General features: G+C 41.6%; 8 protein-coding genes, 1 long non-coding RNA gene and 1 other non-coding gene across 11 annotated transcripts in view; 4 read left to right on the top strand and 6 right to left on the bottom strand.

The window, feature by feature from the left end:
• Nucleotides 1-27,710: 27,710 nt before the first annotated feature.
• LOC148699914 (uncharacterized) lies at nt 27,711-28,890 on the bottom strand. The gene is made up of 3 exons (XR_015973431.2): nt 28,725-28,890; nt 28,087-28,613; nt 27,711-28,002 (listed from the first exon to the last, which is right to left on the bottom strand). It is a non-coding gene; the product is annotated as an uncharacterized LOC148699914 (long non-coding RNA).
• A 52-nt stretch (nt 28,891-28,942) lies between these two features.
• SD3 (import inner membrane translocase subunit) lies at nt 28,943-44,800 on the bottom strand. Its single transcript, XM_008799040.6, has 8 exons — nt 44,392-44,800; nt 43,098-43,157; nt 42,997-43,015; nt 35,691-35,854; nt 32,747-32,928; nt 30,136-30,184; nt 29,889-30,008; nt 28,943-29,665 (listed from the first exon to the last, which is right to left on the bottom strand). Exons 1-8 carry the CDS (start codon nt 44,686-44,688, stop codon nt 29,507-29,509), a joined length of 1,050 nt encoding a protein of 349 aa, XP_008797262.4. The 5' UTR covers nt 44,689-44,800; the 3' UTR covers nt 28,943-29,506.
• Nucleotides 44,801-47,589: 2,789 nt separating this feature from the next.
• Nucleotides 47,590-50,925, bottom strand: LOC103712538 (putative LRR receptor-like serine/threonine-protein kinase At1g51810). Of its 2 annotated transcripts, XM_008799088.6 has the most exons (9): nt 50,763-50,925; nt 49,887-50,427; nt 49,171-49,634; nt 48,912-49,047; nt 48,636-48,707; nt 48,472-48,540; nt 48,302-48,373; nt 48,096-48,167; nt 47,590-48,010 (listed from the first exon to the last, which is right to left on the bottom strand). In XM_008799088.6, the coding sequence occupies exons 1-9, from the start codon at nt 50,833-50,835 to the stop codon at nt 47,983-47,985; spliced, it is 1,527 nt and encodes a 508-aa protein (XP_008797310.4). In that variant the 5' UTR covers nt 50,836-50,925; the 3' UTR covers nt 47,590-47,982. The 2 variants fall into 2 exon arrangements, with proteins under 2 accessions (XP_008797310.4, XP_088568021.2); XM_088711895.2 differs by lacking the exon at nt 47,590-48,010 and having other exon boundaries at nt 48,092-48,167.
• A 4,496-nt stretch (nt 50,926-55,421) lies between these two features.
• On the top strand, nt 55,422-59,438 carry LOC103712539 (galactoside 2-alpha-L-fucosyltransferase-like). The gene is made up of 2 exons (XM_008799090.5): nt 55,422-55,891; nt 57,714-59,438. The coding sequence occupies exons 1-2, from the start codon at nt 55,615-55,617 to the stop codon at nt 59,171-59,173; spliced, it is 1,737 nt and encodes a 578-aa protein (XP_008797312.4). The 5' UTR covers nt 55,422-55,614; the 3' UTR covers nt 59,174-59,438.
• A 1,788-nt stretch (nt 59,439-61,226) lies between these two features.
• On the top strand, nt 61,227-68,596 carry LOC103712504 (galactoside 2-alpha-L-fucosyltransferase-like). Its single transcript, XM_008799041.6, has 2 exons — nt 61,227-61,592; nt 66,789-68,596. The coding sequence occupies exons 1-2, from the start codon at nt 61,340-61,342 to the stop codon at nt 68,252-68,254; spliced, it is 1,719 nt and encodes a 572-aa protein (XP_008797263.1). The 5' UTR covers nt 61,227-61,339; the 3' UTR covers nt 68,255-68,596.
• A 1,512-nt stretch (nt 68,597-70,108) lies between these two features.
• On the top strand, nt 70,109-70,181 carry TRNAR-CCU (transfer RNA arginine (anticodon CCU)). The gene has a single exon. It is a non-coding gene; the product is annotated as a tRNA-Arg (tRNA).
• Nucleotides 70,182-70,963: 782 nt separating this feature from the next.
• On the bottom strand, nt 70,964-74,213 carry LOC103712540 (WEAK CHLOROPLAST MOVEMENT UNDER BLUE LIGHT-like protein (DUF827)). The gene is made up of 2 exons (XM_088711430.2): nt 73,807-74,213; nt 70,964-73,511 (listed from the first exon to the last, which is right to left on the bottom strand). The coding sequence occupies exons 1-2, from the start codon at nt 74,182-74,184 to the stop codon at nt 71,751-71,753; spliced, it is 2,139 nt and encodes a 712-aa protein (XP_088567556.2). The 5' UTR covers nt 74,185-74,213; the 3' UTR covers nt 70,964-71,750.
• Nucleotides 74,214-86,500: 12,287 nt separating this feature from the next.
• Nucleotides 86,501-92,252, bottom strand: LHCA5 (photosystem I light harvesting complex protein 5). The gene is made up of 6 exons (XM_008799042.6): nt 91,885-92,252; nt 91,641-91,773; nt 87,589-87,701; nt 87,332-87,436; nt 87,076-87,164; nt 86,501-86,994 (listed from the first exon to the last, which is right to left on the bottom strand). Exons 1-6 carry the CDS (start codon nt 92,112-92,114, stop codon nt 86,852-86,854), a joined length of 813 nt encoding a protein of 270 aa, XP_008797264.4. The 5' UTR covers nt 92,115-92,252; the 3' UTR covers nt 86,501-86,851.
• Nucleotides 92,253-98,186: 5,934 nt separating this feature from the next.
• LOC103712541 (ethylene-responsive transcription factor ERF109-like) lies at nt 98,187-99,441 on the bottom strand. The gene has a single exon (XM_008799092.6). It carries the CDS (start codon nt 99,417-99,419, stop codon nt 98,667-98,669), a length of 753 nt encoding a protein of 250 aa, XP_008797314.6. The 5' UTR covers nt 99,420-99,441; the 3' UTR covers nt 98,187-98,666.
• Nucleotides 99,442-141,498: 42,057 nt separating this feature from the next.
• Nucleotides 141,499-143,528, top strand: part of LOC103712508 (abscisic acid 8'-hydroxylase 3-like) — a 3,499-nt gene continuing 1,469 nt past the window's right edge. Inside the window, exons 1-7 of the mRNA XM_008799046.5 lie at nt 141,499-141,936; nt 142,032-142,350; nt 142,453-142,605; nt 142,705-142,941; nt 143,048-143,137; nt 143,245-143,323; nt 143,464-143,528. The exon at nt 143,464-143,528 is cut by the window's right edge and continues 42 nt beyond it. Of these exons, the coding sequence (XP_008797268.5) occupies nt 141,740-141,936; nt 142,032-142,350; nt 142,453-142,605; nt 142,705-142,941; nt 143,048-143,137; nt 143,245-143,323; nt 143,464-143,528 (1,140 nt within the window). The 5' untranslated portion in view covers nt 141,499-141,739. The remainder of the gene's footprint in view (nt 141,937-142,031; nt 142,351-142,452; nt 142,606-142,704; nt 142,942-143,047; nt 143,138-143,244; nt 143,324-143,463) is intronic.

The following is a 143,528-nucleotide window of genomic DNA, read 5'->3' as shown; positions in this document are numbered from 1 at the left end:
CCGGCAGGGATTTCCCAGCCACGCGCCAGAGAGGAGGTCCACGACCCATGGCAACCTGAACAGCTCCGGCTTGGCAGGCTCCACCGCACCTACGCTTATATTTATAGCCAAACTGTGGCCCTCCGGTCGTTCCGATGTGGGTGGCTCCAATAAATGCGGGCACATCGAATCCGGAGCCGTTCCGGCTCTCGAGGCTTATCCCCCCACGATCTCCTAAGCGTCGTTCTCCTTAATTGTATTCTTCATGCAGAACACTCCGGGCGGCGTGTATCCCGCGGCCCCCGTATCTCCGCATGCGCCCAGGCCGCATCCGCCTCGAAGAACGCGCGTATCGCGGCCGCTTAACTGGCACTCCTCGCAAGCAGCAACTGGCCGGTCCGATTTCCCAGGTAACGCCTCAATTAGCATTTAATGGCCTTCTGGTGTTCCCCAGGTGACACTTCGAGAGGAGGAGAAACACGATCGCAGCTGGCCACGGAGAAACCCCGTCGAGCGGCAAGTGATAGGCGCGCGACCAACGAGCGGAATTTCCCGAGGCTCGGCCCTCGGATGCCAGGCTAACCCGATGATCATCCCGGGAGCAGACTAGCCTGAAGCCCCGACCGGTCGCCTCGGCTTACGCCAGCCTTGGCCGACCAACGAGCGGAATTCCCCGAGGCTCGGCCCTCGGATGCCAGGCTAATCCGATGATCATCCCGGGAGCAGACTAGCCTGAAGCCCCGACCGGTCGCCTCGGCTTGCGCCAGCCTTGGCCGACCAACGAGCGGAATTCCCCGAGGCTCGGCCCTCGGATGCCAGGCTAACCCGATGATCATCCCGGGAGCAGACTAGCCTGAAGCCCCGACCGGTCGCCTCGGCTTGCGCCAACCTTGGCCGACCAACGAGCGGAATTCCCCGAGGCTCGGCCCTCGGGTGCCAGGCTAACCCGATGATCATCCCGGGAGCAGACTAGCCTGAAGCCCCGACCGGTCGCCTCGGCTTGCGCCAGCCTTGGCCGACCAACGAGCGGAATTCCCCGAGGCTCGGCCCTCGGATGCCAGGCTAACCCGATGATCATCCCGGGAGCAGACTAGCCTGAAGCCCCGACCGGTCGCCTCGGCTTGCGCCAGCCTTGGCCGACCAACGAGCGGAATTCCCCGAGGCTCGGCCCTCGGATGCCAGGCTAACCCGATGATCATCCCGGGAGCAGACTAGCCTGAAGCCCGGACCGGTCGCCTCGGCTTGCGCCAGCCTTGGCCGACCAACGAGCGGAATCCCCCGAGGCTCGGTCCTCGGATGCCAGGCTAACCCGATGATCATCCCGGGAGCAGACTAGCCTGAAGCCCCGACCGGTCGCCTCGGCTTGCGCCAGCCTTGGCCGACCAACGAGCGGAATTCCCCGAGGCTCGGCCCTCGGATGCCAGGCTAACCCGATGATCATCCCGGGAGCAGACTAGCCTGAAGCCCCGACCGGTCGCCTCGGCTTGCGCCAGCCTTGGCCGACCAACGAGCGGAATTCTCCGAGGCTCGGCCCTCGGATGCCAGGCTAACCCGATGATCATCCCGGGAGCAGACTAGCCTGAAGCCCCGACCGGTCGCCTCGGCTTGCGCCAGCCTTTGCCGACCAACGAGCGGAATTCCCCGAGGCTCGGCCCTCGGATGCCAGGCTAAACCGATGATCATCCCGGGAGCAGACTAGCCTGAAGCCCCGACCGGTCGCCTCGGCTTGCGCCAGCCTTGGCCGACCAACGAGCGGAATTCCCCGAGGCTCGGCCCTCGGATGCCAGGCTAACCCGATGATCATCCCGGGAGCAGACTAGCCTGAAGCTCCGACCGGTCGCCTCGGCTTGCGCCAGCCTTGGCCGACCAACGAGCGGAATTCCCCGAGGCTCGGCCCTCGGATGCCAGGCTAACCCGATGATCATCCCGGGAGCAGACTAGCCTGAAGCCCCGACCGGTCGCCTCGGCTTGTGCCAGCCTTGGCCGACCAACGAGCGGAATTCCCCGAGGCTCGGCCCTCGGATGCCAGGCTAACCCGATGATCATCCCGGGAGCAGACTAGCCTGAAGCCCCGACCGGTCGCCTCGGCTTGCGCCAGCCTTGCCCGACCAACGAGCGGAATCCCCCGAGGCTCGGCCCTCGGATGCCAGGCTAACCCGATGATCATCCCGGGAGCAGACTAGCCTGAAGCCCCGACCGGTCGCCTCGGCTTGCGCCAGCCTTGGCCGACCAACGAGCGGAATTCCCCGAGGCTCGGCCCTCGGATGCCAGGCTAACCCGATGATCATCCCGGGAGCAGACTAGCCTGAAGCCCCGACCGGTCGCCTCGGCTTGCGCCAGCCTTGGCCGACCAACGAGCGGAATTCCCCGAGGCTCGGCCCTCGGATGCCAGGCTAACCCGATGATCATCCCGGGAGCAGACTAGCCTGAAGCCCCGACCGGTCGCCTCGGCTTGCGCCAGCCTTCGCCGACCAGCGGAAGAATTTCCTGAGGCCTAACCCTCGGATGCCTGGCCTAGCGCCGGAAGAATTTCCTGAGGCCTAACCCTCGGATGCCTGGCCTAACGCCGGAAGAATTTCCTGAGGCCTAACCCTCGGATGCCCGGCCTAGCGCCGGAAGAATTTCCTGAGGCCTAACCCTCGGATGCCCGGCCTAGCGCCGGAAGAATTTCCTGAGGCCTAACCCTCGGATGCCTGGCCTAGCGCCGGAAGAATTTCCTGAGGCCTAACCCTCGGATGCCTGGCCTAGCGCCGGAAGAATTTCCTGAGGCCTAACCCTCGGATGCCTGGCCTAGCGCCGGAAGAATTTCCTGAGGCCTAACCCTCGGATGCCTGGCCTAGCGCCGGAAGAATTTCCTGAGGCCTAACCCTCGGATGCCTGGCCTAGCGCCGGAAGAATTTTCTGAGGCCAAACCCTCGGATGCCTAGCCTAGCGCCGGAAGAATTTCCTGAGGCCTAACCCTCGGATGCCTGGCCTAGCGCCGGAGGAACTTCAAGAGTCAGGAGTCGGCGAGACGCTACTAAGAGCGTCAAAGGAGGAGCGAACGAACAGTCCGACGGCAACGGCAGCAGCACAAGGGAGAAACTCGAGGATGCCTGTGAAGAGAAAGGCGGACGGGGGAGGGCCTCCGGTCAAATAGGCGGAAAGGCGGGTGACGCCTCGGTGACGCCAGAGGACGCCCGGCTGCCGAAGGATCGTTCGCGCCCCAAAGGCGAATCGACGCCATTAAGGAAGGATGTCCGCCGAAATCCGCAGACTGCCAGATCAGCGACAACCGCCATACGCCATAAAGAAGGCGGGGAGCTCGGAGCGCGCGCGCCTTTCCGAGGGATGGCGGCAATCTCGAAGCGTCACTCCCTTCACCCGTTCCCCTCCTGGTTCCAGGCTCGGAAGTGGGGGGCTACTGTTACGGGGGAACTTAGCCACCATGCCCCACGTGACCGGCACGCGCGCCCAGGAAGACTACGGCTGCCCCTTGATCCAGCAATCCGACCTCGGGTCGGATATCTTCGGCTCCGCAGCCCGACCCCGAGTCGGCTGCCCCTTGGTCCAGCAATCCGACCTCGGGTCGGATATCTTCGGCTCCGCAGCCCGACCCCGGGTCGGCTGCCCCTTGATCCAGCAATCCGACCTCGGGTCGGATATCTTCGGCTCCGCAGCCCGACCCCGAGTCGGGTGCCCCTTGATCCAGCAATCCGACCTCGGGTCGGATATCTTCGGCTCCGCAGCCCGACCCCGAGTCGGGTGCCCCTTGATCCAGCAATCCGACCCCAAGTCGGCAATCTCTTGACAACAACAGACTGTTCCCCTGAGGCACGCCGCGGCCCCCTGCTCCACTACTCCCTGCAACGGCCGTATCCGGCGCTGCCCCACGATCCCCTGTAACAGCCGTACAAAGCGGAGCTCCACTACGCCCTGCCATGGCCGTACCCAGCGCTGCCCCACGACGCCCTGTAACGACCATGTCAGTGGCAACCCCATCGTGCCACACGATGACCGATCCCCAGAAAAACCCCCCAGCCTGATATATATGCGGCTGGGGGGGAAGGGGAGGGTAAGCAAGATTTTCCAGAGTATTATCTTACCTGCTACCTCTTCTTCTCCTTCAATCTCCCCTAACTTGATTGTCAGAGGGCCCCCACTACCCCGGTGGTGGTGCGAGGCTTGCTTGCAGGTTTCCCGGCGGAAGGTGGAGCGCAACCGAAGTAATTCCAAGGAAACCCCGTTCATACCGCTGTGCCAATCGTTCTCGGTTTGGACCCCCAGCAACAATAATAATAATAATAATAGCAATAATAGTACTAATAAGTCAAACTCTTAATATCTATCGTACGTTGAGATGGTAGCAATTAGCTGGAGATGTATTGAGAAGCAAGTGCAGCATTTCTTCTTGAGTTCTAATTGTAGCTTAAACAAACTCTTCTAATAGAGATAGATGTTTGACGAATTCATGACCCCAGAAGCACCAAAGTCCTTGGGATTTTTAAAAAAGAAAGGTGCATGTTACGACGAAAACCGAAAGTTGCACCCATCTTTTGGAATTATGCCTCATATGAGCGTGAATGAAGCACGTCGGTAGTTTCGATTCTCCTTAAATTGTGGGCCACAAGAATGCTTTTTGAGCTTGTTTTGCTAGCGAAGATATGAATAATTAGAATACATATAAAAGAGAAATAGTTGAAACTAAAATGTAAAAAGTAAGTAAAACAATAAAAGGGAATGTTCCTTTAACCATTTTCCCAACTTCATTGTTCCGAACCTCCGTTTTATGCATGGTTTGTGCTTTTCAAATCTGCTATCCATTGCTTTTCTTAAATTGTTTTCCAAATGGATGAGCAGAAAAGAGCACTAAGCATAGAGCACTAACTCCTTCAACCAAGTCATTACAAAAGCCATACTTGCTATGCGAATTTTGCTTGGTATGTATTCTTATTTTCTGATATAGAAGTCATCAAGATGCAAGCACGAACTTGGGAAGATTAGTGTTGATCAGAGAAGAAAAATACGTGCACAAGGTCTCCATCTATGACCCGGTAGTAAGCAAAAGAACAGTGTCAACTGATCTTTTGATTAAGAAAGATGTGAAGGCAAACGCCGAAAGTTGCATTCAAATCTGTCCAAGAAAGAACTTACATTCCTTTTCCACAAAAATTTGAAACCTCATATTTTTTTTAATCGGCATCTAGACTTAAAAATTTTTGTTTCCGAATGTGACCTGATTCAGCTCCAAATTCGGATATAGTTAGATTTTATTCAACCCATTTTTATCCCTAAAATTTAATATAGAATGAGAAAATCATCTCACAAATCTCTCCAAGAAAGAACTTACGTACCTTTTCCACAAATTTTTAATCCTTATATTTTAATCAGAATCTAGACTTGATTGGATAAAAAATTTTCTATCCGAATTTTGACCTGATTCAATTCCGAATTTGGATATGGTTAGATTTTACTCATCACACTTTTATTCCTAAGACTAAATATAGAATGAGAAAATCATCTCAAAAGAACTCCCTCAAGACCAAATCACAACCTAATACATTACAAGACATTACAAAATCTGGAGAAGGAAAATAAAACAAAACATGAACTAATCCACTAAGCTATCATGTTCTTTCCATTTTTTTTGGACTATTAATGATCCATTTATTTTGAGATATCTCTTTTAGAATGTTTATTTAAGTTTTTTTTTTTTTTTTGAGATGTGGTAATATTTAAATCCTTCTGTCAAGAACTTCTTTAATAAAACGAGAGATAAATAAGTAAATATACTACTTATCAAAGCTGCAAATTAACATCTTGTAATATCAATGATCATTCTAGGAGCATATTTCCAAATTTTTTACTAAAACCTCTCATTTTTTTAAGATAACGGAAATCATATTAGGAAGAGCTCTCACAGATTAAGATGATCAGAAGCCACTACCGAGCAAAAGCTTGATGGGAGGAAAAGAAAGCAAATCGAGAAAATCTAGTTCTAAGATTCTTGTCCCCAAAAAAAAGGAAGAGTTCTAAGATTCTTCAAAATCTAGAAACGAGCAGTATAATATCTCTTTCCACGATCCTAGCAGGCCCATGTCTTTTTGTGAGAATATATGGGAACGACACCTCACTTCGGGACGTAAACGTGAAGACTAACCATTTTATTCGACCACTCAACTTTTTCTTAAAACTTTCAGGAATGATGATGCAGCTAGCACTGCAATTATTTCAAATAAATAATTAAAAATTAAAAAGTTCAAATATTTGAGGAAGCAGACCTCTCACGTTTTGATCATAGAACTCCAGATGAAGTGGATTTCATAAGTATAAACTACTACACCTTCAAGATAGTAACAGCTGGCCTCCTTTTACATTTTGATCTCCAGTACAATCTTGATCCATAATCATCTGTAATGATAACATGTTGGCAGAAATTAGAGAGCTGACCTTATAAATGGATTGATTTTATTTTGAACAACGAACATTGCTGCTGATTTTGTTGTCCATTTTGAATATCCATATCTCCTAAATCAATCTGTGGCCATTTTGGTTGCCAGATACCATATTTTGTGATATCTCCAAACTGATAGAGGAGGTGATAAGATGGTCAAGAGGCAGGGGTAAGAAATGCTAACAATGCCTTACATTTCCTAAGATGTTGGAATACAAAATTCCATCTAACATAGTGACTTCTAATATTTTGATAAAAAAATTGAAATTTAACGCCAACCCAGCAATTTAATCCCTCTACCTTCCCTCTTCAATGTTGTCCCCGCGCATACGTAGAACCCCTCAAGGAGGTATCACATTGATATTGGATATGTGTCCGAACAAGGCGTAGTATCCTTTTCTAGCATGCAAAGCGCTTAAATCAATAATCACTATTTTATTTAACTGACAAGGATTCAGATTGTATTATTGTCAAAAAAATAATATAAAAAATTCTATAAGGTTAATAGTGGACTTAACTACTAGGTCCTTGCCTTCAATAACAAGGTGCAACCTCAACTAGCGTTCAGAACTCAGCCAATAATAAAATTCGTAGAAATAACAATAATAAAATCTGTGAACAGCCAATTTTGCTTTAGGGCATTCATTGAACACATACATGACTTTGAACAGGACCATACTAGTGCCTTGACTGCATTGACCATGGGATTTCTTAATTCCTCACCTTTACAAGCGTCCAATGGCGAAGCATGGGGTGTAAAGAGAAATTTGTATCATTATCATATATTTAAGTGGATTCTTTTTATATAAGAACTAGGGTATAGAATAAAACTTATTGACTCAGTCGAGTGGGAGATTGTGCATCATCTTGAGATGCACTACCAACACATTTTTGAGTCAGTCAAACGATCTAGTAAATTCCTCTCATGGTGCATTTTATCTTAAAAGTGGTAAAAGATAACGTATTTATTTCTTGCTCTATCAAATATGAATAAAATAGGTAAGAATGCATGTAAGAACCCATATAGGTATGTATTTAGTTCTATATAAGTCTTGCACATGTAGATCTTAGATGTACGTACAAGATCAAAAAATCTAAATATTACTTTCTGGCTAGTATTAAAGATGAGATCTTGGGGTATTACAAATGGATCCATTTGCAGCCGATTACGGGCTGATAGTGGTTGGATTTGGATCTTTGGCCTGGCGAGGTTTCTACAATAGCAGTTTACCTCTAGTTTTCACTATCTACATTTTTTGTTTTTTTTTGGATCTTTATGATCTGAATTATGGATGTGGGCTGGGCATGGCTGATTGAACCTCTTTTCTTTTTCTTTTCTTTCTTTGCAGTAGCATCACCACACAAACTTTAAAATCACTGAACATGACTTGTATAAAGGAGTTCTCCTTAAGAATTATAAGGGGGTGAAAAAAGCTACTCTGGTTTTCTGTTTCAAAATTAACAAGGTGTCCTATCCATATTCATTAAGAATGCTCTTATTATCTTAAATGACGTGGCCATATATAATTGGAAGTCAACTTGCTGTGAAGGAATAGAGCAATTTAAATTTTTCTTCAACAACTAATTATATTGCCTAATATAAATTAGTAATATTTTTTTACTTTTAACATTTAAGTATTTAACCTTGCGATGACACTAATCCCCCTGTATCACATAGCTGATATCATCAAATGCCCTTCTTATATTAGATACCTTATCTTCCAGTACATATGACTGCCGATGTCGCAAAATTTAAACAGATGTAAGTAAGAGCTGTAGTTCCATATTTTGGTAAAATTTGCAAGGCAGGAGTATTTATGAGTACATACAATTATTGTTAGGATAGAAACTTTTTTATAAGTAGGGTAAATTAAAGGAGCCTTATGAGCCTAGAAGGAAGTGAAAGCAAGGGGATTTCGTTGAGAGGTTGGGGAGGAGGCTGTGGTGATGAAAGATTGTGTTGGATATGTTCGGTTTTCTTCTCAAAATCATCTTTCATGTTTATGGATATTCTTTGTCAGTAATCTCTTCTACCATTACCTACAATATTTACCCAAAGAAGAGTATATGTTTCAAAGAAGAGATCCTACTTCGTAAAAGCTTATACTATGTTATTAATCTTATTAATCTTATTCTTCATCTTTATCATTGTTTAGCAATATTGTATATATAAGATCGTAAGAGTTTTTTCCTAATAATAATTTGAGTACAGTCGGAAAACGAATTGACGTTGATGATGATTTGGTTCATCATATAATTTAATTTATGGTATTTAACGAAAACAATAGCTTCATTCCGGTATATTGATAACAGTCCTTCCATTGTCATATGACGAACCCTCCCTTCTCTCTCCATGCATGCATGCACACGCAGAGAGAGATGCGCGCATGACATAAGAAATTGTTCTTTCTCCAGCACGACGAATCCTCTTTTGACGTCAACCTTTATACTTTTCACTTTATCCACCAAAAGATGGGCACGAAGTACCATTCTCTCGAGCCACCCAAGAATAAAACAAACGAATGAAGCCCCAAGCTAGGAAACTTCAGTCCATGTATAAGAACAAAAGGAGAAAAAGGTAGCACAGCGACCTTAAACCTACTTCACGAAAGATCTTCCATTACAAACTAGCTCAACCAACCTCAAGAAAGCATGCAGTACATACAAGATACAAGCATTCCATTTATTATTGCAGGATAGATGTTAAGAACCTAAAACCGAAAGAGATAATGGATTCAGTGTTGTCATGCCACCGTGCCTTACTGACAATGATACCCTAGTGCTTCGCTGCGTACTCAGTCAGCTTCTTAAGTCCCGTTTGGTAGAGCTCTTGGTGGGGCAGTAAGTACTTTCTGACCCTTCAAAAATACTTTTGAATGGAATAGAGGTGTTTGATAAAAATATCAAAATTAAAGCTATTTTTGCTTTACTAGAAAGCTAAAACAACTTCTTAAGAAAAGCTCTAAAATGGAGCTTCTTTGGAAAAATACTTTTAGCATACATCGGAAACTTGTTTTGATTTATAATTTTTTTTTCTTTTTGTACCAAAATACCCATGATAAAATTACAGAAAATATCCCTTTATATTTATTAATATATAATAATAATAATAATAATAATAATAATATTTTATATGTTTATTATTTTATCATACTATAAATATAATTAGAAAAAAGGCAAACATGATTTATCTGAATTTTTTTCATCTTTTAATGGAAATATTTCTTTGTGTTCTGATATATGGAGTGATCATTGGCAAGTCCATTCATACATGAGTATCACATGTCATTGGATCGATGATGAATGGCAAATGCAAAAAAGACTTATTGCTTTTAGAGGTTTTGATAAAAGACACACTGCTGAAAATATTTGGAAACTAATAAAGTGTGTTTTGGATGAGTATAATTTAGTTTATAAAGTATTCTTAATTTCTTATGATAATGCATCATCAAATACTGTTTCAATTTCTCATCTTGAAAAACTTTGTAAACCTTCATTTGGTGGTAAATATTTTCATATACGATGTGCATGTCACGTTTTAAATTTATGTGTTCAAGATGCTTTAAAATTTCTTGGTCAGTATCTTCAGCCAATTAAAAATGCGTTAGAGTATATATGGTTTCGTCCACAAATTATGAAGGAGTGGTTTTCTTTTTGTCGGCTTCATAATATGAGGCCAAAAAAATTTCCTAAAGATGTTCCAAATCGTTGGAATTCCACGTATGAACTTTTAAATGAAACTTTTTCTTACAAAGAATTATTATGTACTTTTATTGCAAATAATGTTTCTAGTGTGGTTTTATTTTCCCAGCAGTGGGATGTTTGCAAAAAAATTATGACCGTTTTAAATTTTTTTAATAATGCTACTAATAATTTATCTGGTATTTATTATCCTACTGCTCATTTACTTGTTTTAGAATGTGTTAATATTGCTGATGTTATTAAAACTTTTGAGAAAGATAATGATTTGCAAGCTCCTATTTCTGCGATGAAAGTGAAATGGCTTAATTATTATAAAAATATTCCACCTCTTAATCTTGTTACATCTATTTTTGATCCACGTAGTAAATTAGATGGTTTGACAGATTATTTGCATGCATATTATAGTTGTTTAGGTCCTTTTGAAGAAGATATTGATGTTTTAAATACTATTTTTACTATTAAAAATAATATTATTAATTTATATAATGAGTACAATGCAAAATATGGTAACAATGTCACCCCTCAACAATCCAGTAATATTGGAGGCATTGGAGATGTTGCAAATCTTAGCACTGCACAGCAAATAATTTTGCAACGCCAAAAGCGCTCGAGGAGTTCATCAAGTTCCAGTGTGGAACTTGATTATTATCTAACCACTTCTTTTGAGTTTGGTGATAGCATTTCAGATCAACAATTTCCAATATTAAAGTGGTGGAAGGAGCATTCAAACCAATTTCCAGTCCTCTCAGCAATTGCTAAGGAGATTTTAGCTTGCTCGTGCTCAACCGTTGTTGTTGAGCAAACATTCAGTATTGGAGGTCAAATCTTAGATGAGCGACGATCTTGTTTAAGGCTGAATAACTTGGAAGCCCAAGCATGTGTTGACGATTGGAGAAAGGCAGAACGTAGATTACAAGATAACACATTTGAGGACAGTGAAGACTTATTTGACATTGGAACTAGCGGATCGTCTACAGCCGGCAGCAATGATAGTGATTGATCATTGAGGTAAGAGGGTTAATTGCTCAACCATGAAGGTAAGTGAACTACGAGGGCTTTGATTTCTCTAAACCCCAAGAGGATACGTAGACAGCTTAATTTTAATTAAGTTCAAGCCTAATTTTTTCTTTTTTTTCCCATTTATAATAAAATAAATTAGTTTCAAATTTATTTAATGTAACTTATTATTTTTTATAATGTTATCTAGTTGTATTATTAAAATTTATTTTGATAGTAAATAATAAAATGAGGTACAAATTATCATTTTGTATTAATTACACAATCTATTTGTATTTATAATTTTTTTCCAAATTAATTACACAATCTATTTTTTTTCAAAATTTTATAATTTATGTTGAAAAATCGAAACTGTTTAGAACCGGAACTGGAACCGTCTAGAACCGGAACCGGTGGTTCTAGAACCGGAACCGAACCGACTATTTTCGGTTATGGTTAAGGTTCCAGGTTTTTGTGGAACCGGAACCGGTGGTTCCAGAACCGTGGTTAGGTCTATATAGAGAGAGGGTAGAAGTACAGGAACGGTGGGGTGGTAGGGGTGAGTATAAATAGAGGGTGTAATTATAGGTAGGGGTGTAATTATGATTGAAATATGCATCTCTTTTTCACCCTTTTTTTTTCTCTTGTAGTTGGGTTGGAACCCTAAGAAAGACATGTCCCTCCTAAATGACAGGAAAAAGGTCCCTCTACAAAAAGAGAGTTCCAATACAAACATTTCCAGCCGTAAGAGAGAAAATCATTCTACAAAAGGCCACCACATTTAAATAGCAGTTAGATGATAGATTTTATCTACAAAATTCACAAAATTAAAAGGGGTAAAATCTATCAGAAACCAGTTAGATGACAGATGTTGAGCCCCCTAATAAGTTTTTGAAGGCTCGATCCAAGCATGACGTGTATGTTATGGGTGAGAATTAATCTCAGCTGCTCATGTCTTATTTTTGCCTCTGACACTATCGAATGATAGACTTTTTGATAATTTCATTTATATTCGTGGGTGTTTACCTAATATTTGTTTAGTAGTTTCAAAATATATTCAACATATCGGGTTGTTTCAATATTTCATGGTTCGTAATCTTAAATTTTCATCTCATACCAAACTTGTTGATTGTGAATACTCAAATATCTTTAATCCTTAATTAGAATATAGCATATGAAACATGGCTAGATTAACGTTGCAGATTGAATTACTCTGGAACAAGAATCACAAGTGATCTAAGATCAACGTAGTGACCCCATTTGGGTCACCAAATGCCACTTTAGGTGTTTTTTTTTTGGTATCTACAATTTTGGTAGCTTCAGTGCCGGATAAGAAATCAATTAGCTTCCCTTCTAGCCTTTACTAGATGGGAAAGGTCCTTTTGGACCTTCATCATTTTCCACGCTTTTCACTCCCCCGTCAACCAAAAGAAAGGGCAGAAGACTATCCTGAAAATTTAAAATTAAAAACTAAAACAAGTTATTTTCTCAAAAATAAAATGTTAAATAAAGTAATTACAAGCTAGGAAACCCCAGTTCATAAGTTCATATATTTTAACGCGAGAAGAAAGTTGACATCACAACCTTAAACATACTTCATTAGGAGCTCCTTCCACTTTTTTTTGACAGATGAAGCTCTTCCGTTACAAGCTAGGTTATTTAACACCAAACTAGAACTCGAGAAAAGGGACGCATACGTACGAGGTGATTTAACCACAAGAAAAGCAGCATATATATAAGATACAGTTCCAGCTATCATAGGAGGACATAATATAGAGAACCTAAAGACCGAGAGATGGTAGACTTGATTAATGGCAAATGCATGTCGTGCTATCATGCACTGAAGACGATGTGCCAGTTCTTGGCCGCATACTCTTTCAGCTTCTTAATCTCCAATTCACCATCGATGCAATGGTTATGGTTGAGGTCGTTCCTGAACACAGCCAACCATGCCCTCAGTGTTGCCCAATTTATTCCAAGAGCATGGAGTGCTTCTTTCAGCTCGCGCCCGCTGATGAGGCCATCTCCATTGAGGTCAGCTGTTTTAAGCCACTCCCTGAAACTTTGGTCGGTCATTTGGTTGGGACTGTGCTGACCAGGATTACGAACGCCAAGTGTCATGGTGGTTTGAGAAATACTAGAACTCACTACTGCAACCACAAGGAGATGAGGAATTTGATGGCTATGGGACTGAGGACTAGCAATATATGTTACGACTATTTATAGACCTAAGAGGAGCGGTCACTTGACTAGAAGACGAGTTAATTAAGCAGGAGATACCTGGCATCAAGATGGGGGCCAGCGAGGCCCACGTTGGCAATAATGGATGCCATATGCCCCAACTTGCTGATTCTTCTCAGGTGATGAGTGGTGATTCCATCTTATCCGATTCATGTAGCTGCAGAATTTAAAATTGGTAGGTTCTTGATGGTCTTGCCCAACGCTGTTCCTGAAAAAAGGACAAAGAAAAGAAAAAAAGAATACTTGGTGGCTTTCAAGTTATTCCAGAACGCAAAATGCCATCCCAAACCTGAAGCTAATCATTCTGATATAAATCAAATCTAATATTGAGAAAATTATAAACAGTCAAAACTCTTAATATCTATCGTTGAGATGGTAGCAATTAGCTGGAGATGTATTGAGAAGCAAGTGCAGCATTTCTTCTGAGTTCTAATAGTAACTTAAAAAACTCTTCTAATAGAGATAGCTGTTTGACGAATTGACCGCAGAAGCACCAAAGTCCTTGGGATTTTTCAAAAAGAAAACCGAAAGTTGCACCCATCTTTTGGAATTATGCCTCATATGAGCGTGAATGAAGCACGTCGGTAGTTTCGATTTTCATTAAATTGTGGGCCACAAGAATGCTTTTTGAGCTTGTTTGGCTAGCGAAGATATGAATAATTAGAATACATATAAAAGAGAAATAACTGAAACTAAAATGTAAAAAGTAAGTAAAAAAATAAACCAGAGAGGGAATGTTCCTTTAACCATTTTCCCAACTTCATTGTTCCGAACCTCCGTTTTATGCATGGTTTGTGCTTTTCAAATCTGCTATCCATTCCTTTTCTTAAATTGTTTTCCAAATGGATGAGCAGAAAAGAGCACTAAGCATAGAGCACTAACTCCTTCAACCAAGTCATTACAAAAGCCATACTTGCTATGCGAATTTTGCTTGGTATGTATTCTTATTTTCTGATATAGAAGTCATCAATATGCAAGCACGAACTTGGGAAGATTAGTGTTGATCCGAAAGTTGCATTCTGAGTCTTGTAGGAAGTGGAATGTGTGTTGGCAAAGGCCAGTGTGGGCCGAGTCAGCAAGGCTCGCCCGCGGCGGAGGCCGGTGTGGGCCAAGTCACAATCGAATGCCGGAGGAGCGCTTGGGATGGTCGGTTTAAAGACCATGGTTAAACCTTCACTATCACCTGCGGGTTTTAGTGAGATGGCAGCGCCTACGGTCCTAACAGTGGTAACAGAGCCAGCAGCACAGATTCGATTTCCAGGATAAGCGATTAAAAAAAAAAAAACTCTCTTGGGGGGGGGGGGGGGGGGGGAATTGTTGGCGGAGGCCGGTGTGGGCCAAGTCAGTAAGGCTCGCCCGCGGCGGAGGTCGGTATGGGCCAAGTCGCAATCGAATGCCGGAGGAGCGCTTGGGATGGTTGGTTTAAAGACCATGGTTAAGCCTTCACTATCACCTGCAGATTTTAGTGAGATGGTAGCGCCTACGGTCCTAACAATGCGATGGTAATTCTAGAACCTTAAGCTAACGACAAGAAAAACCTTATAAGAGTATGGACCATGAAGCATGTTGACGTATCCAAATATTCAAATCTGTCCAAGAAAGAACTTACATTCCTTTTCCACAAAAATATGAAACCTTATATTTTTTAATCGGTATCTAGACTTAAATTTTTTTCTTTCCGGATGTGACCTGATTCAGCTCCAAATTCAGATATAGTTAGATTTTATTCAACCCTCTTTTAACCCTAAAACTTAATATAGAATGAGAAAATCATCTCACAAATCTCTCCAAGAAAGAACTTACATGCCATTTCCACAAATTTTTAATCCTTATATTTTAATCAGAATCTAGACTTGATTGGATAAAAATTTTTCTATCCGAATTTTGACCTGATTCAATTCAAAATTTGGATATGGTTAGATTTTATTCATCACACTTTTATTCCTAAGACTAAATATAGCATGAGAAAATCATCTCAAAAGAACTCCCTCAAGATCAAATCACAACCTAATACATTACAAGACATTACAAAATCTGGAGAAGGAAAATAAAACAAAGCATGAACTAATCCACTAAGCTATCATGTTCTTTCCATTTTTTTTAGACTATTAATGATCCATTTATTTTGAGATATCTCTTTTAGAATATTTATTTAATTATTTTTTTTGACATGTGGTAATATTTAAATCCTTCTGTCAAGAACTTCTTTAATAAAATGAGTGATAGATAAGTAAATATACTACTTATCAAAGCTGCCAATTAACATCTTGTAATATCAATGATCATCCTAGGAGCATATTTCCAAATTTTTTACTAAAACCTTCTCACTTTTTTAAGATAACGGAAATCATGATATTAGGAAGAGCTCTCACATATTAAGATGATCAGAAGCCAGTACCGAGCAAAAGCTTGATGGGAGGAAAAGAAAGCAAATCGATAAAGTGTTCTAAGATTCTTGTCCCCAAAAAAAAGAAGAGTTCTAAGATTCTTCAAAATCTAGAAACGAGCAGTATAATATCTCTTTCCACGATCCTAGCACCCCAGCCATCACCCCTTGGAGGAAAGACTCTAAGATGTCTTGGAGTTCTTGAACTCTCTTGATCAGAAAGAAAGATTGAATTTCTTATACAAAGTCGTAAGGAAGGAAATCAAATGCGTTGTTTGAGAAGGAGAAAAAGGTAAGTAGGGCCTGACAAAGAATAAGAAGAAAAGCTATAGCAGGTCCATATGTCTTTTTGTGAGAATATATGGGAATGGCACGTCACTTCGGGACGTAAACGTGAAGACAACTATTTTATTCGACCCCTCTAACTTTTGTTAAAAATTTTCAGGAATGATGATGCAGCTAGCTCTGCAATTATTTAAAATAAATAATCAAAAATTAACCAGTTCAAATATTTGAGGAAGCAGACCTCTCAAGTTTTGATCATAGAACTCCAGATGAAGTGGATTTCATAAGTATAAACAACCACAATCTTGATCCACAATCATCTGTAATGAAAACATGTTGGCAGGCATTAGATAGCTGACCTTATAAATGGATTGAATTTATTTTGAACAAGGAACATTGATATTGATTTTGTTCTCCATTTTGAATATCCATATCTCCTAAATCAATCTATGACCATTTTGGTTGCCAGGTACCATATTTGTGCTATCACCAAACTGATCGAGGAGGTGATCATAAGATGGTCAAGAGGCAGCGGTAAGAAATGCTAACAATTCCTTACATTTCCTAAGATGTTGGAATACAAAATTCCATCTAAAAAAGTGACTTCTAATATTTTTTTAAAAAAATTATACATTAATGCAAACCCAGCAATTTAATCCCTCTACCTTCTCTCTTCAATGTTTTCCCCGCGCATACGTAGAACCCCTCAAGGAGGTATCACATTGATATTGGATATGTGTCCGAACAAGGCGTAGTATCTTTTTCTAGCATGCAAACCGCTTAAATCAATAATCACTATTTTATTTAACTGACAAGGATTCAGATTGTATTATTGTCAAAAAAATAATATAAAAAATTCTATAAGGTTAATATTGGACTTAACTACTAGGTCCTTGCCTTCAATAACAAGGTGCAACCTCAACTAGCGGTCAGAACTCAGAAGGTAAAAGCATCCAATACAGATTGCCCTAGAAATGAATAAAAATAATATTTGATAAAAAAAATCGAGGGCGTTCTTTCTATAAAATTCGTACAAATAACAATAATAAAATCTGTGAACAGCCAATTTTGCTTTAGGGCATTCATTGAACACATACATGACTTTGAACAGGACCATAGTGGTGCCTTGACTGCATTGACCATTGAATTTCTTAATTCCTCACCTTTACAAGAATCCAATGGCGAAGCATGGGGTGTAAAGAGAAATTCATATAATTATCATATATTTAAGTGGATTCTTTTTAGATAAGAACTAGGGTATAGAATAAAACTTATTGACTCGGTCGAGTGAGAGATTGTGCATCATCTTGAGATACAATACCAACACATTTTTGAGTCAGTCAAACGATCTAGTAAATTCCTCTCATGGTGCATTTTATCTTAAAAGTGGTAAAAGATAACGTATTTATTTCTTGCTCTATCAAACATGAATATAATAGGTAAGAATGCATGTAAGAACCCATGTAGGTATGTATTTAGTTCTATATAAGTCTTGCACTTGTAGATCTTAGATGCACGTACAAAATCAAAAAATCTAAATATTACTTTCCGGCTAGTATTAAAGATGAGATCTTGGGGTATTACAAATGGATCCATTTGCAGCCGATTACGGGCCGATAGTGGTTGGATTTGGATCTTTGGCCCGGCGAGGTTTCTACAATAGCAGTTTTTCTCTAGTTTTCACTATCTACATTTTTTGTTTTTTTTTGGATCTTTATGATCTGAATTATGGATGTGGGCTGGGCATGGCTGATTGAACCTCTTTTCTTTTTCTTTTCTTTCTTTGCAGTAGCACCACCGCACAAACTTTAAAATCACTGAACATGACTTGTATAAAGGAGTTCTCCTTAAGAATTATAAGGGGGTAAAAAAAGCTACTCTGGTTTTCTGTTTCAAAATTAGCAAGGTGTCCTATCCATATTCATTAAGAATGCTCTTATTTTCTTAAATGACGTGTCCATATATAATTGGAAGTCAACTTGCTGTGAAGGAATTGTGAAGATCTGTGCAGGCGTGTATTTAGTTCCACATCGGTTATTCACTGGGTAGATCTTGGTTACTTATACAGAATCAAGGAACCCAAATAATACCTTCCGACTAGCCATTTTGGGTGAGGTTCTGGGTTGTTACAATGGTATCAGAGCGGACTCGGCCCATAACCTATGTGGACTAGGGGACACCGCAGCACGGATCTATTGGGGCTGACCACGGGCCAATCGTGGTGTTTGTGATTAGATTTGAATAGATTTGAACCCTTAGCCTGACGAGGATGTCAGGGCTTGAACGGAGGGAGTATGTGAGGACCCGTGCGGGCGTGTGTTTAGTCCCACATTGGTTATTCGCTGAGTAGATCTTAGGTACTTATACAGGATCAAGGAACCCAAATAATAACTTCCGGCTAGCCATTTTGGGTGAGATCCTGGGTTGTTACAGGAATAGAGCAATTTAAATTTTTCTTCAACAACTAATTATATTGCTTAATATAAATTAGTAATAATTATTTACTTTTAACATTTAAGTATTTAACCTTGCGTTGACACTAATTCCCTTGTATCACATAGCTGATATCATCAAATGCCCTTCTTATATTAGATACCTTATCTTCCGGTACATATGACTGCCGATGTCACAAAATTTAAACATATGTAATTAAGAGCTGTAGTTCCATATTTTGGTAAAATTTGCAAGGCAGGAGTATTTATAAGTACATACAATTATTGTTAAGACATAGTGAATAGAAAATTTTTTATAAGTAGGGTAATTTAAAGGAGCCTTATGAGCCTAGAAGGAAGTGAAAGCAAGGGGATTCGCTGCGAGGTTGGGGAGGAGGCTGTAGTGATGGAAGATTGTGTTGGATAAGTTCGGTTTTCTTCTCAAAATCATCTTTCATGTATGTGAATATTCTTTGTCGGTAATCAAACCCTAATACCATTACCTACAATATTTACCCAAAGGAGAGTATATGTTTCAAAGAAGAGATACCTGTTTCGTAAAAGCTTATACTATGTTATTAATCTTATTCTTCATCTTTATCATTGTTTAACAATATTGTATAAGATTGTAAGAGTTTTTTCCTAATAATAATTTGAGTATAGTCGGAAAACGAATTGACGTTGATGATGATTTAGTTCATCATATAATTTAATTTACGGTATTTAACGAAAACAATAGCTTCATTCCGGTATATTGATAACAGTCCTTCCATTGTCATATGATTAGAGGTGGGCATTGGGCCGGGCCGCCATGGTCTGGCACGGCCCGGCACAAAGCAGGCCGTGCTAGGCACGGCCCGCTTGCTATAGTAACGGGCCATGCTAGGCACGGCTCATAAAAGGGGGCCAGGCTGGATTAAGGATTTCTGGCCCGCGGGCCGAGCCCGGCACGGCTCATAAGGGCCTGGGCTGGCACGATTCGTGGGCCAAGCACGGCACGGCCCGTTACAATTTTTTTCCCAAAATACCCCTCAAATTAGCCGCTTTATGGCTGTTGGAAGGGGCAAAATGGGTAAAAAGCCACAAAACAGACGGCCCGTGCCTGGCACGGCCCGTCAGCCCACGGGCCTAGGGCCGTGCTGGGCTTAGCCTTTAGGTTAAGTGCTGGCACGGCCCGTTTAGTAACAGGCCGGGCCAGGCACGATCCGTTTAGTCTGTGGCCCGGTGGGCCTGCCGGTCCGGCACGGCCCGATTCCCATCTCTACATATGTCGAACCCTCCCTTCTCTCTCTACGCATGCATGCACACGCAAAGAGAGATGCGCGCATGACATAAGAAATTGTTCTTACTCCAGCATGACGAATCCTCTTGACGTCAACCTTTATACTTCTCACTTTATCCACCAAAAGATGGGCATGAAGTACCATTCTCTCGAGCCACCCAAGAATAAAACAAATGAATGAAGCCCCAAGCTAGGAAACTTCAGTCCATGTATAAGAACAAAATGAGAAAAAGGTAGCACAGCGACCTTAAACCTACTTCACGAAAGATCTTCAATTACAAACTAGCTCAACCAACCTCAAGAAAGCATGCAGTACATACAAGATACAAGCATTCCATTTATTATTGCAGGATAGATGTTAAGAACCTAAAATCGAAAGAGATGATGGATTCAGTGTTGTCATGCCATCATGCCTTACTGACAATGATACCCTAGTGCTTCGCTGCATACTCAGTCAGCTTCTTAAGCTCCGTTTGGTAAAGCTTTTGGTAGGCCAGAAAGCACTTTCTGACTCTTTAAAAACACTTTTGGATGGAATGAGATGTTTGGTAAAAATATCGGAACGTTGTTCTTATTTTACCAGAAAACTAAAACAACTTCTTGAGAGAAGCTCCAAAATAAAATTTCTTCGGAAAAGCATTTTTAGCATACGTCGGAAAGCTGTTTTGATTTATAAATTTTTTCTTTTTTTACCAAAATACCCATAATAAAATTACAGAAAATATCCTTTTATATTTATTAATATTTAATAATAATAATTATTATAATATTTTATATCTTTATTATTTTATCATACTATAAATATAATATAATATTATATTATATTATAATACATTAATATGTTATGTTATATAATATCAAATTATGTTATATTTTTATGCTATAGTATACAATATATATATATATATATATATATATTACTATATTATAATAATAATATATTACATTACAGTAATATTATACTATATCATATATTTATGTATTAATATATATTATATTTTATTATGCTTTGTTGTATAATACTATGCAATGTCCTTTATGGTCATTTTGCCATACCAAAAGTACTTTCTCAGTTTGTTTACCAAACATATATTAAAATTTCATAGTATTTTTATAATGTAGTTACCAAATAGTAAATAATTTTTTTATAAAAATTCTACTTCAAAAAGCTCTATTTCAAAATGCTCTACTTCCAAAAGCTTTATTGCCAATAGCTCTGCCAAACGGGGCCTTAATCTCCAGTTTGCCATCAATGCAATTGTCATGGTTGAGGTCAACATTCTTCATTGCTCTTCATGCCTTCCATCTGCTCCAGTTCATTCCGACGACACAGAGTGCATCTTGTAGCTCTTGCCTGTTGATGCGCCCATTGCCATCTCGGTCGACGCAGTTAATCCAGTCATTGAACTCTTGTTCAATCAGATAGATATTCAGACTGCTATGACGAGGATTTTGGAGGTGAAGGACCATGGTGGTTGGAGATCATATAGCTCGCTGCTACAATGAGATCAGAAATTTGGTTGCCATGGGTGTGAGGACCCATGCGGGCGTGTGTTTAGTCCCACATCGGTTATTCGCTGGATAGATTTTGGGTACTTATACAAGATCAAGGAACCCAAATAATAACTTTCGGCTAGCCATTTTGGGGGAGGTCCTGGGTTGTTATAAATGGTATCAGAGCGGACCCGGCCCATAACCTATGTGGACTATAGGGAACACTGCAGCACAGATCCATTGGGGTTGACCACGGGCCAATTGTGGTGTTTGTGATTAGATTTGAATAGATTTGAACCCTTAGCCTGACGAGGACGTCAGGGCTTGAACGGGGGATTATGTAAGGACCCGTGCAGGCGTGTGTTTAGTCCCACATCGGTTATTCGCTGGGTAGATCTTGGGTACTTATACAGGATCAAGGAACCCAAATAATAACTTTTGGCTAGCCATTTTGGGGAAGGCCCTGGGTTGTTATAATGGGTCTAACTAGCAAGTATAGATTGGCTACTTACAGACCATGGTCAGTGAGGTGGAGGCCAGTGAGGTCCACATTATCAATAAATGAAGAATATAGCTAAATAGCCAAGATACGTGGCATTGAGGTGGAGGCGTGAGGTCCACATCATCAATAATTGATGCCTTAGAAACCCACTTTCTGATTCTCCTCAGGGTGATCATGACTGGTGCGATTCCTCTCCTTTAAGCATTGCTCCATCTTATCCCCTTCCTATGGTGTCTTAGGTTAGAAGGCTGCCAAAGCACTGATGCCTGGCTGCACTTCATGTCTAGGATCTAAAAATTGTTACAGAACAACCTTCGGCTAGGCTTTTAAATCTGGAGCAAGTCTTGTATTTCTATTTAGGTTGATAGATAATAAAGTCGAAATTGATCCATTGTCTCCAAGAGAAAAAGAAAAGAGCAAAAAAGAAGAGGGGAAAGAAGAGTACTATTAACTCTCGAGATCCGTTGAGACGCAAGTGTAGCATTTCTTTGGAATCCTAATAGCAGCTTAACTCCTTCAGCCAAGTCATGGATCATTACAAAAACCGTAGTTGAACGACATAATACCTAAAGAGATTTCTCTGATTTCCGTTGTGTAAGATGCCTATTTTTTTGTGACTCTGTGTGGGTGTTTATCTATTGCTTCTTTTTTTAGGTACCAAAAAAGCCATAAGTAATGGCATTCATTTGACGTATAAATTATGGATAGGAAAAAACCCAATAGGCGATGTCTCATGTTTCTCAAGATAATTTAAATAACACTAGGAAGTGCTGGCTTGTATGAAGATTGAGATGCTCAAAAGCAATCATTGGGGAAATGCCTGATCAACAAGATTACAATAATTTGACTCCCAAGAATCTTCAACAAAGGAATGAGAATACAGATGGATAAAGAGTCCCAGTAAAGATTCTTCACAATCTGGATGGCAAAAGTGCTTGATGTATTTTCATCATTCTAGCTCCACAAACTTAATTTTTGACTAGCTCAATTTGCTAGAGAGGTTTATTACAAGTCTTTTGATAGAATATAAGAGGATTCTTCAATCAAAAAAAGAGAGGAATATAAGAGGATTCCATCATCTATGGGGATTTAAAAGAGTGGTGTGATGCCAAAGCCAAAAGGAGGGCGTGAAAAAAGTACAGTTTGGGGGGAATAAAAAAGAAGAGGACAAAATAATGTTATCCAAATATCTTCACAAGAAAATGTGCTGTCATTCTCTTATCGACTTAACTTATCAAAGAATATGTGCAGTCATTATAGAATGTGTTAAAACTCTTCAACTATTGGATTTGTAATAAGAACATGTTGATAGGCTTAGGTAGATAACCTTGTTATGGATTTTTTAAGCAAAGTCTATTAAATGGATCTTGTTGAGCATTCTGGAAAACAAAGTCATCTAAAGGTTTTCTCCAAAGAAAGAAAAAATGATCTTCGAAAGATCTATGACCCTATTGGGAGCTCAACAAATATATCCTCTTTGATATCTCCAATACAAGTGGAAAGGAATGAAGAGAGGATGCGACAAACTTAGGCAATTGGGAGGGGCATCAAAGGATGACAACCTCTTGCATTTTCCAAGATACGGGACTATCAAATTGTATTTACACTTGAGTTTTGGAGTACTCAAAAGTAGTCATGACAAACCAATTCAACCTTACTTTTGAATCTCTCAACTCTCTTCAACTTTTTTTTTTTTTTGTTATCTATTTTATTTTAGATTTTTTTTTGCATGAATACCCTTCCAAAATTGATATTTAAATATATATCCTCGTAAAACATTTGTTTTGCTGTTCTACTTCTTTTTTTATTATTATTTTTGCATATGTATCCATGCTATCTAACGGCGTTAAAAAATTAACGGTTTCAAATTAAAATGACTAAAATACCCTTAATACGTAGACGTGCAAATAGAAATATTTATAAGGGTATACACGCAAATAGCAGCTTTGGAAGGGTATTCATGTAAAATTCGATATTTAGGAGGGTATTCATGCGAAAAACTCTTTTTTTTTGGATTAAAGTGGGTGGTTTGTTCGGGCACAACCCCAACCTTATATCGGGTTACTAAATTAAAGGTATATAGTCCTCACACTCTCAACCAGAAAAAAGTAGAGATATGTTATCAGAATTAAGACCCATCCATTAAAAAAACAAAAGCACACACGAACCAAGCTCAAAGAAACAATCAGGTACTACCAGCATTTAGCTGGACTTTGACATCACTTTTTTATTTTATTTTAATAAGCAAAAAATAAAAATTTTGTTGCTATTTTTAAATTTTTGAAAAATTATATATTTTAAACAAATATGGTGATGGCGGTAGAAATGGTGGTAGCTAGAGTGGAATCAGCTAAAATGATAGCGATGTTGGTAGCAAGTCGAATGATGGTACAGAGAAGGTGACGACAATCAAGATAGTGGTATGGAGGAGAAGGTAATGAGAGTATCGAAAATGGCAATGATGGTGACAACTATGGCGAACACCAACAATGTAACCAGCACAATGATGATAGCAGCGACAATATAGTAGAAACAGTGACGACAACAACAATAGCGATGATAGGGTCACTGTGATATCGAAATAAACTCATGGATATTACTTTTAGAGCATTTATTTTTTCAAAATGCACCAGAACTCCAAATTCTCCTATGTTCCATATTTTAAAGTCTTAAATATGCACTTGTGGAGCTTGCTGTGGTTGCACCTGGTGGGCGGACAGGCCAAGAAAAAAAAGTAGAGGGTCATCTAATTGCCATTTTTAGAACACCGCACATATCCCTTGACAAGCAAAAAAAAAAAATAGCAACAACGGAACGCAAACTTTGTTTTATTGGGATCTCACAAGCACCATTCGCGATCACGATCGTCCGCGGGATCGCAATAGCAGGAGAAGAAGACAGAAACAATAACGTAATTTTAAAATTTTATTTTATTTTAATTAATATAAATATGATTTTTCTTAACACTATTAGAACAATCGTTATATTAGGGGCATTTGTATAATTATAGAGTTTTACGAGGATATACATGCAAATATTAATTTTGGAAGGGTTTTTATGTAAAATTTGATATTTAGAAGAATATTCATACAAAAAATCCTTTTATTTTTGAGAAAAAAAGGTCCATCTTCATCCGTCCCTATTTATGAAATACAAACATTAATTAAGAGGCCTCAAAACCTTTTTTAGATATGCAGGAGATATTTATCAACATGGTGGATACATATTCAGATAACATTAATTGGTGTCCTCTTTAAGAATGCGAAGAGATTGGTTCACTATTGTGACACAAACAAAATTTTAAGAGTATTAACTATCAAAAGTAATAATGTAAAAATAATTTATAAAAAAGATTACTATTGTCGTTAATTTCTGAACCGAGGTTGGAACACTGCTCGGCTTGCTTTGAGGTTGGTACAAACCAAACTGAATAAGGTTGGATGAGACCAATGTGAGAAAGCACTGGTCACATTCGAAATTGAGCTGCAAGAAGTCCACTTACTAGAAATTTCAGGCGAAGAATCCTCCAATGCCTAAGTTAGAATAATATAGCAACAATGTAGAAGGAAGAAAATTTGTATAAAGGAGTCTCCAAATAAGCTTATTTTCTCAGGCTACCCATTTATATAAGGTAGAATATTGATCTATTACCTGATTTGGCACGACGTGCTTTAAGTGCAAGGTAATAGTCGGCCGCACCTTAACAACGTAGAAAGTGTCCTATGCGAGCAGCACGCGGCAGTAATTACACCGATCATGCATTAACTGCAGTGTTATCATTACTGTCGGTCTTTATTAGCACATGCAGAGTGGTACCTCAGTTAATACTGGGGTCAAAGAGGTTAGTCTAATCCGAAATCAAGATGTCCATTATTTTTCCCATTAATTACTATTTTTAATTTCATAAATAAAGGTTTATTTTTATTTTTGCAGAGCATTTATTCTGGATTTGCCTAGAATTGTATAAGATTCTTGAGTAATGAATAAATTAATCCTTTACTAAAGTAAAACATAGTTTTTAACATGTGCAATGCACGTGGCTCCTCAAGCTTAGAATTAAGAGATAGACATTTTTCTTTTCCAGAGAATCAAAAAGGTTAAAGGATGCTTGAAGTTGGTTCCCCTGCACCTAAAAAATAGTGCATGTGCACCTCTTTTTCACCCTTTTTTTTCTCTTGGAGTTGGGTTGGAACCCTAAGAAAGACATGTCCCTCCTAAATGACAGGAAAAAGGTCCCTCTACAAAAAGAGAGTTCCAACACAAACATTTCCAGCCGTAAGAGAGAAAATCATTCTACAAAAGGCCACCATATTTAAATAGCAGTTACATGATAGATTTTATCTACAAAATTCACAAAATTAAAAGGGGTAAAGTCTATCAGAAACCAATTTTGCTTTGAAATTTCACTAACATGCATAAACAAATTTTCAGAAGGGTCAAAAGTAGGAGTTTGACGACGAGGACTAGAGATTTTGTTTTCTCCACTACCACCACAAGAATCGAATGGCCAAGTTACTGATACAGAGGGTAATTCACATCATTATCAATATTAAAGTGGATTCTTTCCCACTAAGAAATGTTCTTGAACAAAGTTCATTTAACTAGCAAAAACAAAGAAAAAATGATTTGGTAAATTGATAGATTATGCTGCATTGTATCTTGAGACACTAAATTTAGACCTCTTTGATTCAATCAAGGCTCCAATAAACTTTCCTCATAGTACAAGTCACATAAAATGGTAAAATGTACTATACTCCACCTTCAAGAAAAAGATACAATACATTTTTTTCTCAAAAAAAAAAAAAAACAAACGTCTAATATGGGAAACAAACTGGTCCCATGGGACAGCTGCTGTTCATCTTTCTCTTGAAAGCATAGGAAACAATTCAGGAATGCACAAACTATTTCATGTTCCTACATAAAATTTGAAATTCCTGAAACTGGCTACCATAATAAAATTAATTATAGTTAATGCAAATTAAGTTCTCACTATGTCATTGATTATCTGAAATACATGCAAATCCGACAATACCAATCTGATAATTCTCAAGATAGTTTAAATCATATTAGGAAGTGCCAGCATATATGAAGATTGAGATGCTCTAAAGCAACTACGGGGGAAAAGCTTGACCAACAAGGTTATAATAACTTGGGAAGATAGCTTGAGAGCGAGAGCAAAATAACTTGGGAAGACAGATTGAACATTATCAAATAAGCCCAAAAGAACATGAGGAACTTCAAAAGCAGGTTTTTATACTTCTTAAGAAAGGCTTCATTCAGGAGAGTTTGTCCATGGACCGTACTAGCATTCCTAGCTCAGATCAAAAAAGGATGCAACTTGGAGAACATGTGTGGCCAGCGGGGTATAGATAAGATAACTATTGAGTGCAAACTTTCTATACCAAGATTGGATGATATTCTTGATATGCTAACAGTTCCCAAGTCTTTTCTAAGATTGATTTGATGAGCAACTACAATCATATCACAATTCGAGAAAGAGATGAGTGAAAGACAGCATTCAAAATAGAGGGGAAAAATGAATAGCTGGTGATGTCATTTGGACTTTCTAATGCACCTAGTATTTTCATGAAATTCAAGAATCAGGTTCTTAAATACTTCATTAGGAAGTTTGTAGTAGTTTATTTTGATGATATCCTAATTTACAGCATGGATCAACAAGCTCATATTGAACATTTAAGGGCTATCAAGAAAAGTTCCTTTTCCTTTTTTTCTTCCATTAAAATCACAAGACACAGAAAAGATCAAAGCTTTAACAAAGCTGTAATTTTTCCTCCTTTTTTCCCTACTTCGAAAGCTCTTATTTCTTTCTTAATATGTTGGTATTGTTTCCCATAAATATAGAAGTGGAGATAGTACTGCGCTAGATAGAAAGATATCTTACTAAACAAAATGAGAGGAAGGTTTGGTTGCTGATTGTCCCTTCTTCCTGAATTACTTCCACATCACTCAATGTCTTCTTTCTTTTCAAAGTGCACAAACATATATTTAATCAACCAAGAAACAAAAACACAAATGCTAATTCCTAAAACTGGGTCTCTCCTATAAAACATCAGAAACAATGCCAACTCCATCAAGTAATGAAACCAAACAGTATCAAATAGAAAAGGAAATAGTCCTTACCGATTCCAAGGCAAGGAACGCACCTTCAGACTATCTCGCGCCCCCCTTTTTGTTATAGTAGCTAACGAACCCCGTCCCCTAGCAACTCCTGCACTTGCCCGTCCACTCATATACCACTTCCTTACAATCCTTCAAGAAATAAAAAACCACCATTTAATGAATCAAAACAGAACCTTTGAAGAACAAGAAGAGTTTAGAAGCATAGAGAGGAACCTGAACATTGGGATCGCACCGGAGACGGCGGGAGTTGGGATCGGTCATGGGAAGGGGGAGGGCATCGAAATCGTCGGTCAAGTTGCTCTCGCATGCCAAGATCCATGCCTAGCTATCACGCGACTATGTTTTACATTCTCACCAAATTACCGATATCTTGCCTCCCGTTCTTAAGATGGAAAAGCTGTTTAATCTTCCGCGAAGCTGCTCGTCGGAACGGATTGCAAACCCTTAAAGCCGAACAATTCCTACACTCGAACTGGAGACTCTATTAAGTATAATAACTTGTTCTGTCAAACTTCCACTCTTAAGTGAGTTGCAACTTCATCTTTTTCTACTGAATGTTATATTAGCATAGTATTTTACATGTTGAGTATGATTGTGTGCACACTGCAAACTTCACCTGAATTGAGCCTCAACACAACCAATACTTCATCCGGCTTCTGGAAATTTGATGACTGATTTTGCTCTCGCAACAATTTTTCGTTGTTGCTATAAAAATTTAATTGTTGGACTGCATCAAGAAGCTAAATTGAAAGAACATGAAACTGAGAGATGATGATGGAAGAAATAATAATGATGCCCATGGCAAAAAGGACCGAGAACAAGCTGCAAGAAGTCTAGAAAATTCATTGTACCGCAATATGGAGACCTCGTTGGAAGTACGGTCTTCGAAAAATATCTTAAGGCTGGCACATAAGAGGTACTAAGATAACCACCAATTCTTCACCTATGAATGGAGCCACTGGGAACACAGTGATTCACATGTTTGTATCTCTGCCGTTGGAAAAAGAATTATTGTCCCTAAGAAAATGAATCAATGAATGCTTTTATAAGGGCTGCAAGGAGCATGGAATAGCAGAAAAAGATACGAAAGAAAATATTGGTAAATTAATCCAAACAAAAGATTTTCTGCCTCATTATTCATGCACATTGGGATAATTACCATTGTCCGCACATTATAATGGCCGGCTGCAAACATGCATACAACCAAAAGTCATCCAGGTCGATTTTAGCTTGTTTGGATAACAAGTCATCCAACACAAGGATTTCCTCCCTCGTAAAATTTTATGCAAGCACTAGTAAACTTGACTTAAAATCTTCATTAGGATTCCATCTCTTCATTCCCTAGGGTCTGGCTGCATTCTACTTCATGTTTCCCTGGGAATTTGGCAACATCTTGATTAAATCCGAACCAAAGCCTTAGGGGCAGTCATCTTCTCCTTCATGTTTCCCATGGGATTTGGCTAATTCATGCCTATAACACGAGGAACAGCTACTTCAGGAAGTAGCCAAGATAAGCATGGACCAAACGTAGGGAACATTCAGCTACATTCCACATCATGTTTCCCTTGGGAGGGTGGGGGAGGCGAAGATTGAAGGGGAAGAAAGCAGTTACAATTGCCTGCCTGCCCGTATCTTAAGCCGGAACGTAAGATTCCAGCAACAATTGTGCATGAGATGGCGACTTAATCTCAACAATCAGGTATGTGAACTTCCACTTCCTGTCAGCATGATCTCTGAACATTTCAGCATACACCTTTCCAGATCCATGTGGTCCACGAATATAGAAGTTTACCTGCATGTTCATTAAATGTCAGTCTGATCTACATTTCTACTATTTTCAACTAACTTGCCAAGAGTAAAGCATTTCAAAAGACAGTAAATAGTGGCAATAATGCAGGTTGATAGGAACCCTTGTTCCACTCCTTATTTGGGAGTGGTAAAATCAAACCAAGGAACAAAAAGGAATAACATGAATCTTGCAACAAAGTATTTCATAAGTACCATTGAGGTGTTACCTCGACATGTTCGATTCCATCTTCGTCAGTCCAAACCCTATTGGGAATACGTTGGCGAGCAGCACGGTTTCTGCTTTCCTGGCCATAGCCACTAACAGGGGAGCCAATTCTTACTGTAACCTGACGAGGCCAACCAGATAACATGAATAGCATTTATGAGAATTCCTCCAAGAATGAGAAGGCAGCATGAAATGCTGTGACATAATATAAACTCGATATGGAACAACAGTCAGAGCCTACTACAAACCTGACTATCTTTCTGAACCCGTTCAAGAGCCTTTCCGAAAATCTTGTACCTATACAAGAGATAGAAGGCAAAGATACATTAAAAGTGCTTGTCTAGACAGTATCGAGCAAAGCAGACCATTAAAAAAGGAGATATTGTACGTAACAAAAATATTATTAGAAAACAAAATTTTGCTCGGGAATTTTAATGATTCTCTAATACTTTTGGCAGTAGTGCTCATCTAGACAAGTATCGAGCAAAACAGACCATTAAAAAAGGAGATATTGTACGTAACAAAAATGTCATTAGAAAACAAAATTTTGCTCAGGATTTTTAATGAATTCTCTACTACTTTGGCAGAAAAGATCAGAACAATATATAACCTTTTCAAATTATATTTATTTTTTCGCATCGTGCTCAAATCTAGGTTTTTTAGCACCCTTTTCCTTTATTCAAAAGAATCTATAGGTGAGTCACTTTGTTTCCAACCTCTAATTTTCACAAAGCAACAGATATGAGTTTGTTAGAAAATTTTGATCATGTGGTACACACCAGACCTTGTAGATCAAAGATTTATTGGGCCCAGATTCCTAGCAATGGATCTTTCTTGCACTGGTCTCAATTCAACTAATACATATAGGTATTCCCGAATTGCTATGATCTATATATTGCCTGAACTTTTTGCCACAGATCTGGATTTTAAGAGAAACAGTTCCAACAACCACAAAAAGAAATACTACTTCATGAATAATGAAAATTTAGTGTAATTATGTAGAAAGCAAATGTGGCTCATTAATCAGGGCCAACCAAATTATATGAAGCTAAGTGAAGTGACAATATTCAACAATATTGGAAAGTCTGAGTATAATTGTGCAGATTGGTAGTAGGAAGACTGCCCTGACGTGTTTAACAGACATCATACTCCTTTCCTTGTATAGGTTTTTCAACTTAATGAGACACTAAACACCTATTTAAAGAACCACCTGAAGTGAGCATGGGAATAAGAATTTGGAGAAAATGAAAAGCTAAGTGGCAAAAGGAAGTGGTTTAGGAACATGTTTGGCACCATAATTTGATGATTCTAACACCACACAATAAACTAAAAAGACACTTGCTGCATGATAACCCCTGTCATATGCTGCCACGACAAAGTTTATCTGGTCACACTAACACTACAATTGCATCGCCAAACAATTGTATTGGCAACATGCCATAACCCAGTATAAGTTTGGTCTTAAAGAGTTTTACTGCTTACTCCAACAAAATATTAAGTAATGAATCAAATAAAACCTCTATTTGGACTACCATACCACACCATTTAAGTAATCAAATTTCTACTCACCTTCCCCATCCATTTATGCACAACTCTCACAAACATGGAGTTCACAAATCCAAATTTTACTTTCTTCATATATTAAATATTTTTCTAATCCTTCCACTGCACTCAGATCAATTGACAATTTACTAGCTAGTATACCACTCAACACCACTATTAACCAGCCCTTATAGTAAATTAGCGTCAAGTACATAAAAAAAGTTGACCTGCATCTAACTGAGCAGAACCCACTAGCAAGCTGTCACCTGGCCAATACCTGCCAATGGGTCAACCTCAAAGACCTGTAGCCAACCTGCCTAGCCTCCTCACAGCTTCTCTAAAAAGGTGAACTCTACCTGACCCTTCTGATCCACTTCTTTCTACCTCTTCCATATTGTTGTTAAATATGTTTAATAGGGCCTCAAAAAAATTAAAAAGAGTACGTATGTATGTATGAATGTATGTATATCGATGTCCTGTCTCATTATGTTAACATAATAAACAACAGGTCATATTGGTGCAACCCAGACCTAACCCACTTAACTTGCAGGTTATTAGTGTTTGGTTAATATTTGACATGCAAATGCAATATAACTCTACTATATATGTGTCTTCCCCAAGTCTAACAAACATATGAACAGATACTTGTAAACTTGCTTGCATTTAGATACCTACTTTGCATACTATCCAACAAGTCAGCAGCTCATATTCAAGCCAATCTGTTATACAACATTGCCGAAATTAGATGATCAATAACTAGTTACAAATAAATAGAGATATTCTTTGAGTTTGTGCTTTTCAGAATATAAGCTGTCAGTACTTGGATGTAGCAAACTCAGATTGCTATAAGCATGCAAGCACATTGTTTCCTGCAAAATCAAACTCCATTGATAAGGTTCCATTTTGTTAACATGACACTTATGTCCTTGTAGGACATGACAAAATAGTCCTCAATCAGCAGTTTTGCAGACCCACAATTCCTTATTTAGAGTAATTTCCCAATGTGCCTTTGATCTATGCATAAGGTGGCACACAGCATGTCAATTGTCTGGTCCCACTGGGGATCAGCTGTAACAAACTTCTGTAACAGAATTGTTCCTACCAATCATACCAAAGTCCCACTGTAGTCCATAACTAGTGCCCTTTACAACCAGAAGTCAACTTGATGTCAGTATTTTTTTAACAATTGGGCTCTAGACAATTATCAGAAGTGTTAGACTAAAATAGAAACTTGCCATTCCCATGCTATATTTTACATTTTATATAATTTCTAAATTTAATTGACATATATGCTGAGTAGGAAGAGAAGGACCTTACTCTTTTGGCTCAAAGATTAGCTCTTTAAAAACACCATATGCAGCCAAGGCTGCAACGCCCAGCCCCGCAAGTATTATAACACTGTACGAAGCTCCCTCTGCAAATGTCACTGGCTTTTCCGGAATATTATATGTGGGAGCATCAAAGGGATCTTCAACTGTAGATATGTCTTTTCTCATTTCCTGAGGAAGGACAGGATTATTAGTTGTCTTTAGTGAAACGTAAATTAATTAGCATAAGACCAGAACAGTGAGCATAAGCCACATTAAATAACACAAAGCATAATCAAAGAAAAGAACCAGCCTAAATGACAATTATGGAACAGATAGATTGTCATCCATTGCAGAAAGGGATTTGTATTTCTAGTACTCAATTATGAAAGTTTAGGGCATGTTTGGCATCATGTCTTTTTTCTATTTTCTTTTTCCTAAAAGCAAGAACAAGAAAACCAAGTTTGCTACTACTATTTTTATCTTCTGCTTTTAAAATCTGTTTTTTCTGAAAATTGACAACCAGAAAATCTGGCTCAGTCTTTTAGAAAAACAGAGAACCTTTTCTCGAGCAGACCCATCCCCTGCCCTGAGTCCCTGGCCTCCTTGCACCCAACCATGTTCCTCTTTGATACCAACACCTCCACACTCCCCCGCCCCCCTCCTCTCCACCACCCCAAAATCCCAATGCCCTCCTCAATGTCTTCATTCAAAAACCCTAGAACCCAACCCCGCCCTCTCTCTGCACTCCTTTGCACTCTCTCCACCCACAATAATGATGTATCCATCGCTGGTGACATGCAAACTATGAGCATTGCTACTAGCACACGGTTGCCAAGCATTCCTCTGATGGAAAGCCATCACAATCCTAGTGGTGCTTGAATTTCACTTGGCCTCCAATGGTGGCAGCAACTTCAAGTTACAAAACCAGAGGATAGACACTAGCCATACTAGCCTCTGCAACCATATCGCCTCTTCCCCCTCCACTGTTGCTAGGCTCCTCTTCCCCAGCCCTATGCTGTTGCCTTCACCCCCGGCAACCCCAACGAGATCCATATCGGGCATTGCCCCACAAAGCCAACCATGTATGCCTACCTCAAGAGCAACTTCCCCTGGATTTTTTATAATATTTTTTTATTTTCTCTGCTTACAAAAGGAAAAGTAGTTTACTACACCAAACATGTTTATTTTTTGAAAATCTTGAACAAAAAAAAGTAGAAATGAATTTTTCCTGTTTTTGAGAATAGGAAAAGTGTAAGTGATGCCAACACAACCTAAGAACATGTTAGGTGTTGCTTAAAAGAAGCACTTCTATAACTTTTAAAGCAAAAAAGCATTTCTTGAAGAAAATCTTTGATAACATTGTCCAAAAATATTTTTTCAAGAAGAGAAATCAAAAAAGCACTTTAAGAAGAAGCTAGAAAACCCAGATTCCAGCTTTTCCCTTTGTGAGAAGAACTTCCTAAAACACAGAAGCAACACCAAACATCCCCTTAGTTTGGTTCGAAGCATCGAGGCAAATTACGGTAGCGTGTCAAAGGAATTGAGTATTAATAGAACAAGGTGAAAATATAATTATTTTTGGAAAAAAAAAATGTTATTTACTAATGTCTAGTAATTTAAGTTTTCCAACTAACATAAAAATTTTGTTAAGTGTTATTTCAAAATAGATGTGAAAGTCACAGATAAATTTAATCATTATAGTTAGAGACATCTGCTTACAAGAATTGCCAGTCAATCATCTAACCACACATGCGAATCATCATGGCAATATTCTCATGCATTAGAATTTATATTTTGATTTTCTATAGCATGTGCCACATGTACAACTCAAATACATCTGACAAGATGAGAATGTTTATCATCTCATAACTTATTATTATTCATCATGTTAAACAAGTGACAGCAGACACACCCACAGAGAATACATACATACATACATACATGCATATATATATATATTACATATTATATATATAAAGGATGAAGAACACATTCACATCTGGATAGCAATTTGGCCATAATAATATACTGATATGTCTGTGGAAAAGAGAATTTTTAAAATAGCACAAATGCATCAGAGTTGAGAAACTTAAGATGCTACATGTAGCCGTTGCCCAAACTTAGGCATCGTGTTGAAAGTAGAGATTGTCTCTTTAATACACTGATATGTATGTGGACATGAGAATTTGTCACATAGCACAAATGCATTGGAGTTGAGAAACTTCTGATGCATGAAGCCATTGCCCAAACTTAGGCATGGTGTTGAAAGTAGAGATTCTCTTTACAAAGATAAGGACAAAAGATCAAGCAGCACTTGCCTACATCCGAAGCTGACGAGTGAAAAGCAGGCACAAGTCCATGCAGAGATGAAAAGGTCATATAAACACTTTTTTGTGAAGACTATTGATTTCATAATTAGCTGAAATGCGTACAAAGATGACAAATCGGTGCCCAAGCACTAAAAACATGTCTTTCAGATGAGAAATTTCTTTTAGATATGGCGCAATAGTAGAAAAATTCAATGCTCACTCTCTACATGTTTGACCTCATTTTTCAGAAACCTTCTTAGGCATCTACCGACATGTTTCTTATAAACTTCCCATGTTATGAAAAATTAAATCAGGTTATTTTGTTGGATCTGTTTCCAAGTGCGTCGAACCATAGATGTATGTTCCAGCAACCAGGCATACAATTAAGTAGCAAATTGTTGACATACAAAACTTCGTAGCTTACTGTTAACTAACAAGGCCACATCAATACTTCTTTCTCCGCATGGAAGTGTTTCAAAATAGTAAGAGAACAATCAATGTAATTTCAATCCATTAGAAATCATAAAGCTCAAAATAAGAAGCATCAAAGAGAATCAAAGCAAGAAAGTACATAATAACGTGTATTTTATGTAAAAAATGTTGAATAGGAAAAATGGTATAGCTCTATGGTAAATCTTAAACCTCTTTTGTTTTTTGTTCTGATGCTTGTGTAGAATAACTGACTGCAGAACTTCTACCTAAACAAGGAATCACTGAGTGCTTTCCAAAATGTTTACTGAGAAGATTTGTAGGATTTCTGTTGATCGTATGCCATCTGAAGTGTTCCCCAAACAAAACTGAGTTGCCTGTCAAGAGTTATTATATATGTTAGCATATCATATGAAATTCATGAAACATAAATAGTCAGACACATATTCTGAACATAGAACAAACTAATGTCTGATCAATGATTAGCATCAATAATCCAGATTGACTGACAAACACCACAGCAAACAATATTCTGATTTATCAATCTAAAACCTTTACCCTTATCGCCTATAACTAGGCAAAAAGACTTCTGATCCAGAAAAAACAAGAGCATTCATAACTATAGCAATTTAGCCTTATCCCAACTATTTCAAGTCAGCTTTATGGATCCAAGTTCGCCAAGTATTCCTATTTAGAGCCATCTTTCATGTTATTCCAAGCTTCTCCATACCCTTCCTCACAACCTTCTCCATGTTACCTTAGATCTTTCCCTCCTTTTCTTACCACCTTCCAGATGAAATCAAAGTAACTCTCCTTATTGGAGTACCTCAGATCTTCATTGTACATGTACATACAATCTCTATCAATTTTCCATCACTTTGTCCTTAATTTGTGCAACTCCTACAGCTCCTCTAATATATTCATTTCTTATTTTATCCTTTCTAGTTTTACCATATGTTCATCTTAACACTCTTGTTTCAGTCATATATCCAAAATTTCTGGTGATCAGGCACAAGCAAAAAGAATTCGACAATTCTTTGATTTTCAATGTTGCTGAAACTAGATGGGTATTGAAAACCAACTTACAAATTGTCAAGAGGCGAGAGAAATAAATTCTATGCCACAATTTCGATATAAGATTATGAACATTCAAAGAGCTATCTGTGAAGCCCAGCCTTACTGGGCCGGCCTGTTGGCCCGGCCCGGCGCCAAAATGAAGGCTCAAAGGCCTGTTTTCAAACCATAAACAGGGCAGAGCCCTGGTTGAGCACAAATGAAGGAGTCCTCCTCCTCATCCAGGAAGTTCGTCGGAGGCTAGGGAAGCCTAGCCTCCACTCCTATTTAAGGGTCTTGATCCCCCTAGCATTCCCTCACCGAAAGATCATTGCAGCCACCACTGTTCTTCTTCTCTTTCTTCCCCTTGATTGCCAATGGCGTAGGTTCACTATGTTCGCCAGAAAATGCAGCCAATCCCTCACTGGAATCCTAGGTAAGGACCTTAATCTTCTTCTCCTTTATTTCCTCGTTCACAAGCCTGCCAGCCGAGTTTTCGCAGAAAAAATCCACAAAAAAGGGGCTCTGTTTATCCCCGTTTTTCGATCCAAAAAGGCTGCTTTATCTTTCCTTTTTCCAACCTCCGCCGCTGCCGACGCTTGTTGCCGGAGATGGGGACTTGTCCCCTTTGCGGCTTTGGGCTATCACTAGAGTGTCACTTCCAGAGATCATGAAGGAAGAGAAAAAGGGGCCGAAACCCCTCTTTTGCGGCCATTCCTCCCCTTTTTCCATCGCTGGCCGCTCTATCGCCGATTGCCCCTTGTCGTCGATCTTTCGGCTGTCGACCACCACGGCCACCTGACTGTGGCCCTCTCCTTCTTTTCTTCTTCTTTTACTCTTCTTTATTTTTCTTTATTATTTCTCTCTCTTCTCTCTCTTTCTCTCTCTAGGTAAGCCTAGGGATGCTGGTTTAAGATCTTGTCACCCTTTGTTCGGATCCAAGTTGGCCCCAATGTGGAGGCCCTAAATCATCCCAATACCTAGGTGGCACGTCGACCTAGTATCTCAGCCTTGCCAGGTATCCCTAGAATTTGGTTATCATTGACCATTTTTGAATCACTTAAATCATAACTCATCTTGATCAGTTTAGTTCACCTTGTTCAGATCAACCCATGCAATAGGATACCATCGCCTGATCGACCTTGCCTGTCGTCCACCCCGATTTGGGCATGAGGTCGTATCCCCAATACTATCTTAATTTTTGATTTTGCTTGGCTTCTAAGATAATGATAAAATTAATTGTATCCTAATGATATTAAAATAGGTAAATCTGATCCATCTAATTGAAGTGGAATTTTGAAGCGAGAAGAGGTAAGTAACTTAATGCTTCAAAATATATTTTTGACCTTTGGAAATTATGATTAATTTGTTAAATTTGATTATGATATTTGTTTTATGTTTAATTAGACAGATTAAGCATGCTATTATTACTATCCTAATTGTTCTAAAATATGTTATGTATTTTAATACTCTTGTAAATGAATTTTGAAAATCTGAATGGATAAATTATGAAATTTGTTTTATATACGTATCCACAGCACGACTATGATTTGGCCCCGCCAATGGAGATTCTACGTTAGTCTTGTCGACTTGTAATCTGAGAAACTGATTTTGATACCAAGCCACCAATGGTTAGAATAATAGTATCTGTTATCTGGCACTTTGTGCATCTTGTATCTGCTATCTGACCCACGCCACTAGGTTACGTGGCCATAACCTGATGTTGGGTCTAATATCAATTTATAAAAAATAACTTTTGAAAAAAATATATGTATTATTCGAGATTTGATTTATTCCCGATTAGTATCATACTATTTGATTATTTATTTGTTTGGCATGCTTAAATCCCACTTTGATGTGTTATGTTGCTTACCAGGCTGGTCTAGCTCCTTATTCTTTTTTTTTCTATTTTTAGATCTTGAATCATGATTGTTCAAAACTTAGAAGAGTGTGCTAGATCTTCTGAAGATATTCGTGATTATTTGGACTTCTAGCTTAGTTTAGTTTATATTAGTTTAATTTAATTTTGAATATTTTATTCGGATTGAATGATATTGGAATATTTTGACTCATGATACTTTGGGATATTTGTTTATGAGAATGAATTGATTAGATTTTGATTAAATTAATTTTCAAAAATTAAAGAATTATTATGATTGCTTTGAAATTATTATGATTTGGTCAGTAGCCTTGCATGCTTGTATGATCTGCCCTGCATGCATGCGGCTTCTGTTGCGGTCTGGGTTCGGGGCGTGACACTATCAATGTTTTCTTTACGTTGCCGCCAGATACCTCCACTGTTTGAAAAAACATAATAGGATATCACAAATAATTATCTTCAATCTACCTCAATGATCTACTATGCTCCTTGTCAAGAAGCATCACATGGACACAAAGAAACTTCAAAGGCTAGATCACCTCCATTGAGTCATGGCTCATTTTCATATATGCATGAATCTACCAAAGCCACAAAGGTTTTAACAATTAAAAAAACTCACCAAACTAGTCATTAGGTTGTTTATTTGAGCATTTTCCCTCACACTTTTGCTTGAAATGGTGAGTGCCTATGTTCACATTTAAGTGACTAGGAAATTGTGCATACAATATACAAAAAGCTGGAACTTTGCTGCACTCCACTCCTAGTATACAGATTTCATATTATTGACTTCACATGCTCCTCTCATAATTGTGGTAAATCCCCAATATTCACATAAATATCAACTTAATTCTTCCTGAATAGAAAATTTTGGCCTAAATCATATTAATCCTAATTACTGAATTCTAACTTTATTATTATAATAACAATTAGATTAAGGCAAAACGAACGATTTTTGGCAATAATAGATTAAAGAATATTCACATACTCATGGAGACTATCCTAATGCAGACTTCAAGCAAGTAAGCACAAATATTGAAACATAAAATAACAAGAAAAGAAGTTTGGCAGCCTACTAAGGGAGCATAAAATTCAAAATAAATATAACAGTTGAATAACTTACAATATCCAAACATGATCTTACTATATAGCATTAGAAAACATGTAGCGCTAGACTTAGTTGTTCACAGGGTAATCCACCAACTAAATTAAAAGATCTGGAAGACCAACAGCTAGGTTGGTATTGGTAAAAGTGCCCAAATACTCAATAATATGACGACCAAAAGTTTTGTAAACGAATCTACGTTATACTAGTAAAGAGCCGGTGTGAGAATCACCTCATTGCATTTACAGTCTCACTTTATTTTCTTTAATCAACATATTTTATTAAATAATTAAATAATATTATGATGCTAGATTAAATATTAATTTATCAGGAAGTACAACAAAATATGAACTTATCAATCCCTTATTTTGAGTACTAAAATTCTTAGTACCTCCTAAGATGAATTGAATATAGAGAAAAGAGTCGTCTAATTACCTTTTACTAGAAAATCAAAATATTATTTTGCATAAACAAAAAGAGGTTTTAATTGATAAAATGCATATAATATACAAAGAAAACAAAGAACGAATCAAGCACACCCAAACTTGGGAAGGTTTTAGAATGTTTGATATATGTTGTATTGAATGAATTAAAATAAAACAGAATTGATTCATAATAAACCTTTTTAACACATGAAAAATTCCATAGCTTGATAACCTACAAGTCATACAAGTCACAGAATAACAAACTTCACAAGATGTCACTGTAAGTGGCTGTTATCCCAATAGGCAAATAGAACTGCTTTGAAAATGAATCCCTGTCACAACCCCTCCCCCTTGAAAAAAAGGAACTGCACTGAGCATCGCATCAAAGATCAAACCCCTAGACTTGCTGAACAAACAATTAGCAGACTATTTATACAGATAAAAACAATATTCAAAATAAACAAGTCACGATAACTAATAAGAAAAATCAATAATGTAAAATATACAAAAACAATTAAGATGAGAAACCATACCACAACAATCACATTTTGCAGCATAAAAATGATCTTCCATCAAAATAAAATTCATCAATATTGACAGAAAGGAAAGGGGGATACAGATGTTGACCAACGAAACAAATTGAAAGGACATGAGATTACATCTTGATGTGAAAAATAAGAACTGAACATAGTAACAACTTGAATCTTGTCATAGAAAAATCATATTAAAGCATTGTAGATAGAGATGGAAGAAGAGGTAAGCTGAATTTGGATATGCAGAGGACAGTGATGGAAACCCATAGCCAGAATTAATGGTTGGATCATTAGATAGATCGTGGATTTAGAGCTTCCGCCCATTAATCTTTCTTGTTCTCATTGTATCCTGGTCTCTACCTAGTCTAAAGTGCTCAAAAACTCTAGGATAGATAGGATTTTCAGGGTAGCAAAGTGAATGGAATTTTTTTCTAATAGCACTATTTATTGCCTCTAAATGACTCTAATAAAAAGTCCTTTGGTACATCTAATGCCATAAATATTTCACCCATGTATAATTGACTCCATTATTAAGTTTATGATGGGATGTAGTGGCCTATAAACTAAAAGCTATTGATTGGCTAATTAAAGGTAAAAATTATCCTCAATTTCATAACTGGTCTCACATTAACTCTATAAGTAAGCAAAATTCTTATAAAATAAAGGCCAAGGGTATGAAGAGGACAACCAAAATTTGTTCTTTCTGCTTTTAGGAGAACTATAGATTATGTGGAGAGGTTAAAAGGGGAAAAAGTTTGAAGTGCTTAATGGACATGTCAACAACTCCATATTTTAATTTTCATTGCTGAAAATTAATCAGGGTTGATGTGAAAAATTTTATAAGTTGAAACTGAGAGCAAATCTATAAAATTAGTCATGTTCGAAGGGCGGTACTTATTCATAAAGTGGATACCATGCTTTGGCCAAGAAAGTGCTGCAAGTCTTGTGAAAGGTATAACAATAAGCTTTTGCAGCGATGAAATGGATAGAGATTCTGTTTAGTTTTGCAATTACTGCTGATTTGAGTTGAGGCGTACCAAGCACACAAATCCATACAAAAACATTTAAGGAATCACCAAGCCTTGCCTCAACTATTAATAGGAAAATATGGTTAGATGTCAACAAATATCATTATATAGCTACAAAGGAACAAATTTTTCTTACTCAAAGAAGACTATTATCAGGTAGACATGGCCAATAAGGATTTATAATCATTTAGGCATACATATATGTTATTTAAATGCATAAGTGATAATACCATTATACCCCCACAAAATTACAGACCTTCTCCTACTCAAAGAAGATATTGTTTCTTAGGTATATAATGTTGATGGCAAGTTACTAGGCCCTAAGAGCTTACCGTTTGAATTCATTGAGTTCACCATGAGAAAGGCAATGCTCTTCAATAACAAAGAGAAAATGTTTTTAATTTTGAAATATGGCTCACTTTATATATAAACCCACTATGAGAATTCCTGAGCAAACTAACACACTAGTCAAACACTTCTCAGTTCATAGTATAATATCTAGGACTCCTATTTTAACACAGAAAACACTAGAAGCCTTTATGTATCCGATTTGGGGACTTTGCAGAACTGGCCTACCCTTTTTTTGGTCTTGCAGATTCAGATTACTTTTATCTTTTTTGCAATAATGGCCCAGTTTTGTAATTTTTGGATGCTTTGGGGCCCGAGTCCCACAGATAAACTCCAACCTGTGAATGTGCAGTGCACTCTCAACAGATGTGTGCAGTGCACCCTCAACAGATATGTGCAGTCAGTACTAAAAATATGTACATTCATATGAAAATATGTGCTCTCGCTACCAAAAATATGTTCATTCTCTACAAAGTATATGGAGCATTTAGCTCCACTTGAATATACAGTTGAAGTGTACCTACTCAGAACCAGGGCAAAAGGGGTCCAAAATTTTAAAACTCAGTCATTCCTCCAAATAAAAAAATAATAAAAAAAAAGAAACCCAAATTGCAAAAAGTAAAACAAAGTTGGCTGTTTTTTTCACGAAATCCCAAATTTGATTCAGTCTCAAATCTAATACCATGCTAGAACATTAGCCTGAATTTTGACTTCCAAAACAGCAAACTAGCTAAAACATTAAAAGAGAACTCATAGGACTCGATCAGCTTTGAAACTAGTAGTCTCACACCTCAAACAGGCATGTGTAGCTCAAGTTATGCCCCAGAAAGGCAGCAAACCAGTAAGACACGAAGATTTTAGAAATCTGGATTGCTATTGAAATTTTTATTTGCGTTAGTACACATACCAAGTAAAAATTTAAAAAATTCATTCAAAAAAATACAATAGTTGGATGCAGTCATTGAATGGATAGATGGAGTGCATCTGTGCATATTCCCGACATCTAAATTTAAAAAAAAAAATTGGGATGGCACAATAATAAGGCAAAAATTGCAAAATATCTTTGCATTCACTTTAAAAAAAAGTACATTATTAAATAGTGACTCGAGATAAAAGGATTGTCAACTCAAATAGGTTTTCATAGAACTGACCTTCAGGCTTTGTTACTCCCTGTAGTTCAACCAAACAAACAATTCAGTTATTCTTACTTAATAGAGAGTAGAGAAAATTTTAGTTCTCTTCATATTCGCACCTTGATCATCCTACTGATGTCAGAACTGGAACAGCTAGCATGGCCTGACCCTTCGACGATCTACAATTGTAGCAACATCAAGGGGGTAAGTTACGTAGTACAAGCATAGCATTAGATTATTGAAAACCTTACCCAAAAAAAGTGCAAGAAACACAGAATATATGGCAGCTGAAAGACAACATAATCTTGGCATCGAGAAATTATGTTACATTACATTGAAACTTGCTCATTTGAAAGACTTCAGAAATTAGAGGAAAAATATGATTTGACTGGGAGCACTTAGGACTTATGGAAAGCAAAGAATCAAAATTCATCACCTTGAGCTATTCTGATAAAAAATTTAAAATCAGATCAATATCAAGAAGACCAGCTCAACTAATACATTCTTGCATACTTTTAAAGACAATCTTCTCCTTAATAGCCAGAAAGTGGGATAAATGTTGCTAGTTCAAGGGGTTTTTTGAGGAGTTCAAAGTGATCACATGGTCATTGACTCCTTAATTTCATTTAGTACAACTACTGCTAGCTTTTTAACCGGGATGCTATATCCTGGCAATCCAAGATCTTAAAACATTACAAATAAAAAGCTTGTTCAAGTATGTGGGATCATATACAAATTTCCCCCATTCTTGAATATATGTCCAAGATTCTGGTACTACTTTCTAGGGTGCTTGTTTAAGTTTCTCATCCATGTTTTCAATAACACCATGATCCCATTTATATCATCCCCCAAGGCTATCGTTTTAGGTCAGAGATAAAAGTTGTCATACTTGTTACAATATGGCTGATATTCAAATACCTGTTCCATATGGAAAAGGCAATGGGAAGCTCCAAGATCATTATAATGGCAGTTATTTTAAACTCTGGTTTCAGCAGATGCTTCGGGCATGCGTAGATGGGTTTCCAGGACTTCTCTGATAGTATTACCAAAGAGATGCTCCCAAGACTTCCATGCATCATATTCATCCACGCAATAACAATACTATCATTCACTATACTGCAAGTCAAGGTGATACGTCCAATCAACGAGCGTCCTCTTTAATTTAATATCACCACGTTCTATTATAATGGGCATCTCTTTCTCGGTAACCTCTGCCCTTTCCTAAACCCTAAACAGCAGAGAAACCCTAAATTCTTCATCTCTTACAGAGCTATAATTAGCTGGAGGAGAAGTATCACAGGATTCGTCGTCTCATGGACAACAAATATCAAATTACCAAAACCGAATAAGAGATCAAATACAACATTCAGAGCACAAAAACCAAAGCTTACGAAGAGTCTGAAAACCGCGTACCTTTCGGGAGCCAAGGGTGCGGGCAAGCGCGTCGTTGGGGAGACTGGAAGCCGAATCGAGCACAGGGGAGGCGGAGGGAAGAAGAGGGGAACTGGGGGCCGCTCCCGAGGCGGCAGACCTGGGATCCGGGAGAGGGACGCGGCCGCGTCCGGGAGGGCGGAAGGGCGGCAGGGAAACGATGGAGTGGAGAAAAGCTCGCAGGCATTGGGAGGAGGGGAAGGGATAGACCGGAGAGGAGGGATGGAGGAGACGATCTAGGGTTAGGGTTTTGGATCGATTCAAGAAACGGGCGGCCATCGCCGTCGCCTCCCTCGGCGTTCCGCTGCGAGAACAAGGCCTTAAACCAAAAGAAGAGGATCGGTACGCTGTTCGAGCCGGTGTCGTATCACCTCGCTAAAATTGAACCGATAGCACTTGCTCAGTATTCGTACCTCATAGACGAAGAATCAACTGATGTCGGCAACTTCAGTGCTGACATTAGATAATTTGCGAGTTTTTTTTGCCGTGTTTTGAAGCAATGATGTTTGCAACCAAAATCACTTCAAATACTTATTTTTCATAGAAAATATAATTTACCATGTGTTTATTTTGTTAAAAATTAATAAATTTGGAAAGTTTATAATTATTTTCTAAAAAAATTAATTTCTTTTGTGAAAAAAAAATTCTTTTTTATGGATTTTCTTGCATCTAAGCATATCTTTTCCTTTTTTCTTTTTTTTTTGAACTGGCATCTCACTACACACGACCGTGAGAAGGCCCAGAGCAATCACAAGACAAAACACGATCAAAAACCTGCGGCATACAATCGGACATACCCCATGATATAAACCCGGAGTGGTGAGCTGCAAAGGAGACGACCCAGTCCGCAGCACTATTCGTCTCCCGAAATATATGTGAGATTCGAAATAAATCAAGCTCCTCTATTATGCGTCAAAGATCCTGAAGTAGTGGGTGCAGATTCAGCCTGGCCTGCCGGCACCGGATCCAACTAACCACTGTGGCCGAGTCGCCCTCTAAGAATCACTTATATTACTTATCAAAAAAGATGCAATTATCCTATTTGAACTACGAGGAAGATACTTAATAAAAGCATAAAAAATATAGTTCTTACAGACGAAAATGAGTTATGCAATAATTATTTTAAAAATTCTAAGATGCAAAATGGCAATATTGATAGTTTAAAATAGGGTTGGATCTAACTCGATAAGAAATTTTAAACTTGTAAATGAATATGCTTATAAAATCAAAATCCAAATTTTGGCTCGATCAATTATGGATTTGTAATAATTTGAACCCGATCAAATAAAGCATGAATAAATTGTGCTAATGAAATTTGATTAAAACATTTGGGCATAACCCATTGAACTTAACATCCTTCAATCATTTTTTGTTACTCATCATAAAAGTGCACAGCATCGTCGATCCCTCTTATCCTTGCTATCGACTCCATCAAGTGTGATTAAAGAAACTAATCAAAATTGGACCAACTTAAAGAAATTGTTTAACTTTTGTACTTAGATTCACAAAAAAGATAGCATATAACTATATTGTTAATCCATAATTTATATTTGTATATGCAGTATTCCTAAAAGCAAATAGATTGAGGTTTGGTCGTTTTCCTAAAAGTATCAATAAATACCCTATACTAACTCAAATAAAAATTTCTTGATTAATGCCTCACCCCCCCGACCCCCACCACACCACCCCCCCCCCCCCCCCCCCCCCCCCCACCCCTTCCCCTTCCATTAATCTCTCATACCATTTTTCCTCCAATTAAACTTCAAATCTTTATCAACCTTTAATAATTATTTACAGTATTTGTTAGACAGTTACCATTTGTTTCTCCATAATTTTCATCCATTCCTAATCATTGTTTTAATTGCATCAATCTTCCTCTCCCTATGCCATCATCTCTACTGTGCCCATAGTAAGAGCTACAAGAGGCCCAACTCAAGATGTCCCATCTCAAGATGCAATGTGATTGCAAGAGGTCCTATCTTGCAAGCTCTTTTTTTCTACACAATCATAGAGATGAATGATGATGTGTTGCACTCCAGCAAGTTGGGATTGTTTGAAAGCAAGGACGTGTTGAGAGTAAGGATCGACATTGGAGAAGGAGAGGAGAATAGTGACATGAATAGTATGGAAAACATTATCTACTAGCAAGTAAATGATATCTCAAGAAAACTCCACTTTTTAATCCTTTTGGAATAAAAACATAGCTCTCTTCTTTGAATGCCAAGTAATGTGTATGGGCTGGCACCTCCAATTAAATTCAGCTTTTTTCCTTCTCTTATTTGTTAAGGGCATGAGGACTACTATGGATGGGGTTTTGGGAGGACATGGTTATGTTAATAAGGATGACATGAAGGGGAGTAAGGATTTTTTTTCTCAAGATTCTCTTTGTAGCTTTTTATAAAGAAAGGACGATATCTTGTAGTTCTTAGCATTCACTCATACCTTTGTCCTTTTTTTAATTTCAATTTCAAATTTTTCATTCTAGTTTTACTATCTTTGCATGTTTTGGTGAATTGGAATGCTGTATGCCTTCATCTTTGTTAAACAATGAATTTTATGATTAGAGATTTGCATTTGTCTTTACAAGTTTTTGTTGGTTAAAAATCTTGTAGATTGTGGTTGTGGCGTACGAAGGATCATAAATAACTGCTAAGATATTCTAATTGTGATAAGACATTGTATTACTAATTTAGAATATTAAAAGACATTGTGGACTGCATAAATTGAATAAAAATAATTTATCTCAATTTATATATTCAAAAACAGGACTATTTCACTGAAAATAATGATTTTGTTGAGTGACTGTACTATTATATGCATGCTTTTTTTATCACTTGATAATGTCGTGAATGCAACCTTTTCTTTTTACAGCTTCTTTTTTGTTGCACCAATACTATATACTAATGGTCTTATTACAAATATTACTATCTACCACCATGTTATACGTGCATTACCACCTAGGAAACTATAATGATGCTGTAAAGCATTTTATGAAGCATGATCATAAAAATATGTAACCCTCAACAATATGAATTTTTGGATCATATAGTTCTTTGATCAGTCTGAAGTAATTTTCCATCAAAAAAAAAAAGAAGTAATTGAACACTGAACAATATGAATTTTTGGATCACATAGTTCTATGATAAGTCTGAAGTAATTTTCCATCAAAAAAAGAAGTAATTGACATTAAATAAAACCTCATTTGTTCAAACAGTGATCAACTACTGCAATCAAATATTTTCTGCTATCCAATTCATAGTCTCACTTTTTTTTTTGATATGACAGACAGATGTCGCAGAACCAAAAAAAAAAACTCCAGCAAAAACCATTTACATTATCAAAATCATCAGAGTATGAATTTTGGGCACATAATATGATATTACTGTAAATGCCTTCGCTTCTTATAACAAGCACAAATAAGCTATAAGAGCTGCTCTTAAACATGAATTCCGTCAAGGCGTTCCACAGCCCTTTCTGTCCTTGAAATGAACTCAAGAGACATGTCACTGGAGTTTGAAAGCAGTTTGGTATGCATACGTGGTTCCTTCCTATCTTGCTTTAATACACTGCACCTCAGTGAATTTGATTTCCAGGTGAAATCCTATAGAATGACCAGAACCAACGAGTCATGCGACCCAAAAAGATTGTGGTGAATGGAAAGCTGGAAAACAAAGGATAGGACTCACTGAATATTAATTCCACTTCTCCTTTTTAGACTGTCAGGAATTTGGCCTTCAAGATTGTTGTTTTGGAGAAATCTATCAATCAGGAACTTGAGAGTCAGTATGTATGAGATTGATGACAAGGGGTTAACTTCTAAGTGCAAGTTACTAGTGCTTAAACTATTCAGTGGATCGAGCACAAAATTCTCGCTGGGGATTCGAGTACTTACATCTCTCGAAGTTTTCCAAGGTTTCCTAATGATGAAGGGATAGATCCAGTAAGCTGGTTATTCTCCAAATGCCTTCAATTAGTAGAGGAGCAACGTGATAATTAGTGAAAAGAGATCAAACTGTTCATAGAAAAAATGAAGGGTAACAACAATGGAGCTCTTTGGCTTACAAAGAAACCAGACGTTTGAGGGAGCCCATATCTGGAATGGGACCGGAAAGTTTGTTCCCACCAAGCCAACTGCAATCACCATATTACTGTTGGTTAAATTCCTCCCTTGAACTCAGAACCATGAGGTCATCTTTGAAGCTCATATTTCATTCAAAGAAGCTTACATGCTAGTGATTGCTGATAATTTGGCTATGCTGTTAGGCAACGATCCCGTAAGGCCGAAGTTTGTAAGGTTCCTGGAACAGAGGCAACAAGAAGTGGTGGCATCAAGATCTATAGTGCTATATCAATTGAAAAGGGGAAGATCTAGCTAATTCAAAGCCTCCCATAAAGCTGAAGGTTAATTTTTTCCTTGGAAGGTTAAATGTTAAAGGCGGGGAGTTCAATTAATATGCCATGGATGTCTTCTGTGATGCTATGAAATGAAGTTTTGAGCTCACAGTGCGGTTACTCTGGCGCGTTTCCCTTGGGAGCATGTCACACCAGTCCAAGAATTCTCTGGGGGTGAGCAAGGATCTCCACTCCAATCCGAGGGTGGGTTGTTGAAGCTTCTTGCAATTGCCTCCATTGCAAGCACTGAAAATAAGAAAATTTCAAAAGACAGATCAAGGTAATAGACGACAGACATACATACTAGTTCACTTAACAACAAAGTTCAGCCAAAGAGAGGTTTGTTTGCAGAAGAAGGGGCTTGGTTACCATCTCTACCGAGCGTCCTCCCCTTAAGAGGGACCATCATCAGGAGCTCCCCTGCATTGATCACTGGCCCAACAGAGGAACTCACATCAGGGGTCAATGTGATCTGTGTCTGCCCGGAGAGTGGCCACTTCGTCCCGTGGACCACGGCGCCTGCCGTCGAAACATTGAGGCCTGAATAGAAGGTCTTCTCATTCACTGAAACGTCGAACACTCTCCAGCTAAATGCACTCGGGCTTCGGTTGTCCTGAAAGTACAGAGCCAAATAGTAGTTTGCAGCAGGAAGTGCCATTGCAGGCCACTTGACTATAAGCTTCTTCCCTCTGCTGGTTGTAAGAGCAGTCTGGAATGCCGTCTGTGGTGGGAAATTCCAGAAATGGGATGATGCTATGCTCCAATGGCTCTCCACTGCAGGGTTGGTGTCCTTGAAAGCCTCCCAAAACCGGTTGAATGGGTCATCTGGATAGCTATTTATGAAGTCCACATCATCAATCAACATTCTTCTCATTTTCATTTACCTATCATGTCTACTTGTTCAAGGAATTCTCCAAAGAGAAAAAAAATTTAGACCCTGTGACTACCTTTGATTGCCTTATCTCCTAGTAGTTCAATTGCAGGATAAGAAAAGTAGGTCTCTCTTATGCTAGTGTAACTAATACAACAATGTTCTAGCTTGTGTTCTCAAAATAAAGCAGAAATAATTCAAGTAATGTTCTTACCCTGCTATCGGGCCATCGTAACCAAAGCGATGGCGGGCAACAGTACTCAGTGCGTAAGTTTTGAAATCAGTTGAGTTGTATATAGAATCCTCCAAGAACTCCACCTCAAGAGCAGATATAAATGGGCTTGAAACAGTGTGCTCATTCCTCGCCAAGCAAATGCTCATTGTCTTCCTGGTTGCCACCATGATGATCTCATAGTACGAGGCCAGGCCCTTGGCATAGTTCTCTGTGGTGTTCACCGTGCTCCATTTCATTCCTCCAACTATCTGATCAAACACTGGGGGCTCATTGCCTCCATCGAAACCTCCATAGAAGTATGTGGTTCGGATCAAATACTTGGTTCCTTTGGCCACGGGGATCAGATAACAGTATTTCCGAGCTGATTTGTCGGGGAAGTACCGGAGAGACGAAAGTACAGGCATCATATTTGGAATGTTGAGCTTGGATATGTTCCCTGCTTCGACGAAACCATCATCGGCGATCCATTTGATGCTTCCAACGGTGTCCTCATCCTGCGACCCGCAGTTTATGCGGTAACCTACGCATTATATGCAACTAAGATGGATCAATAGAGGAACAAGGGAGAAGAAGGAACATAACAAAACATTGCCTTCAATCTTTGCACCATTGTAGGCTTTTTGCTATCAACTATATACCAAGGTGTCAAGAAAAACAAGATGAAGAACGAGAGCAAAACTGAAAATAAAACTAGATAGTAGTCAAACATATGCACACATCTCATTTTGAGCTGAAGGAACTCGCTGAGTCACACAATCAAGTGCCAATGATCATAATGGGGGGGAAGAAAAAATGGAAACAAAACAAATGGCAAGTGTATCTAGTATTCCAATGGTGATGTGTGGATTGGTTTACCTCTTGGAGGAGGATCGGAAGCATGGAGGGAGGGAGGGAAGCTGAGGAGGCAAAGGAAGAGAATGGGGAGCATCGCAAGGGTAGGATGGGTTGGGACTTGGAAGCAGCACGCGTGCACCTCTAAAGAGAAGTCTGGCCAAAGAAAGGAGGAAGGGGTGGCGATAATTACTTTAGAACAGCAGTTTGCCGGCTAAGGGTTTGGTCGTTGGACATGGGACGTTTTTTTGTCAAGGAATAAAGCTTTGTGGGGTGGACCCGGTCGAGCTAAGATACGTTTCTTGTGGTCTCAGTGGACATGGCGGCCAGTTATTCCTTTCTTCTCTCCTTTTAAAACAAGGGATTTGAGTTCTTTCCATCCTCTAAAAGAACTTTATGTTAGTGGGAAACTTGAAACCCTTCTTCCTTTCTGTGTTGGATTCATCACGAACGTGCTGAGGTGAACAGTCCAGTCCAGCGAGAAACTTCTGTCATGCTCATTGTGGAGGGGAAATTATACCACACACCACTTCTAGCAGCTGGTTTGGTTTCTCTTTTAAATTTTGGTTGATTGGGTGTGCAAATAGACAGAAAATATGTTGAAAATATCAGCTGAGTGAAATAGAAAGAGAAAAACTGCAGAAAAAAGAAGGAAAAAAAAAGGTCAAATGAGTGGGATTTTGGTCAATCTATATGTCAACCCTAAGCATTAGTTGCAGCACATGAGGTCAGACCTAGGTCGAAAATGATGGGCCAACTATGGGCTGGGCTGAGCTCAGGCCTACTACTTGATAATGCAAGCTCAGCTCAAGACAACCTCGAAGCCAACTCGCATGATCTGCATCCCTAGTTTAACATAATTTGATTCGACAAATAAAATAGTCTTAATGTAGAGTTTGATAGAAAAATGCAAGGCTTCCAAACAGGTATGGCAAATGGTCAAGGCGTGTTGGATCAAAAGAAAGTTTAGTCTAAAGCTTCACTCTCATTATATGCCTTCTTAAAAAGTGAAAAAGAAAAAGGGTCAAGAGGAGAGAATTTAGAGCAAGGCATCCATGTGAAGTGAGAGGAAAGAAAATTAACGTGGATAGAGCTCTGAGAAGATTAGGAACATGTACTATGAGAATGGGAAGGTACATGTAAATGGAGTCTTGCTTTCATTCTCCTTCTACTAAGGATTGTGAAGCAAGGAGGCATGTTGATAAAGGAGAGCCACGTAGGACACGTAAGAACATTTTGATTGATAGCCATTCATTTTCTATTGGTGGTCATCGAGTGCTGCACAGCATCCTTCAATACAAACAGCGCACTGCAGAGGATCCTGGATCAGGTGTAAAACCCCAATAGGTGGATCTGGAGTTAATCGATCTTGACCCTTGCATTTTAACTAATTCCGGTTGAGAGTGAACGTCCCAAACATGAAATACCTACTTTAGCAAAGTTTGGTAATCGCATAAGCATTTTCCAAATGGAGCGCTGGCTTTCATCTTTTTCAACCAATTGCTACAATTGAATTACTGTTATAACTTTAGACATAATGTACGAGTTATTAATGACAGTTCCTATAGTTTGCAATTTACTTGCATTAAGAGTGATGGCTCAAACATGGATACCTATATGACATCAAACTCAAGCAATCGTGATAAGATTGCTCTAGAAATCTCACGGCTTCCTAGTGGTGGAAAGGTGACTTGCATCTCAACTAAATCTTGCAATTGAATTACTTTTGTGGCTTTACCACTGACATAAGTCAATGATCTGATGGCTTATAGTGAAAGTTGTGAGCAGATGTAGTCTTATTGACATCAAATACAAGCAAGAACAGGTCTGACATCTTTGTTGGTTTAAACGAAAATGATTGGTTTTGAGGGTTTATTTATCATTCAATTACAATTTGAGAATATCAACTTAAAAAATGATTTATTATGACTCAACTTACTTTAAGATTAGTGTTCAGCTCTTGGAAGGTTTAGATTTGCATGTAGATCCAGATTTCACTTCTTGGCATGCAAATGCAATCTTGATGTCAAGTCTATCAGAGAAATCTACGAATAAATCCACTACGGATTCAGATCAATCTAGAAGAGAGATCAGTATCCATAACGGACAATGGTTAAACCTTTAAAGATTTGTCTCAGAAAACCTTTATAGATCGAAGAATTTTATTGAGATATGATCCAAGAGAATTATCATATCTGTTATGTATAGCTTCCTTCTGTTATTATTTTTTAATCTTTACACTAACTATTTTTTCGTCTTTGTTTCTTTAAGCGATGACAATAATATTCACTTGTAATAGCTATAAAAGAATAGCAAAAAGGATGAAAGCATAAAAATTTACTCGCGGCATATTCTTGCCTCTAATATTATCAAACCTTTGAATGAAGGTGATGCAGAATGGAAAAATGCAATGAAGATCAAAAGCTGCAATTTAAAAGATGTGGTATGAAAATTGGTGGTGGAAAATTGGTTGTTTTCTTGTTTCAAAGACTTTTTTAAATTTATTCTGGTGTTTTTTTCGGAAAATCTTTGTGAAATTGCTTGAAACTTTCAGGCAATGAATACTCCTACTTATTGATCTGGATGAGGTTCTTTCCTCCACTGCTTCTTCTTACGAGCATCAACATTTCCTATTCTGATTATCAGACACTTGGTTTGAAACCATTTAGATTTTTTTTCTCGCATACGTTCCTCTCCTCTTTTGATAATGTAACTCATCTCTGTCCTTCATCTCTATTGTAAATACGCTTAATCTTCAATAAAAGCCGGGTGGCTCCTTTTGCCTCCTTTTACATAAAAAAAATGCTGCAATTTAAAACAAACTTTACTGAGTATTTGAGACAAATAGAAGACAAAATACAGGGTGAATGGCTGAAAGAGGATTTATTGTCTCAAAAGGTTTTTAATTCACTGGCAAAAGCATGGAAGAGTATCAAAAGTTAAACTTTACAATGTATATATCCTATGTTTTGAAATGATCTCCTTTTTGGCTATACTGGGGAAGTTCTTGAAGTAGCATGGCAAGAAGCTTTAATCCTGCTCAGCCACCTCCAACCCCAACCTTTGTTTTTGCTGCACGCAGCTAAAAACCAAAAAGAAAAAAAAACAAGCAAGAAAAAGAAAGAAAGGGGAAGAGATACTGTAGGGGCCGGTCCATTGACCCGCCCCTGGGCACACACGATTCTTAGAACGGGATCAAAAGAAAGAAAAAAAAAATTGCATGAGACGGAAGAAGCGAACTCCTGGGAGGAGTCTTATCTTCTCCATCGATTCTACTGAGCGGAGGGAATCCGGACTCCATTTTTTCCTCTTTAAACACTGGATTTTGGCTATAAAAATCAATCCGCACTCTCTCTCTAACATCCTACCTTTGAATTCCATCGACTTCCATCCTTAGAACCGTTGATTTTAAGCCTTTTTCATTGGGAGTTCTTTGAGTTTTTCCCTTCATTCCGACTATGGGACCTCGCCGGACTTTGGTAACGGACCTAAGCCCTTCTCTCTTTTGGTCATCTTCCTCATTTTATTTAGCCTCGGCTATTCGCCGGATTTCAGGGAACAGGGCCTCCCCTGTTTTTCCATTTTCTTCTTCTTCCCGTTTGGCCGACCACCCCTGCGGGTCGCCGCCGTGCGTGTGGCCAGCCCTAGAGCTCTATTCTTCCTCTCTTTCGAGAAGAGAACCCATAGGTTTCTCTCTCCCTCTTGCTCTCTCTTTCTCTCCTCTCTTTCTCTCTCTCCTCCAGTTATTTTGTGAATTCTGGTCGATCCTAGCAGGGCGTGGTTGTGACCGGAAGCTCTGGGCTAGCATTGTGCAACCATCTACCTTATTCTTCTGTAATTTTTTCGCCATCACCCCTGGATGTTTGCAATTATTCTAATAATGAGGTCTGGATCTGTAAGTGAGCAAATACACGGGCAAAATGATATTGAGCAGAATAGTTTGCCCTCGAGTTTGTAGACCGAAGAGTTGGTCAATGTTTACAGTACTTGAGTCCATCACCAGAAGAGGTAAAAATCCTCGAACACAATTACCTGTACGTATGTTCAGTCATGCATTGCACGGTTTTAATTTTTCATGGTTGATTATTATCGAACAAAGGGCTCTAAAAACTTCTAAAACATATATGTTAGAATATCGCGAGTCTTAAGAACTTTCCTGAACCTAGACATGAAGGTGAAATATGTTACATTAAACTTTAAATAATTATAATTAATTATTTTATATATTTTTAAAAATTATATTTTTTTGAGTTACTGTAAACCTTAAATCTTTTGCAGACATGCGCACCTGCACTGCATTATAAGTAAAAATCATTTCGAGACAGAACTTAGTGACAGTCTTATAAATAGATATACTATTTTGGCATTTTGATATATAAATATACATCACGCCATCATCGTTATTATTTTTGCAAGAAAAGAATATTTATTTTCTGTCCAACGTTTTTGTTCCGATCACACTTTTATACGGCCATCTCCATCTCCTAGTTAGAAAAAATTATTCAAGCAATATCATAAATAGAAATGCCAGGCAGTCGAATGATTTTTTTGAGTGATTTTTCTGGGTTACCGTAGCGTTGCTCTATTAAAAATTTATCCAAGTTAGGTGGGATGTATTCATTCCACCAAACCACAATAATGGACAGTAATATAAATCAACAAGAAGAGAAATTTCCAAACGCCACACACGGACTTATATATACCATAAACCCATCCACTTCACCATTTATTTCCCCTCCTTTCCAGAAATCGGAGATAAAGCCAGAGCGCTGTTGTTTTCTCTCAAGCCAGCCTTCCCTAGTCTCAGATACGGTACCACTTTTGTCGGTTTGGATCCCTTTGGGAATCTTGTGGGCCACGCTCGAGAGAAGTAGAGATGGATACGAAGCGGATCAGAAGGCAGAGGCCAGCTCCAGCCAGCTCCACCGAACCTGAGAGCGAGGGAGCTTCTCTAGCTGGGTCGACGACAGGTGAGAGTCTTGGTAACCTCGGTGCAGGTTTTGGAAGCCCCACGGCTGTCCTGGTGGCCTCCTTGATGCTCCTTCCTCTTCTCGTCCTCGTGTCCGTTTCCTATGGAAACACAGCAACGGATAGGCTTTGCGGAGTTTTCCGAGGCGATGGAGGAGAAGACCTTAAAGCAAGCGCAGGACAAGGTATTCCTACTTCATTCTTCTGAAGAGAATTTAGCAAGAAATTTATGATGATTTTCTAGTTTGTAGTCTTTGCATTTTGAGTTTTGACTTATTTTGGGATCTTTAGCTCTAAAACGAAAAACAATGGAAGGTACACCCCATGTTTTATTGGCAAAAAAAAAAGCTTATATATATATATATATATATATATATATATATATATACACATTCACAAATACAGATTATTATGTATTTATTCTCTAAAGTTCACTATTTATATGTATCTTTCAAATTATTTTGTTTTTGCAGTAATTCCTCCGGTTCCCTCTTTTGCTGGCTAGAATTATGACCGACAGTTTTAGTACGTAACAATTTTAAGTGCAGAATGTTAATATTATTTGTTCACATTTATATCTCTGAAAATTTTAATATTTAATTTATATTATAAAGAGCAATATTTTTACTATTTTTAGAAATATTAATATAAATGACAATAAATTATTTTATATTTAGAATAAGTAATTTATTAATATTGTCATTTAAAAGTCTAACTAGAGTCATATCGTTATGAAAATAAATAATTTGAGAGAGATATATAAATAAAAATTTTTAGAGGATAAATATATAATAAGTTAATTGGCACAGAGAGAGATACAAAACCAGAAAAAGAGGGAACAGAGTTGACGTAAGGTACAAACTTGAATAGAAAAAAGCAAGTAGACGTGGTTCACGAAAGTTCAACTAACTACCCTTGAAAAAATTAAAAAAACATGCACACGTCATATGAAACTATTACAGCTCTATTGAGAAAAAGAAACTACTTCTAGCCGTAGACATTCCAAAATTTTCAAAATAAATATAATAACTAGGACTTCAACCAAAAAAACTAACAGAAAAATATTATTTAAGCTTTTTAATTCTATATAAATACTCAAAATTTCTTTGATAAATAACCGATATAGAAGTAAATATATGTTTGCACTTCTTCATATACCTTATTTAAACTTTGACATCACCAGCCTAAGAATCCAAACCCATTCAAATTCAGTCATAAGTATATATTGTAACATTACACCTAGAATGATTTTTGTAGGTGATAGTTCTTTAATTTTTCATATACCTTAGTTCACTATTATAAAAAGAAGTTATAGAAGCAATGAAATGAATGAATATAGTGGGTCATATGATTTTAGTTTGTAGCATTGCATTTTAGTTAATTTTATCATTAATTAGTTTATTGTAACAACTCAGGATCTCATCCAAAATGACTAGCCGGAAGGTATTATTTGGGACTAAATACACGCCCGCACGGGTCCTCACATTTATAGACTGTCATATATACTAAACTTTTAAAGTTAAATTTGATTTTTTTTTCCCTTTTGACCTTTGTATAGTATGTTTATTCTATTTTTAGCCACACACACACACACACCGTGAAAATATAAATAGATTGGTAGGTGAGTACAGATTCATGGGAAATAAGTGAATTTGGTATAGCAGGTTTACATATTCCAATCCCATTATAAATGGATTGGGCATGGGTTAAATTTTTTTTACCCAAACCCAGATGGATTCAATATGAACCCAACCCAAACCAATCCATTGCCACCCTTAGTTTTTATCCTGACTCCCTACGTTTTTGAGTTATATATGTGTCGCAGATAATTTAAGAGGCTATGCATCGGAGCAGGTTCTTGATCTTCATTCAATCAGAGTTACCTTTTACAAATTCAAATACTAATACAGGCCCTTATCATTATTCTATTTTTTTATTATGACCTTCTTATTGACGTCTCCACATTCACGTACGTAGCTCATGCCTTTATAACTTCGCAATTATTAGGTCCAAGAGTTGGCTCCTCTCCATCCTCTAACAACACAAGGGACGGATTTCTCGGTGGACTACTAGCTGCTGGTTTTGATGAAGGATCCTGTCTCAGCAGGTATCAGTCTGTGTTGTACCGCAAGGAATCGCCCCACATACCTTCTCCTTATCTGTTAGAGAGGCTAAGAAGACTCGAATCTCTCCAAAAGAAGTGCGGTCCAAAGACTGAATTGTACAACAACGCCATCGCATGGCTGAAGTCCGGTCATAGCAATAAGACAATGGAGTGCAACTACGTGGTATGGTTATCGTATAGTGGCTTGGGTAACAGGATGCTGAGCCTTGCTTCAGCATTCCTTTATGCTCTTCTTACAAACAGGTTATTACTTATCGACAGAGGTGCCGACATGGCTGACCTCTTTTGCGAACCATTTCCTGAAACTTCTTGGCTGCTACCTTTGGACTTCCCCATTAACCAATTTAGCAGCTTCAACAGAAAAGCTCCTCAGAGTTATGGAAACATGCTGAAACGCAAGGCTATCAGGAACGTGCCTGATGATAATGCAAACGGATCGCTACCTGCTTATGTTTATCTCCATCTAGGTCATGACTACGGTGACTCTGATAAGCTTTTCTTCTGTGAAGATGATCAACAACTTCTTCGAAAGATCCCTTGGCTTTTGCTCAGATCAAACGTTTACTTTGTGCCCTCTCTCTTTCTCATCCCAACATATGAAGAAGAGCTCGGTCGACTCTTCCCCGAGAGAGAGACTGTTTTCCATCATTTGGGACGTTATCTTTTCCACCCTACCAACTCGGTGTGGGGTTTGATTACCAGATCTTGTCTGTCTTATCTAACCAAGGCTGAAGAACGAATAGGCATTCAGGTCAGGGTTTTTGATGTAGGAAAAGGTCCATTCCAGCATGTGCTGGACCAGATCCTTGCATGCTCTCTGACGGAAAAGTTATTGCCTGAAGTCAGTCTCCATGATCCTCCTGTGGTCTCAAGCACTGTTGCCGGCTCAAAAGTTGTGCTTGTAACGTCCTTGGATTCCATGTACTTCGAAAAAATCAGGAGCATGTATTGGGAGCACCCAACCACCACAGGTGAAATTGTTAGTGTCTATCAGCCAAGCCATGAAGGATACCAGCAGACGGAGAAGCAGACGCACGAGATGAAAGCATGGGCAGAGATGTATCTCTTGAGCTTGACTGATGTGTTGGTCACCAGTGCAAGGTCTACATTTGGGTACGTCGCACAAGGACTTGGCGGATTGAAGCCATGGATTCTGTTCAAGCCCGAAAACGGGACCATGCCTAAGCCTCCTTGTCGTCGAGCTATGTCGATGGAACCTTGTTTTCATACTCCTCCCTACTACGATTGCAAAGCAAAGGTAGTCATGGACACAGGAGCTCTTATCCCACATGTGAGGCATTGCGAAGATGTAACCTGGGGCCTTAAGCTCGTTGATCAATAGGAGCAGTAGATATGGTGCATGTTGACTTTGGCCAATCGGATCAGAGTTCATCACCATAGACTACGATTGGGAACTTAATTGTTGGCAGAGTGCTCCTGGGTGATCCTATTCGTGCTGATCTTGAATTGCAATCTATTCATAGGCAAGTTGAGAAACGTGACATATCACATATATATTTCAAAATAACATGATAATGTAAATAATGCTGATATGCTGTACTTGGCATTGCAATTAATTCAATATTCAGCGCTGCCATAAATTATTACATTGTTATAGCAACCTTCGCTGACATATTATATGTCATTCTGCTATATAAATATGACATTGATATCCTACACAAGAGATGACACATTCTAAACCATGTTTTTAATATACTATTCTACTATATAAATATTAATTGAAAAGTAATATTACGATATGATATTTTCATTTTATTTTAAGTGTAGAAAATCATGTAACAATAATTCATCACCTGCTGAAATAAATTGTGTTATTATCATGTGCCACATAGCCCGAGGCATTATCTGTCATGCTTTAATATTTATTATCTCATAAAATTATTAATTGGTAATTGATATATAATATGATATGTCATATTATTTTTATTGTATTTTATGATGTAAAAATAATCCACTTTAGTAACAAAATAAATTATAAATTTATTATGTCATCCATGGCCTGTTGTTTATTCCATGGCATATTTTTAATATAAAATTATAGCAATGCCAATATTACTCAAAAGATAATAACATAATGTGATATATTATTATACTTTGACTATAGTAAATAATCATAGAATAATTTATCACCTCATGAAATTATACAAACACATTCTCTACTGCTACCAACTTGGAATGGTGAGGATTGGAAGGGTAAAATTATCTAGTTTTAAAAAGCTATCTTTATCCCTAGACAACATTGAAACAATTATCCTTGCTAGAAGTAGGGTAAGCCCCCAATTTTTTTTACATTTAACATAAATAATTGTTGAAATGTCATGGCTACAAAAATCTATACATTTACTCACAAACAAATTTTCTTGCTATAAAACAAATTTGGCTATGTGCATCATAACATGTGTCCCATATAAACCTCAGAGGCGGAAAAGAACCTACAAATACTCTAAAGATTTATGTAAAAAGGCTGAGTGTTTTCTATAAAGAGGATTAGATATTTTTAAGTACTCAAAATATATTCATAGATATGAAAGAGTGAGTTTGGGCATCACACCTATAAAGTTGCTTAAATGAGAAGTGATTTCATTGAGTTCCTCCTTCATCAGTGAGATCTTGCACCGGCACCCTGATATGACATCATATTAAATAGTTAATATTGGCAATTTATTTATGAAAGAACTATTGAGGGTAAAAATGCCAAATAGATGCACAGCTTGCAATTGATTCCTTGATATGAAATACAGATAATCATAATTATTTATTTACAAAAGAGTTTTGCATAAATTATTTCCATAAAAGTATGCATGATCTGATCCATAATTTCAATGAGCCATGTATAACTAAATTATTCGCGGAAAGCATTTTTCCTCCTATAAATATAATTCATGAAAAGCAGATTCTTAGAAAAAGGATGCATGTGAAAGTATTTTTGGTATGTTTGGTTGACCATAGAAAAGTGACAGTTTTTCAGAATACTTATGTTTGGTTGACCATTCACTTTTTTAGGAAAGTTATGTATAGTTCCTATTATACCCTTAATAAAAATTAGGTCTTTAATGCTAAAGGGTTTTTTTGGAAAAAAATAAAAATAGAGTGATTTCCGGCTCATAAGAAAATAACTTTTCCATGTTTCTTATGGAAAAAAATTTCCATTAAATTTGGAAATCATATTTCTATAGAAATATAACTTTTTCGTCTCTCTCTTTTAAAAACTTCAATCAAATAAGAGGCACCTCATTATTTTTTTTGTGTTGATCACACTTTCTTCCTTTTCCGTGAACCAAAGAAGCCCTACAAGTTTGACAAGCAGTATTGGGCCTTGAATTCCGCTGTTTGTATTGTGGGCCCAACGTGACAATTATTTCATAGAGAACCCGTCCTTCTGCCTTCCCTCGCTACCCCAGATCAGACATCACTTTCGTCCTCTCAGACTTCCGTTGGCAAATCTTTTATCAAAATCCATGCCCGGGTCCTCTGAAGAGGACTGGTGATGGACATGAAGCGGATCCGGAGGCCGCAGCCGTCGCCGGCCGGCGCCCCCGACCCGGAGAGCAACGAGCCTTCTCGACCCGGCCCGGAGAAGAGGCCGGCCTCGGGTTTCCTCCGGCCCGCCGTGGTCCTGCTCGCCTGCTTGGTGCTCCTGCTGGTCATCTCCAGCGCCCACCGGAGCTCGTCGCTGGATCGGCTTCACCGAGTCGGAGGAGTCCAAGAAAAGGGGGAATTTGAAGTAATATCAAGAAAAGGTACAGGCCATCACTCTTTCTTCTTCTTCTTCTTGTGAAAATATTTAGTTTGTTTGTTTTGTGATTTTGGGAAGAATGCTTTGCCATTCTAATTAGATTGGTTTGCTGGTTATGGATTTTTTTCCTGGAACTTTCATGCTAAGTGCTCCTCTTTTCCTATGCCTCTCTAAATTTAGTAGATCTGGTGAGGGAAAGAAAGAAATTTTAGAAATTTGTGTCAACTTTGTTTTTCCTTAATGAAGCTTATAGGTTTGTACACATTAGTTTTCTTTTCTCCATTCTTTTTTTTTGGAGAGAGAAGGATGGGGGAGCCCCCCGCCAATTCCTTTAATGAGAAATGAAATGAATACAAAAGGTAGCACAGATATGGTTTAAATTGAAGCAAAACAAGCAACTTTAGCAGGGAGAAGAAGATCTTGATTTCTAGCAGAAGCCAAGCTAAAACACTCCGACCAAATAACACATTTATGTTCCATTAGTTGAAATGTTCAGTTTTCAAATTAGGGATTTGATAATTTCGCCATATTGGGAATTGCTTCAGACGTACTTTGAGCTGTATTGCTTCATGATGTATCTCCAGTTTGAATGTGTTCAAAATATGTTTAGGGTAGTAATATTGAAATGGATTATAGTAGAAATCCTTCTGTATAACAAAATCATTGGTTATCATATAACACTCCCAGTTTATTATGTGCAAGTACATATGATGTTATCTTGCTAAAATTAAGAATGTATACCTTATTGTGGATTTCTTTAGTTTAAAGACATCATACTTCATCAGGTTTCACTCACTGATCAATCAAAAAAAATGTGGTGATCTAAAAGTTTGAATGCTTTTCTCAGGTATGAGGGAATTAAGCACTTAGAGTGCTATGAATGACAGACATCTACCAGCATTCTAAGGGCTAAGTAACGTGCTTTTATCATTCAACTAAATTATAAGTAGGGTGTATGATCAATCCCTGACATGGACTAATCCAAGTTTCCACCTGTGTTTGCTGGATTAGGTGGAACTGCTTGTCATATCACGGTTTGCTCATTATTTTTGTACTTGGCAAGGGATAAAATTAGCTTTGCAAGTTTGCTCTAAAAGCTAGACTTTGGATACCGTCTAGGCGAAGTTAGAGTAATCTTTTAATATATTTATAGATCATGGACTTAATTGCCAAAATAATTTTAGTGAGATTTATACTATGTTGGTTAAACAGGGGGAGTGAAATCCAGTTGGAACTAAAAGGTAGATACATCTGCAACATGGAGCTAAAAGTTCTCTCATTTTCTGCAATCAGAGTATTGTAAAGAAAAATTTTGGGTTCTCATCTTCCCGCCATTATTGAGGCCACCTCCAAACAAATCATTCCTTTCATCTGAGAATTTGTTTATCAATGTTATGCTAAGAGCCTTTGTTAACTTCATTTCATTACCAAACTATTTCTCATTGCCTAACAAAATGATGCTGCCAGTACAATAAAGGAGGTCTTCAATATGTAAGGCATAAATAGAAGGATCAAATATTTGGGATGCATTTTTTTCACTGAATATTTTTCATGTCTAAGAAAAAAATGCATGTTTGTTCCTTAATGGAAACAAGCAATTAGCTATAGAGAACCTTGTCTCTTGTAGGAGTCCAGATGTTGGGTCCAAGTGACTTCTCCAGCTCTGATGTTGGAAAAGGCTTTGTACTTGATCATTAGAGCATTGTGAAATCCTTCATTTTCTCCCGTATTCAAATATCTTGATTTTCATGCATGTTGCAGCTCAAATCAGCTGTAAAAATCACTCTTGCAGAAATTTTCTACCAACTCCCCGAGGATCACTTTCACACAACAAACTTTGTTAAGATTAAAATTCAGTCATGCCAAGGCCAGAAAACGCAATCATATAACTCCACAGACAATACATAAATTCGCCCGCGAAGCTTTTTTTGATTGGATAACCATATTTTGGCGTGATTCGATAGGGGTCAAAATAAGGATTCGTTATAAAAAAAAGCATTTTTTTATAAATATACATATATATACACGTCTAGCTGTATGTCTTGTTTATACATCTTCCTATGTAAAAAATGAAATATCAATGAATCCCATTACTTTTTGTATTATAACTATAAATCACCCATTGACTTGATAAGCTATCCTGTAAGAAAGAACTTAGGCAGACAATATACCAGTTTTTGCTCCACATAACCCATTACCAAATATCCAACACTCATTTCACATCCCCCTCCCTCTTCTCTTCTGGATCTTCAAATGCTATGCCACTAGAGTAGGTGAGATTAACATATTTCTTCATCTCCCCACTTCCAAGATGACTTATCTCATTATACAACGATTGAAGTTTCACACAATGTAATATTTTGCCTAAAATACATTGGGCTTTTGGCCTAGAGAAATGAAAGAGGAAGGCAAAATGGTTATATAGGTAGTTTTGCCGATTTATACGACGATATCAAAATTCATTTTCTTTCTTTTAATTTGCTGACATGAGTTTGCTGCAAATCATTTTACTTTCTCTCTTTTTGGCTGCCAGTTCCTTAGTCTGTGATCCCTCACATGAGTAGGTAGCAATGATGTCTTGAGAAGTGCATGGATGGTGAGTGAGAAATGGACTGATCAAGGCAGGCTACTAGATTTCCCAACCTCTGAAACTTTGGTATTACCGGAGACCACCTTCTTAAGGGATCCCAGTATACTTAGAATCTTCGCATCCAGGACCTCCCTCTCTCTTTCCTCTAACTGCCACATGTCCTTCTATGCTTCGATATCATAAGGATATGAATTCTAGGCATCCAAAGAAACCCCTTCATGACATCACCAATTCATCAATCTAAGCATAATAGGTAGTCAGAAACATAGAACATGGATTGCACCTTATAATAAGTATCATCATAATATTATGCATTGGTTTCTTTTGTCTGTCATTTTTTGGTTAATTTTCAGCTTGGAATCTAGTTTTGGCTTCTGATTCTTGCTGACAATTCTTTTTTGAAACAATGGGGAAGATCAAAATGTCATAATAAGCCTGGGCTGTGCTCCTGCCCCTACACCCCCTTCCCGCCCCGCCTTTTTTTCTTTGAGAAATAGACTGTGCTTTATTTTGAGATGTCAAAATTTTACACCTTATTGTATAACCTAGTCAAATTTCACAATGAGCCATTTATTGTCTGGTGAGAAGATGGTAGATGTTTGCTTTGCTCTGCATTTCTGTATGCTTGTTAATCCATATGCATCCTTTGAATGTACAAGTATATACATATATATCTATATATATGTATATGTATCTCTCCCTTTATATATATATATATGTGTGTGTATGTATGTATGTATGTATGTATTCATGTATTCTAGAGACACAAGAACTTGTTTATGAGTCATAAGTTTTATTGTAGCAGATTTATGAGCTCTGGCATATGTTTTCCCTTTCTTTCTAATTGAAAAGATCAAGATATGGACTTATTAAATTCCAGAAAATGTCCCATTGTGATTTGTTTGAAAAAGACTATATACTCTCTACAAAAAATTAAAGTAATGCATTTCTCTTTACCTTTTATAATTCTGCTGATATGGTTTCTTGATCCCTGTAAGTTCAAAAGTGTATATTTTGGCCCTATGTTTGCTGGGTTCTACTACCTATCCAAGTTACCAGTGTCAGACGCATATTAGCATCCAATAAATGCCGATACTTTTTGATTTTTGAAGATGTAGAATCCTGATTTTATCGAAAATGGACCCATAATTTATGAGCAAGATCTCAAAGAAATTATTATTTTCTTTTACTTTTTGATACCTCTAACCAGATAGATACTAAAACAAATGCAAGAATTGCAAAACGTACTTAAGAAATAACAGAAACATAGTTATCTGTTTTAGATGGCCTTGAATTGTAAACAAAAAAGTTTGTTATGTGGGTTAAGCAAGAAACTATTTGGCATGAGTCAGCTCATGATAAGTATTTAATTTGCTGTACTCAATTTCATCTCTTGCTTTTGAGTTTTGACCATTACATATACATAAGAACAACAAAACTTAAATTTTGAAGTATGAATGTGAAATATTATCTAAAAGATACACATATGCGTCCATAGGCATGCAAATGTTAGATGGAGTTTGGAGAATCTAAAACCTCTAAATATGTTAACACAGTACCTATACTGATATCCAAGCAAAATTGGTTTCACGGACACGTGTTCACTCCAATTTAAAGGCTGTCACTCCCACTTATTTATATAAATTAAAGCACACTATGTTGGCACCGTAATAAAATATGTTTGGATACTGTATTTAAAACCTACGAGGTAGTCTTCTTTCAGGTGGCTTCATGAATAACACAGTTCAAATTTTGCAGCCATCTCTATCTATTTTCCTGCAGGTTGCTCATCTTGCCTTCAAATATTTGGCCGTATTTTGACCTTGAAGTGCCTTTCCTGTCTAGATTCTTTTGGCTAAGGTTTTAAATACCATGGGATGGAACCAGCTGGATTTCCTGTGGAACGGAATGCCTACTTTCCAACAGGTGGGAGAGTGGATATCCCATCCTAGTCCATTTCTTGACTCATCCCATCCATACACTTAAAATGGTGGGATGCCCCATCTTCCCATAAGTACTCAAAACCTTGCTTATAGCAATAGTACCCACCGAGCAAGTAGTGACTAATTCACTACTTTTGGTAGCCTCACAAGTCAAGTCCCGTTCTCCTGCATATGTCCTCCACGCAGACTTCTTCCATTGCTACTTCACTGTTTTTTATTGCTTAAATTTAATCAATTATTTGTTTCCATAGATTAATTGTGGAGTCCAGAGGTCTTAGGTGCTTTTGCTAGGTTGGGATTTCTCTTTGTATGCAGATCTGCAACTATGCACCGTTATGCACAAGATGCATATTTGGAGAACACATCTCGCACATACAGGCACCAAATCCGGCAGTTCCAAGATTTAGGGACATCGGAATCTTTTTTAAGTTTTCCAGGTTCCAGAAATTCTGGATATTGTGGAACAGTGACCTTTCCTGACTTGTTTTTGTCCTCCTTAGTCCCTTTCGCTCACTTCAGACTGCCTCCTTCCCATGTAAGGCTTTAATTACTTAAATGACTGTTACTTACAAGGCCTTATTTTTTGTTTTTTTAAAACATCTGTCTTAAACATGTGTACGTGTTCAATTAACTTGCTTAAGTGCCTTTAAATGTGTGCAATTATTAGGTTCAGAAAATGGATCCTCTGCATCCTTGAAGATCCCAAAGGACAAACTTCTTGGTGGCCTGCTGGCTGCTGGATTTGATGAAGGATCCTGTCTAAGTAGGTATCAGTCTGTATTGTATCGTAAAGAATCACCTCACATGCCATCTCCGTATTTGTTGGAAAGGCTGCGAAAGCATGAAGCTCTCCAAAAAAAATGCGGCCCAAACACTGAACTGTACAACAAAGCTGTAGAACAGTTGAAGTCTGGCCAGAGCATTGAGGCTACAGAATGCAACTATGTTGTATGGATATCATATAGCGGGTTAGGGAACAGAATATTAACTCTTGCTTCAGCATTTCTTTATGCTCTCCTTACAAACAGGGTCTTACTCATTGACAGAGGTGTTGACATGGCTGACCTCTTTTGCGAACCATTTCCTGAGACGTCCTGGCTTCTACCCTTGGATTTTCCTGTTAACCAGTTTAACAGCTTTGATATTAAAGCTCCTCAGAGTTATGGAAACATGTTGGAAAAAAAGGTTATTAGTAACAGTGTTGATGCTGCTTCAACGGGATCGCTACCTGCTTATGTCTACCTCCACCTAGCCCATGATTATGGTGACTTTGATAAGCTTTTCTTCTGTGAAGATGACCAACGAGTCCTTCAAAAGATCCCTTGGCTGGTGCTGAGATCAGATAACTACTTTGTGCCATCCCTCTTTCTGATTCCAACATATGAAGAAGAACTTAGTCAGCTCTTCCCCGAGAAGGACACTGTTTTCCATCACTTGGGACGTTATCTTTTCCATCCTACAAACCGTGTATGGGGTTTGATTACCAGGTATTATCAATCTTATCTAGCCAAGGCCGAAGAAAGGGTGGGTATCCAGATCAGAGTCTTCGATACAGGTACTGGTCCATTTCAGCATGTGCTAGATCAGATCCTTGGATGTTCTCTGAAGGAAAAGCTCTTGCCTGATATCAGTGCCCAAGAATCTGTAGTTTCAACGTCAGATGCAAGATCAAAAGCAGTTGTTGTGACTTCTTTACACTCTGGATATTTTGAAAAAATCAGAAACATGTACTGGGAGCACCCGACTGTCACAGGCGAGATTATTGGTGTCTATCAACCAAGCCATGAAGAATACCAACAGACAGAAAAGCAAATGCACAACATGAAAGCCTGGGCAGAGATGTATCTCTTGAGTTTGACCGACGTGTTGGTGACAAGCGCATGGTCTACATTTGGGTATGTAGCTCAAGGTCTTGGTGGTTTAAAGCCATGGATTATGTTCAAGCCTGAAAACCAGACAGCACCCGACCCTCCCTGCCGTAGAGTCATGTCGATGGAGCCTTGTTTTCATGCCCCTCCATTTTATGATTGCAAAGCTAAGAGAGGTGTCGACACAGGAGAACTAGTCCCACATGTGAGGCATTGTGAAGACATGAGCTGGGGCCTCAAGCTGGTTGATCAGGCTGAATGGTAGCTTGGAGCATGTCATCAACTGGTAGCTGAGGCATGCCTGCTACTTGCATTCAGATGGAATAGTTCATCGTTGTACACTAGAAGCAGGCAAGCTAGATTGATCATGTACTAATAAGTGTCTGGCCCATAGTCATAGATTAGGGCTACGTGCAAATGGCATGTCTTGGATAATTGTCAACGGAATTTTGTTGAAGGAAGAAGTCCTGCCATTTTTGTTTTACTAGCAAGGTTGAGGGAGTGTTACATTCTATCATCTTCTGATGTTAATTTATGGGAATAATTTATGTGAACTGCTTAATAGTCCATCAATTTAGCTTAATGATTCAAAGTCCTTTTTGCTGCATAAGAGATTTTAAGTTTCATGGAACTGACATTGTTTTGCAGAGGGAATAATTACACATTACTTTTCCTGAAGAATTTCAGGGAAATTTTTCACAAGGTAAGAGGATAGCAGAATCTCTAATTTGAACTTATTGAGTCTGGCCCTCATACAAATTATGTTCTTTTGGTTAATGACTGCCTCATGATAGGAAAGAAGACACAATGGTTGAAAATTCCAGTAATGATCCGGAAAGAACTGAATAAATAAGAAGAGTATCCATGCATGGGGTATTGATGAACCCTAGATCTTTCTTGAATTGGTACTGGGTACCATATCGGTCAAAAATTATGTTAGGCGGAGATCATATAAGTTTGTGGCGGTTTTGGGCTTCAAAATCTTAGCCAGGTCTCAAGTCGGGTACAAGTCAACCCAAATCCGACTCAACTTAGTATATAAATAAATAAATTTACAATACAACTCTTTATTTCTTCTAGTCCTATCTTTAGTTCTATTAAGTTGTAAAATTGCCTATAACGTAGAAACACTAGGCACTTAGCAGAGTGATCCTGGTAGGGAAAAATTAAAGGGCTATCAAGAAGACTGTGCACCTTTGGCAAGGCACAGAGGACTCTATGTTCATACATTGAAGATTATACCAACTGGAGTTGCAGGCCACTCAAATGTTTGTTTTGCGGGGTGGCTTGATAGAAGGTCCATCATGAACTTGATTTTTCTGCTTCTTGGCTCAATTTCTTGGAGACGGATATATCTATATTGGATGCTAAACTCATAGCCTACTGTGACACCCCCTCACAAATTATTTGTGGGGAAACAAGTGATCCGTAAATCATTATATATGTGTATAATTTGATGAAAGCATGTTAATCTTGTATTGAAATAATGGCTATTATGCCCCACCGATGGTAGAAATTATTAAATGCATTGAAGTTTATTGTGCCTAAGTGAAGAATTTGTAGAAAAGTCCGCTTTATTTTCATATTTGCAAAAAACTCGTGGATATCATTGGATCGTCTTTCATAGTCTGCAGAGAAGCAGTAAACTAGCAGAGGTTTCTCACCTTTTTTTTCCCCATGTATTTATTTATTCTAAATGTTTTGGAATTCATTGTTTTCTTGGGTAGTAGAAAGACGGAATCCAAGCAGGGCCGGTCCAACCCTTAGAGACCCCGGCTCAAAGAAGGTCCACCATAAGAAAGGCCTCAAAGATAAAATGAAAAGAAAAAAGGCCCCCATATGAGTTCACCTTAGGCTGGCCTACTGCAACAAAGGCCTCAAAGACAAAACGACCTTAAGCTCCCAAATACATTGGGCCGCTCCTGAATCTAAGTAAAGGAGCTATGCTTTCATGGTGAACTTAAAGTGTTGGAAGATTTTGGTTCACGAGTTGTAGGAGTGAGTTGAGCTATGGATGAAGTTTTAAACGGAGAAGTCATTATATCAAAAAATATTTGCACCTTATCAACTTCCATTGAGAAATGAGTGATTTATTAGACACAGCGAAATCTCTGCAAAAGCGCCTGTAGCTCAGTGGATAGAGCGTCTGTTTCCTAAGCAGAAAGTCGTAGGTTCGACCCCTACCTGGCGCGATAGGTAGATTTTTTTATTTTTTTCCTTCAGAAAAAAAAAGAAAACAGGCAACCAAATGTGAAATATATAAAATTAGGAAGCTAAAAATATATAAATTAGTAAAGACTCTTTCTTCCTAACTCATCAATAGAAGATTTAAATGTTTCCATTTGAAAAATAAAACTTTAGAAGAATAGGAAACATCAACATTAATAAAATAAAAAATATAGAAATAAATTAATAAAGAAATTTCACCAAGATAGTACCGATTAACTTTTTTTTTTTTTGGGGGGGGTCAGGTTAACGATTAATAAGATGGACGCAACATTATTTCTAGATCATACATTTGATAAATATAAGAAAAGTGCAATTCTAATGTCCATGGATAAACTTTTTCAAATTTATTTATTATTCTAGAAGGCAAACGAAATATTCCATAATTTACCTTCAAATTTCGACCCAGCAAGCAAAACTCCACATGATCCTCACCAAATCCTTGAAAAAACATAATTCTTCTCCAGCCGCTGACAGAAATGGTTTTTGTTGTATCAAATTTTAACTTGTTTTTGGTGCTTCCAGACTATAATTAAACTAAAACTTCAAACTATATTGTTTTTTTAATTAAAAAAAGGGTATCATATTGTAAACATTCCCCATTTACTAGCTGTTATATGTATGTGAACCTTAAAAGTTCATGATATTCATGGGAAGCATTTGAGACTAGACGCTTTCAAAAACACGTTATTTATACTTATACGTAAGCATGTACAAACAAGTTTATAGAAAAAGTAGTCCTAAATTTAGAAAAACCTAAAAAAAAGTTAAGATCTTTCTGGATCCAAACCTAAATCCTAGCTCCCTCGGCTCTAGCTCTGTGCGGGCAAATCAGATAGGTGCTTCACAAGTTTTAGTTACAATTCTGACTTATTTTCACTGTCCAATGCCAATGAGAACCATAAATCTGTTCTCATCTTACCTACATCAGAAAGCTACATAGCCTTACAAAAAGGCATCACCGCCCTTTGCTCATCATGCTTATTGTTGTGGTTGAAATCTGGCCTTCAGCTCTTGGTCGATCCTGCAGGGCGCCCCGAGTTTGGGTCCGGGACGTTATTACTTGCTCGAGGGTTGTTCAGCTCTGGAGTTTGCTCGGCAGGAATTGGATGATCCCATGCTAGAGCAAGACGATCCATTATGCCTTCCCATCACCTGTCATAGTGAAGAGTGATTGAACAATCCTTGTACATGATCTAATCTATTGATAGATTGTTCTTTTCTACTAACAATGATCATAGATCCTTCTCCATGAGCCAATGCATGTGCCTTTCCGGGTTTTGCCATTGGCTATGATAACCTTGAAACTCTTCAGCAGATTGGCATATTAGCAATGAGAGAACTTCCTTTAACAATTGGACACTATGATTATGAAAATCCAGACAATTATATTTCCATCAGCATGTTCTGCAAAAGACTATACCAGTACTGCAAGCTTAAAAACCATCCCTCACCCCCCATCCCTAGAATTAGGAAACATTATTAGCATATATATATAAGAGATTTCTACATCTCTAAGTAAATTATATGTTTCATTACTGCGAAGACCGTGCCTTCCTTTTGGCCGAAAAAATCCGGGGAAGGAAGCATCCCCTTCTAAACTTCGGTTCAGGCATGACATTTGTTGTCTCATTCCATTGCAAGAGTTCTCTGAGGCTAGCAATGCGAGGGTAAACACGGGGAGCAGGTTCTTCTTCATCAAGTGGGCTGTTTGATTCTGCTGTCTCCTTCAAATATGAGGAATTAGCTAAACTTTGAGTAGCATCACTCGCTTTCCGTTGCTCTTCATGCTCGGCTCTCCACTTCCTCAGCTCTTGCTCCACAACCAATTTCCCTTCCTTAGCCTTTTCAAACTTTTCCACTGCATCTCTTAATGCATTCGTCTTTTCTTCTCTCTTCATATTTGCTTCCTCAAGTTCTTCTAAGCACCTTGACTCGGATTCCTTGGCTGATTTAATTTGCTTTATGGCAGAAATCAGCCTCCTAATAGCAAGCTCCTCAGCCTCCCAGGCTTTCTTGCTGAGACTGCAGTACTCGTCCAGTGGAAGGGTCACTCCACTTGGGGAGTCATTGGTCTCCAAGCCTGCAGCAGCCTGTTCACTTGCTTCCCATGCTTTAGCTGCTTCTATCTCCTTTAAAGCAGCAGCTAGTCTGATCTCCATGGTACTTTCTTCTTCGACGTGTGTTAGCTCTTCACGAGCCAAGTGAGCGACTGATTTGGCTCGATCTGCTTCCTGAGCTGCTCGTTGAAGCTTCTTAGGCGCGTCTACCATCTTTTCTTGGGCTTCCTTCTCCTTCATCGAAATTAGTTCTAGTTCGGTGTTTGTCCTGTTCGGCTCAGCCTCAAGAGATGACACAGACACAGATGCCAACCCTTCCCTCTGTCTCATGGCGGCGAGGGCTGCTGTCTCTCTCTCCAGCTCGCATTTAAGTGAAGATGCTGCGGCTCTTAAACAATTGACTTCATCTTTTGCTTTCTCAATGTTGGTCTTCACTTCCTCGAGCTCCCTCTTGGTTCGAGCAAACTCTGCTGGTATAGTTGTCAGGGTCTCTTCCTCGATGCTCTCAGATTCTTGGCTCAGTCTTGCTTCCATGTAAGCAGCAAATTCAGATTTCAGTTTGAACAACAATGTAGAAGTTGCATCTAGCCTCGATTTTAGATCATTTACCAATAAAAGCTGCTCATTGAGATGCTGCAGCTCTCCTTCAGCTTGCTTCAGCTCCTTTTCCCAGGTAAGTTTATCTTGTTCCCGTGCCAATGCTGCACTAATTCTCTGCCCTTCTGCTTCAAGATGTGCAGCCTGGACAAATTCCAGCGATTCCTTTGTTGTGATGAGTTTCAGAGTTCGATCCCCGGCAGCCTTCTCGATCTCCTTGGAAGCAGAAATAGACTCTTCGGCCTTCCCAATTGCCACATTCCTTGCATTAACCAAAGTGGGATACTCTCTTCTCAGTGCTTCCAACTCATCTCTCACTGATTTTAGTTCTTCGACTGCTGTTGCGTGCCTTTCTTTGTAAACCTCCAGTTGTGTCTTGGCTGCAACACTTGCGTCATTGTCGATTCCTTGCTTCATCTCTTTGACCCTGAGCTCAGCAAGTTCTGAGTCCTGTTTTGCCTGGGCCTCTCGTCTCTGTGCTTTCTCCAGGCTTATCTTCAGTTCTTCTATGAGTTTCTTCGTGCTATCAAGCTCCTTGAGTACCTCTGCTTTAGCATTTTCTGCAATTTCGCATTGTTTTTTGTACTCTGGAATTTCCTCTTGTATCTTCTGAAGTTGAAGTTGGACATGCTGCTGCCTCTATGCAAAGCCCAAATTGAAAGAGATGTTCAAAAATAAAAAATCATATTTATTTTTGAACGAATAATTTCTTTTTCTTGTAAAATGAAGAAATTGTATTTCTTATTGGAAGAAAACAGTGGCTATTCATATTAGAATTTTAGGCTCCATGCAAGAAGAGAATATCCAAATGAAGATTTAAGAACATCAAAAGGAAATTCTTTTCCTCGACTCCTAAGAATGGCCTAAAAGACATTGCAGATGGAACCACCCTGCAGAAGTGAATCACAAAAAGGATCGAAGTTTTAAAGGCTACCTGCAAGGTCATTGCCTTGTGGGCTTTCCAATCGACATGTCCACCAAACATGGCGACAGCTTCTTTAACAGATTCAAAAGGTGCTGCAGTGTCAACGAAGCCTCTGTTTTCAACTATAGCAGTAATTGCATCTTTAAATTTGCGTGATGGCTCATGATCTTGCTCCTTAGATTGGTCCAATGTATGAGGTGCTTCAATGCTGCACACTTCTGATGCCCCAGGTATCGCATCCTTTTGAGTAATTTGCATTTCATTTAAAATCTCTGATGAACTAGGTGCCATTTGGACTGGTGGCAGGCAATTATCGAAATTATTTGGAAGTAATTCATAATCCTTTATCATTGCTCTATTCTGCTGATTAGCATCAATTACAATCATTGGGAAAGCAGGAGGATCGGGATTCGTTGGGCCTTGTAGTGAACTGAAAGTGGCAAGAGAATTTCCTTCAGTGTCCTATGTTTCATCGATATTTCTGAGTTAATTACTGGAACACAAATAATAACAGAAAAATATGGCATAAATAAGTTCAAATAGTAATAATTATCGATCAATTGAAACAATTCTTACTACTAAGATCATAAAGTATTATTGAAACCATAAGAACTCAAAACTTTCTACTTCCCTACAAGGAATACAATGTTTCAACCCAAAAGATGTTGCAGCAATCAATGTCAATATACAATTATTTAATAGTTGAGATTACTCACCATTTATGACAAACTCTCCAAATCTATGACATGGTTCCAGCATGGTGAAAAGCAGGAATACAGAATTTAAAGTTTTGAGACTACTAATAGAGCATATGAAGGTACTCTTGTTCCAATGACTCTGATAGTTTGATGAACATCTGATTGGTCCAGCAAAGTAAAATGAAAGAGCAGAAATGAATAGAAGTGATGGTCTGGATTTCACTCCATTCTGTATATAATGCATAAAGTGCAGTGAATGTAGAAGCACATCGTAGTGCAATCTGGATTGAATAAATCAGAAGTAAAAGAAAATTTTCATTTCTCTAACTGATAAAGAGAGAAGATTAAAATTGAAGAATTAGGAGATCTTGGAAATGTTATTGATGTTGAATTTTTCATTATGTTTCTCTTCCACTCTTTCTACTGCCAGCTCAAATATATGGCTTTTATATGTCAACTTAAAACTGAAGAGAGGGAATTTATAACTGAAGCAGAAGTTTCCAATCGTTCTTATATGTAATTTCACTCTTATGTGATAGACTTTTGCAACAATTAAGAAACTAAACATCATATTGGGTGGATAAACAACCGAGTTTTTTTTTTTCTTCTGAAAGAGATTTATGCAATGATTTAATAACAGGATTTAAAGGGAGCAACAAGTGAATGAGAATGAGAAAAATATCGTATAACCGGAAGAAGGAGAAACACTCGTCAAAAAGCACATTTTGTAAGCACCTGGATAAACTAAAAAATTCGTTAGATAGAATTTCTTCTTGAGCCAAGAAAATGGCAAATTGACATTATGGGCTGGTTCAATACATATTTCTCAACATCCAATGCTGATACTTTTATCAAGAATAATGCCTATTTGATTTAAACTGACTGATATTAGCCTTTGAATCAATCGACTGGACCAACTTATAATCCCCATTGGCGGGGTTAGATTAGATAATAGTCATACTGAATATATAATTATAAAAGCATTTTCATAAGTTACCAAGTTAAATTTTCCAAAACAGATCATGCATTCAAAATAATTAATTTGTTTCATACATCTTTTATTCTTATATCGTTTTCAAGAAAAAATGTAATATGCATGACTATTTAATTAAATAGAAGCAAAAATTATAAAAATTATTTTATCAAAAAATATAAACTATAAGTTTTCAAGATCACTTAGAAAACATAAGGTGAATTGTTAGGTCATTTATCCAGTAGGAGTCAAAACTTTAGATAACCTAGTCAATTCACAAGAATCCTTTGGGACCTAATCATCCTAAAATCAATATATATATATATATATATATATATATATATATATATATATATATATATATATATATATATATATATATATATATATATATATATATATATATATATATCGAATCATTGCCACAATAATATTTTAAAATAATTTCTTAAATTCTCTAAAATTTCAAAAATCTTACTTTTTAAACTAACTGCCATGATAATAGGGGAATTGAGCTGTTAATCTTGCTCTATTTCCTATGCAATTCTAGGAAAAACAATTAATTCTAATTTCTAAGAAATAATATATGATTATTAATAATAATTTCCAAGAAACAATTAATTCTATACACCACCTAACAATAACTCAAAATTCAATAAATTAACCAAGAACATCAAAATACCCTTAAGCCGTCCAAGCCAAGTGAATCGATCAATCGATGATTAACCTAATTCCAGCAGATTAAGGAACAAAGATGGAATGAAAACTTTAAATTAATGAAGCATTAGAACTACGTAGGTATACAAGAAACTATAGAATAAAAAAGAAAAGACAAATAAAATTACCAACGAGAAGCCGACCTAGTAACCGATTCTGCCACGAATGAGTATTGGTGGTGAGGCTCGGCAAGGAGAGGATTAAGATAAGAAAAGAGAAAGATGGGAAACGTCGGCTTAGGTGGATGCAGGAGAAAGAGAATGAGGCCAGCAAATGGGAGGAACTAGAGAAGAAAGAGATGGAGATGCGGAAGGCGGTGGAGGAGGGGCGAGGGAGAAGAGATGAGAAGGAGAAAGGAAAGGTGGTGAGAGAGAGAGAGATGAGATGAGAAGGAGAGATGCGTTCGCATGGGGGGATTGAAAAAAATGGGCACTCTCTGTTTTTAACAGTGCGCGCGCCCCTCTTTCTTTCTTTCAATCTTTATCTCCCTGAAGATTCGCTTTTAGAATATGAACCGAAAAGGAAGAAGGAAAAAAGAAGAAAGACAATAAACACAGATAGGTTCAGATTTTGATTCTGGATTAAAAGGAATTAGCTTATGACCAAATAAAAATGGAATAAAAAAGTCATCTAGAGAGAGGGAAAAAAAGAGAGAGGAAAGGAGCAGCACTCAATCCCATTCTCTTTTATTATTATCGAACCATTCCACGAACACAAATACCTCATTGCATAATTACAACAAAAGCCCAAAAAATTCAGAATATTTTTTTATTATTAGGCATGCTTTCATATTGCAATAAACAATGACATAATTCAAACAAACAAACAAAAAATAAATACATAAAAAGATATCAGGGGAAAAGAGACAAAACTTACTTGAATCTTCTCTCTTTCAGGAGCTTTGAGAAAGAGAGAGAGGAAATCAACTGCTGGATGGGTGGACTCCTCGGATTGGATTTCTCTCTCCGATACTAAAACTCTCTGTTCCTCCTAACCATTAGATTTTTCTCTTCATTTTTTTTTCCTGAAGAGATTTAGGGAGGTGAGATCACCCGGCCTTTATTAAGAAAAAAGAGAAGATTACAAAATGAAGTTTAAAGAGACTGTATAGATACAAAAACAGTTCCCTGGAACTTTACAAGAAGAACGGGGAAGAACAAGGGACAGACAAACGGAATCTAGGCCCAGGAACAGAGCCAAAGAATCCCCTAACCATTAGATTCTTGTTTTCTTAGTTGCTACTATTTATTCTCAGCAATTTGAAACATTTGTAATTCATTATTTGGGAATGTGAGGATCTGGAGAATTTCGAGTTGGTCGAGGACAAGCCGCCACCTCATCAGCCGCAATGGAATCTCCACCTCGATTTATAAATCTTAGCCTGAATCCAAGCAATCAATAATTAGATGAAAATATTTTTCATAAAATTTTTAGCTGTTTTTTTTCCTAATATTAAATATATGCATGGGAAACGAAGGCCAGGCGTTTTCATCGGTTTGTCTGATTCTGATACGGCCATGAGCATGCTTCCGAGGGTTTGGGTGAGCGGCTCTGCCGTCATCCATCAATCTTTCAATTTAGAAGAAAGAGAGTCCCATTGCAAGTTCGGAGTTGAGAGATTCTTTTTTTGTAGAATTTCGGTTTCTTTCTTTTATCATATCGGCCACGAACCCATCCTAATATGAACAAAAATAATCCCCGCACGATGCGTGAAAAAATAATAAAAATATAAATATAAATTTATATAATAAAAAAATAAATAATTTCACAAAAATAGAATGAAAAATATACTGTAAGTGGAATGCATCCAATTATTAATAACCATTTTGGTTCAAACATCCCATTAATATTATAAATACATAAACAACTTGCTTTAAGCTCACAGAAACACCAAGCTCTGCTCCAACTGCAGCAATCAAGTTTCAGATCTTAGATGCTTTCAATTTATATCAAAAACACTTCAATTGTTTCCATGATAGGAACAAATGAATAATTTAAAAAAATAAAAAACTATTTAGCTAAGTCCATTTATCCAACAAAACTATCATTAATCTTGAAAAATAATATAATATTTGCCATGCTCCGGATTCGGAGCATGATTTGTCGCGCCTCATATTCGGAGCATGACATGGTCGTGCAACCGAAAAGTACAGCCCACGATAACACGAAGCCAACATTACATTTAGCTTTCACATCCATCTCAAATGTAATAAAATAAATAGAAATCCAAATTTATTATCTATTATTTAAAATTAATATTGGCTCAGTACGTCTAAATCCAAACTTAATACCAAACCTATCACCTTCAACATTCATAAAATTGTTACCTACAAATTTATAGTTAATACTAAAATTCTTCTACAAAATCGCCAAGCTTGCTAGCGCGAATTCCAAGTCTGGACTAACCTTCATCCTTATTGATTCTATTTGCCTAGAGAGAGAAAAATAAAAAGAGGTATATGAGCGACACAGCTCAGTAAATAAATATTTTACTACCTTACCAGATCAAGCATAAGTTTTTTCATATTTCGAAATAAGCATTTCATCATAGTACAGTATAATAAAACAAGTCATAAATAAATCATACATGCATAAATCATTCATATTTCATAAGTATACCTTCAAGTCTATTTTGTAAATAAATATATAAATCATTTTTCTATCATTTAGCCATACCATAGTTCAAAACATTGTTTATAGATATTTGTGCCATTATCACTTTATATTCGTGACAGAATAGTGTTCGTAACCGACATAGATTCATATTCGTATGCCAACTTTATACCCGTTAGCGGGCCAGTATTCGTATGGATGCTAGCCCCGAGTGTCGATTTTTTCAATATAAGAAATCATATTGAGCTATCTGAGAGTCTTTAGAAAGCTTATATATTTATCGTAAAACATATATATACATAGATAAAAAAACACTAAATGGTATGATCAGATTTATATTTCATAACAAAGATATTTTCATTAAACATTCATAGAGCTATTTTTTTATAATAAAGCACGATTTTCATAACACATATACTGATCCATAATTTTAAGAAAAACAAGATATTTTCATAAGCAATTTTTTATGCATAGAATACATGTGATGCCGCACAAATGCGGAAAAAGAGGAGAAGAAGGAAGAACAAGAGAGGAAGAAGGAAGAAGAGGTTCTAGAGACAGGAAGAAGAGAAGGGGAGGAGGAGGAGGAAGAATAAGATCTGGGAGAAAAAGAAATTCTTAATCATTCATTAAACCCTAATCATGAAAATAGTTCCCTATATATAGGGCCCAAATACACAACTTGCATAAACCCCCCTTACACAGAAATAAATCCTAATGAACCCACAAATAACACAAATAAGCCCTAAAATGCAAATAAGCCCAGAAATAAAATAAACCACAAATAAACCCTAGAATGCAAATAAGCCCAAAAATAAAATAATAAAATAAATATGCAAATAAACGAGTCTGGCTCAATCCGGGGGCTCAGGATCATCTGGATGAAGGGCTCTGATGTCCCCATCAACTCCTCCCGGGTGAGAAAAACTCGACCCCGTCGAGTACAGGTCTGGCCGGCTGTCGTACTGCTCCAGAAGATCGGGGTCAATGCGCTGCAACTGTGCTTTGGAAATCCACGTCACATCAGATTTTGGTCGACCTTTCCACCGAACAAGGTAACGTTGGTAACCACCGTTCCTGCTTGAAATAACCTGCTCATCCAATATATGTTCTATTTGTTCTCTGCGTGCATGAAATTTGGGAGGTGGTGACTCAACAGCAGGTAATAGGGCAGGGTGTCCAACATGGGCAGGTATATCAATAAAGGGGTCAGAAGGCAGGAATATTATCTTTCTGTATGGGACTAAATCTTCAATATTAAATGTCGCACTAATCCCATAGTCATCAGGAAGATCCACAACATATGCATTCGAACTGGTTTTCTTTAAGATTTTGAACTGTTCTGCACTACAAATTTGCAATTTCTTAAACGTTTCCGAAGAAAGTCGTTCAAACCTAATTCTTATCATGACGTAATCTCTTTCACTTAACTCATTATAACGTCTGGTTAAATCAGCAAGGAATTTATATTTTAAGTTATTAAAGTGACTGCAATTGCTGATTTCTTGATGCAATGAATGTGGATGTGATGCAATTGATTGTGCAGACTCAAAGACTCTATACTGATGAGACATGAAAAACAAGTCTATGGGTTGCCTAGGTTTGTAATCATGCACCACTTCGAATGGATTTATACCTATGGACTTATGAATCGAACTATGATATGTAAACTCAACTGTCGGTAAAATTAAATCCCAAGTCCTAGCATATGCATTTGGGTTGAGCCTATGATGTGGAAGGTTGGGCAGAAATACTCGAAACTAGATCAATTGCGTGTTGGATATCACGCATCGGAGAAAGTGCATCCGGAAGATCATCAGGGACTACATCATTAAGCTCCTCTAGAAGGGAAACTACTATAGGGGAATGTTCAAAATTGGACTCCTCATGGGTATCTTTAGCTACAAGTGCCAATTCAGGTGACTGACTCTCAATATCTGTCACTATCTCTTCCACAGTAGTGATGTGAAATGACTTGGTTGTACTTAGATCAATAATCTCCCTTTGGAAATCATTTTGGACAAAATCTAATTCTATAGGTTCGTCTTCAAAGTCTTCTTCATAGTCTTCTATATTTGGTTCATAGACTTCTTCGACATATTCGGCCTCTTGGTTCCTAACTTCTGGTTCAGTAATCGAGTAGGTTTTAGTGGAACATTGGGGCGCTATGTGGCCGAATTGTTGACACCTAGAGTATTGGGTTTGGTGCCTAGGAGAGTGGGGAAGGACTACAGGTGGTGCGACCAAACCGATTTTAGGTTGGGCTGTAACAGGGGTTGGCGATTTAGGGGTCCTAGAATTTTGCACGAGCTCACGGATCTCTTGTGTGAATCCTTGTATCCAGCCGTATGGCAACGATCTGTTCCTTGATAAACCTCAAAATGTCGGAATTCATGGTAGTTACAGGAGTTTTAGGTTGACTGAGATAGTACTCCATATCACTACAGGTTGGCATGCAATGATGACACTGGGTGATGATGTGAAATACAGTGTCACTAATGAAACCCTAATAACTATGATGTAGGACCAAATTTGATGCAGGACAACCTACTAATGCAATCTATTATGATTTCAGAAATCAGCAAGTCTTCACAATAATAACTTAAAATTTAAATGTTGCTGATTTTTACTTCGGTTATTCAGAATTAAGGATTAAGATTATTCAATTTAAGAAATTAGATTGCAATCAAGTAGTACAGTTGTTCTGATCCTAAATCAATCTGATCGAAGGATGTTGAGAAGCATCCAGTTGTTAGGGTGTGCTAATTTAATATTTAGATTTTAAAAGGACAAATAGGATGGGTTTGAAAGTAGGGGTTCTATGTTCTGAAATTTGACAGCAAAAGTAAGTTTTCAAAATGTGGCTATCATGCAAGAGAACTAGAACATAATTAAATGAACAAGCCCAAGAAAAGCGGAAACCTATTACCTGTCGTGAAGTAGGTGACTAGTGTCGTTCACTTGTGGGCGATGATCAGGAGTACAGTTGTAGCTGATGGACCCTTCAATTGGCTTTAATTGGCTTGTCGAAGGCACGAATTAGCTGGTCGAAGTAGCTTGTGGGCCCGAAGGACCTGCCAACCCGGTGTGCTGTGTGGTGCGGCTGGCGAGCCTGTGAATGAAGAAGAGGCTTGTGAATTGGCCTTTGAAGCAGTCGGCGGGCCCTGCAATCAGTTGGGCCGCAGGTGATGCGGTGGGCCTTAGATCGAGCACGGGCGTGGGCGCGGCCTTTGGCAGGGGAGGTGGGATCCGGTGGAGACGGGTCGGCAGCGCGGGGACGCGGACGCAGGCGTCTCCGATATGCGGCGGTGGTCGGCGACGGTCTGAAAGGAGCTTCCTCGGCGTCGGAAGAGATGGCGGCCGAAGGGAGGCGAGACGAGGACGACGACGGCGGGAACTTATGGGCGGCGGCCGACGGAGGAGAAGGAGATCGGAGGCGACGACGCTCGGCGACGGGACGACAGCGTCCACGGGTGGCGGCGCGGCGTTGCGGATGGCCGTGGAGGGGGAAGACGATAGGTCAAGTTTTTTTTTTTTTGCCTTTTTTTTTCTTTTTTTTTTTCTTTTTTTTAACTCGGATCCGTTAGGATTCGGGTTATCGGGTTTTACCCGACCCGATATCCGTACGATCCGCACGTGCAACTCACGTGCACTGCTTTTTTTTTTTTTTTTTTTTTTTTGGTGGCGGATCCGGGCTACCGAGTTGTGGGTTAACGGGTTTAGGCCTTACCCGTTAATCCTTTCTTCAACCTCCCGATGGGTTCGGGAGGATACGCCGATCTCCGCAGCGGTGGCTGCGGGCAGGGGCGGAGGTCGCGGCGGCTGTACTGGCGACGGCAGACTCCGGCAGACGGCGGCATCCGGTGGCGAGCCAACGGCAAGGCGGTCACGGCTCCGGCAGCGGCTTCCGGCAGCGGCCCCTCTGCGGATCCGACGCAGGTGGCTGATGGTGGTGGTGGGCGCAGCGACGGAGGACCTGAGGCGACGGGCTGCGGCGATGGAAAGGAACGGCGGCGTTGCCCCTTCGGGTCCGGCCACTGGCGGTGGTCACAGAGGCGCGGCCGATGGCTCTCGTGGGGTCGCGGCGTCTTCTGTTGGCGGTCCAACGGCGGGACGGCACTGCGAGGTGGAGGCAGTTGGCGCAGACACGGCGACGGGCAGAAGGGGAAATCTTCCGGCGGAGCCCTTCCTTCGTTCTCTGTGACAACCGAGAGGGAGGGAGGGACCTTCTCTCTTTCTTTTTTTTTTTTTTTGAAGTGTGTGTGTGTTCTTCTGGTGAGCACCGAGGGAAAGCGACAGAGATGAAGTCTCGGGTGGGATTTTGGTGGAGTGAATGACTAGGGCAGTGGACCGTGGGAGGTTGAGGGAGAAAATGCTCGATCGTGGCTTTGGCAACAGGGGCAAAGCTGGGGCTCTGATACCAAGTTGATGCCGCACAAATGCGGAAAAAGAGGAGAAGAAGGAAGAACAAGAGAGGAAGAAGGAAGAAGAGGTTCTAGAGACACAGGAAGAAGAGAAGGGGAGGAGGAGGAGGAAGAATAAGATCTGGGAGGAAAAGAAATTCTTAATCATTCATTAAACCCTAATCATGAAAATAGTTCCCTATATATAGGGCCCAAATACACAACTTGCATAAACCCCCCTTACACAGAAATAAATCCTAATGAACCCACAAATAACACAAATAAGCCCTAAAATGCAAATAAGCCCAGAAATAAAATAAACTACAAATAAACCCTAGAATGCAAATAAGTCCAAAAATAAAATAATAAAATAAATATGCAAATAAACGAGTCTGGCTCAATCCGGGGGCTCAGGATCATCTGGATGAAGGGCTCTGATAGTGTTCATTGAAGGGCTCAGGATCATTGAAAAATTAGTAAAGAGTAGAAGTCTTACTTACTTCTTTTGTCTTAGGCTGTCAAACTTCACTAAGCGGTTTGATTTATCTATTAAAATATTAAAAGCGAGATTAACTTCTATTCGAATTAAAATAAATAAGAAATGAAACGATTGGTCGGGTGATAGTGTTCGGCAGTTCCGGATGGGTCGGGCTTGAGCGATTCGATTAATAAATCATAAAATATGGACTCGATCGGGGCCAAGGTTAATCAACATAATTTATCAATAAAGGTTTTCAAAGATATTCAACGTAGGCAAAATGATCAGTCCAGTAGGCACTCTGGGCACCAGGGCAGATCAGAGCGTTTTTAGAGGTCAAATCGGGTTGTAGATTTGGTCGACATAACCCTGACTCCGGTTCCTTTGATATTCTAGAGAGAGAAGAGAGAAAGTAGAGAGAAATCAAGAGAGAGAAAGAGAGGGTGGTTCTCTCTCTCTCTCCTCCTCCTCTTCTGCTTCTTTTACTTTCTTCTTCTTCTCCTCTTCTTTCTTCCTTGGTAAAACAGAGGAGGAAGGGGAACGGCTGGTGGCTGTGATCAAGGTGGTCTGGCCAGGCGGCGGTGGCGGGCAGCAGGGCACAGTCGGCGGCGGCCAGCGACAATGAACCCAAACATAGGGCCGAACAGGGGAGTTTTGGGCTCGGTTGTCCTCGGATTCCGAGCCCGCTCGCCGGCGGCTGGGGTCTGCACCCGGCTCAGACCAATGCAAGGAAGGTCTAAGGCCCTCAGTGACGAACGCCGGTGACGGTGGCGTTCGAAAGAAGGAAGGACAAGTCGGCCAAAACAGGGGAATAAAACAGGGTCTTCTTTTGGTCGATTTCCGACTGATTCCTCAACTAACGGCCATGATGTCGGGTAATGGGAAGAACAGGGAACAGATAGGAAGAAGGGTGGGGCGTTACCTCGGCTCCGGCGAGCTCTCCGGCCTCGATTTTCGGCGGGAACTGTGACAGGCAACCGCGAACTTTAACGGGAAAAAGTGAGAGAAGAGAGCTCGATGATCGTCGGTGGGGAGAAAGAGAGGTTTGGAGGTTAAATAGGCGAGGTATCCGAGTCCTAGATGAACTCGGATTGGCCTGAGAGTCCTCGATTCTCGCCGGATTCGGAGGAGGAAGAACACTCCTTTCGGAGTCTTCTTCTCAGCCTTCATCGTGCCACAGGCCCGGTGGCCATGGGCCTGGCCTATTCAGTCCGGCCCACAGGCTCAAAGAAAGTGTGGGCCGATCAATGGACCGGGCCCTCACAATATTAACCCCCCAAATTGCTTCGATCGTCAAGATAACGATTGGTTCTCTAAACCTCCCAATCGTTTTACAGGAATAATAATACCTACGGCATGATAGCTATAAATTTAAAATAAAAAGTAATATATTTTTATTTTGTGTAGCTATATTACCTATGGCAAAACAGCAGCTTGCCTTACGTTCTCAAAGACAACCGACCAATAACGTTAAATATTCTTTTAATATTAATATTACAAGTTAATAATATTTTAACATTGAATCAAATTTCAAATAATTAATAATATAATTGGATTGGATGTTTTTTTTAACATTAAATAAGATGAATTTTACATATAAGTTGAATTGAATGTCGAATAATTTAAAACCAATGTAAAATAGAAATTAGAACAATCGTTGATTATGAGTATTCACATGGTACCTATGGCAAAACCTACTTCTAGCTGCAACAATCAAGTTTCATACGTCAGTTAAAAATTTGGTACATGTGTGAGAATTTTTTTTGGAGTGAAACCTTTTTATGCACTCGAATCACTAAAAACTAATTTTGTTTTTATGTTTTTTTTTAATCTTGTGCATGCATACATTTTTTTTTTTCCCATGGTGATTTTTTTGTGCACAAATAGTTAAATTTAGTATGATTGACCTACGAATCACTAATTTATTATGAATTCATTTTTTTTTGTGCCACTAGAAACCTAGCTAATTATAGTATGATTTGTTTGGTATAACCTAATTGTACAAATTGTAGTATGGTTGAATTTTCTTGTATACATTGGAACGATTGAATTTCCGATTAACTTTCCTTCTTTATGTGTAAATATGTGCCAAATTTCTTTTTTAACATGATTTCTTTTGTCATATGACTATCAAAAATATTAATTTTTCTTCAAGTTTCTTTCTATCTTTTTTGAATTGTGAAGATGGCTATGATCCATATATCATCAAAGGCTTTTCTCATTGAAAGCATGACAGTATGAGTTCTTCAAACGGAAACAAAAGCAGCCAAGACTTGTGGAAAGGCTGGCTTTCTTCGAATTTGTGACCGGAAAATTAAGAGTCTGATTTAGAGTTCTAATCTTCTTTCCTTTTTCAATCATGTGAGGTCACGAGTTTTATATTAAACGACCTTCGGTGGAAGTGCTCTCTTTGTATATAGCAAGGATACCAGGTAAACCATTGAACCAGGCTTTGAACCGGCTAGTAAACCGCAACAAACACAGCCACAAGTTGAATATTTGGAGATAATTTGGCTAGAATCGAAGATTTAAAATCAGAAAAATCTAAAAAAATTGCCAAAAGTATAATGGATCAGGGTAAACAATTCCAGATTTAAATCTTCGAACCGGCTAGTAAACAATGCCAGATTATTGTAAGAAGTGCTTCTAGATCTCATGGAAGAAGGAAGAATGAAAAACAACACTTTCCATCTCTTGCTTCAAAGAAGCGTTGAAATAATACGTTTCAGCATTCCAAAATTTATCAGTTTCGCATATCGCCAAAAGATTTATGTTCTGGAAATCAAGCATCATTCCATTTTACTTGTAAAGGTAGAGCTGCTGATGAGAATAACAAAGAATCAGTGTAAGAACTGGCTATAGTGACCAAGTCAGCATTCCAAAATTTATCAGTTTCGCATATCGCCAAAAGATTTATGTTCTGGAAATCAAGCATCATTTCATTTTACTTTCGAAGGTAGAGCTGCTGATGAGAATAACAAAGAATCAGTGTAAGAACTGGCTACAGTGACCAAGTCAGCATTCCAAAATTTATCAGTTTCGCATATCGTCAAAAGATTTATGTTCTGGAAATCAAGCATCATTCCATTTTACTTTCGAAGGTAGAGCTGCTGATGAGAATAACAAAGAATCTGGCTACAGTGACCAAGTCATTCACAGCTGCAGCCTATTCTCAAGAAGCAGAGCTGGAGAGGGTCTGAATGATAGTTTTCTTAAATGGATCTGAAAGGTGTGTTAAAAGGTTGTCGATTGGGCCCATGTGAGTTACACGTGCTTGCACAAAGATGCCAAGCATGGCTATCATGGCCAGCCTACCTGTGAACAGTCGACATTTCTGTAAGAAGCTAAGCATCTCATTACAGGAAGCATGCTGCCCTAAAGAGTTGGTGGCATTACCATTCTTAATTTCTTTTAGCTTTAGCTCATCAGCACTGTCGATGTCTTTGGCCAGGCCTAGAGGATTGAACAGCGGTCCACCTGGGTAGCTGCACGAAATTATAGTAGTTAAGAAGTTTAAATTTCCAACCACCTGAAATGGATATCTTGATGACATATGATGACACCATAAGGGCATGAAATGGTGCAAATTCTTGTTTCAGAATAAGTTTTAGGCCAATTTTAAGTGCGAGGGACAAGGGTGTTCGATGCTTACCCAGGTCTTAGACCTTCTAGTGCAGCTTCCAGCCCTAAGAAGGTGCCTTCTTTGGCTTGTGATCCGGGATTGATGAAGTCCATATACCGTTTGGTCTCTACGAATCTAAAATATTGTGGAGAATGATGTTAACTTGATAAAAATGGAACCCTCTTACCAACATGTGGCTTTTTAACTATATCATAAGGATTAATGTTTTGATGGACCCAAAGCTAAATCCATGCATTTGCCTATGGTTCGTGCAGTCTGAACCTTACCCCATCAAGAGGAGTTGAACTACGAAGAGCGCCCCTGTACTAGCAAATTCATATTTGGCAGCACCTGCTTCGAACCATACCGGTAGATTGCTGATTCCTGTTACACGAAGTAACTAGGAGCAAAAAGGATCAAAATTTAGAGCTAGATGACATATGATTCCATTAAGAAGTTAGAAGGAAGTACAGCATCTACAAAAACTTGTTTCATAAAGGGGGAGAGAAAGGAAAATAAATGAGTTGCATAAGGCAGTTATTGGAGAATAAGCAAGAGAAGCAGTTTCTAATTCATACAAATGTTGGATGTGAAATGAAATCCCTAGTCTAAGCTACGAATAACATTGAACCCTAATGTTTTGTACTTCATTATATTTAATCTACTACATAAAAGAACCAACCAACAAGACTATTCCAATTTACATGGTTTTCCATTAAGAACAGTTTCTTTCTTCTTTTTCCTGTTTGAGGCCATCTTAAGCTATTTTGATTCCCGCTTGAAATCATCTTGAACATTTCCAGAAAGAAATTTTGAATAATTGTAGCAGTATAATATTCACCATAGTGTTACTAGCAATAACATATGCATTGACAAGGTCTGGAAGGAAAGAGAAATATTAGAGCATAGTATAGGGTTCTGCAAAACTTTTAAACCGCACTTGCATATGATGAGAAAGTTCCTCCCTTAATTCGAAAAATATCACTGTAACTAATTCAAATTACAACCACAATAACAGGTCGCTATATCTGGTAAAGGAATTGGAGAACCAAATTAACGTAGAGGATGATGTCCTCCAACTTTTTTTGAGAGAATGATGCAACATAGAATGTGTCATTTTCATTTGGTATAATTTTATGATGTAGAGTATATTAAGGCAATGACATTGACATGTAAAACAACCAAAAAATTCCATTTAGGTATATAATTTTCACCTTGGTTGATATTTTTGTTCATAAAATTTATTTGGATATATTAAGGTATGAATATGAACATCTATGAAATGAATTAAGGGAAACCCATTTTTCTCCCAAAAAGTTATGAACATAACACAAAAATGTGCATGATAGAACAGATTAACCGCTTCTATACTATAACAGAACAGTGTCCATGATAGAGCTAATTAGCTGTTTCTACGCTATTGCTTTTGCAATATAAGATCTTCATCATGCGCAAGAGCTCTATTAAACTTGTTTCTATCTAGTCCATTACTTCTGGTAATTGTTAAGAGTCCTGAAATAAAGACGGAAGACTTCTATGGCTGCTTCAATCATGAATCAAGAAAGCATAATAGACATTCCTATCCTTGCATTCATCAATTTACCATGTGATAAGAGTTCCTGTTCAGTTTTGGGAGGTGGTACTTCAACAGGCATCAAAATTTGTTTTCAACCATTCTGCTAGTGGTGTATGACTTTGTGTATATGATGCAGCTTTCAATGGTTCTTAATTTTTAAGACAGACTTAATACCATGTTCTTTTGATGATACAATTTTCATGATACAACTTCTATGCACACAAAAGTTCTCTGTGCTGCTTGCACAAAGTTGCAGAATTGTAGGACACACTATGAAAAGTCGACCCCCACTTTGTAACATTGAGCAATATTGTCTTCTCATCATGAAGGATCCTACCCCCCCCCCTCTCTCTCTCTCTTTCTGAGAAGACTTTTCCATTCTCAAATTCCTATTCAACATACAACACGCACTGGTTGCTCCCTCTGCTTATCGTGCTTGAGAGCATTATCCTGCCAATGGAGCACTGTACAGCAGCCTAACTGTTGTAGAACCTCTTGCAAATGCTGTACTTCTATTCTCTGAGTTATGCATTCCTCCATATTCAGCAATATCAATGCCAACTAAATTTAAATATTGCATATTTGTTCTACTTTTCCTATCCTCATATTTCTTTGCATCTAAGCCTTTGTAATCAACTTCAGGATGGTTCCTATGCCGGTTGCAATTTCCTGTCGATCATTTACTCTGGAAAGACCAAACACAATGGATTTGATAACTTTTCGAGAATATTTCAGTGATTTCTTCTTTTCTCCATCGATAGTGTACTTACCAGAATCCGGGTTGCTATTGCATTGGAATCATAAAGTATCCTAGAACATGACCGAACCCTTAGGATCCAGGTCCCATCCTTCTAAAAGTGTTGAAGCTAGATTATTCATTTTGTTAAATGGTGAAATTAGGTTAATAGACAGAAATCATGTATCCCACTAAGAGAACTCCTGTATCACGTTCACTTTCATATCCACCCAATTAGCTTTAGCTTCCACTGGCTGCAAATCACTTTCAATAAATCCTTGGCAAGGGAAGCAAATACTTTTTCTTGAGTAGTTAGGCCCACTCAAGCAACTGGAATCATCTATTTTTTCTTGCTTCAACGAAGGTGATTGCTTATCGTTCTCATTCGAAGCCTACCTTTATCAAGTGAATTTTTCAATATTTTCTTTTCTTGCATCATGCATGTGCTATTTTGAACTCTAGAGTTACCTATCAACAAAAATAAAAACAATGACAATGATGATGAGAACAAGAAAACAACAGCAACAATACTAACAAAAGGGACAAGGATACAAACTTTTCCTTCGCACTGCAATGGATCTCAATTCGTGTGCTTTACAAAAGGGACAAGGATACTAACTTTTCCTTCCGTCTGCAATGGATCTCAATTCATGAAGCAAACATAATCATAGTCCTAGCCCAAATGCTCTACAGGTTGCATTGTTTTCCAGAACTCACTTCTGCTTTCGAAGGCTTTTATTCATTTACCATTGAACAACACCTTTTCAAAAGTATTTCAGTACTCTTTGTCCTTTTGCCAATGTTTATGCCAAAAACACATCCATCCACAAATCTTGCATCACATCAAACCAATTTATGAATAATAGCGATTTTCTGCAAAGCAATCCCCAAGTACTCCTATTTACTGGGACTGCTCAAAGGCTGCAACTCTGAGTCCCTTACCTGATCGCATTATTATATTTCCTGCGCTAAGTTTGATATACATCGTCAACTCTTTTCCTTACAACTTAAGCTTTTGGGTCTTCTTACCATTGAAAGAAAGGCATTTGGGTCTGATGGTTAGCCTGCTAATCCTCATTCCCGCATTTTAATGGTTAATTAACATATCGGTCAAAGTCTTTGTTCTGTGTAAAAACCTTGCCTTTAGAGATTGTATCATAAACTAAATCTTTTTTATAAAGAAAAGGAGGCTAGACTACCTATAGATTATTTAAAGGAAGAGAGAGAATTACAAAGGAGAGAAAGACAAGAAAAGATTAGATAGTGCCTAATCAAAAGAAAAGGGAAAATACATCAACTTATATGCTGTACCAAACCTTAGAGAAATAGAGAAGTTGCTTTTGATTACACAAGATAGACCAGTCATTATGAAGTTTGAGGCTGAAATATAGTACTTCCTCTTCTAAAATAGCTTTGTTTAAGATTATTCCTGCATTTATCTCCTTCCAATAAGTCCATAGAAAAGTAGCACATAACTGATCAAAGGCCATGCAGATATATCTTTAGATCTCCAAGTAGTCCAAAATGTGTAAAAATTGTTCGGTGCACTCTGGAAGTTTAGTTTGGCCAAAAGCAGAGACCAGATATAGCCAGTAAATCTACACTTGAGAAAGATATGATCCAAGGATTAAATGGTATCATTGTAGAAGGCACAACCTCCAAAGGTGGCTTCAATCTTTCTTTTGAGGTTCCTCTGGCTCAAGTATAGAAAATTTTTGATCCTTAGTAGCATTGGAACTTTGCAAAGTTTACCTTCATATAAATTAAATCATTACAATATGGCACAATTTAACCAAAGAGAGCATGCAGCTGTGCTCATCCATATGACACTCATGGTGGCTAACTAAACTTACCAAATCCACAGCATAAAGTAAATCATCAGGCAACTGCAAGTGAATCTTATGCGAACTTCATCGCCCAAGTCATAAATCAAAAATAAGTCTGGACTAAGAAATCAACAACTTCCATGAATCTAATAGTTGGATAAAATTCCAAGCCAAGAAAAGAGATGAGAGTCAGTTGCATACATCTGTCACCAAGATGCCGGCCACGCCAGCCATCGCAAAGCGGCAGTGAATGAGCTCTGCCTGGACATACCATTTTAGGCTCTCCCGATCCTCGCCAAGCCCCAGTGGATCAAATCCAAAATCACCAGCAAGCCTTTACGAAAAAAAAAGAAACAATTTTTATCCAAACAATTAAGTCAGTGGGAAATTAGCATTGTGTATAGAACTTAAGAAGAAAAGCGAGGGGAGGAGACTGGGAACAGACGTGCCATCGAGGTGAGGAGGTGGGTCGAGGCCGGGAAGCCAGGTGGCGCGCTGGGCTTGAGCCAAGAGCCGATTGGCCAATGGTGGTGGGGAGGAGAACTGGAGGAACCGGCTCCTCCTCTTCCTCCCGGCGAGCGTGGGGGCGGAGGGGATGCTCCAGGAGGTGGTGGTGAAGGCCGGCGCCGCCGCTCCGGCGCGAGAAGTAATTACCACTGCGGGAGTGAAGCCCATGGCTTTTGGAGAGGCAAAGTCGGCAGCTGCCGCAGGCTCCAAGCCTCTTGCTTATGAGGTTGTGGGTAACGGATAAGAGGAAAGGATGATAGGAGGCGGGCGTACGGGCTCGGCTTACTCCCAACCTTCTCAACTGCGGTTCAGGTCTCTTGTGTTGATCAGATATTTTCATATGTTCTACAAGCTGGTAGCGTGTTTTTTTTTTTTTTTTTTTTTCTTCCAATTCTTTTGAGTAACCCATGGATTACCGTTGAAGTTCCTAAAACACTTGTATGACTTGCAGGGAAAATATATATATATATATATATATATATATATATATATATATATATATATATATATATATATATATATATATATATATATATATATATATATATATATATATATATATAAAATAGGAGGGGAGGGGGAGGGACCAGCCCACCCGTGTAGCAGCCCTATCACTAGACCTCCCTTTCATCAGAGAATGTTCGATACAGGTCGCAGGTTTTGTAACAACTCAGGACCTCACCCAAAATAACTAGCCAGAAGTTATTATTTGGGTTCCTTGATCCTGTATAAATACCCAAGATCTACCCAGCGAATAACCGATGTGAGACTAAATACACGCCTGCACGAATCCTCACATACTTCCCCCGTTCAAGCCCTGACGTCCTCGTCAGGCTAAGGGTTCAAATCCATTCAAATCTAATCACAAACACCACGATTGGCTCATGGTTAGCCCCAATGGATCCGTGCTGCAGTGTCCCCTAGTCCATAAATTTTGGGCCGGATCCGCTCTGATACCATTTGTAACAACCCAGGACCTCACCTAAAATGGCTAGCCGGAAGTTATTATTTGGGTTCCTTGATCCTGTATAAGTACCCAAGATCTACCCAGCAAATAACCGATGTGGGACTAAACACACGCCCGCACGGGTCCTCACATACTCCCCCCGTTCAAGCCTTGACGTCCTCGTCAGGCTAAGGGTTCAAATCTATTCAAATCTAATCACAAACACCACGATTGGCCCGTGGTCAGCGCTGATGGATCCGTGCTGCAGTGTCCCCTAGTCCACATAGGTTATGGGCTGGGTCCGCTCTGATACCATTAAAAACAACCCAGGATCTCACCCAAAATGGCTAGCCGTAAGGTATTATTTGGGTTTCTTGATCCTGTATTAGTACCCAAAATCTACCCAGCGAATAACCGATGTGGGACTAAACACACGCCCGCACGGGTCCTCACAGGTTTCGCGTGCCTTCTCCGATCCGTGGGCTCATCGCCACACGTGTGGGTACGTCACTCCAGCGCCACCTTGGTACAAGTGGAAGGAAAGCATAATCGCCAACGAGCCAGCCGGGCGTGGGGCATCCGGTCCCCTAATTTAATCAACGCCCGCGCGTTTCGAACCCGAACAACTCGGGCGGAATTATCGCCCTCTTACACCATTCTATCTAAAATCTTAAAGATATTTTTGAAAAAAAATTATCTTAATTTTCAGTCAGTAAAAATTAGACTTTTTTATATTCCCATGATGGAAAAATAGTTTTTTCATGAAATTAAGATTTTTATATTTCATGAAAAACCAAACCAATTTTTCCCATTTCTCTTCCCGCAACCCAAACCAATCCTAAATTCTCTATTCCATGTGGCATGAGGTGCATGATAGGATTCACGAGGATTCGGTGGCCTCTTTTAGAGTAAATTTTTTATTTTTCACTCTTACACTAGCATCACATTGAGTGCAAAATTGCAAGCTGTTTGAATGATCTTCCATTAGATATTTTTTTTTTTTGGCTATTTAATATTACATGTTCAGTTATTCAATATATGTCATGATTTTTTTTAAAAAAATCTTTATTGTGAAGGTCATCAGTTATGAAGGTGCATGCCTCTTATCTAGAAATTAGGATACAATTTAGGTATGTCCTTAGCAACGAAAACTAAACTACAAAAGATCTAGGATTTATGTCCAAAAGTGAAATTCAACTCTAAAAAGGTATTGCTAGGAGTCCCAACCAGCTATCAAAGAAAACCTCGATGCCATGTGGCAATAAGGAAATTACAGGGCGAAGAAATTTTCAATCTTAAAAATCCCACTACTTTTGACTAAACATAGCTAAATTTCAGTTCAACTCTAATTTCTTCCCAGCAAGTAATTGAATTAGATCAAATTCATTCCTAGCAAGTAATTGAATTAGACCTAGATTATATTTAATCTCAATCTTGTCGACTTAGGCTCGTTTATGGACAGCAAATTTGGATTTACAAACTAGTATTTATATCAAGTGAACCAACTAACCAAGTAAAGTAGACCTTAGAACCTACTAATATAGACCTTACCAACTCTACCAATGGGATCTTCGGAACTAGGAGTGGTAATTGGTGACTCGATCCATCACCCTAATCCGCAAATGACCTATTTTAAGCATTCGAGTTTGACATAAATAGGTTTATGTCATAAATAGATTCAATGCCGTTTAGGCTCCCCAGTTCAGTCGTTGTCCGTCACCTTTCCTTCCCATGCCCGAGATGGCCTTGTGGGTAGTAGCCTCCCACAGAGATTGCTTTGTGGTCAACTTTTATTCTGCTTGTTGGAAGGTTCGTCCGGATCTCTTCAAGGTTATTTGTGAACTCGACCATCTGGGAGGGGACACCGGTCAGGAGCGAACGAACAATAAAGGTCGGGCAGCGGATATCGGAGGGAGGGATAGACAATAAGTTGGAGAATAGGGAGCCTCATCATCTATCCCTTAGTCTTTCTTCCCCATCCGAACTCTAGCAGAAATGCTTGCTTCTCTATCTAATGGTTGAGTGAGTGAGCTCATATGGGATCCCTCTCTCTTCCAGTCGAATGAGCTATCTCTATCTGGCTTGGTCGTTTTTGTCTCTTGACTTTCTGTGAAGAAATTATTAGTTATCTAAATCTATCGAGTCGGATTTAAGTTTAGATCTTTGACTTATTTAATTCATTTTGATCCATTTAGTACTTGAGTCGGATCATAATTCGACTCATGTAACCCATTTAAAATAAGTTTAAACTTTTTAAAATTTGTTTAATCCATTTCTATCATGTTTAACCTTCAAAGCAATATTTTATACCTTTTGATATTTAATTAATTATTAGCATAGTATAATCGAAGCACTAATAGCATGTTTCTTGGCGTGCCAAATGCATCACGTAATTTTTGTTTAATTCACATGTTAATAAAACCAGATTAGCAAAAGTGCCAAAAAAATACATAAAAAACAGATACATTTTTTATTATTTTAATCATGCCTTCTGAGAGTTAGCCACGAAAGAAAGTACATCTTTCAGTAATAGATAGTGCATGCGAAGTACGTCTACCATAAGATGAACGAGGCTGTGAACTAGATGGTCTTCTTCGTGGACTATTTGGATGATATTGTATGGACCGATTTGATAAATAATTTTATAATTTTTTTTGGATATATTTATGGTAGAATGGCGTGAACCATCCATCTAAGGAAAAATAAAAATAAAATAAAAAGGTCACATGTATACAATTTGCAGCCTCTCTCCATCGGCATCGTGAATTAAACGAGTTTAACGCCATGTGCAATAAACATGTTTATTTGTGTAATCTTTTAATTAACGCTGCCGTGATTAGAAGAGGCATTGATTCGCAGAAGATTCGTGTCACTCGCGAGTAGCTTTTTATTTATTTATTTATTTATGGAAGCTTAAACACGCTGGGACTTTACTGGGCTTCTAAGAGCACGTTTTGAGTTGTCGCTCTTTTCGGGGCCTACGTTCTTGTCCTGTCGGAATCAGAAAGGACCCCTTTGTCTCACTTTTCTTAGTGCTAATTCCAGAACAACGAAGAAGATAACATTTTGATGCTTTTGGTTCTAGGAAGTTTTATTAAAATTATATGAATGGGAATAAGTTTGAGCTAATAACATAGGAACAAAAAACTGAATAAATCTGAGCATACCTATTCAGTCATTTTTTATGGCAGCATGGTTTTATTTGGATTATCTGAATAACTCCTGAAAGTTATCCAGGTTAAAAGGTGGAGCATCTAGATAGGTGCTTTATTTCGGTACAAGAATAGTTGTTTGGCATAATAAATTTGAATAAATGGGTTTTACTTAGGTATACTCTTGATCATTCATGAATCAGATGGGTATATTCTAGGTCATAAAGTTTTATCCAGTTTAATTGTCACGCCCCCGCCTTTGCGAGGCACGTGAGGCACCTAGTGCCCACGTGGAGGCCACATGAGGGGGAACACGGGGCTCCCCTGCCAGATATTGTCCGGTTCTGAGGCTTCACGCAAGCGTCCTTCACCCCTTCTCGGTTTTATTTTCCACCCAAAACGCGTCTGCAGGATTTGGAGACACCCGCCTCATATGCTCAGGCTCCGAAACAAATCTTTCCGATGTGGGACTATTGGGCCTCACACCCTTTCCACCATCGGACAAGAGCCGTCCTCGGCTTTGATACCATTTGTAACAACCCAGGACCTCACCCAAAATAGCTAGCCGGAAGGTATTATTTGGGTTCCTTGATCCTGTATAAGTACCCAAGATCTACCCAGTGAATAACCGATGTGGGACTAAACACACGCCCGCACGGGTCCTCACATACTCCCTCCGTTCAAGCCCTGACGTTCTCGTCATGCTAAGGGTTCAAATCCATTCGAATATAATCACAAACACCACGATCAGCCCGTGGTCAGCTCCAATAGATCCGTGCTGCAGTGTCCCCTAGTCCACATAGGTTATGGGCCGGGTCCGCTCTGATACCAAATGTCACGCCCCCGTCTCTGCGAGGCACGTAGTGCCTCACGTGGGGGCCACATGAGGGGGGAACACGAGGCTCCCCTGCCAGATATTGTCCGGTTCTGGGGCTTCACGCAAGCGTCCTTCACCCTTCCCCGGTTTTATTTTCCACCCAAAATGCGTTTGCAGGATTTGGAGACACCCGCTTCATATGCCCAGGCTCCGGAATGAATCTTTCCGATGTGGGACTATTAGGCCTCACATTAATTAAATAACAAAACATGCGAGAAACATGATTTTCAACCATAAGTTGCAACATGTTCTTTGTTTAAGTTGATTTATTTAAGGGCCAAATAGGTATTTTGGCGGAGCAAAGCTCAATTAGTAGATTTTATTTGGGTTTAATTCACTTAATTCAAGGATCAAAAAATGTTTTAATAAAAAGATCTCCAATTTGCGGACCCTTACTTGATCCATTTCTAAAGTTCTTTAATAGACTTAGTACAGCATGGTTGAAAAGTCTACCAGATGTCTTGCATGGATAGTCAATTTTTTTTACTGGAGATGGCAAAAATTAACGCAACCTTTAAACCTCACTCTTTCCCAATTTTCTTTTAGTTGGGACTTAGGTTAAGGAGTTTTTAATTTAGGTGGGGCGTGAGCTAACATTGTTTGCTTAATCTTTGTAAGAGCCTAGCATTGGTCAGAGTTTGATTCGACTCTAGCCATGAGAACAAAGCTTTATTTGGATCGGCCAAGACGGGTTGAGTTTAGTCATTAGGATAAAGTGATGTTTTTTAAAAGTGGTTGTGGAGTGATGGTTTTTTAAGTTGGTTTTTTGGAATTGTAACAACCTAGGAGCACATTCAATAGGTATACCCGGAAGGTATTATTTAGATTCCTTAGCCTTGTATAAATATCCAAGATCTTCAATACAAGCAACTGATATTGGATGAAATATACATATATACAAGTTCTCATATACTTTTCTCATTTAAGTTCTGTTATTCTCGTCAAACTAAGAGTCCAAATCTAATCAAAGCCAGCCACAAACACAGGATCTCATACTAAAAAGCTAGGTAGAATATATTATTTAAGTTTTTATGATTCCATACAAGTATTCAAACTCTCTTAATCTATAACTGCCAACTGATACAGAACTAAGCACATGCCCGTAATGATCTCATAGGTGTACAATTTACTGGATGCCGTATCGAGTCGGATTGAATTGGATCAACATTGAAGCTGATCATATAAAATAGAATCACTTATCAGCAAGCCAAGGAAAGACTCAAGGGCAAGCGTGATCCAACGTTAAGTCGTTCATGTAATACTATTCTAACTTGATCTAATCTGGGCCTCACCAAATTTCCCCCATCACATCCCCTGGTTCCTGCAGGCCAAACCACTTCAATTTCTTTCGGAATTTTGTTCCTTTCCTTGCAGAAAGAGCTGCCACCTGTCTGACCCAATTTTCAGACCCTTTTTGAAACCCTAAATTGGGTGGCGCGGCGGTCTGCTTCTAGAACGGCGTGGGGGTTATCGCCTTCTCGCCTCCCAGTCATCCTTCTAATTTCCCGCTTACTTGCCAGCGATTATTCGTCTGACCAGTCGGCTAGGCCCCACGTGACGCGGCCAATGTGGAGCTCGAGTCGACACGTGGCAAAAGAAAATTAAAAAAATCCAAATCCTTGTAATATTTTTGCAAACGAGAATGTAATTTAATTTGTTCTATTATTATTGTTACACAAAAATAGGAAAGAGTTAAGAAATAACAATCAATAAAAGAATCTATGTGTGATGGACTCCAACGACTGCTAGGAGAAAGGTGGACGGACGGCTCCGATATCCATCCAGAGTTCGCCCTGGTCCAGCGCCATGAAATCCTGGAGCCCATCCCACAACTCCCCCATCTCCTGCCCCTGATCTCGTGCTCCCCCTTGCTGCACACCATGCTCGTTCTGCCGCCCTTGCTGATCCCAGGGCGAAGGAGCCGCGGTCTGGGGATTATCTCCACGAGCATCAGCTTCTTCGGCTGGCAGTTGCTCCGGGACCGGGAAATTGAGCTTCGCCCGGGCGCCTCGGAACTCGATCGCAGCGAGGTCGTAGGCCCGCGCCGCCTCCTCGGCCGTATCGAACGTGCCTAGCCACTTGCGCGCCGCCCGCCGTGGATCCCGAATCTCCGCCGCCCACTTCCCCCACGGCCGCTGCCTCACTCCCCTGTACTTGTTCTTCTTCTTCCTCCTCCTTGGCCAACCGCTGTCAGCCTTTACCGCCTCCGCTTGCACCGTCGTCGCCGCCTCTTCCGCCGAGACGAAGAAGTCGCAGCCCAGGCAGCCGTCGATGCCGCAGAGAAAGCATGTGTCGGGGCGCGGCAGTTCGGGTGGCGGAGTGGTGCCGCCTGAGATGACGTGTAAGAAGGCGGAGACGATGATGGCGGACTCCTGCTCGTGGGTGAGCCGGGAGAAGAAGGGGAGGGGCGGCGACATCTCGAAGTCTCCTTCTTTCTTCTGGCGGTGGGTTCTGCTGGGAACTTGAGAATGGAAACTGAGGACTCGCTTCAGAACCATCTGGGTGTCCGTCTGAGTTTGGAGTGGAGCTGGGAGTGCGAAGGTAGCACGGTGTTTATAAAGCGAGGGGAACACTGCCAGGTGGAAAGACACGCGGATCGAAAACGGCTTTGATTATTCTAGAATCTAGATTCTGGGGAACCTTTGACACTTGGAAAATGTGAGAGAAAAAGCGCGGGGATGCCGTTTGTCGGGATGGCGAAGTAGTTTGGACGGCCAATCTCAGGTCGCTGACTCGTCAGCCAGGGAGAGAGCGTGAGAGGGAGAGGGAGCGCGCGACATGGGTTCACACGCGGGCGCTTTGACCGTCTGGAAAGCATGGCATCGCGGTCAAACCCTGAATGAGATGCGAAGAGTGGTGTGCCAGCTTGTGAGGGGGCTTTCCTCGGTCAGAAGCACATGCATGTATGCATACATGTATATATACGCGGATGTTTTGACCTTCTAGTATGCCAGCTTGTCATCGGACCTTCCTTAGTCTAACGGCCAACGCCGTGCCGTACATACAATCACACACACATATATAGATATATAAGGTCAACGAAGTAAATTCGCTGCTGATAATTTCTGATGAGACCGCGTCCACACGAATCCATATAGAACAAATTAATTTGGGATAGTGGAGGTTAAAAGAGCAGTTAATTTCGGTTGTGCGGAAGCTCCAAGAGGATGAGTGAGAGAAAAACGGGTTTTTATTATAATTAATACAAAGTTAATTTGGGATTCTATTTGGGGAATTTCTAGGTTAAGAATTGTCATGAACTGCAAATCAAAAAAAAAAAGACGGGTTTTTATTTGCAATTATTGCATAAGATGATTTTTTACATGTAAAAAAAAGAAAAAAAAACACACACACCAAAGTAAAAATTATATAATCTGTTATATCCCCTAAATTAACCCATGCCATGCATCTAATCATATCATTTTGGTTAAGAAAATAAGTAAATGAAGAAAACATAATTTGACTACATGTGCGGACCATGAGAGTTAATTGGTCTTCTAACTGATTACAGTACAGACTTGTTCATTCAGGAGTGAATGCCCTGCTAACGATCACCATCCAATTTATCTGGTACTATTGCAAAATAATAATAATAATAATAATAATAATAATAATAATAATAATAATAATAATAATAATAAGAAGAAGACTTTATCAATAGGGACCTTAGAGGAACATGATTAAAAATCTTGTGTTCGACTCAAATGATGAGGTCATTTGCCCTACAAAGATGCCCTGAGTGCTAGGACATGAATGGCCTAACAGGCCATGAAACATGGCCTGCATGACTCTGGGGGAACTAGCAGGCAATGATTTAAGCACCTCTCGAAATGGATCAAGTCATTGATCTGGGTATCTATATATGGCTTATGTAGTCATGTAGACAACCCCAAGCTGTCATAGGATGAAATAAAGTCTTTGTCTTGGATGCACCAAATCTAGCCCAATCCAACCCAATCAACCCAACCATCGGCCCTACTTAATCAAGCCCGAATCGAAGCAATTTTGCACCTTTTATTCAAACAAAAAATATTTTTAGCTGCAGAAAAAGATAAATCGTAGATGCTAAATGCTCTCAATTGAGAGGTTCGGTTATCAAATACCTTACAAGCTACAATTAGTGACGAACCATTAAACAAAATTGAAAGGCATAGCTACAGCCAAGTGAGATAAGAGTCACCAAAGTCCAAAGAACATGAACACAAAAAATAAAATGTAAGCACACCAAACAACAAAAAATTGAGGTGAGGGGAAGCAAGACTAATCACCAGGAGGAGTACTTGATGATGACAAGGGCAGTGCCGAGCTCTTTCCAGCAGTGTCAGAGAATTCAAGACCGAGGATCGCTCGTTGTGGTGGATTTCTATGGCACGTCTTGCGGCAGCAGCAAGTACGTAGAACAGGAGTTTGCAAAGTCATACAAAGGCTCTGCTGATCAAGAAGCTGACGTAGTCTTCTTGAAGCATAATGTTAGTCCTGCTGCCTTTATCTTTGTAAGATATTGATCTTGTGATGTTGTGTATACTTGTTTATATAAGGTTGTTGACATCTATTAAAATTGATTTCAAGTATTCTGAATGGTACTTAGTAAATGGCATGCACCATATAATTTTTTAAGTCATAAAGAGAACAAGTAGTGACCTTCCCTGTTAAATGGCATGCACCGTAGGCATTTTTATTTTTTACCAACATTTGTTCCTTCGGCCTTATGCACGAACAGGTTGGCCTCTACCACCACATTTCTCACCTTCAGCGAAGTCCTATAAAATTTGCACCTTGTTACAAGAGCTAGCAGATTGTGAGCAATGATTCTAATACGTGATGTTCCATGGAAAAAACAAACAAATATTTGGATTTATGGTGCAAACAGCGACTATCACGAAATCCTCAAAAGGTTTGTTCTAAAAAGGAGATAAACCTCTAGTGCTGAAAACCTTTCCCCTTTTATTGAAGATTGAACAGAGCAAGAGCTTTTTCATTAGTTTCTATAACATATCTATTAACACTGGAGCTATACTTCTTCTGGTTCTTTATTTAATTTGGGTTCACAACTGCTAGACTTCGTTAAAGTAGGGGCGAATAAAAGGACTAGCATCCAGTAATGCAAATTTAACTGGCTAAACTGGGCTGGAGGCAATCCCAGGCTTGGCCTGCAATTCTCTATTCAACCTTGGCCCAAACTGAAGAAAAGCCACCCTGAGTCCAATAAAATCCGAAGTCTCAATGATCTTTTGTGGGACGCGTCTACGTTGATATATTATGCACGGCAAGCATGATTTCAGTCTTACATTAGGCATGCAGTAGCATCAATCAGTGAAGGAGTATTGATTCACACTTGTAGTACCACGACAATGGTCTCTTGGTTATAAAAATTACACCTATGTGTTATTTTTTTCTTTATTTTTTCATCAAGAAAGAAATAATTACATATAATTTATGCATCACAAATGCTACAATAAGCACAAAAGTCTGACTCATGGGAGTTACAGAGCGGGTGCATAATTTTCCTATTGGAGTTGTACTAATTCTATTGCACGATAAAGATTTTTAAGAAATTTGATTTTTCTGTCTTAAAACATGAATAAGAAGTGGAGAATCTATACCCCCGACTTACCTAACAGAGGGACGAGGGCTTTCTCTCTCCGCTTCATCTCCGAATACCGTTTGGAAACTTCTTATCTTTTCAAATGCCTTTGCCAGAAACGGTATCCGGCTCTTTGTTGAACCTAAATCCCTTTCTTTCTTCTCTCCTTCGACATAACTGTTCGACCATTTTTCAGAGATTTCTATATTATCAGAGCATTTTTCGGAATGCATCCATGGTAAGACTACTTATCACTTGTCAAATCTCCACTCATTTTATCAGCTTAATGGGATGGGCAAAGTTTGATATGGTACATGACAGGATTAATGGTATTAATCAGACCCTTCTACCACTTGGTTTTATACCAGACTGGCGAATTGAGCCGGATCTTGAAGGTGATTTTTGACATCTTCCATACATCCAACTGATCGTGGCCGTGTCATTGTATCCTCTGCTATGAATTATGGGATACCAATGGGTTAAAATAATGACTGTCACAAAATATTTACAACCATGCAGCCACATATCTTCATGTTCTTTTGTCTTATATATATATATATATATATATAAACTAAGATATTATTTGAGATAAAGATTTTGCTAACCATCAAACATTGGTTCGGATGGTAACACCTCGTCACTTCAGGTAAGGAGTAGGCCTTCGATTCCACACGCAGTACGCTTTGATCCTTGATTTAAGGAGCCTGGTTCTGCGAGCTACAACTCAGTTTGCCTAGAGCTGAGCTTTGGCTTAAGCTAGTGAGGTGGGATGGTATGGGTTGAAATCCCCGTTGCATGGAATTTGGACAACCAACTCGAAAGACCAAATATGCTGCAGAAATTATGACATGTGGTGGACAACAAAAAATGAGAGGAAAAGTAAAAGTGAATGGACTATTAGCTTTTATATGTGATATCTCTATAAATTTGTATAAAGGGCTGCAAATGGGTCGAGTCGGATCAGGTCTTGAGTGACCCCATTCCAACCTGGTTTTTTGTTCGGGTTGGGTTCGGGTCCGGGTATATTCATATTCAAAGTTCTACTATATAATTATAAATAACATCAAGCAAAAAAATGGGTGGGGTCGGGTCTGGGTCCGGGTCCGGATCGGGTGGATCCAACCTGTTGCTGGAAATTGGACCCGGGGGCCGCCGCGAAGCCGGGGAAGGAGGGGCTTCCGCCGCAGGGGCGGTGATCGACGGCGCGCCGACTGGTGGCGTCCTCCTGGAGGGGCAGAGCTCCGCCGCTGGAAGGGTGGTCGACGGTGCGCCGGCTGGTCGCGTCCTCCACTGTGGGGTGCGAGTCCTGCAGGAAGAACCGGTGGCCGGGCTCCCCGGCGCCGGCCCTCCGATGCCTAAGTCAGAGGGGGCGAATATGTGGAGAGAGCAGGGAAGAAAGTCTGTGGAGAAGACAGCCAGAATATTTAGATTAGATCAAGAAGATGAAGAAGATGATGTCATCCATTGTATCTGTGCTGTCCAAGAGGGTTCAGTCCCGAGGGTCCTGAGATTCCTCAGAGTCCAGACCCCAGAGTCTAGTTACCAGAGCCCAGTCCGAGTCCAGTCCGAGTCCCCCTTCCTCTTCCCCCCAGGTTTTCTTTTATAGGAGGATTTGGTTACCTGGGAGGTGACAGTAGGTTTGTCCCGTTCTGTAATAATTGGGCACGATTTGGCCCATTAATGGCGTGATGGAGAACGGGACCGGATCAGACCGGAATCAGGGAGTTGTCACGGTCGATCGGACCTGTTGAAGTGGCTGAACCGCCGGCCGTGGTGGGCCTGGGGTCCGTGGATGGTAAGTGCATTTATTACCAAATGAACCGGCGGTCAGGGAGAGCCATACGCTCTGATGGTTCAGTGATCCGGAGATCGTCTTGGGCCGTGTTCATTAAATGACTGAGTGCATCGGAGACTTGAGGGAGCCTCGTGCATTAATGGCAGGTCGTGCTGAATACCTGCGGAGATCTTATGCCTTGATGGCTTGAAGATAGCGACAGGTTATAGTGGAGTTGTCAGGTCCCTTAGAGGGTCAAGCGAGAGTTGAATCATTTGGTGAAGGCATCGGCTCGGCAAGGGTGCCGAGCCGAGCTGGTCGCCCAATGGGGCACCCTGTGGCGGGGTTGCTTTTGAGTATTCCTGGTCGGCGCCTTCTGGGCGAGCACATTCTAGCCGAGCGCCCCTACTTGGCGCTGTCTCTGGTCAGCGCTTTCTAGTTGAGCGCTTCTTTGGTCGGCGCCCGCTGGTCGGCTCTTTCTAGCCGAGCATCCCTACTTGGTTATTTCGGTTGGGCGCCTCTTGGCGCTTTCTCTGGTCGGCGCCTTTTGGCCGAGCGCCTTTCCGGTCGGCGCTCTCTAGCCGAGCACCTCCGTGGCGATATGACTTGGGGTTTTTCCCCCAACACTACTCCCCGACTTCCGAGTTCCAGTTGGCTACCAGCTGGAGCGCGGGAAGTAGCTTTAGTTGGGGCATTACGGATTTCGAAAATTTTAATTTGTTGCGCATTTTGAATTATCGAGCGCTTCGAGATGCCTTTAATAGGCGGCGTCTCTCCTTACCCGAGGAGTCTCATTATTGGGACACTTCTTGCGAAGCGTCCTCGCGTCGTGGGCTCATGATGGGGCCGCACGATCCGATGGTGGCGTTTCGGCGTCCGAAGCGCTAGCCCTAATTAGATGCATCGCTTTGTCTTTTGGACCGACACGCGTCGCCATCTAAACAGGATGCAGCATTTTTCTCGCTGATCCGGGCCGTTGGGGAGGTCTATTTAAACTCTCCCCTGGCCCTCTATCCTCTTTCTATTGCCTTCTGCTTCCAGCTTTTTATTTTTCCAGTCTTCCTCAGACCGAAGTCCCTTTTCTCCGGCATCTTCCCCAGGTTCCCCTCCTCTTTTGATTTCTTTTTCTCTTGCAATGGGTTCTGTCCCTAGCGAAGTTGAGTCCACCATGAGTGTCCTGGAGGTCGAGATGACCGAAGAGTGGTTCTTCCCTCTTCACGGGTTCCGTTTGGAGCCCGCCAGGCGGAGGGATCGAATAACCTATCCTCCGGTAGGCCGGATCGGAGTGCATCTGGAGTCGCTTTGGGCCGGCCTCCGATTTCCTCTTCACGGCTTCGTGAATGAGCTGCTAACGGTGTGCCAGTTGGTCCCGGTGCAGCTCACCCCGAACGCCTGGAGGACGGTGGTCGGTTTTCTGTCCCTGTGTTTACTGCAGGGGATTCCGACCTCTGTCAGCGTCTTCCGGCGACTTTTTATCTTTAAGTCGAATCCGGGAGACGGAGAGTGGCTGTACATCGCCCTTCGGGTGGGTCGGCCACTTTTTCATGGTGCCCCCTCATCCATTCATGGCTGGAAGGAGAAATTCTTCTTCCTTGGTTCTGCACAGTCCTGGGGGTTTGACCCCAGGTGGGGACCGGCTCAGCTCAAGGCCATCAACAAACCCCCCAGACTTTCTCAGCGTGAGCAGGGGATCTTCGACGCCATCCGCAGCCTCGGGGACAGCATCTTACTGAACGGCCTCATATGTGAGGACGCTTTGGTAAACGTGGGCTTGAGCTCGGCGCGTCCCCATGGTAAGGGTAATTTCAAGGTGTATTTATTTTCTTACTGTTCTAATGTTCTAATCCTTTTTGCCTTTGCAGATATCGCAAAGATGGTGACGAAAAGTGAAGTCCTCTACGCCCGCTTCCAAAAGAGGGCAGCCGAGCTCTCGGGCGAGCCGACCGAGCCGAGAAAAAGGCAAAAGGTCTCGGCGACCTCCAAGGCCCCAGCGACAGCAGTGACCGAGGAGGGTCCTTCCTGGCCCGCTCACTCCGAGGCGGGTCCTTCTCGCCCCGCTCGCTCCGAGGCGGGTCCTTCTCAGCCCGCGCGCCCCGAAGCTGGTCGGAGGGAGGGCGCGGATTCTGGAGGCTCGGGCTCCAGAGGAGCCTCGATGGCGCCCCCATGTCCGGCGCCCTTGGCGCAGATTCCTGGTCGGCAGGACGCTCCAGTTGCCGACCAGGGGAGGAGTTCAGCGGGTCCCGTGCTTGCACGCCCCGCTATAGTTGTGCGGCGATCTGATCGGCCGCTCGTCCGACCCTAGCCCCCTAGCTCCGAACCGGGGAGCAGTCAGGGAGCCTCGGGGTCGGCTCTACCTAGGCCAGCCGATGCTGGCCTTCCGGGCCCATCGGGCTCGGGGGGACGGGTGCCCCTTGCACCCACCTGGTCGGTGTTCGAGGGTGATTCAGCCCTCAAAAACCCTCGAGTAGCGCTGGAGATATTCCGGGTCGCGCTGCTCCCAGCCGACCGGGCAATGATGCAGTCCATGAGCTATAATGCTTTCATGGACTATACCCGCTGCAACGCCGTCCGGGTAAGTAAAATTTTCCACCTGTGTAATCTGTATAGATTTTTTATTTGTGGCGTCTTATGTTTTCCTTTTCGTCTCTTTTACAGCATTTGCACGAGACGGAGATGCTGATGCACCTTGTTCAAGAATACCGGGAGAAGGCCCGAAGGTGCCAGCGCGGGTACGACGAGGCCCAGACGAGGTACACGGCCGCCGAGGCGAAGTACCAGGCCTCTGAGGCCGAACGACAGGTGCTCCAAGAAAAGGTCGGAGCATCTGAGGGAAGAATTCGAGCTCTTACCGCCGAGCTCGATGAGGAAAAGGGTGCGCATGCGTCGGCGAGGTCCGAGCTGCGCGCCGCTGAGGCTCGATTGGCCGAAATCGAGCAAGCACTGGCCTCCCGCGAGCAGGAGGTGGAGAATGCCCGCCTCCGACATTCGGAGCTTGAGCGGGAAATAAAAACCCTCGAGAAGAAGGCCACCTATCACGAGGCTCGGGAGCTCGAGGCTCGGGAGCAGGCTCAGAGCGCGGTGGCTCTCTTTCGCGAATCGGGAGTTCTGCGACCTCCTAGAAGAGGAGGGCGTGAACGGGCTAATCCAAGGCTTCCGGGACTTCCGTAACCAGTTGCGGCGGCTTCTCCCGGATTTCGATGTGAACCTGCTCCAACCGGGAGCAGGGGTCGAAAGGCCGGATGCGGAGGCAGAGACTCTGGAGGCCGAGGCGACCGAAGCCGCCCCCGAGGCTACTCCCATCGCTGCCGAGGCCGAGGAGGTCCCGACTGCTGAGCCCGCCGCTCCCGACACTGTCGAAGCCGAAGTGGACGGGAGCGGGCCTTAGTGTAATTTTTGTTTCGTTTTGTAAAGTCGGGATGGCCTCCCGTACTTGTAAGGGCCAAACCCGAATTTTGTACTTAGCCTACGGGCCTTTTTGAAATGAATATACATTTCTGTTTTGGAAACTCGTCTGTCGTAGTCCAAGTTTTCCTACTCGGATCCACTTTAGGTTCCGAGGATATGGGCTCCAAGGCCTCAGCTTTTTCCGCCACAGGGTTTGAGTTTAAGTTTAGCTTGCCGAGCTCCATTGCCCGGTCCTTCAACCAGTGGTATAGCAACGCTTGTGTTTATACCAAGGATTTGGGCTCGGAGAGTTTTTCTGAGCCTAGTCCAGGACTCGACCGAGCCCTAAGGCGGTCACCAGGACTTGACCTTCAGCGAAGTTAGCGAGTTTCGATCCTCGCGTTGCCGGGGCGGACCAGATTCGTTTCCAACGAATGGGTCGAATGCCCGTCAGCTCGTGACGGGGATTCGCCGGACTTAGTATAATATTGTGCTGGTGTCATGAGCACTTCTTCGCCGAGGCGATCGAAGACGCTCTTCTGCTCGGTGTCCATTCTTGGAGGACATCGGCAGAGAGAAGCTCGTGTGCGTCCCTGCGCCGAGGCGACTGAAGACGCTTCTCTGCTCGGACTCCGTTCTTGGAGGACATCGGCAGAGAGAAGTCCGAGAACAGAATAGATAATGTAGAAACATTAAATAAATGGGTACCTTGTACCGTGTGCGTCCTTGCGCCGAGGCGACTGAAGACGCTTCTCTGCTCGGACTCCGTTCTTGGGGACGTCGGCAGAAAAATCCAAAAATAGAATAGACAATATAGAGAGATTAATGTAGAAACATTAAGTAAATGGGTACCTTGTACCGTGTGCGTCCTTGCGCCGAGACGACTGAAGACGCTTCTCTGCTCGGACTCCGTTCTTGGAGGACATCGGCAGAGAGAAGTCCGAGAACAGAATAGATAATGTAGAAACATTAAATAAATGGGTACCTTGTACCGTGTGCGTCCTTGCGCCGAGACGACTGAAGACGCTTCTCTGCTCGGACTCCGTTCTTGGGGACGTCGGCAGAGAAATCCAATGATGAAGAGCGGGCCGAGCTCGTTGGCTGAAGCCGATGGAGCACGATCCGAGCTCGTCCGGTCAAAGAGGACCGCTACTCATAGCTGATGGAGCACGAGCCGAGCTCGTCCGGTCAGAGAGGACCGCTACTCATAGCTGATGGAGCACGAGCCGAGCTCGTCCGGTCAGAGAGGACCGCTACTCATATCCCGACGTCTCGGGGCATCCCGACGTCTCGGGGCATCCTGACGTCTCGGGGCATCCTGACCGTGGTCAGGGTAGGAGCACGAGCCGAGCTCGTCCGGTCAGAGAGGACCGCTAACTCATAGCCGATGGAGCACGAGCCGAGCTCGTCCGGTCAGAGAGGACCGCTACTCATATCCGACGTCTCGGGCCATCCCGACGAATCGGGGCATCCCGTTGTGGCAGGGCATCCCAATATATTGGGGCATCCTGACGTCTCAGGGTAGGAGCACGAGCCGAGCTCGTCCGGTCAGAGAGGACCGCTAACTCATAGCCGATGGAGCACGAGCCGAGCTCGTCCGGTCAGAGAGGACCGCTAACTCATAGCCGATGGAGCACGAGCCGAGCTCGTCCGGTCAGAGAGGACCGCTAACTCATAGCCGATGGAGCACGAGTCGAGCTCGTCCGGTCAGAGAGGACCGCTAACTCATAGCCGATGGAGCACGAGCCGAGCTCGTCCGGTCAGAGAGGACCGCTAACTCATATCCGACGTCTCGGGCCATCCCGACGAATCGGGGCATCCCGTTGTGGCAGGGCATCCTGACCGTGGTCAGGGTAGGAGAAATAAACCTGACACCATGAGATAATCAGGAGAATCGGTGAGCTCAAAATGAGTATGCGGACCATAAGTTCGTTATGAAATAGAATTCATAAAATGAAATTCAATAATTGAATAATGGGGAACCCCTTAGGGTTCTACTGATGGTACACGCGGAGATTTTCAGAGCTCCAGCTCCGCGGAATGAGAGTCCCATCTAGAGACTCTAGCTGATAAGTCCCGGGTCGGCGGATGCGCGTGACTCGGTATGGTCCTTCCCAGTTTGGGGCCAGCTTCCCTTGCTCAGTTGGTCGGGAGGCTTCAGCTCTTCTGAGGACAAGGTCTCCTGGTCTGAAAGATTTGATTTTGACCCTGGCGTTGTAGTACTGAGCTGTCTTTTGCTGGTACCTCGCCATACGAACTCGGGCGGCCTCCCTTGTTTCCTCGATCAAGTCGAGGTTGCTTCTGAGCTGCGAAGAGTTGGAGCTGGCATCATGATGCTCGACTCTTGGAGAGGGAAGCCCAACTTCCAGTGGGATGACGGCCTCCGTTCCATATGTTAGGTTGAAGGGAGTCTCGCCGGTGGGGACACGGAACGTGGTCCGGTAAGCCCACAGGACATTATATAGGTCTTCGACCCATTGCCCTTTGGATTTGTCGAGCCTGGCTTTGAGACCCTGCAAAATAGTACGATTTGTTACCTCGGTTTCTCCGTTCGTCTGAGGATGCGCGACCGAGGTGAAGCGGTGGTCAATGCCAAGCTCGGAGCAGAACTCTCTGAAGTGAATGTTGTCGAATTGGCGACCGTTGTCAGAGATGAGGATGCGGGGAAGCCCGAATCTGCAGATAATGGACTTTCAGACAAAATCCCGCATCTTCTGCTCGGTGATCCGGGCAAGGGGCTCGGCTTCCACCCACTTGGTGAAGTAGTCGATGGAGACGACCAGAAATTTTCTTTGCCCGGTGGCCAGTGGAAATGGCCCTAAGATGTCAATTCCCCACTGGGCAAAGGGCCAAGGGGAGCTGATAGAAGTCAAAGGGGCCGAGGGCCGGCGCTGAACATTGGCGTTCCTTTGGCACCGGTCACATCTTTGGACGAAGTCCATGGCATCCTTCTGGAGTGTCGGCCAATAATATCCTTGGCGCAGAATTTTATGGGCCAACGCTCGCCCTCCCAGATGGTTCCCGCAAATCCTTTCGTGGACTTCGCGTAGGGCATAATCGGCCTCCGTTGGGCGGAGGCATCTGAGGAGGGGAGAGGTGAAGGATCTCCGATAGAGTTTTTCCTCGTACAATATGTACCGGGTAGCGAGGCGTTTGATCCGGCGAGCCTCTTGTTCGTCGGTGGGGAGGACTTCGTCTTGCAGGTAGCCGATGAGTTCGTCCATCCAGCTTGGCTCGAACTCAGTGCAGAGGGTCTGCTCGGGCTCATCTGTACTGGGCTTTTGGAGATACTCCAGTACTGCCTCCTTGGGAAGCTCGCTCATGCGAGAGGACGCCAGCTTTGATAGCTGGTCGGCCCTGAGGTTCTCCGACCTGGCAACATGTTGAATGTGAAAAGAGTCCAGGGTCGAGGCGAGATCCCGTACCTTCTGAAGATACTTCTGCATGGTCGGTCTCTGGCTTCGAAGTCGCCCACAATTTGGTTGACGACGAGCTGAGAATCACTGAAGGCCTTCAAGTCCTTCACTCCTAGCTCTTTGGCTAGCTTGAGCCCGGCGACGAGCGCTTCGTACTCCGCCACATTATTGAAAGCAGGGAACTCGAGGCGCAAGGCTTGCTCGGCGACCACCCCTTCTGGGCTGGTGAGGATGAGCCCTGCCCCGCTACCCCCCGAGTTTGAAGAGCCATCGGCATGCAGAGTCCATGTCAAACTCGGGGTCTGCTCCACTGGTGGTTCAGGTTCGGGCTCGATCTCATCCGGTATAGTGCACTCGACAATAAAGTCTGCGAGCACTTGTGCTTTGATCGCCGGTCTGGGTCGGTACTCGATGTCGAATTCCCCGAGCTCGATGGCCCATTTGGCAATCCGTCCCGCGCGATCTGATTTCTGCAGGATCTGCTTGACCGGCTGGTCGGTCAGCACAGCCACTATGTGGGCTTGGAAGTAGGGCCGGAGCCTCCGAGCTGAGATGACCAGGGCATAGGCAGTCTTCTCAAGCTTGGTGTATCGGGTCTCGGCGTCCCTCAAGACCCGGCTGGTGTAATACACTGGCTTCTGAAGTTTGCCCTCCTCTCGGACCAGGACCGAGCTTACTGCTACAGGGGAGACGGCCAGATACAGGTAGAGAAGCTCGCCCTGTTGAGGCTTTGTGAGCAGGGGAGGGGAAGCCAGGAGGTGCTTGAGCTCTCTGCTCGCCCTGTTGCGTCTTCAGATACCGTGTGCGTCCTTGCGCCGAGGCGACTGAAGACGCTTCTCTGCTCGGACTCCGTTCTTGGGGACGTCGGCAGAAAAATCCAAAAATAGAATAGACAATATAGAGAGATTAATGTAGAAACATTAAGTAAATGGGTACCTTGTACCGTGTGCGTCCTTGCGCCGAGACGACTGAAGACGCTTCTCTGCTCGGACTCCGTTCTTGGAGGACATCGGCAGAGAGAAGTCCGAGAACAGAATAGATAATGTAGAAACATTAAATAAATGGGTACCTTGTACCGTGTGCGTCCTTGCGCCGAGACGACTGAAGACGCTTCTCTGCTCGGACTCCGTTCTTGGGGACGTCGGCAGAGAAATCCAATGATGAAGAGCGGGCCGAGCTCGTTGGCTGAAGCCGATGGAGCACGATCCGAGCTCGTCCGGTCAAAGAGGACCGCTACTCATAGCTGATGGAGCACGAGCCGAGCTCGTCCGGTCAGAGAGGACCGCTACTCATAGCTGATGGAGCACGAGCCGAGCTCGTCCGGTCAGAGAGGACCGCTACTCATATCCCGACGTCTCGGGCATCCCGACGTCTCGGGGCATCCCGACGTCTCGGGGCATCCTGACCGTGGTCAGGGTAGGAGCACGAGCCGAGCTCGTCCGGTCAGAGAGGACCGCTAACTCATAGCCGATGGAGCACGAGCCGAGCTCGTCCGGTCAGAGAGGACCGCTACTTATATCCGACGTCTCGGGCCATCCCGACGAATCGGGGCATCCCGTTGTGGCAGGGCATCCCAATATATTGGGGCATCCTGACGTCTCAGGGTAGGAGCACGAGCCGAGCTCGTCCGGTCAGAGAGGACCGCTAACTCATAGCCGATGGAGCACGAGCCGAGCTCGTCCGGTCAGAGAGGACCGCTAACTCATAGCCGATGGAGCACGAGCCGAGCTCGTCCGGTCAGAGAGGACCGCTAACTCATAGCCGATGGAGCACGAGTCGAGCTCGTCCGGTCAGAGAGGACCGCTAACTCATAGCCGATGGAGCACGAGCCGAGCTCGTCCGGTCAGAGAGGACCGCTAACTCATATCCGACGTCTCGGGCCATCCCGACGAATCGGGGCATCCCGTTGTGGCAGGGCATCCTGACCGTGGTCAGGGTAGGAGAAATAAACCTGACACCATGAGATAATCAGGAGAATCGGTGAGCTCAAAATGAGTATGCGGACCATAAGTTCGTTATGAAATAGAATTCATAAAATGAAATTCAATAATTGAATAATGGGGAACCCCTTAGGGTTCTACTGATGGTACACGCGGAGATTTTCAGAGCTCCAGCTCCGCGGAATGAGAGTCCCATCTAGAGACTCTAGCTGATAAGTCCCGGGTCGGCGGATGCGCGTGACTCGGTATGGTCCTTCCCAGTTTGGGGCCAGCTTCCCTTGCTCAGTTGGTCGGGAGGCTTCAGCTCTTCTGAGGACAAGGTCTCCTGGTCTGAAAGATTTGATTTTGACCCTGGCGTTGTAGTACTGAGCTGTCTTTTGCTGGTACCTCGCCATACGAACTCGGGCGGCCTCCCTTGTTTCCTCGATCAAGTCGAGGTTGCTTCTGAGCTGCGAAGAGTTGGAGCTGGCATCATGATGCTCGACTCTTGGAGAGGGAAGCCCAACTTCCAGTGGGATGACGGCCTCCGTTCCATATGTTAGGTTGAAGGGAGTCTCGCCGGTGGGGACACGGAACGTGGTCCGGTAAGCCCACAGGACATTATATAGGTCTTCGACCCATTGCCCTTTGGATTTGTCGAGCCTGGCTTTGAGACCCTGCAAAATAGTACGATTTGTTACCTCGGTTTCTCCGTTCGTCTGAGGATGCGCGACCGAGGTGAAGCGGTGGTCAATGCCAAGCTCGGAGCAGAACTCTCTGAAGTGAATGTTGTCGAATTGGCGACCGTTGTCAGAGATGAGGATGCGGGGAAGCCCGAATCTGCAGATAATGGACTTTCAGACAAAATCCCGCATCTTCTGCTCGGTGATCCGGGCAAGGGGCTCGGCTTCCACCCACTTGGTGAAGTAGTCGATGGAGACGACCAGAAATTTTCTTTGCCCGGTGGCCAGTGAAAATGGCCCTAAGATGTCAATTCCCCACTGGGCAAAGGGCCAAGGGGAGCTGATAGAAGTCAAAGGGGCCGAGGGCCGGCGCTGAACATTGGCGTTCCTTTGGCACCGGTCACATCTTTGGACGAAGTCCATGGCATCCTTCTGGAGTGTCGGCCAATAATATCCTTGGCGCAGAATTTTATGGGCCAACGCTCGCCCTCCCAGATGGTTCCCGCAAATCCTTTCGTGGACTTCGCGTAGGGCATAATCGGCCTCCGTTGGGCGGAGGCATCTGAGGAGGGGAGAGGTGAAGGATCTCCGATAGAGTTTTTCCTCGTACAATATGTACCGGGTAGCGAGGCGTTTGATCCGGCGAGCCTCTTGTTCGTCGGTGGGGAGGACTTCGTCTTGCAGGTAGCCGATGAGTTCGTCCATCCAGCTTGGCTCGAACTCAGTGCAGAGGGTCTGCTCGGGCTCATCTGTACTGGGCTTTTGGAGATACTCCAGTACTGCCTCCTTGGGAAGCTCGCTCATGCGAGAGGACGCCAGCTTTGATAGCTGGTCGGCCCTGAGGTTCTCCGACCTGGCAACATGTTGAATGTGAAAAGAGTCCAGGGTCGAGGCGAGATCCCGTACCTTCTGAAGATACTTCTGCATGGTCGGTCTCTGGCTTCGAAGTCGCCCACAATTTGGTTGACGACGAGCTGAGAATCACTGAAGGCCTTCAAGTCCTTCACTCCTAGCTCTTTGGCTAGCTTGAGCCCGGCGACGAGCGCTTCGTACTCCGCCACATTATTGAAAGCAGGGAACTCGAGGCGCAAGGCTTGCTCGGCGACCACCCCTTCTGGGCTGGTGAGGATGAGCCCTGCCCCGCTACCCCCCGAGTTTGAAGAGCCATCGGCATGCAGAGTCCATGTCAAACTCGGGGTCTGCTCCACTGGTGGTTCAGGTTCGGGCTCGATCTCATCCGGTATAGTGCACTCGACAATAAAGTCTGCGAGCACTTGTGCTTTGATCGCCGGTCTGGGTCGGTACTCGATGTCGAATTCCCCGAGCTCGATGGCCCATTTGGCAATCCGTCCCGCGCGATCTGATTTCTGCAGGATCTGCTTGACCGGCTGGTCGGTCAGCACAGCCACTATGTGGGCTTGGAAGTAGGGCCGGAGCCTCCGAGCTGAGATGACCAGGGCATAGGCAGTCTTCTCAAGCTTGGTGTATCGGGTCTCGGCGTCCCTCAAGACCCGGCTGGTGTAATACACTGGCTTCTGAAGTTTGCCCTCCTCTCGGACCAGGACCGAGCTTACTGCTACAGGGGAGACGGCCAGATACAGGTAGAGAAGCTCGCCCTGTTGAGGCTTTGTGAGCAGGGGAGGGGAAGCCAGGAGGTGCTTGAGCTCTCTGCTCGCCCTGTTGCGTCTTCAGATACCGTGTGCGTCCTTGCGCCGAGGCGACTGAAGACGCTTCTCTGCTCGGACTCCGTTCTTGGGGACGTCGGCAGAAAAATCCAAAAATAGAATAGACAATATAGAGAGATTAATGTAGAAACATTAAGTAAATGGGTACCTTGTACCGTGTGCGTCCTTGCGCCGAGACGACTGAAGACGCTTCTCTGCTCGGACTCCGTTCTTGGAGGACATCGGCAGAGAGAAGTCCGAGAACAGAATAGATAATGTAGAAACATTAAATAAATGGGTACCTTGTACCGTGTGCGTCCTTGCGCCGAGACGACTGAAGACGCTTCTCTGCTCGGACTCCGTTCTTGGGGACGTCGGCAGAGAAATCCAATGATGAAGAGCGGGCCGAGCTCGTTGGCTGAAGCCGATGGAGCACGATCCGAGCTCGTCCGGTCAAAGAGGACCGCTACTCATAGCTGATGGAGCACGAGCCGAGCTCGTCCGGTCAGAGAGGACCGCTACTCATAGCTGATGGAGCACGAGCCGAGCTCGTCCGGTCAGAGAGGACCGCTACTCATATCCCGACGTCTCGGGCATCCCGACGTCTCGGGGCATCCCGACGTCTCGGGGCATCCTGACGTCTCGGGGCATCCTGACCGTGGTCAGGGTAGGAGCACGAGCCGAGCTCGTCCGGTCAGAGAGGACCGCTAACTCATAGCCGATGGAGCACGAGCCGAGCTCGTCCGGTCAGAGAGGACCGCTACTCATATCCGACGTCTCGGGCCATCCCGACGAATCGGGGCATCCCGTTGTGGCAGGGCATCCCAATATATTGGGGCATCCTGACGTCTCAGGGTAGGAGCACGAGCCGAGCTCGTCCGGTCAGAGAGGACCGCTAACTCATAGCCGATGGAGCACGAGCCGAGCTCGTCCGGTCAGAGAGGACCGCTAACTCATAGCCGATGGAGCACGAGCCGAGCTCGTCCGGTCAGAGAGGACCGCTAACTCATAGCCGATGGAGCACGAGTCGAGCTCGTCCGGTCAGAGAGGACCGCTAACTCATAGCCGATGGAGCACGAGCCGAGCTCGTCCGGTCAGAGAGGACCGCTAACTCATATCCGACGTCTCGGGCCATCCCGACGAATCGGGGCATCCCGTTGTGGCAGGGCATCCTGACCGTGGTCAGGGTAGGAGAAATAAACCTGACACCATGAGATAATCAGGAGAATCGGTGAGCTCAAAATGAGTATGCGGACCATAAGTTCGTTATGAAATAGAATTCATAAAATGAAATTCAATAATTGAATAATGGGGAACCCCTTAGGGTTCTACTGATGGTACACGCGGAGATTTTCAGAGCTCCAGCTCCGCGGAATGAGAGTCCCATCTAGAGACTCTAGCTGATAAGTCCCGGGTCGGCGGATGCGCGTGACTCGGTATGGTCCTTCCCAGTTTGGGGCCAGCTTCCCTTGCTCAGTTGGTCGGGAGGCTTCAGCTCTTCTGAGGACAAGGTCTCCTGGTCTGAAAGATTTGATTTTGACCCTGGCGTTGTAGTACTGAGCTGTCTTTTGCTGGTACCTCGCCATACGAACTCGGGCGGCCTCCCTTGTTTCCTCGATCAAGTCGAGGTTGCTTCTGAGCTGCGAAGAGTTGGAGCTGGCATCATGATGCTCGACTCTTGGAGAGGGAAGCCCAACTTCCAGTGGGATGACGGCCTCCGTTCCATATGTTAGGTTGAAGGGAGTCTCGCCGGTGGGGACACGGAACGTGGTCCGGTAAGCCCACAGGACATTATATAGGTCTTCGACCCATTGCCCTTTGGATTTGTCGAGCCTGGCTTTGAGACCCTGCAAAATAGTACGATTTGTTACCTCGGTTTCTCCGTTCGTCTGAGGATGCGCGACCGAGGTGAAGCGGTGGTCAATGCCAAGCTCGGAGCAGAACTCTCTGAAGTGAATGTTGTCGAATTGGCGACCGTTGTCAGAGATGAGGATGCGGGGAAGCCCGAATCTGCAGATAATGGACTTTCAGACAAAATCCCGCATCTTCTGCTCGGTGATCCGGGCAAGGGGCTCGGCTTCCACCCACTTGGTGAAGTAGTCGATGGAGACGACCAGAAATTTTCTTTGCCCGGTGGCCAGTGAAAATGGCCCTAAGATGTCAATTCCCCACTGGGCAAAGGGCCAAGGGGAGCTGATAGAAGTCAAAGGGGCCGAGGGCCGGCGCTGAACATTGGCGTTCCTTTGGCACCGGTCACATCTTTGGACGAAGTCCATGGCATCCTTCTGGAGTGTCGGCCAATAATATCCTTGGCGCAGAATTTTATGGGCCAACGCTCGCCCTCCCAGATGGTTCCCGCAAATCCTTTCGTGGACTTCGCGTAGGGCATAATCGGCCTCCGTTGGGCGGAGGCATCTGAGGAGGGGAGAGGTGAAGGATCTCCGATAGAGTTTTTCCTCGTACAATATGTACCGGGTAGCGAGGCGTTTGATCCGGCGAGCCTCTTGTTCGTCGGTGGGGAGGACTTCGTCTTGCAGGTAGCCGATGAGTTCGTCCATCCAGCTTGGCTCGAACTCAGTGCAGAGGGTCTGCTCGGGCTCATCTGTACTGGGCTTTTGGAGATACTCCAGTACTGCCTCCTTGGGAAGCTCGCTCATGCGAGAGGACGCCAGCTTTGATAGCTGGTCGGCCCTGAGGTTCTCCGACCTGGCAACATGTTGAATGTGAAAAGAGTCCAGGGTCGAGGCGAGATCCCGTACCTTCTGAAGATACTTCTGCATGGTCGGTCTCTGGCTTCGAAGTCGCCCACAATTTGGTTGACGACGAGCTGAGAATCACTGAAGGCCTTCAAGTCCTTCACTCCTAGCTCTTTGGCTAGCTTGAGCCCGGCGACGAGCGCTTCGTACTCCGCCACATTATTGAAAGCAGGGAACTCGAGGCGCAAGGCTTGCTCGGCGACCACCCCTTCTGGGCTGGTGAGGATGAGCCCTGCCCCGCTACCCCCCGAGTTTGAAGAGCCATCGGCATGCAGAGTCCATGTCAAACTCGGGGTCTGCTCCACTGGTGGTTCAGGTTCGGGCTCGATCTCATCCGGTATAGTGCACTCGACAATAAAGTCTGCGAGCACTTGTGCTTTGATCGCCGGTCTGGGTCGGTACTCGATGTCGAATTCCCCGAGCTCGATGGCCCATTTGGCAATCCGTCCCGCGCGATCTGATTTCTGCAGGATCTGCTTGACCGGCTGGTCGGTCAGCACAGCCACTATGTGGGCTTGGAAGTAGGGCCGGAGCCTCCGAGCTGAGATGACCAGGGCATAGGCAGTCTTCTCAAGCTTGGTGTATCGGGTCTCGGCGTCCCTCAAGACCCGGCTGGTGTAATACACTGGCTTCTGAAGTTTGCCCTCCTCTCGGACCAGGACCGAGCTTACTGCTACAGGGGAGACGGCCAGATACAGGTAGAGAAGCTCGCCCTGTTGAGGCTTTGTGAGCAGGGGAGGGGAAGCCAGGAGGTGCTTGAGCTCTCTGCTCGCCCTGTTGCGTCTTCAGATACCGTGTGCGTCCTTGCGCCGAGGCGACTGAAGACGCTTCTCTGCTCGGACTCCGTTCTTGGGGACGTCGGCAGAAAAATCCAAAAATAGAATAGACAATATAGAGAGATTAATGTAGAAACATTAAGTAAATGGGTACCTTGTACCGTGTGCGTCCTTGCGCCGAGACGACTGAAGACGCTTCTCTGCTCGGACTCCGTTCTTGGAGGACATCGGCAGAGAGAAGTCCGAGAACAGAATAGATAATGTAGAAATATTAAATAAATGGGTACCTTGTACCGTGTGCGTCCTTGCGCCGAGACGACTGAAGACGCTTCTCTGCTCGGACTCCGTTCTTGGGGACGTCGGCAGAGAAATCCAATGATGAAGAGCGGGCCGAGCTCGTTGGCTGAAGCCGATGGAGCACGATCCGAGCTCGTCCGGTCAAAGAGGACCGCTACTCATAGCTGATGGAGCACGAGCCGAGCTCGTCCGGTCAGAGAGGACCGCTACTCATAGCTGATGGAGCACGAGCCGAGCTCGTCCGGTCAGAGAGGACCGCTACTCATATCCCGACGTCTCGGGCATCCCGACGTCTCGGGGCATCCCGACGTCTCGGGGCATCCTGACGTCTCGGGGCATCCTGACCGTGGTCAGGGTAGGAGCACGAGCCGAGCTCGTCCGGTCAGAGAGGACCGCTAACTCATAGCCGATGGAGCACGAGCCGAGCTCGTCCGGTCAGAGAGGACCGCTACTCATATCCGACGTCTCGGGCCATCCCGACGAATCGGGGCATCCCGTTGTGGCAGGGCATCCCAATATATTGGGGCATCCTGACGTCTCAGGGTAGGAGCACGAGCCGAGCTCGTCCGGTCAGAGAGGACCGCTAACTCATAGCCGATGGAGCACGAGCCGAGCTCGTCCGGTCAGAGAGGACCGCTAACTCATAGCCGATGGAGCACGAGCCGAGCTCGTCCGGTCAGAGAGGACCGCTAACTCATAGCCGATGGAGCACGAGTCGAGCTCGTCCGGTCAGAGAGGACCGCTAACTCATATCCGACGTCTCGGGCCATCCCGACGAATCGGGGCATCCCGTTGTGGCAGGGCATCCTGACCGTGGTCAGGGTAGGAGAAATAAACCTGACACCATGAGATAATCAGGAGAATCGGTGAGCTCAAAATGAGTATGCGGACCATAAGTTCGTTATGAAATAGAATTCATAAAATAAAATTCAATAATTGAATAATGGGGAACCCCTTAGGGTTCTACTGATGGTACACGCGGAGATTTTCAGAGCTCCAGCTCCGCGGAATGAGAGTCCCATCTAGAGACTCTAGCTGATAAGTCCCGGGTCGGCGGATGCGCGTGACTCGGTATGGTCCTTCCCAGTTTGGGGCCAGCTTCCCTTGCTCAGTTGGTCGGGAGGCTTCAGCTCTTCTGAGGACAAGGTCTCCTGGTCTGAAAGATTTGATTTTGACCCTGGCGTTGTAGTACTGAGCTGTCTTTTGCTGGTACCTCGCCATACGAACTCGGGCGGCCTCCCTTGTTTCCTCGATCAAGTCGAGGTTGCTTCTGAGCTGCGAAGAGTTGGAGCTGGCATCATGATGCTCGACTCTTGGAGAGGGAAGCCCAACTTCCAGTGGGATGACGGCCTCCGTTCCATATGTTAGGTTGAAGGGAGTCTCGCCGGTGGGGACACGGAACGTGGTCCGGTAAGCCCACAGGACATTATATAGGTCTTCGACCCATTGCCCTTTGGATTTGTCGAGCCTGGCTTTGAGACCCTGCAAAATAGTACGATTTGTTACCTCGGTTTCTCCGTTCGTCTGAGGATGCGCGACCGAGGTGAAGCGGTGGTCAATGCCAAGCTCGGAGCAGAACTCTCTGAAGTGAATGTTGTCGAATTGGCGACCGTTGTCAGAGATGAGGATGCGGGGAAGCCCGAATCTGCAGATAATGGACTTTCAGACAAAATCCCGCATCTTCTGCTCGGTGATCCGGGCAAGGGGCTCGGCTTCCACCCACTTGGTGAAGTAGTCGATGGAGACGACCAGAAATTTTCTTTGCCCGGTGGCCAGTGGAAATGGCCCTAAGATGTCAATTCCCCACTGGGCAAAGGGCCAAGGGGAGCTGATAGAAGTCAAAGGGGCCGAGGGCCGGCGCTGAACATTGGCGTTCCTTTGGCACCGGTCACATCTTTGGACGAAGTCCATGGCATCCTTCTGGAGTGTCGGCCAATAATATCCTTGGCGCAGAATTTTATGGGCCAACGCTCGCCCTCCCAGATGGTTCCCGCAAATCCTTTCGTGGACTTCGCGTAGGGCATAATCGGCCTCCGTTGGGCGGAGGCATCTGAGGAGGGGAGAGGTGAAGGATCTCCGATAGAGTTTTTCCTCGTACAATATGTACCGGGTAGCGAGGCGTTTGATCCGGCGAGCCTCTTGTTCGTCGGTGGGGAGGACTTCGTCTTGCAGGTAGCCGATGAGTTCGTCCATCCAGCTTGGCTCGAACTCAGTGCAGAGGGTCTGCTCGGGCTCATCTGTACTGGGCTTTTGGAGATACTCCAGTACTGCCTCCTTGGGAAGCTCGCTCATGCGAGAGGACGCCAGCTTTGATAGCTGGTCGGCCCTGAGGTTCTCCGACCTGGCAACATGTTGAATGTGAAAAGAGTCCAGGGTCGAGGCGAGATCCCGTACCTTCTGAAGATACTTCTGCATGGTCGGTCTCTGGCTTCGAAGTCGCCCACAATTTGGTTGACGACGAGCTGAGAATCACTGAAGGCCTTCAAGTCCTTCACTCCTAGCTCTTTGGCTAGCTTGAGCCCGGCGACGAGCGCTTCGTACTCCGCCACATTATTGAAAGCAGGGAACTCGAGGCGCAAGGCTTGCTCGGCGACCACCCCTTCTGGGCTGGTGAGGATGAGCCCTGCCCCGCTACCCCCCGAGTTTGAAGAGCCATCGGCATGCAGAGTCCATGTCAAACTCGGGGTCTGCTCCACTGGTGGTTCAGGTTCGGGCTCGATCTCATCCGGTATAGTGCACTCGACAATAAAGTCTGCGAGCACTTGTGCTTTGATCGCCGGTCTGGGTCGGTACTCGATGTCGAATTCCCCGAGCTCGATGGCCCATTTGGCAATCCGTCCCGCGCGATCTGATTTCTGCAGGATCTGCTTGACCGGCTGGTCGGTCAGCACAGCCACTATGTGGGCTTGGAAGTAGGGCCGGAGCCTCCGAGCTGAGATGACCAGGGCATAGGCAGTCTTCTCAAGCTTGGTGTATCGGGTCTCGGCGTCCCTCAAGACCCGGCTGGTGTAATACACTGGCTTCTGAAGTTTGCCCTCCTCTCGGACCAGGACCGAGCTTACTGCTACAGGGGAGACGGCCAGATACAGGTAGAGAAGCTCGCCCTGTTGAGGCTTTGTGAGCAGGGGAGGGGAAGCCAGGAGGTGCTTGAGCTCTTCAAAAGATTGCTGGCACTTGTCCGACCACAAAAAATTCTTCGGCTTCTTGAGGGCTGCGAAGAATGGAAGGCAGCGCTCAGCCGAGCGGGAGATGAATCTTCCGAGAGCTGCAACTCGGCCTGTGAGCCGTTGTACCTCCTTGACCGTCCTGGGAGGCGTCATCTCTTGGAGAGCTCGGATCTTCTCTGGATTGGCCTCAATTCCTCGTTGTGTAATGATGAAACCGAGAAATTTGCCGGAGGTGACCCCGAATGCACATTTGGCTGGATTGAGCTTCATCTGGTATTTTCGGAGTGTGGAGAATGCTTCATTGAGGTCGGCTACGTGATCTTGTGCCACCTTGCTTTTTACCAGCATATCGTCCACATAGACCTCCATATTCCGGCCTATCTGGTCTTTGAAGATCCGGCTGACCAGCCTTTGATAAGTTGCCCCGACATTTTTCAAGCCGAATGGCATCACCTTGTAGCAGTAGGTTCCCCCCTCCGTGATGAAGGCGGTCTTTTCCTCGTCTTCCGGCGCCATGCAGATCTGGTTGTATCCGGAGAAGGCGTCCATGAATGCCAGCAGCTCGTGACCCGAGGTGGAGTCTACGAGCTGATCAATGCTGGAAAGTGGGAAGCTGTCCTTTGGGCAGGCTTTATTCAGGTCGGTGTAGTCCACACACATACGCCACTTCCCGTTGGCCTTCTTGACGAGGACCACATTGGCGAGCCACTCCGGGTAGGCTATCTCCCGGATGAAGCCAGCTCCAAGGAGCTGACCTACCTCCTCGGCTGCTGCTCGTTGGCACTCAGGGGCGGCACCTCGCTTCTTCTGCCGCACAGGCTTGCTGGTTGGCTTTACTTGGAGCCGGTGGACCATGACCTCTGGATCTATCCCCGGCATGTCTGCAGGCGACCATGCGAAGACATCCATGTTGTCTCGCAGGAAATTGACGAGACGACTCCTCTCGTGCTCATCGAGGCCAGAGCCGACCTGCACGGTTAGCTCAGGAAAGCTCTCTCGTAAGGGAACTTGGATTAGTAACTCACCAGGCTGTACCCGCTCTTTCTGAGGGTCGACCCGTGCCTCCATGACCTCAGTTGAGGGCTGGTCAGTCGCTGGGGCAGGCACCTCGGCGGGTCGCTTTGCCTCGTGGGTCGCCAGGTAGCATCTCCTTGCCACCATTTGGTCCCCTCGGACTTCGCCGACCCCCTGGCTGGTGGGGAATCGCATGAGCAGGTGGCGAGTGGAGACCACCGCTCGGAGGGCGTTGAGGCATGGCCTTTCGAGGATGGCATTATAGACCGAGGGAAGGCGTATCACGAGGAAGTTCATCCCCACGGTACTTTCACGGGGGGCGAGCCCGGCTGTGACCAAAAGGTCGATCTCGCCCTCTACTGGGACTGAATCCCCAGTGAACCCAACCAACGGAGCATTTATCCTCCGCAGCTGTTCTTTGGTCATCCCCATTTTACAATATGCACCAAAGTACAAAACATTCGCCGAGCTTCCATTATCAACTAAGATGTATTTTACATTAAATCTATTTATGATCATGGAGATGACCACGGCATCATCATGGGGAGTTTCGACCCCTTCTAGATCATCGTCTGAAAAGGAGATAGCTTCAGAGGCGCGCAGGCGTTTCGGGGAGGTTTCTTCCCCTGAAGCTTCTCCTGCAGAGGCCCCGCCTCGGATGGTGTTGATGATGCCAGCGATGGGCCTGTTGGCATTTGAACCTTCAGGCTGCGCGGCTCTTTCGGCTGGCTGCTTTTCTTCACGCCGGCCTTGCACAAACCGATCGAGCACCCCTCGGCGGATGAGTGCTTCGATCTCATTTCGGAGCTGGTAACACTCCTCGGTATCATGGCCTTGATCCCGATGGAAACGGCAATACTTTCGGTTATCACGCCGGGTTCGGGTGTCTGGCTTCGGAGGTGGGAGCCGGATGCGATCTCGACTCTCGATCTCCATGAGGATTTCAGCCCGAGGAGCGTTGAGGGGAGTATATCTTTCATACCTCCCTTCGAGTGCAGGGGCTTGCAGTGGGAACCTCGGGCGGAGTGGTGACCTCTGCTGTGGTGGTCCCCTCAGCCGGGGTGGACTCTTCGGGCGGGGCGGATTCTTAGCTCGTCGCGGAGACGGGCCTCTGGGCTGGCCGCGCTCCTCGCGGCGTCTTTTCTTGAGGTTCTGCTTGGTCCCGCCCCGCCTGACTGCCACGGCTTCTTCGGCCTTGGCGTACTTCCGCGCCCGAGCGAACATCTCGGTGAGGTCCGCGGAAAAATTCTTCTCAATCGAGAAGAGAAATCTGTAGGACCGGGCTCCAGTCTTCAGCGCCGACATGGCGATTGACTGGTCAAGCTCCCGGACCTCCCATGTTGCGGCGGTGAACCGGTCCAAATACTCCTTGAAGGATTCTCCCTCCTTTTGTTTGATATCAAGGAGGGAGTCGGATGTCCGCCGCTGGGGCTAGCTGGCGGCGAAATTGCCAGCAAACTGTCTGCCGAGCTGCTCAAAGGAGGAGACAGTACTCGACTTTAGCCCGATAAACCACAGCCGGGCTGGTCCTCGGAGTGTCGCCGGAAAAGCTTTGCACATCATGGCCTCCGAGGCTCCTTGTAGGGCCATTAAGACCCGGTAGCTTTCCAGGTGGTCCAGGGGATCAGCCTTGCCGTTGTAGGGCTCCACCTGGGGCATCTTGAACCGTAACGGGACCGGTTCATCTTCAATTTCCTGGGAGAAGGGCGACTTCGTATTGAACTCGAAGTCGCCGTTATGTCCTGACTTCCTCCCGTGGAGTGCCTGGATTTGACGTTCCAGCCTCTCGACCTTCCGGTCGAGTTCATCGTTCTGGAGGATCGCTGCAGCGGTTCGTTCGAGCGCAGGTTGCCCTGGAACCGATTCAGCTTCTGAAGGCTGTGGCCAGCCTCCGTGGCCTCTGGCTGGGTGCTCTCTCCAGAGGGAGGCCTGGACTTGGGAGTCCTGACCTCGAAGGGGAAGTCCGCTTGTGGGAGGCTCCGGTTGAACTGGAGCCGGAGGAGGCGGTGCCGTTGGGATGCCCCTGGGCTGCAGGCTTTGGACAGCGGTAGCCAAGGCCTGCACCTGTTGTACCAGGGCATCGAACTGCTCCGGCCGAACTTGATGAACTGACTCGGTCGGAGGTGATGAGTTTCGGACGGAACGCTCCGGGCTAGGTGGAGGACGTCGAGAGGCATTGGAAGCCCCTTTGCTTCTTAGCTTCATGGCAGCGAACTCGGGCCCTTCCTCTAGCGCCAACTGTTGCTGGAAATTGGACCCGGGGGCCGCCGCGAAGCCGGGGAAGGAGGGGCTTCCGCCGCAGGGGCGGTGATCGATGGCGCGCCGACTGGTGGCGTCCTCCTGGAGGGGCAGAGCTCCGCCGCTGGAAGGGTGGTCGACGGTGCGCCGGCTGGTCGCGTCCTCCACTGTGGGGTGCGAGTCCTGCAGGAAGAACCGGTGGCCGGGCTCCCCGGCGCCGGCCCTCCGATGCCTAAGTCAGAGGGGGCGAATATGTGGAGAGAGCAGGGAAGAAAGTCTGTGGAGAAGACAGCCAGAATATTTAGATTAGATCAAGAAGATGAAGAAGATGATGTCATCCATTGTATCTGTGCTGTCCAAGAGGGTTCAGTCCCGAGGGTCCTGAGATTCCTCAGAGTCCAGACCCCAGAGTCTAGTTACCAGAGCCCAGTCCGAGTCCAGTCCGAGTCCCCCTTCCTCTTCCCCCCAGGTTTCCTTTTATAGGAGGATTTGGTTACCTGGGAGGTGACAGTAGGTTTGTCCCGTTCTGTAATAATTGGGCACGATTTGGCCCATTAATGGCGTGATGGAGAATGGAACCGGATCAGACCGGAATCAGGGAGTTGTCACGGTCGATCGGACCTGTTGAAGTGGCTGAACCGCCGGCCGTGGTGGGCCTGGGGTCCGTGGATGGTAAGTGCATTTATTACCGAATGAACCGGCGGTCAGGGAGAGCCATACGCTCTGATGGTTCAGTGATCCGGAGATCGTCTTGGGCCGTGTTCATTAAATGACTGAGTGCATCGGAGACTTGAGGGAGCCTAATGCATTAATGGCAGGTCGTGCTGAATACCTGCGGAGATCTTATGCCTTGATGGCTTGAAGATAGCGGCAGGTTATAGTGGAGTTGTCAGGTCCCTTAGAGGGTCAAGCGAGAGTTGAATCATTTGGTGAAGGCATCGGCTCGGCAAGGGTGCCGAGCCGAGCTGGTCGCCCAATGGGGCACCCTGTGGCGGGGTTGCTTTTGAGTATTCCTGGTCGGCGCTTTCTGGGCGAGCACATTCTAGCCGAGCGCCCCTACTTGGCGCTGTCTCCGGTCAGCGCTTTCTAGTTGAGCGCTTCTTTGGTCGGCGCCCGCTGGTCGGCTCTTTCTAGCCGAGCATCCCTACTTGGTTATTTCGGTTGGGCGCCTCTTGGCGCTTTCTCTGGTCGGCGCCTTTTGGCCGAGCGCCTTTCCGGTCGGCGCTCTCTAGCCGAGCGCCTCCGTGGCGATATGACTTAGGGTTTTTCCCCCAACACAACCCGATCCGAAAAATAGAACAGGTCCAAATTTAGGATCCGACCCGACCCGCGGGTCCTAAAATTCGGGTCGGGTCGGATCGGGTCATGGGTCGACCCGACCCATTTGCAGCCCTAGGTGACCATGGGAGTCTATAAATCCCATAATCCCAAAGCGTTTGATACCAAAAGGGAAACCAATCATATCTCTATATATTTGTATAGATGGTGACGGTGAGAGTCTATATATATAACTCATAATCCCAAACGTTAAATACCAAAAGGAAAACCAATTTAGAACCTGTTTGAGTATTTCTGCAGGAATCAAGCATTTGTTGTTTTGCCTAGTCCGTAGTCTTCTAGAGGCCTTTCCAAGTCTTAGCCTGTCTGTTGGTTTGCGGAAAAAAAAAAAAAAAGAAGACCCATAAAGATCTAAGTTTTTCTTCCATAAGATTTAGGCTGGAAGGTGTTGGGTTGATATAGGGTCTCATGCAAATAGCCTGCCCAATCTATAAATTCAGCAGGAATATCAGCCCAATATTGCTGGATTTCCCAAACAAGCCTTGGATGGATGTAGATATACCAAAGCTTAAGATTCAAAGAAGAAAAAGCATCCATCTTGCCCTCCTATCTCTCCCTTTGCAACTTCCAGCCATTCCAGATATATCATTAGGATAGAGAGATTAGTTATCCAAACATGCCTTTGAAATTTAGTATTCTGTGCTAACCTTTTTAAGTTTAGTCAATTTGCATGTTGCATATATATTGATAACTGATATTTGAGTAGTCTGTTATCGTTCGTAGCTCTAACCCTTGGATTTTGCTTCATTGAACAACATTTAATCCAATGGTGAGTGTAAATAGCATTAGATGTACAAATGTTACTTGTCTTGTTTAGATGGTGTTTTTGTGTGAAAAAATAATCTTTGAAGGCCAGAGTCTCTATACATCATGTAGATTCTTCAAGATATGCATGCTTCCCTTAAAAAAGTAGTGCATGATGAAAGTGCGAAAGGATAACTTGTCACTTCCATTAAGAAGTATGATATGGGGAGAATGTTAAAAGCACCTATCTAGGTAGCTTTGTCTAGGTTATTTAGTAATTCTTGTCTGGTAATGTAAAGTAGCTCTTTTGCCTTCTATGTTTTTATAGTGAGTGAGAGATGCATTATAGCTTTCAAGCAGCAAGTGAAGCTCCAAATTTGGGTCATGCAGGATCCAAGAAGATGAGGTATAGCCCAAACTAGCTTGCTGATTGTGAAAGGCACAGTACAGCTTCAAGAAGCTATTACTTTTAAACTTCGTTCTAAATTGCAAACAATGAGCCTTGAGGCCATTTGGTCTAGCAATTGATCATCATAGCGGTTAATGCTTATCCTAAAATTCACATTGTAGCTTATGATCAATCCATGTGATGTGTATTCGTTTTGGACATAATATAATCTCCCATTTTAAATTAATTAGTTTGGGATAGTTTCAATCAATGTTTTGAAATTTGGCTTGTTCAATGTAGTTGATCAGTCACACACCGAGCATCACAGATCGAGTCATAACGGAACTCAAATTGTGTAAAACCCACCTGAAAGGCTCGAATTCATCCATTATTTTATTTCTTCCCGAGAAGGATGGAATTGATCCATCTATTCATTTCAGAAGAAAATGCAATGATTGTTATATTTTAAAAATATTATTGTATTTTTCTTTTTATTTTATTAGCCAAAATCTCAGGTTTGTGCACGCTAAGACCTCTAGCCAAGAGAAAAACTCTATAGATTTCCTATTATCTAGTATTTTGAATAACTTCAATAAAAAGGAAGAACCTTTAAGCATACTCATTAGAGTGTGAGCAGATGTGAGGGAACGTTCGGAATGCAAACTTTAGTATATTAATTCGCTTTCCAGGAAGCAGTTCTTTGATCATCATGCTTAAAATGATGGATTTGCTTGTTAAATATATTTAAAGCATAGTTGTATCAGTATTCTTGACTGTGTTGTGATGTCACCATTCTAAGAACAGGTGATCTAATTCATTTCCAAATTTAACAAAGACAACCATAAAGAAATGTAGAGGAATATAGAACAAACAGGTTCAGAAATCCCTTTAGCCGACCGCAATTATCGGTCCAGATATTCTGCATTAAGCCACACCAGATTCATGGCGAAGCAAACCAAGATTTCGTGGCCCAGTTGCACTCAAGCACATGTAATTGGACTTCACTGAGGATATGAATTCAGAACTCTCTTGAAGTACTCTCATGGCCAGGAATTGGCCAACCATGCTGAAATAGGAATCAGTGATTTTGAACTCAGTTGCATTCTATGGAGACATGGTCCCCTGGCACCATTAGATCTTTGTTTTCATGTCCCACCACTAGCGTCCATCCGGTCTGCTGTCTTCGATTGTGATCCCCACTCACTACCACTGGGGACCTCTCCAAATTCAGGTACTTACTTGTGCCATAGAATTCATGGGTCTGCCCTGATATGGATTCCTCAGCCCAAATCTATCTATTTGAAAGCCAGTAGGAGAGATCTCCATTGCCAGTTTCTTATCCATTTCCTTTCAGGGTGGCTGTAATAATTATATTCCCTCTTTCGGTGACGCGAGTTCTCGCCGACATGGGGTAAAAGTGAGGCTCCAAACGACAGCATCTGATAGTTGTGTACCAATTGCAGCCAGCCAAGTACTCGCCATTCATGTCACAAAGAGCTTTAACAGTATGGGTATAGAATCCCATGAAAGGAAGTTTTCACTAGGATGGCGATTCGACACCATGGAATTATGGACTCGCTGGTTCTGAATGTTATGGCCTGAAGGAAGAAAAGTTCTGGTGCGCTTGGAGTGCGTTTTTCTTATGGGTCTCGAAGAGGAACATAAAATAAGAATGAAATGATAGCGCCGGCTCATACAATGGAGGATAGAACTGAATGGAAACGTACCTTTGTGGTTTTTTGATAGATTCTTTGATAGACTAAACTTGTTCCTAGGAGGGGAGTTGAAATTTGTGATGTGCATGCATGTATTGCTATCCCATTCAGTTCCAAGTCTAGTTTTATCCAGTTTGGATTTTTTTTACGTAAAGCTTCGTCCAATTTGTTACATCAGTCAAGCTGACCAATGTAACGGGCATGCACATTGGCTTCGCCACAAAGTGGAAATAGAAATAGTCTCTACTTTAGGGTGAGGGATATCAAGCTCATCACTGAGATTTGGAGTACGTCAGTGATGCTAGCTAAGCAGTTCATATTTCCACTGATATTTTAATCATGCTCCTAACAAGAATGCGGATACCTTATCCATCATGTTCGCACAAAATGTAGAGAGAGAGAGAGAGAAGCCAAATGAAATTCAAATACGTAATAAACATGCAACCATTGCAAAGTATATCATAAATGGAGGAGCAAGAGCAAGAACTTGTTAGTGGAGACAATTTTTTCTTTTGAATTCAAAGTAGCAAATTATGTCATTGAATATTGAACTGTACTTTAGTCATATTAGATTTATAATAGCATTCAAATTACTGCTAACAAAATACACCGAACTTTGCTAGAAATTAATGTTACTTTCCATCCTTGCAAAATTCGAAAATTGGGACAGGATGTGATTCATGCAATGGGCTTGCAAGAGGGAAAACATGGGCTTCGGCGGATTCTTTTTGGACAGGCTAACTGGGCCTAATTTTTCTGGGCATCATGTTTCTCACATTTTACGCACCTTTTGTTCTTCATCCATGCATGGATACCTCCGGGACATATTGCTTGAAAAATTTAAGCTATGCATGAATTAGTGCTACCTCACTCGCCATGCTCATATTAACTCTAACTCTAGTTCAAGCACTGCCCTGAGGTGTGTTGCAGCTTACAAAGGCTCCTGAGGTGAAGTTTCTCTATATAGCACTGCCCTAAGAATACTTTCATGACGAATTAGGTCTTTACATAAAACTAATTTCATTTAGAGCCATCATATGAAGTTAAAAACCTATCAGACATTTTTTTTATTTTTATTTTTTTTTTGCTTAGGAAAAGGAAAGAGAGGGGTGAGGAGGACCTCACCGCGTAGCAACCCCCACTGGGCCCTCTTTCCACTGGAGAATATTTGATACGGGCAGACAAGTTTTACTCATACCCTCTCCATCCGTATGGGAGCTCTACCAACGTGGCAACTCCTTCCATGTGTGAATACGTCACACCAACACCATCTAAGTACCGGTAGACCAGATGGCGACTCCACCGGACAAACCAGGCGGGGGACAAACTAGGTAGGATTAGAAATTTAGCCAACTCGAACCTGAACCTACGCCATGATATAAAAAGTAGGCATGGATGCAATATTTGCACTCAATACATATAATATATATAACATGTATTGCACAATTTTCCTCAAAAACATGTAATGTTTTGATCACTTATGTACCCTTATTTTTTTCTTAAATATGTTATTAAGTCATTCTACAGTTTGTATAAAAATAAATGGACATATGTTATATGCATGCATACAAAGATATGTATATATGTACTTGGATATATAAATATATACATGCATATATAAATATTTGTATTTGTATCTATCAATTTTGGTCTTTAATCATAAAAGAGAAGAATCAACTAAAATGTAATAAAACTGTAATCCATCTTGGTCCGCCAAATTTCTATCCGGGCCATTTGTGATAGCTTTTTTACAATATATGTGTTATGATTTAATATTTTACTTGAATTCGGCTACTGCAGGATCTTCTTAATTTTTCATGTCTTTTGACTACATAGATGTTTTGATAACAAAAATAATAGTTGAATTGATGCCCTCTTTTAGATACAATATTTAAAGTTTTATATCATTATTTTTTCTGTGTCCCAATTCATGAGGTAGCATTTTAGATGCACTAAATAACTCAAAAAAATAATCCAAAAAGTGTACCAAAATAACCTATTAAATATCCAATTTGTACCTGAAACTCGATTTAATACCACTATCAACATTTTGGTTCTAGTATTGGGCATGACTATAGTGTTTTTAATTGCATTTGGGTTTGGATTGAATAAATTGGGATGGATTATATTGGCTAAATCATACTTGAGCCTAATCTACTCGTAGCCCTACCCAATACACCCCAATCCACCCCAAACATCAACTCTCTCCCAATCCTATAGTCTTGAATAATGAATTTTTTTTTCTTTGGTTTGGATAAGATTGCCCTTCCACCGTTCAAAGATGGTTAATCATGGAGAAATTTTGTCATGCGAAAATATCAAGAGAGCTCCATGCACCCCTTCCTTTCCCACCCTGGTCCTCGAGCCATCCCCCTAACATTGCTATATAAAATAGATAATTATGCAAGGTTGCATTACACTCATTTGTGTAAAAATAGATAGTTATGCATACATTTCTCTTGCCAAGACAAAACATTATTCCCCACTTCCTCTTCTAAACCTTAGCCATATTTCAATTTTTAATTTTTTTATATTTTCTTTCATATATAAAATAAAATATCGACCCCTATGCTTAACTTAGCCATTTTGCCCAGTCCAGTGAATATCAACTCTATCTTAGTCTAGCCCATTTATCCAATCTTATTGTACATCATCCTGATAAAGCAAACCAAACCGAATCAAATTTTTTACATCGATTTCAAACAAATTTTATAGACGGTTGGTTCGATTTCTGTTTTAACTTTAGAAAATCGATTTAAATCTGTTCAATTTTGACTTTATCTCCAAACCAACCTGATCCGATTGGTGCACACGGTATCAATAAGAAGAGGGGTGCCAACCAAGAGTCGCGTACTTTCTAGTGTCAGTTTCCCGACTTGGGACGGTTCTTGTAAAGAATGGGATCCAATCAATCATAGTCCACGTAGTTTCCTTTTTTTTTTTTTTGTGAGAGAGAGGGAGAGTAAGGGAGGTTGAGCTGCCTAAATTTTATTCTATCCACAGTTCCACACAATAGTTGGATGACCATGTTTGAAAAATCAGCCCTCTCCGAATCTCCGATTAATAGCTAGACCGGAGAGCATCCAACGCTAACCAAATAGAACCAAAGTTCTCTTGGCCTAGCCCTACTAGCCTTTTCTAGTGTTTTAACCTTATTCCAAACTAAATTATGTAATCTATCTTAGAAATACGGAATTCAATGATTTTTAAATAGCAGCTGGATTGGTACTCTCAACCAAACTGGGACTATCATTCTATAGAATTGGTGACTCTCAGTTGAAGATAATAGAACGAGACAATTTGTTGCAGGGCTCATGCTTGTCCATTGGTACCGACATTGTAGACCTTAGGGACTCATAAGAGGCTGTGACATAGTCGGTGGATGTAGTACTTCGACTCTTCTTGAAAGATAACAGCCTCTCTGAGAAGAAGAAATCTTTTCACAACTAGAAAACACTTTATAGTACTATAGCAATTCAATTAGATTGGTAGCAAACATCTCTATCTATTTTGTGACTTGTACCAATTGACTGGAACATTTCTCGTCTGGTCCAGTATAGCAAGTGCCTTCAAAATTAGGGCACTGCCGTCTGGTCGAATGCTGAAGCATTATATCCATATAACCATCAAAAGATCAAATTAATTTGCCCTACCTTTTAGCTCAAGAAGAACCTAGTACCTTTGACATTGCTACCCGATCAACTGGTCGGCGCAAACTTGCATTGTTTAAGTACAATTATGGTTACTGTAGAGATTGGCAAGCAGTCTAATTTCCATTGGTACGCTCGAGCCGTATGAGGATAAGGCATCCTTAAGAGCATGAATGGGGTTGTATTTTTCATATGAAAGAAAGATTCACCTTCCTTGGCACGAATCGACCATTTGATGACTCATTGATAGATCTCAGTGCTCCGAACTCCATCGTTCATCACCTGCATAGATCTCAAAGCAATTAGCATATGATCCTTTTATCTCTCGTAAAATAGTGGGGGAAAAAAAGGCATGATTGGTGCATCGCCTTTATACTTTTATTTAAAACTGCTAAACATTAATTTCGAATTAGGTTGTCTTGTTTGTGAAGCAACTGCAAAATTAATTTGAAATTAGCAAACATTAATTTTAGGCTGCATCACGATCATGTTTGGTTGAATTAATTGGAATGTCCACCAGAAATGTCTAGAAATATTGTTAAGGGTAGAGCTAGTGCTTTAAGTTGCGAGTCAATTGCGTATTTTATAAGTTTAGCATGAATTATGTTCCATTTGGTTTCTATCAAGAGATTATAGCTTGACAAGGGAAGGTTCTTGACTAATCCCAATCAAACAGTGGGGGCTTCCCAATCAAACAGTGGGGGCTTCTGTCTTACATGTCCGCAAAGCAAGATAGTTTCCTTGGGAGCTTGAGTTCCTCTTTAAGCTGGTATTTGCATGCTCCGTAGAAAGAGTGGAAAATAAGAAAGCATGGGAAAGAGAATGAAAGAACTCTCCCTTAAATTGCTTTTGTAGTAGCAGCTAGAAAGAGAAGGAAACACGAGGAAAGATAAGTCCATGTAGCTGTACTTAAAAGTATCTTTTGCTCCCTTAACAAATTATCAAATTTATAATCTCCCTATCAACCAACACTCCCAAAATTAGGAATTTATATCGTCTTTATAAATTTAGCTCAACTGATTAGCAAAACAAAATAAATATTTATAAAACTTATAGGTCGTGTTAATGAATGTTTCCAGGCATTCCTTAAGAATAGCCCTAATTAATTTTAAAGATTTTCTGCATGAATGCCCTTCTAAAAATTCAAATTTGCGTGAATATCCTCTTGAATTTATATTTATTTCTGTTCCATCATAAAACACTAGTCTTGTACAAATGCTCATAATATAACGGTTCTTCTAACACTGATAATAAAAAGTATATTTATTTTAATTAAAAATAAAATAAAATTTTGAAATTATTTTTTTGTCCTCTATCGCAAACCCCTTATAAATATTTTTTTTTGCACATCTACGGATTAAGAAGATTTTAGTCATTTTAATTTGAAACTGTTAATTTTTTAACGGCATTTTATAACATGGGTGCATATGCAAAAATAAAGATAAAAAAAAGTAGAATAGCAAAACAAGTGTTTTATGAAGGGATACATGCAAATATAAATTTTGGAAGGATATTCATGTAAAATTCAATATTTAGGAGGATATTCATAAAAAAAACTCTTATTTTAAATGGCATGTCAAAATTCAATTAAGGACAACTTAGTTTTCTATCAACAGCCTGTATTTCTTAATATAAATCATTTATTTCCTCGTAATTACCATTTGTGCTTCACTAAACTAGACTTGGTCACTCATACGTACGGTGACAGAAAAGAAACATGCGTGACGCATCAGATGGAGAGATTTTTGAAAATTACAAATAAAAAGAAGCAAAATTAGAAAGACAATTGATAAATAAAATAGTATATTTAACCATAGTTAATCAGAAAATAGAAATTAAACGCATCAATACTGATTAATTAAGGCATTGTTCTCAATGAATGCCTGTAAGGAATTCGTTAGAAATACAATTCTACTGCATACTGATGCTTAATATGGTGAGTTTGGAAATTCACCCTTCAATTGATTAGTAGATGTTTGTTTTCTGAATGACAATTGTCGATTTCAATTATCAATACTGATTAATTGCACCTATTTAAGTAAATTGCTACATAGCAATTTGTTTCTTTGGCTGATAAAAGATGCTTATTTCTTTAGTTATGGGCCTAAAATGGCTATATCATCCCATCCCAGTGATAACAAATTTGATCATCAAAACAACTCCAAAATATTTTGAAAGTCCTTACTAAAGAAGAGCATCGAAACCCGCAGCTTAAGGAAAACTCTGAGGAAAAAATTGCAATAATGACAAGTGGAAGTTCTATATATGAGAGCATTGTGAGAAGAGCTACCTGATATTGCACTTTAATGGAGACTGTATTCATAACCAAGATAAAGTAGTTTATAGACGTGGAGAGCAAGATTAATAGGTATAATGATGGAACCCATCCTTATGATTTACATAATTGTGCTTGGTCATAGTCTGCATAGCCTTGATGCTATCTACGTTAGTTTACGACGGTAGTTAACATTGAATTATGCAACCTATTTTCAAGTTTTGTGCAGTTTTGCTTTCCTTTTTATGTTTCGTTGTATGTTTGAGGCTTTGTATTATGTATTAGGAGTTAATAGCAGCCACTTGACTTGAAATGATCATGGCAGCTAATTAATATTTCGTCAAGAAGATCCTGATGTTATTAAGGAGATTATAAACATTTTTACATGAACTAGATGATGTCAAGATAAATGCCGGAAGTGATAGGACCGATGGGATCAAAATGGATCCCGGATCTTGCGGAAATCATTTCGACATAAACACAACGAGATAGCATAGCAACACATGTATGGCTCTAGAAGAGGTAGGATTCTTTGTACTTGGCGTGAAAGACTGTGTTTCCTAAAAGGGAAACCTTGTGGGAATCATAATGATGTTATTAGTCAATACCCATCATACATTACATTTGCATAAGCTAAGATAAAAGTACTAGAAATAACCAAACTGCATGTGGACCAAATATATTAGGAATCTTATAATTGACGCATGCAATAGATGTGAAGGCCTACCCAAGCTTGGTCCGCTTGACCGGTCCTACCGGGCTTGGCCCATGTTAGCCCCACGCGTGCTTCACACGTGACAGCCCGACGACTCCGACTGAGAGTTGGAGACCTAGGGCCACCGAAGCCCTAGGTCTTCTCTATATAAGCACCTCCTCACCTCACTTTTTTCTCCACTGACGATCATCGAGCTCCCTTCTCTCTCTTTTTTTCTGTTGAAGTTCGCGGCTGCCCGTCTTTATGCTGGCCCAGAAATCGGAGTCCCTAACGCCTCCTCAAAGCCAGGATAAAGTCTCTATCTCCTCCCTTGTTCTTTCTTTTCTCGATCGACCCAGCAATAGCCAAAGTCCAACGAAAAATCATTGAAAATTTTCTATACTTCTCTCTCTCGTGTTGGTCATCGTCGGCGACCGTTCTCTTGTTGTTGTGCCACCGATCCTCCGGCCGTAGCTTTTGGCGGGCTAGAGGCCTTTCCTCTCCTCTCCTATTTCTCGGTGGGGCGGGCTCGCACCCCCCTCTCTTGTTCCACAGAGAAAAGAGGGGGAGCAATAGAGAAGAGAAAAAATAAAAAAAAGAAAAGTTAGAAAAGAAGAAGAAGAAGAGAGAGAACCTATCTTTCTCTCTTGTTTCTTCTCTCTCTTTCTCTCTCTTCTTTTTATTTCTCTTTCTAAACAGCAATATGGATCCCAATACAGAGTTTCATCGACCTGATCTATGAACTCGAGTTGATCCCTAAAAAGAGGCTCTGAACCGCCTTAGTGCCTGGGTTGCCTATTGGACCAATCACTCCGGCCTTATTAAGTGTCCACGAAATCCATTGATGATAAATCATATCAAATGACCTTAGCCCTGATCGAATTCATACCCCATATTCATAAATTGAGTTGCTTAGGCCTGGCCTGCTCGGAGCTGCTAAACACTGTCACTCGACTAACCGTTTTCTTTCTTTATTATTTTAATTTGAAAATCAAATAAAAATAAATCTCACTTTTAATATTTTAAATAGGTGTAGCAAATTTGTCTGATGAAGTTTGACGACCTAAGACGATAAAAGTAAGTAGAACTTACACTTATTATTATTTTAAATTATCATATTTTTCATGCATAAGATATTGGCAATAAAGAAGTCATATTTTTCTTCAAATTACGGATCAACATATGTCGCTTTATTCTGACCACTTGCTTATTGATTGCGAAATCGCGCTATAACGCGATTTCTTCACTCCAATGAGGAATCATCCACAAACGAGCTTGTTATGAAAATCATGCTTAATGATGAAAATTAGTTTTATGAATATTTTGATAAAAATAGCTTTGTTATGAAATATGAATCTGATCATTCTATTTAATATTTTTCATCTATTTAAGCGTATGTTTCAAAAAAAAGATATAAGTTTTCTAAAGGCGCTCAGATTGCTTTGACTACCTCAGAAAATAGAGACCAATTGGCATCTTGGAGTTAGCATCCAATGAAAATGGTCCTATGCCAACAGGTTAAAGTTGGTAATGAATAGAAACTATAATATCTTATCAATTACAAAGATAGCTCTGTCACGCATTATAATGACCATAGTGCAAAATATATGAGCATTGTTTTAACTGAAAGTATGGATAAATGATAAATATTTGATGATTATGAATATTTTAAATTGCACTTTTAGTTTTACGAGCTTACATGATTTATGCATACATGATTGGTTTGCTATGACATAGTTTATTATTATGCTTATGAAATGTTTATTTTACAATATAAATTTACTTTCCAAACGATGCATTGAATCATATAAAAACTTATTCTTGATACATTAAGATAGAGTAAAATTTACTTACTGAGTTGTATCGCTTATATATCTCTATTTTTATTTTTCTCTCTCCATACGAATAGAATTAGTAGGAACAAAAAATAGACCAGGCTTGGAGTTCGTGCTAGCAAGCTTGAGAATTTTATAGAAGAATTTTAGTATTTTAATTGACTATAAAATTTGTAGTTAATAATTTTTTGAATATTGAGAATTATGAATTTGGTATTTATGTTTGGATTCAGATGCTCTGAATCAGTAATAGTTTTATTTAATGAACGATGAAATTAGACTTTTAATTATTATATTTTATTTTGTGATGCATTTAGATTTATATTTTATGTCCCAGATTTTGGAGTATAACACTAGAGATGGATGAAATTTATAGGAGATTCGATCAAGATTTTAAACATCAGCACCAAATCATATACATATCTTTTCATTGGAATAGTACCGATACAACTGCTTCTACGTCCCGGCAACCATATTGGTTCCTAGATTGTCAAGCTTCCACATAACAAAATGTATCAAGGAACATACTTGCAACCGTTCCTCACATGACTAGTTTATATGCTAGGTGGCAAATAAAGGCTTAGATATATGCAAAGTGGTAGGAATGCTTTTGTAGAGTGGGCATCCAATTGGCTAATTTTTGGATGTGATCATTTTCTATGGGCACAAGACATGGTTTAGCCTGTCATTGGTCATATGGTAGAATCTATCGGGCAATATTAATTGCACATAGCAAGAGACCTAGGAAAATAAAATTGCAAATTAACCATGAACAGCTATGAGACCTATAAGACAAGTGTGTGGTATTTGAAGATTTGGACTACAAGCCATGCTGGGCAATAAGAGCTATGATGCCAGGTGAAATGCATTTGCAATCTATGGCATTAATCTAGAATTTGCATCGTAATTCATAAGATACAACAACTAAAGTACTCAAGCATACAATATCAAATGTGATACGAAATTCTTAGATCTAGACTGGAAATGAGCAGAACATTAGTATTTTTAGATAACATGGCGCATGGTTCTATTTGATGATTAAAAATTTCTAAAAACTATATCGAATTTTTTAGAACTTCTTCTGACAAGCATAAGGAACACTCCAACCTTGTTGGATGATCTACTAAGAAATTACTATTTCATTTCATAGTTAATTAATCAGCTGTACATGACATCTATTTTTCCGGTGCGAGAGATTGCCGGGGTCACATTTTGTCTTCTTTGAAAGATAGCAGTCATAAGGATGAGCCATTCGAAGACAATCGTTATATTCCTCAATGACGTATATGGATGTAGCCTATTTATAATCGGGTTGGAGACACCGTCGACAAGTAGGCATATCTCGGTTCGAGTACAAGGCGTCCAATGTTACAATGGCTTTAGTTAAGGCTACCACCGATCTAGATAAGATGTTGAGATAAGCTAAGACTATCCAACAAAAATTACCTATGAGGGCAACAACAATCCAACCCGAAAGATAAAATCTATGGCTAGAACTCAGAAGGCGGCAAAAGGTCGTTCAAAAGCGAGTGGCTAAGATTCTGATAGCATCGGCGAATTTTTTAGAACTTCTTCTGACAAGCATCAGGAACATTCCAATCCTACTGGATGATCTAAAAACCACCATAGGTCTTAGGAGCGGCCACCGGGTTCTGGCTGGGATCCGATGAGCGTGGAGGAGGACCCGTGGTTCCTCCGCCCCGCCTCGCCTAGAATTATCTCGAGAGGGCGCACCACCACGAGTCCGACACGTGTCCTTCCCCAGCTGGCTTCGGACTGGGACACTTGCTGAGAAGTTATTACCCGTACTGTCTGTTCCACGTGATCATGCACGCACTCGATCATGATCGCTGATTTCTGTAGATTTTATTTATTATGCAATAATTGTGGGCTATAATTTCTCACGCCCGCCTGAATCCACTGGCGTGGGGCCCACCGTTCGAGAAGTTTCCTGTGCCGGGATTCGGTCTTCCGTACTCGCACGGTGGATGATCTCGGTCGGCTCTTGTCGACCGTTGGATCCACCGGGGCGGTCCAGCTGGACGGCACCTCCGCGGACCTTGAGACCCCGCGCTTGTGCCGGGCGAACCTAACCAGAATAGTTATCGATTCATCATAACGGACCTGATCATTACAACGGTCCTGATGGCCGTTATCATCCAAACAATGGCCAAAATTCAGGCTATGGAATTAAAATAGTAACTACTATAACGGCTGTTAGTTATTATTATAACCTTAAAAACAACTAAAGATTATGCTCAATTTCTGATGGCTGAATAATAAATATTTATTTGATTATTTATTGGATAAAAATAGTCAAATAACAGCCGTCATAACAATCCCTCCATTGTATTGTATTGTTATTTATAATGCATGTCAATAGAAATAATAATGCCGATGTAATTTGTTTGATGCAGTCTAAGTTTTGCGAATATATTTTTTATCGAATGGAGGTTAGAAATGGCTATTGTTTATTCACATACCATAAGGCTTTGTTGTATATATCCTATCATGTAATATAAGAAGTACTCCCGGCTTTGAGAAGTACATCACTCTTCAATTTTTTAGATATAAGAATAGGAATATGAGAGTAAATAGTAAAAGATTTTATGTTATACTGCAAAAAGAATATAGCTTTGGTTGAATTTTATTTTAACCGCTATGCTTCTACGGTTAAATGAATCAACTCTTTTCACTTATAGATACATATATCTTATACAAATATAATTACTCCTAGAAACAATATATTTCACTTAGTTTTTATTGCAGAAAGAGATAGAAGGGAAATGCATCTTCTAGATATAGTATTGATGTATTGAAATACATGAATGTTAAAAAGATTTCTATCAAAATTAAAGATCCACAAGTATCCATACTACGAGCATTCCACGTGCTAAACTATATTATTGGTTTCTGAAAAAAGCTTTGGCCTCCAGATCTCGTACCAAAATAAAGTTATTGACACGTATGAACATATATATAAGATGAGATCTCCCCACCACAAACCCCTCGAAACGCATCCACATCCTCATGTCGCATGGCATGCATGGGTCTTTATTATGGTACCGTAGTTGGGCCCCATTATTCAACAGAAAAGGCGTACATCAGTTGCGTAGCCTTTAATTTCTCCAGCGCCCATTGTTTTACGCGAAGGTGTTATTTTCTGGTAGAATTTGGATTTCACTTCTCACTAATATATGCTAAATAAATAAACAACAAAAAAAAAAGGGGTCGGTTAAGGATACTCGTGCCGCACACGACTCACTATGGAAAAATCTTTTTTAAAGATTCACTGAAAATGAGATGCCAATTTAAAGCCCCATCACCTCTCCAATTCATCCTCTATATAAACGGATCGACTAATGCTTTCTCCAACCCAAGTACCCGAAGGATCCTTTCGAATTCCCATTCCCCACCCCCTCCTCCTCCCGCAGACCCAACTCCCAGCAGCTAAGAGAGAAAAAGAGGAGTCTCTCTCCTTCTTAATTGGATTTTCTTCCTACAGGGATGGATACGGGTTATAGCCTTATGTGCACCTTCCTTCTCCTGGCCCTTCTCTCCTACCTCCTGATGAGAAAGCACGGGAGAAAACCCCAAGGGAAAGCGAAACTCCCACCGGGTTCAATGGGATGGCCTTACATAGGAGAGACCCTTCATCTCTACTCGCAAGACCCTAACGTCTTCTTTGCCGCAAAACAGAAAAGGTTCCGTTGCTTTCCCTTGCGACCACCTCCGTGTGTTCTCTTTTTTGTTACAGTCTTCCTTCGTTGCATGGGGCTGAATGAGGTTGTGTTATTAGGTACGGGGAGGTCTTCAAGACTCATCTGCTTGGTTGCCCGTGCGTGATGCTGGCCAGCCCGGAGGCTGCCAGGTTCGTGCTGGTGACCCAAGCCCATCTCTTCAAACCCACGTACCCTCGCAGCAAGGAGCGTATGATCGGCCCGTGGGCCTTGTTCTTCCACGAGGGCGACTACCACATGCGTCTGCGGAGGCTGGTGCGGAGCTCCCTGGTGCCGGACGCCCTCCGCGGCCTCGTCCCGGACATCGACGCCATCGTGATCTCCATGCTCGACTCATGGGACGGCCATGTCGTTAGAACGTTCGAGGCGATGAAGAAGGTCGGTAGATTTTGCCTCCCATCATATTTAGTTTCGCCATAATTGGCTGCTGTTTCTTCTCCCACCATGATCGTTTCTTTTTCTTCTACTGTGACCATGTAGTTCTCCTTTGATGTGGGTATCCTCGTAATCTTTGGTGGCCGACTGGAAGAACGCTACAAACAGGAGTTAAGGAGAAACTACTTCATCGTCGACAAGGGCTACAATTCATTCCCCACTAACATTCCAGGAACTCTATTCCACAAAGCAATTCAGGTAAGAGAGAGAGGCCTCCATCTCATGGATGTTTCCTTCTCGGTATCTCTAAAATGACCAGATTGTTCACTTTTCTATGAATTTTTTTTCTCCAAATAGGCGAGGAGACGGCTACGTAAGATGCTGAGTGAGATCATGAATGAGAGGAGGAAGAAGGCAGGGGTGGAGAAGGATCTCTTAGGCTGTCTTATGGACTCATCGGAGCACTTGAGTGATGATCAGATCTCTGACAACATCATCGGTGTACTCTTCGCGGCGCAGGACACCACAGCCAGTGTCCTCACATGGATCCTGAAGTACCTCCATGACAACCCGGAGCTTCTTGAAGCCTTGAAGGTAGGAGACATTTCGGGGCCTCGGGCCCTTGGCTCTCTAAGCCAGTTGGCGATTAGCTGATCGATGATGCCGACTCTAATTGGATCTTAATATCCTTTTCATGCAGGAGGAGCAGATGGGTATACACGAGACCAATGGCTATGGAAGCCAACCCTTGACATGGACCCAGACAAGAACCATGGTCCTCACGCATAGGGTGAGTAAATCTCTCTCCACAAAAATGGAAATGGTATAACCCTCTCTTTGGTGAGTATGAGCTTGCTGTACAAGCCATGGAAAGTGATGGTACTTTCTCTGATGCAGGTTATATTGGAGAGTTTAAGGATGGCAAGTATCATTTCTTTCACGTTTAGGGAGGCCGTGGCCGATGTGGAGTACAAAGGTAAGCATGTGTGACAGCCAAAGTACATCAGACAACTAAAAAATAGAGGAAGAAGATCTCTAATTTAGCACATGCATTGTATTTGTTTGATTTCATCTCTTTGACCCTAATTTGTTCGAGGAAATGCTCATGGAATGCAGGGTATCTTATTCCCAAGGGATGGAAGGTGATGCCTTTGTTCAGGAACATACATCATAACCCTGAA

The sequence above is a fragment of the Phoenix dactylifera genome, chromosome 15 (genome assembly GCF_051530095.1).
Source record: "Phoenix dactylifera cultivar Ajwa chromosome 15, Ajwa_hap1_PhDact_Kaust_v1.1, whole genome shotgun sequence".
NCBI classification, from domain to species: Eukaryota; Viridiplantae; Streptophyta; class Magnoliopsida; order Arecales; family Arecaceae; genus Phoenix; species Phoenix dactylifera.
This window is presented reverse-complemented; position numbering and strand designations above follow the sequence as displayed.

Excerpts from the sequence above, each read along its gene's own strand:
- SD3 (XM_008799040.6), bottom strand. The coding sequence starts at position 44,688 with ATGGCCGCCCGTTTCTTGAATCGATCCAAAACCCTAACCCTAGATCGT. Across the intron at positions 43,158-44,391 it reads GCACCCTTGGCTCCCGAAAG|ATCGTCGAAGGGTCAGGCCA; the intron begins GTACGCGGTTTT and ends CTACAATTGTAG. Across the intron at positions 29,666-29,888 it reads ATGGAATCGAACATGTCGAG|GTAAACTTCTATATTCGTGG; the intron begins GTAACACCTCAA and ends ATGAACATGCAG.
- LOC103712538 (XM_008799088.6), bottom strand. The coding sequence starts at position 50,835 with ATGCTCCCCATTCTCTTCCTTTGCCTCCTCAGCTTCCCTCCCTCCCTC. Across the intron at positions 50,428-50,762 it reads TTCCGATCCTCCTCCAAGAG|GTTACCGCATAAACTGCGGG; the intron begins GTAAACCAATCC and ends TATAATGCGTAG. Across the intron at positions 48,708-48,911 it reads CGCGCCAGAGTAACCGCACT|GAACCTTACAAACTTCGGCC; the intron begins GTGAGCTCAAAA and ends CCTCTGTTCCAG.
- LOC103712539 (XM_008799090.5), top strand. The coding sequence starts at position 55,615 with ATGGATACGAAGCGGATCAGAAGGCAGAGGCCAGCTCCAGCCAGCTCC. Across the intron at positions 55,892-57,713 it reads TAAAGCAAGCGCAGGACAAG|GTCCAAGAGTTGGCTCCTCT; the intron begins GTATTCCTACTT and ends CGCAATTATTAG.
- LOC103712504 (XM_008799041.6), top strand. The coding sequence starts at position 61,340 with ATGGACATGAAGCGGATCCGGAGGCCGCAGCCGTCGCCGGCCGGCGCC. Across the intron at positions 61,593-66,788 it reads TGAAGTAATATCAAGAAAAG|GTTCAGAAAATGGATCCTCT; the intron begins GTACAGGCCATC and ends TGCAATTATTAG.
- LOC103712540 (XM_088711430.2), bottom strand. The coding sequence starts at position 74,184 with ATGATTGTAATTGATGCTAATCAGCAGAATAGAGCAATGATAAAGGAT. Across the intron at positions 73,512-73,806 it reads ACAAGGCAATGACCTTGCAG|AGGCAGCAGCATGTCCAACT; the intron begins GTAGCCTTTAAA and ends GGCTTTGCATAG.
- LHCA5 (XM_008799042.6), bottom strand. The coding sequence starts at position 92,114 with ATGGGCTTCACTCCCGCAGTGGTAATTACTTCTCGCGCCGGAGCGGCG. Across the intron at positions 87,437-87,588 it reads GTTCAACTCCTCTTGATGGG|ATTCGTAGAGACCAAACGGT; the intron begins GTAAGGTTCAGA and ends ACAATATTTTAG. Across the intron at positions 87,165-87,331 it reads CTAGAAGGTCTAAGACCTGG|CTACCCAGGTGGACCGCTGT; the intron begins GTAAGCATCGAA and ends AATTTCGTGCAG.
- LOC103712541 (XM_008799092.6), bottom strand. The coding sequence starts at position 99,419 with ATGGTTCTGAAGCGAGTCCTCAGTTTCCATTCTCAAGTTCCCAGCAGA.